Source organism: Microcebus murinus, chromosome 1 (genome assembly GCF_040939455.1).
Source record: "Microcebus murinus isolate Inina chromosome 1, M.murinus_Inina_mat1.0, whole genome shotgun sequence".
NCBI lineage: Eukaryota > Metazoa > Chordata > Mammalia > Primates > Cheirogaleidae > Microcebus > Microcebus murinus.
The window spans coordinates 78,801,690-78,932,511 of record NC_134104.1 but is presented as its reverse complement, the minus strand read 5'-3'; the positions used below and the strand labels follow the sequence as shown (position 1 = coordinate 78,932,511).

Here is a 130,822-nt window from a genome sequence, read left to right as displayed (position 1 = left end):
CACTTGTAACATTTTTTTTTTTTTTGAGACAGAATCTCACTTTGTTGTCCAGGCTAGAGTGAGTGCTGTGGCGTCAGCCTAGCTCACAGCAACCTCAAACTCCTGGGCTCGAGTGATCCTTCTGCCTCAGCCTCCCGAGTAGCTGGGACTACAGGCATGTGCCACCATGCCCAGCTAATTTTTTATATATATATATCAGTTGGCCAATTAATTTCTTTCTATTTATAGTAGAGACGGGGTCTCGCTCTTGCTCAGGCTGGTTTTGAACTCCTGACCTTGAGCAATCCGCCCGCCTCGGCCTCCCAAGAGCTAGGATTACAGGCGTGAGCCACAGCGCCCGGCCTTGCACTTGTAACATTTTAAGAAAATAAGAAAAATCACACAAAACCTTTGAGATATATATATATCCTTCCAGTCTTTCCCCCCATGTGTTTGTATAATTTTCATACCTCTCTGAGCCCCATTTTCTGTGCTGAAGCATAGAGATGATCAAACCTACTTATTAAGGGCAGATTTGTAGTTGAAATGAAATTGTCCTGAGGTGAAGTGGGTTGTCTCAGGAGGTAATTAGGTGCCCCTCACCTAAAGTGCTAAAAAGGGACCCATGAGGATTCTTGTCAAAGATGACTCTGTGTGAAGAATTGAAACAATTCTCTTTTCACCTTCCAGAGTGAGGGAGATTGGAGGAATAAAAATTTAATCTGGAATTAATTTGGTTGGCACCTTCTTAAATAATCTTATTCCTATCTTTTCTGTGCATGTTGGATCATGGTTAAAGCAAAAGACCCAAGTGCAAAATTATAGAGATTTTGCAATATATACGTTTCATCTATGTTGTAAAAATGTGGGGTGATGTCTTTAAATTCTGATTCTCTACTTAAAATTCTCATGTTCTGCATCCTGCCCATGAGCGGGAAAATTCATTTTTACAGCTAAATTGAAACAAAGTTTGTATGGAGTTGTGTGACGATGCATTGAATTTCTCAATAGTGTGCTTGCTTCATATATTCTAACAGAATAATATGCCTTTTGACAATGACACTTTTATTCAAATGGAAACTGTAGACCTGAGTAGAAGGTTAAATTGGGATCCACCACCCCAATTCATGTCCACCTGTAACTTCAGAATATGCCCTTTTTGGAAATAGGGTTTTTGCAGACATAATTAGCTAAACGAAGATAAAGTCATATTGGATTAGGGTGGGCCCTAAAAATCCAATCACTGATATCTTTATACAAAGAAGATAGACATAAGGAAAAAGGCCTCAGGAAAGAGGCAGAGATGAGTGGGATGGAGTTACATACAAGCCAAGGAACTGCTGGGAGGCAGTTGGGATTGCTGAGAACCACGGGAAGCTGGAAGAGGCAGGGAAAGATTCTTCCCCAGAGTCTTCCGAGGGAGCATGGCCCTGCTGACACCTTGTTTTTGGACTTCTGGCGTCCAGAACTGTGAGAATAAGTTTCTGTTGTTTTAAGCTACCCAGTTTGTTATAGCAGCCTTGGAAAACAAATACAAGCGGTTAAAAATATTTTGGGTAATCTTTTTACTATCATCTCTTATAACCATGGTTGTACTTCCTTAAACTCTCTCTGGAGTTCCTTTGCTCCTACCCCGACCACTTGAAGGAAAACCATACCATGAGAGTGTTTGTAGGACTCATTTTATTTTTTAATTTTTTGAGACACAGTCTCACTCTGTTGCCCGGGCTAGACAGCTGTGGCGTCAGCCTAGCTCACAGCAACCTCAAACTCCTGGGCTCAAGCAATCCTTCTGCCTCGGCCTCCCAAGTAGCTGGGACTGCAAGCATGTGCCACCATGCCTGACTAATTTTTTTCTATATATTTTTAGTTGTTCGGCTAATTTCTTTCTATTTTTAGTAGAGAAAGGGTCTCGCTCTTGCTCAGGCTGATCTTGGACTCCTGACCTTGAGTGATACACCCACCTTGGCCTCCCAGAGTGTTAGGATTACAGACGTGAGCCACTGCCCCTGGCCAGGATTCATTTTATTTAAAAGAAGCTGATAAATTACCAAAAAAAAGAAATGAAGAAGATCTGTGTGAACAGACACAGTAAGATCTCCAAGGCCTGTCAAAATGTCACCAAATAACAAGTTTAGAGTACAATTTCATATATGTGGGGAAAGTGAACATACACATTAAGTATACACACCTATACACACATAAATACAGATGTATAGTGTGTTTAGGCATGTAAATACATATAAAAGATCTAAAAGGATACATACCAAACTGCTAATAATAGTTATCTCTTTTCTAAAAAAAAAAATTCATTTAGAGACAGGGTCTCACTATGTTGCCCAGTCTAGATTCATACTCCTGGGCTCAAGTTATCCTCCTGCCTCAGCCTCCTGAGTAGCTGGGACTACAGGCATGCGCCACCACACCCAGACTAATAATAATTACCTCTGAGGATGGTATTAGGATCCCAAAAGAACGAATTTCATCTATTATTCTATATATTAACAATAAAAAGGCTTTAATAATTTTTGAGAGGTTTAAAACCAATGATATAGTCCACTTGCCAAATATCACCCTCTAGCCCTAGAGTGACTGTGAAAGAACAGTAGTGTGGTGGTTAAAAGCATGGAGTTTAGATTCAAATCAATGCTCTGTTTTCTACCTGATGTGTGACTTTGGGGAAAGTTATTAAGATTTCCCAAGTCTCCTCATCTGTAAAACAGAGACAATGATATTGGTAGAATCTATCTTAATAGGTCATTGCAAGGATTAGATAAGTTAACATATGTAAGTGCTTAGGTAAATGTTGGACTATAGACATAAATGTTAGCTATTATTGTACAGAAAAACGTAAAGAAAAAATTGAAAGTAATGTCATCATTAGCTATATTTGTAATAACATTTTGTTGCATGTCCTTCCAATCTTTTTAAACCTGTGCTTCTATACTTTTTTGCTTCACAAAAATGAGATTTTATAATCCTTTTCCTCCCCCACTTAACTCTATATGGAGGACATTTCCTATAGCATTTATTAACTCTCTTTTCTATCATTTGTAAATGTGGCTTAATACCCTTTGTATGGATGTTTGATTTATTCAGCAAGTCCTCTACTCTTGGACATTGAATTTCCCAATTTTTTTTGTATTATAAGTAGTACTGTGATGGATAAATGTTGTGGAAAATAAGGGACAACATTTTATACCTCCTCCAATCAAGAAGTAGAATCTATTTCCCTATCCCCAAATCTGAGCTTGCATGCGACTTGCTTTGCCCAATGTGGACATTAGCAAATGTGATGCAAGCAGAGGCTTGAAAAAATGTTTATATACCGGGGTTTGCCCCCCCCCCTTTTTTTGCTGAGAATCCTGAGACCACCATATGAAGAAGGCTGGGCTAGCCTACTGGAAGAGGAGAGACTATGTAGAGACAGAGTTCTGGCAACTCAGCTGAAGCCTAGACCATCCAGCTCCTGCTAAGCTGGCCCATCCTGAACCACCCAATCAACCTGCAGAATATGAGAATAATAAATGTTATTTTAATCTACTAAGTTTGAGATGGTTTGCTACATGGCAAAAACTAATTGATATAAACATTCTGTGGATAATGATTACTTCCTGATATTAATTAAAGTAAAATAATAATGATAATAATAGATAATGCATTGAGTGTCCATTATGTGTCAGGCACTGTCCTAAGCAATTTACAAATACTGTTTCATTTAATTCTCACAACCACCTTTGAAATAGGTACTATTCTTATTTCAATTTTACAATGAGGAAACTAAGTCTGAATCCAGAATCTTCCATCCCAACTGTGACACTGTACTGTCTCTTGCTTGAGAATATGCAATTTTGGGGTGAAAACATGCCGAGGAAAGCAATCCAACACTTCTCAGCCTAATCCATTCATAATCCACCCTTTCTCAGCCACAAGAACTGAGTGTGTTGGAACCACTTTGCAGCAAGATGTCTGAGAACTGAAGTGAGAGTCAAGAAATGGATTATGCATTTGCCACCATTTCAAGCCTTCTCAGGTCAAATTCTTATACTCGCTTGGTAGGAGTGGGGATGAGAAGAGGAAATGAGACAGTCTCTCCCCCCACCATTGTAAGAAACACTAAGCGCTTTTCAGAGCAGCAGACTGCAGCAACACCCGGCCTGATTAAGGAATGACAATATGGAAGACAGATGGCAGATGCATGGATGCCACACTATTGCCTTTCAGTTCAATATTGCTTGGTGGTTTTTTTTTTTTTTTTTTGCCTTGTAAATCTCCCAAATAAAATGGTTTGCTTTCCCCAAGTTAGAAGTGTTAGCACGTCTTTTCTTTAAATATCTGTGTATGGCTGTTTTTTTCCCTGCCAATTTGTCACCATCTGTAACCCTCCCTTTATGAGATGATCTGATGACAGCAATTATCTTGGAGAGTAAAAATGTGGTCTTGAAGCAACATGTAAGAGTGGAGGCAGTGTGGACGTGCGTTGTGTGCAGGGGATGCTGCCCCTGCACTTGGTGTGTGTGTTGTGCGTGTGAGGGATGACAGCGTACTTTGTGTGCTGGCTCTGGGTGCCTCGCGTATGTACACACTGTGCATGAGTATGCAATGTGTGTACATTTTGTGAGCAACTCGTGTGTGTGTGGACTGTGTGTTGGGCTGCGTGCCTGCTTGTGTACTTGGGGTCTATGCGCTCTCTGTGTAGATACCCTGTGGACACCCCGTGTGTGAGTGAACTGCGTGCGTGCTCTGTATGGCTACTGAGCAGACTGCTGGGGGAAGATGTTCCTCAGGAGGCATATTTCTCTAAAGTGTTTAAAGGCAATGGGGAGGGCCTGAAATTTGGGGGATTGGGCCTGGGTCAAAGGAAAGTAAACTACGAGTGGCTTGCAAGGGGGTGCTGAGATGGGTTGCTGGCCAGGAGCAGTGGAGGGGTCTCCAGGCGTTGCTGGCGGAGAGCCCCGGGCGGCTCCTCCCTCTCCCCCGCTCCCCCCGTCCCGGGCGGCGCCGCGCGGGGAGGGGGACTCGGCGGGCGGGGGCTGGGGCGGCCGAGCGAGGGGCTGCGCAGCGGCTGTGATGGCGGGCGGTGGCGGGGCCGGGCGGGGGACCGGGGCCGCGGCCCGGGCGCGGGATAGCGGCCGGGAGCCCTAAGGCACCGTCTGGCCCGACTCCACCATGAACGTCGCGCTGCAGGAGCTGAGCAGCGGCGGCAATGTGAGTAGGGCCCCGGGGCTCCCGGGGAGAGGACCCGGGTGGAGGGGTACTAGGCGGAGGGGTCGGCCGCGAGGGGGCAGGCGGCATCCAGCTCGCAGACATGGGGCTGCGTACCTCGGTCGGGGGTCGGGGTAGGTGACAGAGGGACCCCAGGCCGAGAGCTGGTCAGGCGGGAGGGGGCCTGAGGGGCAAGAGCACTGGGGTAGGGCCGTGGGCAAACAGCTCTCTCTGCCTGACCGCGGTGGGCGCCCCTGACTGTCTGGCAGATGGTGCAGTACAAACGGGCCACGCTTCGTGATGAAGACGCACCCGAGACCCCCGTAGAGGGCGGGGCCTCCCCGGACGCAGTGGAGGTGGGCAAAGGGGTTGCCCCCTTCTCACCAGGCCCCAGCCCTGCCATGACGCCTAGCATACCCAGGAGCTCTGGGCTGTTCTGGAGGGTTACCTGCCCCCACCACCTTCGCTCCATCTCTGGCCTCTGCGCTAGGACCACGGTGAGGCGATTCTAAGCCATGACGTTGCACAAAATAGGCTCAGGGCTCAATTCGGCCTGCCTCATTGCCCCTGGGCCCAAAGTTAACCCCATTAGCGCCTTGCTCCATGGCTTGGAAACTGCTTGTGCCTTCATTCTCTGGTGATCTTGTATCCCTGCCCAGCAGCTCAATTGCTCCTGTCCCCCTGTGTTCCCCAGGTGGGATTCCAGAAGGGGACAAGACAACTCTTAGGCTCACACACGCAGCTGGAGCTGGTCTTGGCAGGTGTCTCTCTACTGCTGGTTGCACTACTTCTGGGCTGCCTCGTGGCCCTGGGGGTCCAGTACCACAGAGGTAGGTGGGCCCACACTTGTCACCAGCCCTCATATGTCTGGGGGCTCTGGAGGCTAAAGAGCCTCTAAGATTTCCTCTAGTTGGGGTCAGCCTTCCCCACACAAAACTTCTGGTTTTTCTTTCTCTTCCCAACCTTCCTGCTATCATGGTCCTTCCAAAGAGTGTGAGTCTCCCAGACTGACATTCTCTTATCCTCCGGCCATGTCCCCTGCCACAGACCCATCCCAGAGCACCTGCCTCACAGAGGCCTGCATTCGAGTGGCTGGAAAAATCCTGGAGTCCCTGGACCGAGGGGTAAGCCCCTGTGAGGACTTTTACCAGTTCTCCTGTGGAGGCTGGATTCAGAGGAACCCCCTGCCTGATGGACGTTCTCGCTGGAACACCTTCAACAGCCTCTGGGACCAGAACCAGGCCATACTGAAGCACCTGCTTGGTGAGTGGGGCTGTTACGGAGACCTTGTGCCCAGCACAAGGCCTGGCAGTTAGTAGGTACTCGATAAATGTCCATGAATGAAGAAATATTCTGTGAACACTCTGGAGGGAAAAGATGCGGAGAACAGGGGGCTCTTCAGAAGCAGAGATGGATTAGAGGGGAGCTGATCTCTGCATATAATGGAGGCTGCCTCTCTGCACTGTTTGGAGCATGGTTGAGGTGTGGTAGGCACTAGCAAGCCTTGCAGGGCTCAGATTTCTTTGAGGGTCTCTGTGGACAGAGGAGAGGAAGCCATGATTTGCTGTTTCAGACAGTCTTTCTGGGTCTACATTAGGAGGTCTGCTCATTGATAAGGCAAGGAGAGGCTGGGTGCTGTGGCTCATGCCTATAATCCCAGCACTTTGGGGGGCTGAGGTGGGAGGATCACTTGAGGTGGGAGTTTGAGAGCAGCCTGGCCAATATGGTGTGGCCTGTTCTCTACAAAAAATAATTAAAAAAAAAAATAGCTGGGCATGGTGGTCCTAGCTACTCGGGAGGTTGAGGCAACAGGATTGCTTGAGCTCAGAAATTCAAGGCTGCAGTCAGCTATGATCATGCCACTGCACTCCAGCTTAGGTGACAGAACAAGACCTCATCTCTAAAAAATAAATAAATAAAGGCAGGGAGAGGAGCCGAGCAACGTCCAGGGACTCCCCCTCAGCAGTTAACCTAATTATCACCTGGCCCCTGTGTTCTACCCCATAGAAAATACGACTTTCAACTCCAGCAGCGAAGCTGAGCAAAAGACTCAGCGCTTCTACCTATCCTGCCTACAGGTAGAGCGCATTGAGGAGCTGGGCGCCCAGCCACTGCGAGACCTTATTGACAAGGTGGGAATGCTGGGTGGGCTTCAAGTGGGGAAGCTGGAGTCGTCTTGGGAGAGGATGTAGCCCAAGAAAGCTTTAGGGGCCCTGTGCTATAGCTTTCACTTTTGGTCTCTACTCAGATCGGTGGTTGGAACATCACCGGCCCCTGGGATCAGGACAACTTCATGGAGGTGCTGAAGGCAGTAGCTGGGACCTACAGGGCCACTCCATTCTTCACTGTCTACATTAGTGCTGACTCTAAGAGTTCCAACAGCAATATTATCCAGGTGCTGGGCTGGGGAAGCGTGAGGAGGGACTATGATGTTTTTCTGAACCCAGATGCCCCTCCCCTGTGATAGGCAGGCTGGGCTGGCCCCCAACCCCTACACAGGAGTCTGGGTCCTGGGGCTGGGGGGTGCTTACCTCTTTTCTTTGACATTGCAGGTGGACCAGTCTGGGCTCTTTCTGCCCTCTCGAGATTACTACTTAAACAGAACTGCCAATGAGAAAGTAAGAAGCATCCTCAGAACCCCAATCCCTATCCCTTGCTGAAGTGGGTTGATTCCTGTTGACTTTTCCCTTTGCCCAGGGTCACAGCAGGGATAGTGAGCATATCCTGTTGCCTAGTGAGCCAACTGCCCTTCCTTCCTTCCTTCCTTCCTTCCTTCCTTCCTTCCTTCCTTCCTTCCTTCCTTCCTTCCTTCCCTCCTTCCTTCCTTCCTTCCTTCCTCTTATTCTTCCAGGAAAAGTTTATTTTATAGGTACCTACTGTGTGCCAGATGCAGTGGGGGAATTTTGAGATATAAGTTTCAGAGCCATTGTCCTGGTAAACTTTTGGTGTTTGTGGGTTTATGGACCTAGATGTATGAGAACAAGGCTCAAAAGAGGGTCCCTGGCAATCAGGAGAAACTCAGGTAACCAGAGACGGCTTCCTGAAGAGATTGCATTTGAGCTAGGCCCTGTAGCATATGTAGGAGTGGATGAGGTCATGCTGAGTGGAGAGAACAGTTTAAACAAAAGTGTTGAAGAGGGAAAGGCTAGGTGTGTTTGGACCATGGGAAGGGGTTCAATGTGGCGAAATATGGAGCTCACAACAGATGGGAGTCTGGAGCCTAGGCAGGGACTAGCTATGGAGGGAACACTGAATACCACACTACAGAGTTTATTCTGCCAATCTCAGAGAACCATCGCGTACTCCAGAGCAGGGAGGCAGTGATCCAGTGCACTGTGCTTTGGGAAGCCAGTTGGCTGGGATGTGAGAAGTAGATGTGAGAAAGAGCCTGGAGATGAGTTAACCATCTCTGTAGTACTCCAGGCTCTGAGTTGTAAAGGCTCCAGTGGAGGTGTGGCAGAGGGAATGTTAGGAGGGGAAGATGCAAGAGACTTGTTAGATGGTAGAAGAGGGAAGAGGTGAAGATGATTGAGGCCGTAAGTCTGAGCGATGGTGAATGGAAGGTCCTTAGGGGATCAGGGGTGTCTGCAGGAAGAACCAGCTTACAGTACATTGGAGAAGAGCAGTGTGATGTCACAGGAAAAGGAGAGACTTGGAGTCAGGCCTGGATTCCAATCTTAGCTCTGCTGCTTGGTGCAAGTTGATTAATCTCTTTTAGGCTGTTTTCTCACCTGTAAAAGGGGATCATAGCATCTACCGCATATGGTGTTTGGGGTGGAGTGGGGGTGTAAGCTTATGCTCCTGCTTGTGGCAGACACTCAGGGTGTGGGAGGTGCTCATTTTAGACTGAGTTTGAGGGACCTGGGAACCTTCTAAATGGAGAGGCCAGCAGATAGCTGTGAAAGTCATGTGGAGTCCCAGAGAGAGGACAAGCCTGAAGGGAGCCAGAGACCTGGGGGGCATCTCCTTAGAAACCCAAGCCAAGGCTTAGGAGGGGTGATAGAAAGGAGGAGAATAGAGAAAGGAAGGAAGGGGACTCTTGAATTTTAAAGACAGTAGGAGAAAGAATCAGCAAAGGAGATTGCTATGGAGTAGGACAACCAGGAGAGTCATTTGTCCTTCTGTCACTCATTCGCAAATATTTACTGAGCATTCCTTAGCCAGACCCTCCTCTAGGCACATGGTGAACAAGGCATTGCCACTGTTTTCTAAGTGGGAGAGAAGACATGAAACAGCTTGTTACATGGCTGTCCTGTTTGCAGTTGTCTAGACTGTTAGAAAGGAGAAGCACAGGATTCTAAGAGTGAGTATTACTGGGAACCAGCCTGGTCCTAGGGTGAGGGTAGCCTGCAGTGAAGGAAGAGTGTTCTGCGAAGGGAACAGCTTATGCAAAGGCTCTGAGGTGGGAAAGAGTATGGCCCATTGACCATACTCAACAGGAGAGGGAAGCAGGATGGGAAAGTGGGCCAACTCCTTCCGAATAGGTATGTAAACTCATATTATGCATGAGCATTATGGGGAAAATTTAGGATTTATCCCAAAAGAAATGGAAAGGAAAACTCAAAAGTGGTATGAAGAGTTGGGTATGGTGGCTCACACTTGTAGTCTCAGCACTTTGGGAGGCTGAGGTGGGAGGATCACTTTGGGCCAGAAGTTTGAGACCAGCTTGGGCAATGTAGTGAGACCCCATATCTTAAAAAAAATAAGAAAAATTAGCTGGGTGTAGTGGCATATGTCTGTAGTCCCAGCTACTTGGGAGGCTGAGGCAAGAGGATTGCTTGAGTCCAGGAATTTAAGATTGCAGAGAGCTGTGATTGTGCCACTGCACTCCAGCCTGGGCAGCAGAGTGAGACCTTGTCTCTTAAAACAAAGCAAAAAATAAAATAAAATAAAATAAAATAAAACAAGTGGTGTGGACAGATGTGTGATTTGACGTCACCTGAGTTAGAGGAAGAGATAATTTTGACAATGCAGGAGAGAACCACATCATCCAACACTTTGGAAAGGGTGGAAGGAAAGCCTTGGGTTTGGTTGTCAGCATGTCACTGGTTGCCTTGGCCAGGAAGCCTCCTGTGCTGGGATCTAGGGAAGCCGCAGTGAGACAGGATAAAAACTAGGAGTAAAGCAGGGTTCAGGAGAGTCTCAAAAGTAAGTCTTAAGCTGAAGGAAAGGAGGTAGGGAGAGAAAGGGGTAAGGTGAAATCACTGGTAAAACTAACCAAGCCCTTTAGGAGCAGGGATGACTGAGATTGGCACTTAAACTTCTTCCTCTCACACCGGAGAAATGTTGAGGTACAGAGAATGGATATTAAGGAATCTAAACACTTGTCAGTAAAGTTGAAGAGGATATGGCCTTTGGTGATTAGGAGAGCCCAAGGTGGGGCCTCAGGTTAGGAGCGGGAGTGGTTAGGATCGATGGGAGTCGGTGCTGAGGGGCTCCTTGCAGATTTTCATCCCTTTATTCAACAAATATTTATTGAGCACCTAATATGTGGCAGCCAGCGTGCTCAAGCATGAGACTGCAGTGGTGAATAAGCAAACATAGCGCCTGCCTCATGGAGACCGAGTGCCAGCAGGGTGAAGCCACATGAGTTTGTCCACTGCCCTGGGGTCATCAGGCCTGGGCCACATTCTCCCTCTGCCATCTGCTAGTTTGTGATAGGAGTCAAGCCCCGTCACCTTTCCAGGCTTGTTCCCCCGTGTGTAAAATGGGACTCATATCGGCTTTATGGAGTTGCTGTGAGGTGTGGAAGACACGTTGCATATAAAGCTTCCAACAGAGAGTCTGATACATGTATACATATGTGGTCACTAAATGGTTCCTTTCTATGCTTTTTTCTCCCTTGGAGACCAGAGAGGAGTGGAGAAAGCAGCAAGATGAGGCCTGGCACATGGTCACTGGCGGGCAGGGACAGCTAGACAGGCTTTAGGAGAAGAGAGGGAAAGCAGTATGGGAAGCAGGTCCATCTACTGGACAGGTCTTCACAGAGCACCTATTCTGCAGTAGGCCCTGTTCTCAGCCCTGGGGATACCATGTGAATGAGCTGCTGAAACTTGAAACAGTGCTCTGCTGGAATGTACCTCCCTCTTGGGGCAATAGATGATAAACAGGTACATAAATAAATAAACAACATAGAGCAAGCACTGTGTCAGAAATGCAGCTGGGACATCCAGGAAGGTGCTGGAAGACAAGCAGATGAGAGGGTGAACAGCAGTGATGACCAGACAGATCCTCTCAGCCTCGAGCAGGAGGCTCTGAGGACTACTTGGGGCCTTGACAGGTGCTCACTGCCTACCTGGACTACATGGAGGAGCTGGGGTTGCTGCTGGGCGGACAGCCAACTTCCACGCGGGAGCAGATGCAGCAGGTCCTGGAGCTGGAGATACAACTGGCCAACATCACAGTGCCCCAGGACCAGCGGCGCGACGAGGAGAAGATCTATCACAAGATGAGCATCTCGGAGCTGCAGGTGGGGCAGGCAGGGGACTTGAGGGGCCAACTGTGGCACGGACCATCTAGCTTCCCTTTATGTCATCTTTCTGAGGCAGCCGATCCTTTCCTCATTTCCTTGCTTTTCTGAGTTTCCCATCTGCACTTTTGCTATCCTAGAAAGACAAATGGTGTCTATTTTAGGCCACCTCTCACTTGGCCATCCTTTGGCCCCTTGCTTGTTGTCTGGGAATGCATAGAGGGATTGTTTTAAAAATTTATCACAACTTATATGAGATGTTCACAAAACAATGAGAATAGAAATGAAAGCTTCTCCTGGAGGGCCCCTACTGTGTCAGGGGCCCAAATGCTTTAGGTTATTTGGATTATGGAAAAGTTGGGGATAGGGGTGGTTTGGAGGAGAGGCCAGGTATGTGGGGGGAGGGTGTCAGGGGCATGGTATTTTATCAACTGTTGTGAAAATACCTGGATATCTGTACCCCAGCTGAATATCACACATGGTGGTTCTCCTTGTGTAATAAGTGGCTGGGCTCCCAGATTGAGGGGTACTTGGGCTTGGAAAGGGGTTTATTGCAGGAAGGAGTCACCAAACAGCCAGCAGCTGTTGCAGCTGTTGCTATGGCAATGGGAAGGGTTTCCAGGCTACAGCACATCAGTGGGGGAGGGGTCTGCTGGAAGTGAGGTGGGCAGGCCGGGAGGCCTGAGATGTTTTTGCTCTCAGGCTCTGGCGCCCTCCATGGACTGGCTTGAGTTCCTGTCTTTCTTGCTGTCACCGTTGGAGTTGGGTGACTCTGAGCCTGTGGTGGTGTATGGGACGGATTATTTGCAGCAGGTGTCAGAGCTCATCAACCGCACGGAACCAAGGTGGGGGGGAGTCCAAGGTGTGGGTGGTGGGATACAGGGCTCTGTGGAGGTCTCTGGCAGGGAATGGGCATAGTGGACTGGTGTGGCCAGAGAGAGTGACATTTGATAAGGTGGAGGACCTTCCAAATGTCAAATCAGAATGTCTGCAGGCTTTTTCTTCTAGGCTAGGGACTCATGGTGCCCATTTGTGATCTCTATTCCCGTACCCTGCTCCAACCTTACTTCTACAGCCAGGTGTGTGGTCCCAGGGTGAAAGAGGGACTCTGGGACAGCGTCTACATATACCTCTCAGGACTCCTGCTGCCTGTGTATTCCCAGGGGCTGTTTGGGAAGGAAACGGTACCCCACCTGTCCTTTCCTTATTTTTTGGTTTGGATGCCAGTGTCCTGAACAATTATCTGATCTGGAACCTGGTGCAGAAGACAACCTCCAGCCTGGACCGACGCTTTGAGGCTGCGCAAGAGAAGCTGCTGGAGACCCTCTATGGTACCAAGAAGGTGGGCTCTCTGACACTGCCTCCACCGTCCTATGTAGTCTGATGCTGCACACCTTCCATATGTCAGGCACCATGCGGCTCGTGGTGCACAGGTGCATAGTATGAAGCACAAAACTTGGAATCAGCCAACATGGGTTCTAATCCCAACTCCCTTGGGCATGTCACCCAGCCTCTTCAACTCTCCACTCCCTAGTCTATAAAACAGGAATAACTTGCAGGGTCCTCAGGAAGATTAACTGAGTTAACATAAGTAAAGCACCTACCAGTGCCTGGTATGTACAAGTACTCTCTCAGCTTTGATGATGAGGATGGAGAAGACAAATAAATGCTGTTCTTAGTTTCATGGTGCCCCATTAAATGGAGGGAGTGAACATGTAAACAAAAACATTAGGGCCAGGTGCAGTGGCTCACGCCTGTAATCCCAGCATTTTGAGAGGCTGAGGTGGGAGGATCACTTGAGGCCAAGAGTTTGAGACCAGCCTGGAAAACATTGTGAGACTTTGTCTCTACAAAAAATTTAAAAAATTTAAAAAAAAATTATTAGCTGGGTGTGGTGGCACGTGTCTGTAGTCCTAACTACTTGGGAGGCTGAGCCAGAAGGATCACTTGAGCCCTGGAGCTGGAGGCTCTAGTGAGCTGTGATCAAGCTACTGCACTCCAGTCTGGGCAACAGAGCAAGACTTTGTATCAAAAAACAAAACAAAACAAAATAAAAACGAAGGAAAAAGTAGAGTTAGTAGACACTGGTGATAGACTAAGTGTGGGGCTAGTGAGATGGAGGAAGCTGAGTGACTCCCAGGTTTCTGGAATGAGGGACTGACTGGATATAACATTGAGATGTGGGCCAGGCGCAGTGGCTCACACCTGTAATCCTAGCACTCTGGGAGGCTGAGGTGGGCGGATTGCTCAAGGTCAGGAGTTCAAAACCAGCTTGAGCAAGAGCAAGACCCCATCTCTACTATAAATAGAAAGAAATTAATTGACCAACTAATATATATAGAAAAAATTAGCCGGGCATGGTGGCGCATGCCTGTAGTCCCAGCTACTCGGGAGGCTGAGGCAGCAGGATTGCTTGAGCCCAGGAGTTTGAAGTTGCTGTGAGCTAGGCTGATGCCACGGCACTCACTCTAGCCTGGGCAACAAGGTGAGATTAGGTCTCAAAAATAAAAAAAGAGATGTGGATCTGAGGAAAAAAAACTTCTGGACTCCAATGAGCGTTTTAGAAATGTAAGAAGAGAGTGCTAAGAATAGAGTGGGCAGCACACATGTTCTACTGAGGTTTCGATGTTGGATTTGGCACATTTTGAGATATTGCCCTTCATATTCCCTGAGGGAGAGATGGCACCCTAGCCCCAAGACTCTGTTGTCCCGAGCTGAAAAGGGCTAACCCCAAAGACAGAGAAAAGCCCTCAGACTGGAGGACAGAGCCTGACCTCTCTGGGAGCCTGACCCTTTGTCCTTCAATAGTCCTGCATGCCGAGGTGGCAGACCTGCATCTCTAACACGGATGACGCGCTTGGCTTCGCTTTGGGCTCCCTCTTTGTGAAGGCTACGTTTGATCGGCAAAGCAAGGAAATTGTGAGTCTTCAAGGTTCTTCCACCATTACCCCTTGTTTTATTTAAAATTCACTACTTAGCTAGGCACAGTGGCTCATGCCTGCAATCCTAGCACTTTGGGAGGCTGACATCGGAGGATTGTTTGAGGTCAGGAGTTAGAGACCAGCCTGAGCAAGACCAAGGCTCCATCTCTGCAAAAAATAGAAAAATAAGCTGGGCATGGTTGTGTGTGCCTGTAGTCCCAGCTACTCAGGAGGCTAAGGCAGGAGAATCTCTTGAGCCCAGGAGTTTGAGGTTGCAGTGATCTATGACGACGCCACTGCACTCTAGCCTGGGCAACAGAGTGAGACCCTGTCTCAATAAATAAATAAATTGTCAATACAAGTGGTTCGATAAAAAAAAAAAAAAAGAACAAAAAATAAATAAATAAATACAATTTACAAAATACAAATAAATACAATTTCATATATGTGTGGACATATAGAAAAACAACTAGAAAGAAATCATAAACAAATAAAGAGTGGTTGCTTTGGGCATTGAGATTATGAAGGCCCTTTTTTGGTCCTTTAAAGTTTTCTGTATTTTCCAGTTTTTCTGTTATGAGTTTATGTTAGCTATATATGTAGAAGAGATACTATTTATATATTAGGAAATTATAATGGCTATGCTGAAAGTATTATCTATAAAGATGTTTATTGGCCGGGCGCGGTGGCTCACGCCTGTAATCCTAGCTCTTGGGAGGCCGAGGCGGGCGGATTGCTCGAGGTCAGGAGTTCAAAACCAGCCTGAGCAAGAGCGAGACCCTGTCTCTACTATAAACAGAAAGAAATTAATTGGCCAACTGATATATATATAAAAAAAAAAAAAATTAGCCGGGCATAGTGGCGCATGCCTGTAGTCCCAGCTACCCGGGAGGCTGAGGCAGAAGGATCACTCGAGCCCAGGAGTTTGAGGTTGCTGTGAGCTAGGCTGACGCCACGGCACTCACTCTAGCCTGGGCAACAAAGTGAGACTCTGTCTCAAAAAAAAAAAAAAAACCAGCCTGAGCAAGAGCGAGACCCCATCTCTACTATAAATAGAAAGAAATTAATTGGCCAACTGATATATATATAAAAAATTAGCCGGGCATGGTGGCGCATGCCTGTAGTCCCAGCTACTCGGGAGGCTGAGGCAGCAGGATTGCTTGAGCCAGGAGTTTGAGGTTGCTGTGAGCTAGGCTGACGCCACGGCACTCACTCTAGCCTGGACAACAAAGCGAGACTCTGTCTCAAAAAAAAAAAAAAAAAAAAAAAAAAAAAAGATGTTTATTGCAGTGTTGTTGATAATAGGGGGAAATGAAAACAGCTTAAATGTACACCCATAGGTTAAAGAATAAATAAATTGTAGTTAGGATGGATTATGAGGCAGCCTTTTAACTTTAAGTGAAACTTTAAGTGAAAAATGGTGGGTTTCTCTTAGGAGCTTGCTTCTGAAACAAAAAAAGAAAAATGTGGGCTTCAAAAAATATATATGTTGGCTGGGCGTGGTGGCTCACACCTGTAATCCTAACACTCTGTGAGACCTTGTATCTACTAAAAATAGAAGCAAATTAGTTGGCCAACTAAAAATATATAGAAAAAATTAGCCAGGTGTGGTGGCGTATGCCTGTAGTCCCAGCTACTCAGGAGGCTGAGGCAGGAGGATCGCTTGAGCCCAGGAGTTTGAGGTTGCTGTGAGCTAGGCTGACAGCAATCCATGGCACTCTAGCCTAGGCAACAGAGTGAGACTCTGTCTCAAAAAAAAAAAAAATTTTTTTATATATATGTTATACAACATAATTCTGTATTTTATATGCATATCTGGGTGGGAAAAACAGTAGAAGTAGATAATCAAAATGTTAGGTGATCTATGAATGAGTGGATTATAAATGGTCCAATTTTTTCTTAAACTCTGCTGAATTTTCCAAATTTTCTATTAATGCCCTCCTTTCGTAGTCAGATAAAAACCAATGAGGCTGGGCGTGATGGTGCGCACTTGTAGTCCCCACTACTTGGGAGGCTGAGGCAGGAGAATTGCTTGAGCCCAGGAGTTTGAGGTTGCACTGAGCTATGATGACACTGCTGCACTCCAGCCCGGGTGACAAAGTGAGACCCTATCTCAAAAACCAAACCAAACCAACCCACTATATTAAAATTTAATATTAATTTAATTATATTATTGTCAATTAAATTTTTTAATTAATAGAATAAAGTCTCCCACAATCCCGGTACCTTCACAAATGGTGTTTCCTTCTCATCCTCCACAGATGCTCAGTCTTATTTCATGAGTCCAGGCATTCCCACGTTTCCCCTGGAGGGACAGGAATGGGGCGCGAGGGCAGGAGGGGCGAGGAGATGGGGGAACAGGAAGGCATTAAGTGCAGGTAGAGGCTGACTTGTGCCCTTTCCCTGCCAGGCAGAGGGGATGATCAGTGAAATCCGGAGCGCCTTTGAGGAGGCCCTGGGACAGCTGGTTTGGATGGATGAGAAAACCCGCCAGGCAGCCAAGGAGAAAGTGAGCCGTGGCTGGGGTTGGGGCGCCATCTTGAGGTGGGGATGGAGCATACAGTTTTGCTGCTGGGAGCCTGGGGAAGGAAACCCCTAACCTGGTCTCTACAGGCAGATGCCATCTATGATATGATTGGTTTCCCTGACTTCATCCTGGAGCCCAAAGAGCTGGATGATGTTTATGATGGGGTGAGTACCTGTGTTCACCAGTACTGAATTTTGCCTCCGTTGGGGCACTGTTCTCGGAGCTCAGTAATTGGGGCTCAAACACTGGGAGGAAAGGAGGTGCTTGTTGGTTCCTTTCAGAGACAGATGGAAGCAACCAACATTGCTTAAGTGTTGGCTCTATGCCAGGCTACAGGCCAGACAGAAGTGAGATATGGTGTTAACAAACAGAGATTTGGAGTCAAGCCTGAGTCAAATCCTGTTTCTCCCCTTAACTGTGTAACCTTAGGGGTAGAGACAAGACCTCTGCAGGTCTCAGTTTCTTTAACTGTAAAATGGGGATCCTACTAGTACCTCCCTGATAGGGTCATTGTGAAAATAAAAGAAGGCAGTGCAGATGCATGAACATACATTCTGCCTTCTTTTATTCTTTTATTCTCACAACAACCCTATGAGGGTTGCAAAAAACACAACACCTACAACATAAGTAAGTGCTCTTTAAATATTGGCAATTATTATTTACTAAATATTTTACTCCCATTTTACCTGTGAGGAAACTGAGGCTTGGAGAGGTACTGATCAGTAGCTCAGCTGGGACTATTATCTTCTCCAATGTATTCTCTTGCTTGCTTTCTACTTCCTACCATCCCCATAGTATGAAGTCTCTGAAGATTCTTTCTTCCAAAACATGTTGAATTTGTACAACTTCTCTGCTAAGGTGATGGCCGACCAGCTCCGCAAGCCTCCCAGCAGAGACCAGTGAGTATGGGGGCCACAGACAGTTGGGACAGGCAGCGGGAGAGGTAGGGGAAGATTTCCTGGGATGGGTGGCAAGACTGACCCCAGACCTGAGGTACAAGGCCCTTGTAGGAGCCAGGCAGGGCTGCTGGGCTGGGAGGGACATCAGGAGAGCCAGAAGCCTCAGCCTCTTCCTCTTCCTCCCCAGGTGGAGCATGACCCCCCAGACAGTGAATGCCTACTACCTTCCCACTAAGAATGAAATCGTCTTCCCTGCTGGCATCCTGCAGGCCCCCTTCTATGCCCGCAACCACCCAAAGTATGTCTGAGGCAGGAGGGGCTGGGTGCCGGGGTCTAGGCCTGTGGGTGATCTGGGAGCGGTGCTGGAGGGATTCAGAAGTACCCCTGCCATGTCCTCACTCAGCATTCCTCACTTACCAGGGCCCTGAACTTTGGTGGCATCGGTGTGGTAATGGGCCACGAGTTGACACATGCCTTTGATGACCAAGGTAGGGCCTATGGAATTGTCCCTTCCAGCCTAGAATCCCCAGTGGCTCCTGCAAGGCCTTGGGGTGTTGGGGGCAGGCTCCAGGGATGCTAAAGTCTGTGGACCAGGGCTGGTGGGGATGTTCCTGTCCTCAAGGGGTGAGCACTGGTCTTGCTGGGGTGCAGAGGTGAGTTCTCCTCAGGGCGAGAGTATGACAAGGAAGGGAACCTGCGGCCCTGGTGGCAGAATGAATCTCTAGCAGCCTTCCGGAACCACACGGCCTGCATGGAGGAGCAGTACAACCAGTACCAGGTGAACGGGGAGAGGCTCAACGGCCGCCAGACGCTGGGGGAGAACATCGCCGACAATGGGGGCCTTAAGGCTGCCTACAATGTGAGTGGCCTGGTTGGTCCTCCAGTGGCTGAGGCCCACTGGCCTGGGGTGGAAGGGCACTGGGTGAAAGTGGGCAGCCCCTGGTGGACTTGCTGCCCACTGCCCCTCCCCAGGCTTACAACGAGTGGCTGAGAAAGCACGGGGAGGAGCAGCAGCTGCCTGCCGTGGGGCTCACCAACCACCAGCTCTTCTTTGTGGGATTTGCCCAGGTATTGCCCTGCCTGGGGTCTGCCCCTACATCATTAGAAGTCTGGGGCATGCAGGAAAGGGGCTGGGAAATGGGCCAAAGTGGGGGTGTGGAAGGTGGCTGGGAAGGCCTGTGCCAGGGCCTCTTGGCAGGGGCCCACGACTGCAGTCTGGGGAGACCTGGGGGAGGAGATGGCAAAGGGCAGGGCTGCCCTGCTTGAGGGAAAGGGGTGGAGCAGGCATTGGTCCTCACCACATTCCTGTGGGGGAGGTATGGAGGAGCACACTAAAGCTCCGGGACACAAAGTAGCTTGTCCAGGGCCACCCGGGCATAAAGTAAGTGTCAGAGCAAGGACTTAGGCAGGGTCTCCTTTAGGTGCTTTGCATCACAGCAGGCAGCCTCTGGAGCTCTGCTCTTTCCCTCAGCTGTGTCCATGCTGGGCGTCCCTACGTCCAGGGCAGCTTTGGAAGGCTGCAAGGAATTTGGGAGGGAGGGTGTGTTCGCCCGCTTTGGTGCTACTGACAGAGGGATTGGAGCTGAGATATAGGCTGAGCCCTCTGCAATGTCCTTGAACTGAAGCACCAGAGCAGTGGTGGTTTGTGCCCCGCAATGGCTCTGCTGTAGCCGAGTCAATGGCCCGGCTCCACACTGGACACCATGTGGCCCCATGTCTGTCCTGGCCCGCAGGTGTGGTGCTCAGTCCGCACACCAGAGAGCTCTCACGAGGGGCTGGTGACCGACCCCCACAGCCCTGCCCGCTTCCGTGTGCTGGGTACTCTCTCCAACTCCCGTGACTTCCTGCAGCACTTCAGCTGTCCTGTTGGCTCCCCCATGAACCCAGGGCAGCTGTGCGAGGTGTGGTAGACCTGGGTCAGGGGAGGAATGCCTGGCTGTTGCCAGAGCGTGGGGTGGTTCTCCCAGAAAAACTGTTTGCCCCTGGGTTAGAAAGCAAATGCAAGCTGTGCTGGGTCCAGCCCTGCCACAGCACAGGTGACATGAGTACTAGTCCCTCTTTAACCACCACATTGTGCCTCTGCCTCCAGCAGAGCCCCACCATTCACTGTGACATCCTTCTGTGTCACCCTGCCTGGAAGAGGTCTGGGCTGGAGTGCCAGTTCCCCCAAGACAGAGTCTGCCTCCTCTGGCCCCAAGCTCACTCATGGGGTTGCTGCGCCTGCTCCACTCGGACCTTGCAGGCCTGGGTGGAGTATCTCCCTGCTTCTCCCCCGGGACTCACTCAGTGCTACCTTCCAGCCCCACCCTCAGGGGCTACCCCCACTCCCGGGCTCCTTGTCCTTGTGCTGCTGTTTCCAGTACTGCTGCCAGCCCTCACTGACAGATGCCCTGCGCTTAACTCCTAGTGGAAGCCTGAGGGCCTGTGAAAGCTTCCCTGCTGCCCCGTTTCCCTGGGCTGAGAGGAGAAATGTGAATGCATAGGGAGTGCTGGTTTCTATATCTTAAGGCACAAGTCTTAGGGGGTGACTAATTCTTCCTGGGCCAAACAGAAAAGCAGATAGAGCAGGGAGAGGGAAGGACAGAGTTTATTTTTACAGGGAAGAGGGTGGGGAGGGTGTGGACTTGGCCCTATAGGACCCTGTGCCAATAAATAGACACACATCAGTCAGCTTGTCTCTTCCTTCAATCCTGTTTTCATTTATTCATTCACCCATTCCACCAGTATTTATTGAGCAACTACTATATGCCAGGAACTCTTCTAGAGACTCATTTACTCACTCACCAGATATAAGGGATTGCGATTTGAAACCCTGAGAAGACAAAGAAAAAGAAGCAGGGTAAAGGAATGGAATGGGGTTGAGTCTGGCAGGGCAGAGTAAATCCTCTGCTCACTGGCAGCCATATCCCCAGTGCCAGCTGTTCTATCGCTGAAAGGAGTTGCTGCTCCCCTCTGCTGGTGCATGCAGCTGGGCTTGACACTGAGTCTGGGTAACAACCAGGCTAGGGTTGGCTTAGAAGATGGGTGACTCTTACCCTGCAGTGGAAGGAAGCCCTGCCCAGGGTAGCATATCACTCAATGGAGCTCAGAACACTGGCCTCTGCTTGTAGATGAAAAGATAAACATTTCCTCATGGCCTCAAAGGCTCAGAGCTCCTGAGACTCAGTCATTCCACCTACACTCACTAATCAAAGCCCTACCAAGGGCCAGGCACAGAGAGTGCAAATACAGCTTTTATGCTCCAGAGTGAGGGAGAGAAAAGGAACATTTATTGAATACATCTTGTGTTCCAGGCACCTGTTCTAGTTTCTTTATTCATTCATGCATTTATTCATTTATACATTCATAGACTTAACTTTTTAAAAAGTATATTGCCGGGCGCGGTGGCTTACGCCTGTAATCCTAGCACTCTGGGAGGCCAAGGCAGGTGGATTGCTCAAGGTCAGGAGTTCGAAACCAGCCTGAGCAAGAGCGAGACCCCGTCTCTACTATAAATAGAAAGAAATTAATTGACCAACTAATATATATAGAAAAAATTAGCTGGGCATGCTGGCGCATGCCAGTAGCCCCAGCTACTTGGGAGGCTGAGGCAGGAGGATTGCTGGAGCCCAGGAGTTGGAGGTTGCTGTGAGCTAGGCTGATGCCACGGCACTCACTCAAGTCTGGACAACAGAGTGAGACTCTGTCTCAAAAAAAATAAAAAATAGGCCGGGCGCGGTGGCTCACGCCTGTAATCCTAGCACTTTGGGAGGCCGAGGCGGGCGGATTGCTCAAGGTCAGGAGTTCGAAACCAGCCTGAGCGAGACCCCGTCTCTACCAAAAATAGAAATAAATTAATTGACCAACTAAAAATATATATACAAAAAATTAGCCGGGCATGGTGGCGCATGCCTGTAGTCCCAGCTACTCGGGAGGCTGAGGCAGTAGGATCGCTGAGCCCCGGAGATTGAGGTTGCTGTGAGCCAGGCTGACGCCACGGCACTCACTCTAGCCTGGGCAACAAAGTGAGACTCTGTCTCAAAAAAAAAAAAAAAAATAATAATAATAATAATAAAAAATAAAAAAATAAAAAGTATATTGATTACCAAAAATATTTGTATCAGGCACTGGTAATACAAAAATGAATAAGACCTAGCACTCTGGGAGGCTGAGCAGGGAGGATTGCTCAAGGTCAGGAGTCTGAGACCAGTGTGAACAAGAGTGAGACCCCGTCTCTACTAAAAAAAATAAAGAAATTAATTGGCCAACTAAAAATATATAGAAAAAATTAGCCAGGCATGGTGGTGTATGCCTGTAGTCCCAGGTACTCGGGAGGCTGAGGCAGAAGGATTGCTTGAGCCCAATAGTTTGAGGTTGCTGTGAGCTAGGCTGATGCCCTGGCACTCTAGCCCAGGCAACAAAGTGAGACTCTGTCTCAAAAAAAAAAAAAACTCTATGTGGATCCCTGTCATGTTACCTCAAAGTGCTGGCTGCTCATCAAGAGAAGGAAATAAGGCCGGGCGCTGTGGCTCACGCCTGTAATCCTAGCTCTTGGGAGGCCGAGGCGGGCGGATTGCTCAAGGTCAGGAGTTCAAAACCAGCCTGAGCAAGAGCGAGACCCCGTCTCTACTATAAATAGAAAGAAATTAATTGGCCAACTGATATATATATAAAAAATTAGCCGGGCATGGTGGCGCATGCCTGTAGTCCCAGCTACTCGGGAGGCTGAGGCAGAAGGATCACTCGAGCCCAGGAGTTTGAGGTTGCTGTGAGCTAGGCTGACACCACGGCACTCACTCTAGCCTGGACAACAAAGCGAGACTCTGTCTCAAAAAAAAAAAAAAAAAAAAAAAAGAGAAGGAAATAGCTGACTACTCAGGAAGGAGTAAAGTGTCTTCTTGAACTCCCTGACTGAGGGAAAGCATGGCCTAAGCCTCTGAGAGTACAACTCCAGGGTGGACAGCAAAGTGTATTGGAAAGAGGAAGGCCATCATATCTGGAGACCTGGTCTGGCTCCAGCTCTGTACCTGCTAGCAGTGTGACACTAAGCATGGCTCATCACCCCTCTTCAGATCTCAGTACTCTCAGCAGTCTGTCAAATAAGTGGATTGGATGAGACAATCTCTCAGGACCATTTCAGCTTTAATGCTTTAAGAAGAGAATTCATGGGCTTAGCAAATTCCAGATTTTAATAAATGACTTGTGAAGTTTGGGTGTTTCAGAGTGGATGAGATTTATAATGTCAGAGAGCATAAAGACTTGAGGAGAGAGGTTTGGCAGGATAAAACCTTGCCCTTCCCCTGACACCTAATTTCAGAGGCCAGTTTAGGATTCTGACCAGCTCGCCAATGTGGTATATTAAGACTTCAGGCTGGGCGCTGTAGCTCACGCCTGTAATCCTAGCACTCTGGGAGGCCGAGGTGGGTGGATCACTCAAGGTCAGGAGTTTGAAACCAGCCTGAGCAAGAGTGAGACCCTGTCTCTACTAAAAATACAAAGAAATTAATTGGCCAACTAAAGACATATAGAAAAAGTAAAATTAGCTGGGCATGGTGGCGCATGCCTGTAGTCCCAGCTACTCGGGAGGCTGAGGCAGAAGGATTGTTTGAGCCCAGAAGTTGGAGGTTGCTGTGAGCTAGGCTGATGCTATGGCACTCTAGCCTGGACAACAGAGTGAGACTCTGTCTCAAAGAAAAAAAAAGACTTCATATTGCAAAAAGATCAAAGTGTCAAATAATAACGATGATGATGATAATTGCCAGCTTTCGTTTACTGGGTTCCTATTTTTCTTAAGCTTATATGCTAAGCATTTTTTTTTTTTTTTGAGACAGAGTCTTGCTTTGTTGCCCAGGCTAGAGTGAGTGCCGTGGCGTCAGCCTAGCTCGCAGCAACTTCAAACTCCTGGGCTCAAGCAATCCTACTGCCTCAGCCTCCCAAGTAGCTGGGACTACAGGCATGCACCACCATACCTGGCTAATTTTTTATATATATTAGTTGGCCAATTAATTTCTTTCTATTTATAGTAGAGACAGAGTCTCACTCTTGCTCAGGCTGGTTTCGAACTGACCTTGAGCAATCCGCCCGCCTTGGCCTCCCAGAGTGCTAGGATTACAGGCATGAGCCACTGCGCCCGGCCGAGCATCTTTAAAAATATCATTAAATGAAAATATATATATATATATCATTAAATGCCCACAATGATTTATAAGGAGGTTCTATCATTGTCTCTATTTTATGAGTGGAAAAACTAAGGAAAAAGATTACATAACTTCCAATGTCAGACAAGACAGATTGCATTAAAGTCAGATTTGGAACTCAGATGCTCTTAATCACCATTAGTTAGCCTTCTAAGTCATGGCAGAATTAAGACTCAAACATAGACATCTACCTTTTGGGCAATTTCATCATGCTTCTGAGTGGGACCATCACCAGCAGGTGCATTTCCATGCAACTCAGCTCCCCTGGGCCAGGCACATGTGACAACTAGGCAGCTGTAGGAAACTTAAGCACACATTGTGCTGAAATTAAGCCAGGTAGCACCTGTTTGTTGAGCACTCTTCAGGTGCTTGGTTCCAGAGGTAAGGTAAGGCAAGGTGACAGATGTAAACATCAGGTGACAGATGTAAACTTTACTCTTAGTAGCCTTGTCAGGCTGATGAATATTCATCTGTGATATGCTCTGATGTGTTGAGGCAGAAGGAGAAATAAAGGATGGTGCTCTTGGGTGGACACAAGAGAATAATTATTGCTTAAGGGCTGGGCCATCCCCCATGCAGTACCATTGGGAAGTCAGACTAATCCTATCCACAATCAGATAACATATGCCAAGAAGAATGATTTCACACTTGGTAGCACTCTGGAAATATCAGGCTGGAAGAGAGTCTGCCATAAAAATTAGCAGAGTTTCAGTGGGCCTATCATGATTCACAAATGGAGAATCGTGATTCTTCATTTTCTGATGCCCAGCTCTGGGCTCCAGAGAGAGCCCCCAGTGGGTTGTCATTATATACAAAGATGATTCTATGAAGGAGGACATGCATGAAAATTAAAACGTTAAAATTCTGTGGAGGAAATACATCAAAATTAAAAATTTTTCAAAAATTAAACATATGGCTGGGCTTGGTGGCTCACGCTCACGCCTGTAATCCTAGCACTCTGGGAAGCTCAAGGTCAGGAGTTCAAAACCAGCCTGAGCAAGAGCAAGACCCCATCTCTACTATAAATAAAAAGAAATTAACTGACCAACTAATATATGTAGAAAAAATTAGCCGGGCATGGTGGCACAGGCCTATAGTCCCAGCTACTCGGGAGGCTGAGGCAGGAGGATTGCTTGAGCCCAGGAGTTTGAGATTGCTGTGAGCTAGGCTGACGCCATGGCACTCACTCTAGCCTGGGCAACAAAGTGAGACTCTGTCTCAAAAATAAATAAATAAACATACCCAAACATGACCTAAAGATTAACGCAAAGCCATTCATCCATTCATTTAGCAAGGTCTACCATGAGCCAATCATTAGGCATAGTTCCTGTCCTTCAGGAACTCAGAGCCTAGGGAGGCAGAGGTATGTGCTAAGCATGGTGGGAGTATAGGGAAAAAAATGAATAACCTAGACGTAAGATAGGAAAAGCTTCCTGGATAGGTAACGTTCAGCTGGAGGTCAGAGGATAGGAGAATTTACTAGATGAAAACAGTGAGGAGCATTCCACACAGAAGGAATAGCAATGTAAAAAGGCTGATCATCTTGAATGAGTAAAGCATGTTCAGAAATTGTGATATGTTTAGGATTATCAAATGGAAGTAAATGAAATGGACATACTATGACCTATTCTGATATGTAAAAAAAAAAAAGAACATTATGAAAGGGACATAATGAAGGCTGAGAGTCTGGAGAAGGGTAGTAGTAATAGTAGGAATGAAAAAAGAGAATTGTAGCATCTGCTGTCAGTTCCAGGAATTAACAGTAAAAAGGGCCACAGTGCAATGTGGCTGTTTGAAGGATATCACATAAAGACAGTAGCAAACAGAGCAATGCTGTGTGCTGCTGGGAGCACTTCTGGTGTTATGTAGGTGATGGCTTTGGGTTGAATGGTTCTCAGGTGAGTTAGCCACTCATAACATAACGTAGCTCTACAGCTTAGGCTATGTTTGTGGAGCAAGCATGGTAGGCTTATGGATGTAATTTGAAGGAAGGAGGAAGGAAGGGGCAGGTAATGGCTTGGCTCCTGACTAGAAAGCAGTTTGGCCACAAGGCTGGGAGTTTGACCAAATGGTAGTAGGCAGGAGCATTCCTGGAAGGGTAGTTTGGTTGTAATGAATCTTGAGGCAGGACATTAATGTTATCAAGGGGCCTTGAAGGTAATTCCCAGACATGTGTGTTGAGCTAGAGGTTTGGAAGCTTTAATGCTTAGGGGTGGTGGTGAGAAATGGACAAGGATGTTTAATTCATCCCTGCGGATTTGAGGTAGTTGGAAAATAAAATGACAACTGCCTCCTTTCTAGTTGCCAGGCACCTAGAGAGGCACTTTATATACATTGTCTCATTTAATTTTTTTTTTTTTATTTTGAGACAGAGTCTCACTTTGTTGCCCCGGCTAGAGAGAATGCCCTGGCATCAGCCTAGCTCACAGCAACCTCAAACTCCTGGGCTCAAGCAATCCTGCTGCCTCAGCCTTCAGAGTAGCTGGGACTACAGGCATGCACCACTGTGCTCGGCTAATTTTTTCTATCTCTATATATGTTAGTTGGCCAATTAATTTCTTTCTATTTATAGTAGAGACGGGGGTCTCACTCTTGCTCAGGCTGGTTTCAAACTCCTGACCTCGAGCAATCTGCCCGCCTCGGCCTCCCAGAGTGCTAGGATTACAGGCGTGAGCCACCGTTCCTGGCCTGTCTCATTTAATTTTCATAACAACTTAGAAGAGAGATACTTTATGACTCACATTTCACAGAGGCAGAAACCATGCTGAGAGAGGTTAAGTAGCTTGCCCAAGTCTGAATGGTAGAATTTAGTTTAAAACACCAGATCTGTCTGTCTCTAAAGTTTGTGTTCTACCTCCCCCAACTTTTTATTTTGAAATGTATCAAACTTACAAAAAGTTGAAACATAGTACATTTGCAATTACTATTCATTTACTCTTCATCTGGAGTCACTTGTGCTTTATGCCACAACATCACCTCATCTCCTCTAAGGTACTGGTATATAGCACAAAATGTGACCTGGGCCAGGCACAGTGGCTCATGCCTGTAATCCTAGCACTCCCGGAGGCCGAAGTGGGAGGATAGCTCAAGGTCAGGAGTTCGAAACCAGCCTGCGCAAGAGCGAGACCTGTCTCTACTAAAAATAGAAAGAAATTAATTGGTCAACTAAAAATATATAGAAAAAATTAGCTGGGCATGGTGGCACATGCCTGTAGTCCCAGCTACTTAGGAGGCTGAGGCAGGAGGATTGCTGGAATCCAGGAGTTTGAGGTTGCTGTGAGCTAGTTGATGCCACGGCCCGCCAGCCTAGGCAACAGAGTGAGACTCTGACTCAAAAAAAAAAGCACTCATGACGTAAAGTGTGTCAGTCACACTCCTTTTAAGTCATTACAAGGAAAGGAAGACCAGAAGACAGACTGAAGGCAAACACTTTGTCTTGTTCTGCTTTTGCTCCAGAACTTGGCAATGGAGCATAGGACTTTATTTATTTATTTATTTCTATTCTACCTGGCTCCAAAAAGGATTTAAGGTGGTAACCGCATCTTCACGGTAGTATCAGAGCACTCTCCTTCAAATGGGGGCAAACGTTATGAGGTTAACGTTCCACAGTGGCGTGGGGCTTGACATAAATTAGTAGCATATTGACTTCATACAGGTAGCAATCAAGCGTCCAGGATTTCAAGAATTTTGTCCGTTTGTCGCACCACGCAGCCAACTGGGATGTCACTGTGGGTTCTCTTCACCCTGTTATGAGAAAAACCAATGCACTAGGGAAACGACAGCTCACCTCGCAGCCCGTTCATATCCCGTAGTAGTGAGCGCATCCCATCCAAGCCCCACGTTACACAGTTCTGTGGAATTCAGGAGACTCCGAGGAGGTCTGCGCCGGGGCGGTGTCTATGGCGCGCGGGAGGCTGGGAATTGTAGTTTCCGCCGGCCTCCGAGGGCGGGGTCCGAGGGCTGGGTAGCACCCTGCGCGCCCCGGCTCGCTCGGCGTTTCCGGTTGCAAGCGGGCTCCGGAGGAGGAGGGGCGCCGCGGACGACGCACGCGAGGCGGTCTGGGAATGAGGGCGGTGCGAGCGGGTGCGCGCGCAGTGGACCGGCAGTGGTAGTGGCGATGGAGGAGGGTGGCCGTGACAAGGCGCCGGTGCAGCCCCAGCAGCCCCCAGCGACAGCTCCCGGGGGCACAGACGAGAAACCGAGCGGCAAGGAGCGGCGGGATGCCGGGGACAAGGACAAAGAACAGGAGCTGGTGAGGCGCGGCCCCGGGAGCCGGCGGAGGAGGCCGCGGGCTGAGTCACGGCGGCTACGCAGGCCTCAGGCCCGACTCCCAGCGGCCCCACTGCACCCAGGAGAGGGCCGATGAGGCGACCCTCGGGACTCCCGGCACCCTGCCTCTCTGTCCCTCATTCTCCATTCCGCGTTGTCACCTCTGCCGTTCCCACCAACCCTCACCACCGCCTCGTGAGGTGGGCTCGGGCGGGTCATCGTCACCCCTATATCCTAGAACGGTATCCAAGCAGAACCTGGCTCATAACCTGGGCTGCCTTCTCCGCAGGGCTTGCCTTTCCCACTCTTTCCTTGTCCACTTGGCCCCTCCTCAGGAGGCAGGCTTATTCTCCACCTGCCCCAGGGTGAGTGGGAGGAGGATGTGTTTGGGACTCCTTTTCATGAGCTTCTTCCCCTAACCTTCCAGTCTGAGGAGGACAAGCAACTTCAAGATGAACTGGAGATGCTCGTGGAACGACTTGGGGTGAGTCATAACGTTAACATGATTGGGTGTATATTTGGATCTTACCTACTTGTAAGTTTTATTACGTTTTGAGGCAACTATTCTTATGTGAGCTGGACTGTATTTTAGAGTCAGTGTTACGATGAAATTGTGAGGCAGGAGAGATACAAAGGAGGATATTTGTATGGTTTTGTACCTTTGTTTTGTGGGAGGAGCAGAGTTCTTAATTCTTAACTAGGGTCATTTGTTTTTGTGCCAGGCAGTGTGCAGTGAGTTCGGGAACCACAGATGAATAAGACACAGCTATTTCCCTGTAGGAATTGTTAGTTAAATATTTCTGTATTGTGTTATGATTTGGAGAGTTGTGACTTCTTTTGGGTCTGAGCCCTAACATTTTCTGATCAGGAGAAGGACACATCCCTGTACCGACCAGCCCTGGAGGAACTTCGGAGGCAGATTCGTTCTTCTACAACTTCCATGACTTCAGTGCCCAAGCCTCTCAAATTTCTGCGTCCACACTATGGCAAACTGAAGGAAATCTATGAGAACATGGCCCCTGGGGAGAATAAGGTAAAACTATTTCAGACACTGGTGGAAGCATAGTTTAGGAATTCCTTTTTACCTATGGGGCTTATGGTGAGTCACTACCAAGCCTGATAGACCTAAGCCCTGATCCAGTCAAACAGAGTTCATCACAGTCAGAATATGCACAGAACAGCTGAAAAGAGGATCAGTTTTTCAGAAGACACTGTTTCTGTTATTCCTGTTGGACCTTGAGATTTCATTAGTGTGGTTTACTTTTTTTTTTTTTTTTTTTTTTTTTGAGACAGAGTCTCACTTTGTTGCACAGGCTAGAGTGAGTGCCATGGCGTCAGCCTAGCTCACAGCAACCTCAAACTCCTGGGCTCAAGCAATCCTTCTGCCTCAGCCTCCCGAGTAGCTGGGACTACAGGCATGCGCCACCATGCCCGGCTAATATTTTTTTTCTATATATATATTAGTTGGCCAATTAATTTCTTTCTATTTATAGTAGAGACAGGGTCTTGCTCTTGCTCAGGCTGGTTTCGAACTCCTGACCTCGAGCAATCCGCCCGCCTCGGCCTCCCAGAGTGCTAGGATTACAGGCTTGAGCCACCGCGCCCGGCCGTGTGGTTTACTTTTAAGTTATGTTTAACTTTGATTTTTCTGTTTTCTTCTATCTCATGTACATTTATTTCTTTTCTTTCAAAAATATACCCCATATTCAGTCACTTCTCATTGTTGGTACATCCCTAATCAAGGAAATTTTCAGTTCTCACCAGGATTGTTGCACCAGCCTCATAACTGGTGTTTTTGCTTTTGTCCTTGACCTCCTACACAGTCTGTCTTTCATTTAATAGCCATAGTGATTTTTCTAGATTATGGGTCTTTTCTGCTCAAAACCTTTTAACGGTTTATAATGGCAATTAAAATAAAAGTCAGGGCATGCAGTGACTCACACTTGTAATCCCAGCACTTTGAGAGGCAGAGGTGAGAGGATCACTTGAAGCCAGGAGTTCAAGACCAGCTTGGGCAACATGGCAAGACCCTCATCCCTACAAAAAAATTAAAAGAAAAAATACAAAGCCTCCATCTTTTTCCACTTTCCCCCTTGTTTATCACTCTTCAGCTGGTTTAAAAGAGACATAGCAACACCAACCTTGGTTTTTCTGAGACTTAGCTTAGAAAACATGTAAATTTCTAATACAGAAACTAGTATATAGTTGGTAATTAATTTGGGGGACAGTGACAGTGGTCTTGATTTCATGTCACACTTCCCTTACCCTGGATTGTTGGGTTTAACTTCAAAGGACTGTTTCTTTATAGCGTTTTGCTGCTGACATCATCTCTGTTTTGGCCATGACCATGAGTGGGGAGCGTGAGTGCCTCAAGTATCGGTTAGTGGGCTCCCAGGAGGAATTGGCATCATGGGGTCATGAGTATGTCAGGTAAGACCTTTTCTTCTTGGGAATCTGAAGGGGGCTCTGAGGCATAATTCTGAGTTCTGTCTTAGAGTACTATCTGTCTTGGAGTACCAGTGTACTGAATTTTCCAGATACTGAATTTCTTGGCCTATAGGGAAGTGTTTCCCCTAAAGCTATACTCCCTTAATGGTCTGGGCCTATCCGTAGGCATCTGGCAGGAGAAGTGGCTAAGGAGTGGCAGGAGCTGGATGATGCAGAAAAGGTACAGCGGGAGCCACTGCTTACCCTGGTGAAGGAGATTGTCCCGTACAACATGGCTCACAATGCAGAGCACGAGGCCTGTGACCTGCTCATGGAAATTGAGCAGGTGGACATGCTAGAGAAGGAGATCGATGAGAATGCATATGCAAAGGTCTGCCTCTACCTCACCAGGTGAGTGAGTATGGTAGGGATGGGTGGCAGGCCTGTCTTTCCTAGCACTTCTCTCTCAATTTTGCTTTCTCTATTCTCAGGGCATCTGCTCAAGGGTAGCATAAGGCTGTAGTTAATTTGCTGATGACCATGAGTTTCTTGAGGACAGAGACTTTATTTTTATTTTTATTTATTTATTTATTTATTTATTTTTATTTTTTTTTTTGAGACAGAGTCTCGCTTTGTTGCCCAGGCTAGAGTGAGTGCCGTGGCGTCAGCCTAGCTCACAGCAACCTCAAACTCCTGGGCTCCAGTGATCCTTCTGCCTCAGCCTCCCGGGTAGCTGGGACTACAGGCATGTGCCACCATGCCCGGCTAATTTTTTATATATATATCAGTTGGCCAATTAATTTCTTTCTATTTATAGTAGAGACGGGGTCTCGCTCTTGCTCAGGCTGGTTTCGAACTCCTGACCTTGAGCAGTCCGCCCGCCTCGGCCTCCCAAGAGCTAGGATTACAGGCGTGAGCCACAGCGCCCGGCCTATTTATTTATTTTTTGAGACAGAGTCTTGCTTTGTTGCCCAGGCTAGAGTGAGTGCCGTGGTGTTAGCCTAGCTCACAGCAACCTCAAACTCCTGGGCTCAAGCAGTCCTGCTGCCTCAGCCTCCCAAGTAGCTGGGACTACAGGCATGCACCACCATGCCCAGATAATTTTTTCTATATATATTAGTTGGCCAATTGATTTCTTTCTATTTATAGTAGAGACTGGGGTCTTGCTCTTGCTCAGGCTGGTTTCGAACTCCTGACCTCGAGCAATCTGCCTGCCTTGGCCTCCCAGTATTTTTATTTTTTATTATTTATTTTTGAGACAGACTCTCACTCTGTTGCCCTGGCTAGAGTGCCGTGGCGTCAGCCTAGCTCACAGCAACCTCAAACTCCTGGGCTCAAGTGATCCTCCTGTCTCAGCCTCCTGAGTAGCTTGGACTACAGGCATGCGCCACCATGCCCGGCTAATTTTTTCTGTTTTTGGTCTCGCTTTTGCTCAGACTGGTCTTGAACTCCTGAGCTCAAACCATCCACCCACCTCTGCCTCCCAGAGGACAGAGACTTCGTGTCTCCTTAATAGTCCTAATATCTAGCATAATGCCTGATATATAATTAGGTATTCATTATTTATTTTGAGTAAGTGAATTCAATGGGACTCTGGGACTTTCTGAATTCTTTATTACGTTTACCTTTGTAGTTGTGTGAATTACGTGCCTGAGCCTGAAAACTCTGCCCTGCTGCGTTGTGCCTTGGGTGTGTTCCGAAAGTTTAGCCGTTTTCCTGAAGCTCTGAGATTGGCATTGATGCTCAATGACATGGAGCTGGTAGAAGACATCTTCACCACCTGCAAGGATGTGTATGTAGGGAAGAAATTGGCAAAGGGAGAGATAAGCTCATACGTAGGGCATTTACCTGAAGAGTTGGGACTTGTTTCTTTTCGATTCTTTTTTTTTTTTTTTTTTGAGATAGAGTCTTGCTTTGTTGCCCAGGCTAGAGTGAGTGCCGTGGTGTCAGCCTAGCTCACAGCAACCTCAAACTCCTGGGCTCAAGCAGTTCTTCTGCCTCAGCCTCCCGAGTAGCTGGGACTACAGGCATGTGCTACCATGCCCGGCTAATTTTTTTTCTATATATTAGTTGGCCAATTAATTTCTTTCTATTTTTATAGTAGAGACAGGGTCTCACTCTTGCTCAGGCTGGTTTCGAACTCCTGACCTTGAGCAATCCGCCTGCCTCAGCCTCCCAGAGTGCTAGGATTACAGGCGTGAGCCACCACGCCCCGCCGGGACTTGTTTCTGATTAGAGTTTGAGGGGCTTTCCTGTGTGCTTAGTGGACAGTGGTGAACAGATGTCCTGGCTCTCTCCCACAGGGTAGTGCAGAAACAGATGGCATTCATGCTAGGCCGGCATGGCGTGTTCCTGGAGCTGAGTGAAGATGTAGAGGAGTATGAGGACCTAACAGAGATCATGTCCAACGTGCAGCTCAATAGCAATTTCTTGGCCTTAGCTCGGGAGGTGAGACTCTTTCCATTTTTTTCATCAAAGCTTTTTGGTTGTAATTCTACCTGCCATTTCACGTCCCTGGGTATACCTCTGATTAGACTTTCCTTGGTTAGAATTGCCATTCGGTGGGATAGCCCAAGGGACATCTGGGGGAGTACTGGGGGAGCAGTTGTGACCCTCTGCTTCTCTTCAGCTGGACATCATGGAGCCCAAGGTGCCAGATGACATCTATAAAACCCACCTAGAGAATAACAGTGAGTAGCTCTCTCCACACGAGTGAGGATTGGAGGGTAGTTAGTTATGGCCCTTGTATTGGGAATGATGGCTTGGCCAACATGCTTATCCTATAGAGCTCAGAATTCTCACGAACCTTTTCTCCAGGTCACTGCTTGGGGGCATAGATAGAAAGTCTTAAGGGAACCAGAGACTGCCTGCCATACTTTGTTCCTTTCTTGTCCTACTCTAAACCTTCTCTCCTTACTTTTCTTTCCCCTTCTGTGCAGGGTTTGGGGGCAGTGGCTCTCAGGTGGACTCTGCCCGCATGAACCTGGCCTCCTCTTTTGTGAATGGCTTTGTGAACGCAGCTTTTGGCCAAGACAAGCTGCTGACTGACGATGGCAACAAATGGCTTTACAAGAACAAGGACCATGGTATAATTCTGTTCTTACTTCATCTTTTGTGTTGCTTTGGTCACTCTTGTTGTCCTCCTAGAGTCATTTTATCTGACAAGGGATCCACAGTGCAATTTCCTTGGAGTGGCTTTTATAACAGTTTCTTCAGGGTAGGGCCATTTTAAGACTGACAGATTCTTCCTTGGTTTAGGAATGTTGAGTGCAGCTGCATCACTTGGCATGATTTTGCTGTGGGATGTGGATGGTGGCCTCACCCAGATTGACAAGTACCTATACTCCTCTGAGGACTACATCAAGGTCGGTCTGGGCATAGTCCACTCATGTGGATTTCCCCTTTCCATGTTCTAGTGCCCAGCAGTGCCTTCCTTTCAATAATAAGGTGTATTCAGTTTTTAAATCCATTTAAGGCGGGTGCTGTAATGAGGCCCATTTTGCATCCTTTGTCACGAGGAAGGTAGGATAGCTTGAGTGAAAAATCTATTTGCTCTTTGTAGTCAGGAGCTCTACTTGCCTGTGGCATCGTGAACTCTGGGGTCCGGAATGAGTGTGACCCTGCTTTGGCACTGCTTTCAGACTATGTTCTCCACAACAGCAACACCATGAGACTTGGTTCCATCTTTGGGTAAGCTTTCTTGCTTTTTTGTCAGGTAGCACTCAAGTTTGTAAGCTCTGAAGAACAGGAACTGGGTCCTTTTGCTTTTATATTGACAAGGACTACTACTGTGTCTGTTAAGTATTTGACTCTTGGTGAATGTTTGTTGAAATGATGAATAACCAATCCTCTTTTTGTTCTTGTCTTGTCCTTGGGTATGTGTTGGGGACTGCCTCTCCATGGGTTTTGCAGGCTAGGCTTGGCCTATGCTGGCTCAAACCGCGAAGATGTTTTAACACTGCTGCTGCCTGTGATGGGAGATTCCAAGTCCAGCATGGAAGTGAGTAGAGGCTGTTGGGCACTTAGCATGGGTAGGGAAGGTGCCCCAAGTTACTCTCTGTGATAAATAATTAAAAAGAAATGTGTATGTATGCACATGTTTGTGTAGGAGGATGTGACCCCAGTGAAATTCTGTAGAACTGGGATTTTAAGCCTCTGGTTGGTATTGAGATCTAGCCTTTGGGATCCATGAGGAACCTCCAGGACTAGAATGAGGGATAACTTAATGTAGCTTGGGGTTGATGATTCTCACTTGGTGTTTTAGTCATTGGCCAACCTTAAATTTTCTTAACTTGCGCAGAGTTGTTTTAGTGATGGATAAATATAGCATGGTGGCCAAAAGCATAGGTTTTAGAGTCAAAAAGACCTGAGTTCAAATCCTGCCACCTTTGCTTAGCAATGTGATCTTAAGCAATGTGATCTTCAACAAGTAACTCATCTCTTTAGGCCTCATTTTTTCATCAGTAAGGGGGATAACAACAGGACCTGACCTGTTACCATGAGGTGGTTGTGAGGATGTTAAGGGTATGCAAAACAGTTGGCATAGTGACTGGCATGTAGTAAGTACTCAATGAATAGTGGCTGATGTTTTTTTTTTTTCCCTGAGACAAGTGCTTGCTTCGTCAAGCTGACGTACACTGTACTTAGTACTCAGGCCTGGGTACAGTGGCCTAATCATAGCTCACTGCAGCCTCGAACTCCTGGGATCCAGTGATCCTCCTGGCTTAGCCCCCTGATTAGTTAGGACTATAGGCGTGTACCACCATGCACATCTGATCTTTCTTTCCTTTTTATTTTATTTTATTTTATTTTATTTTATTTATTTATTTTTTTGAGACAGGATATCACTATGTTGCCCAGACTGGTCTCAAACACTTGACCTCAAGCAGTCCTCCCACCACCTTTCCTCCCAAAGTGCTGGGATTATAGGAATGAGCCACCATACCCAGCCAATATTGCTATTTTGACCTCCCATCAAAAAGGGATTATTACCTAGTTATAGTCTATAGGAATCAGATATCTTGGGTCAAAATAGATAAACAAGTATTTTAGGCCCGGCACCAGCAGTGGTTCATACCTGTAATCCTAGCACTCTGGGTGGCCGAGGTGGGTGGATTGTTCAAGGTCAGGAGTTCGAAACCAGCCTGAGCAAGAGCAAGACCCTGTCTCTACTAAAAAAAAAATAGAAAGAAATTAATTGGCCAACTAAAAATATACAGAAAAAATTAGCCAGGCATGGTGGCACATGCCTGTAGTCCCAGCTACTTGGGAGGCTGAGGCAGGAGGATTGCTTGAGCCCAGGGGTTTGAGGTTGCTGTGAGCTAGGCTGATGCCATGGCACTCTAGCCCGGGCAACGGAGTGAGATGCTGTCTCAAAAAACAAACAAGTATTTTAACAACTTACTATGCATAATACTGATTTTCCTATTTCTAGGTGGCAGGTGTGACAGCTCTAGCCTGTGGAATGATAGCAGTGGGATCCTGCAATGGAGATGTCACTTCTACTATCCTTCAGACCATCATGGAGAAGTCAGAGACTGAGCTCAAGGACACTTATGCCCGTTGGCTTCCTCTTGGACTGGGTCTCAACCACCTGGGTGAGGGGGTGTCTCTCTATTTGGGCAAAGGGCTAACAGTAACTGGATACAACAGAGAAGATTTATGTGTCAGGCTATGCTGCACGGAAGCAGGTGTCCTTTGACCCCTTGAATCTGTCCTATAGGGAAGGGTGAGGCCATCGAGGCAATCCTGGCTGCACTGGAGGTTGTGTCAGAACCATTCCGCAGTTTTGCCAACACACTGGTGGATGTGTGTGCCTATGCAGGTCTGTGTCTTTGTTACTCTGGCTTGTGCTTCCCCAATAATTCCACACTTCTCTTTTGGTCCTTTTTTCAGGTTGTTTCTTCTTTCTTATTCTGATCTACTTTAGATTCTTTAGGCTTCTCTGATTTCCAGAGTAAGCTTTTTGTTGGTGCCTTCTTATTTCTACCCTTTCTCACCCTACCACTCTGCTGCAGGCTCTGGGAATGTGCTGAAGGTGCAGCAGCTGCTTCACATTTGTAGTGAACATTTTGACTCCAAGGAAAAGGAAGAAGACAAAGACAAGAAGGAAAAAAAGGACAAGGACAAAAAGGAAGCCCCTGCTGACATGGGAGCACATCAGGTTATGTGGGCAGCTGGGCACTCTCAGAGCAAGGCTCTGAGAAAAGATGAGCATGTAGGGGAACAAGGGAGCTGGGTTTGTTTAGACCCCCTCTGGGTATTGCCGTGTATTGATGCGGCATGAGACTGGTTTCTGTACCTGAGGGGGGCAGGGTATTTCCTACAGGATGGCTTTTATTCTTAGATGGGAATTGAGTCAAGGGTGATTGCTTGGCCAGGCATGGTGGTTCACGCCTGTAATCCTAGCACTTTGAGAAACCGAAGTGGGAGGATTGCTTGAGGTCAGGAGTTTGAGACTAGCCTGAGCAAGAGTGAGACACTGTCTCTACTAAAAACAGGAAAAATTAGCCCGGTGTGGTGGTGCATGCCAGTAGTCCTAGCTACTTGGGAGGCTGAGGCAAGAGGATCATTTGAGCCCAGCAGTTTGAGATTGCTGTGAGCTGGGCTAATGCCACAGCACTCTAGTCTGGGCAACAGAGTAAGACTCTGTCTCAAAAAAAAAAATAGTGACAGCTTTTTGTTTCTTGAGCTTAGTGGGTTCTGCGTCTTTACTTGCAGGGAGTGGCTGTTCTGGGGATTGCCCTTATTGCTATGGGGGAGGAAATTGGTGCAGAGATGGCACTACGGACCTTTGGCCACTTGGTGAGTATAGCATGAAGATGATTTCAATATACCAGTTTTGGTGGCCTATGGTTCCCCAGAGGAGACTTTTCTGATGGGTTTTCTTGGTGGAGAAGTGGTCTTTTTGCTGTGCCTTTTCTACAAAAGTTAAGACCCCCTATTATGCATTAGTCTGTGCCTGTAACTGAATTGTTTTTACTACTTTTCCCCATACTGTTGTTATTTTCTTTGATCACCAGCTGAGATATGGGGAGCCTACACTCCGGAGGGCTGTACCTTTAGCACTGGCTCTAATCTCTGTTTCAAATCCACGACTTAACATCCTGGATACCCTAAGCAAATTCTCTCATGATGCTGATCCAGAAGTTTCCTATAACTCTATCTTTGCCATGGGCATGGTGGGCAGTGGTAAGTATCAGGCAGAAAAAGATCATAAGCAGATTGAGGGGAGGTTTGAGGTTCTTTGTTTTCAAGCCTCTGTAATGCTTAACATTTCCAGGTACCAATAATGCCCGTCTGGCTGCGATGCTGCGCCAGTTAGCGCAATATCATGCTAAGGACCCCAACAACCTCTTCATGGTGCGCTTGGCACAGGTAAAGAATAGAATTCTTAGAGTGTGCCAAGGGAATTATCTGTGGTGATGGAAGGGGAACATGGAATCTTGGCCTGGAAGGGAAGATCTGAGCAAGTTGTGGGATTTCTGTTCTGCTGGATTAGGTGATGACTCCCTACCTCCACTTCCCTCTGTTTTTTTCAGGGCCTGACACATTTAGGGAAGGGCACACTTACCCTTTGCCCCTACCACAGTGACCGGCAGCTTATGAGTCAGGTGGCTGTGGCTGGGCTGCTCACTGTGCTCGTCTCCTTCCTGGATGTTCGAAACAGTGAGTTCCTGTCAGAAATCTTATATTATGGTGTAGTGTCTTCACCCCTACTAGGGCCACTGTGGTGATTTAGGATCAAGACACACCCCACATTAGCTCTGTAGGTTCCCGAGGTTCTTTGGGCCTGTAAAGGATCACATGAGACTTTCATCTCCCATACTTTTGATCTGGCCCAAAGAGATTTGAAGATGGTAAGCCCAGCATTTGCTCCTAAGTGACTGGGGAAAATCGATTTGCAAAGTCTACTTTGTAAGCAAAGTAAGGTGGGGGCATCTCTGGTTAGTAGTAGGGTATACAAGGGGAGGAGTATGGGTTCAGGTCTGTGACTAACGGGTTATAGGGACGTCCTTGCGTTGGGCTCCCGGGGTTCTGGCTAGACCTGCCCTGCTGTCTCTTAACTGTTTGTCTTGTGTGCTTCCCTCAGTCATTCTAGGCAAATCACACTATGTATTGTATGGGCTGGTTGCTGCCATGCAGCCCCGAATGTTGGTTACCTTTGATGAAGAACTGCGGCCATTGCCAGTGTCTGTCCGTGTGGGCCAGGTGAGGGATTGAGTAGAGGGGAGGCTTAAGCTATATTCTAGAATCTGGAAGGCCAGGTGCAGTGGCATGATGCCTTTAATCCTAGTACTCTGGGAGGGTGAGGCAGGAGTATTGCTTGAGCTCAGGAGTTTGAGACCAGCTTGAGCAAGAGCAAGACCCCATCTCTACTAAAAATAGAAAAAAAAATAATAATTAGCTGGGCAACTAAAAAAAAAAATAGAAAAATTAGCCAGGCGTGGTGGTGTGCGCCTATAGTCCCAGCTACTCAAGAGGCTGAGGCAGAAGGATTGCCTGAGCCCAGGAGTTTGAGGTTGCTGTGAGCTAATCTGACGGTATAGCACTCCAGCCCAGGCAAACAGAGCAAGACTCTATCTCAGAAAAAAAGAAATAAAAATACAGTTAGAACATAGAGAATGCACATATACTTGCTTCTCTAAAACTGGTATGGGCATTGGGTTGTTGCTATTCTCCCATCTGGAGTTCCTCCTTTTCAATTTTCTTGCCCTACAGGCAGTGGATGTGGTGGGCCAGGCCGGCAAGCCTAAGACCATCACAGGATTCCAGACACATACAACCCCAGTGTTGTTGGCACATGGGGAACGGGCAGAATTGGCCACTGAAGAGTTTCTTCCTGTTACCCCTATTCTGGAAGGTTTTGTCATCCTTCGGAAGAACCCCAACTATGACCTCTAAGTGGCCATCAGGGCCCCTGAGCTGCAGGTGATGTATCAGTGGGCCATGATTCCTGCTGCCAAGGGTGGACACTGCTTCAGACCTTTGGGGGAATTGTTACTTTCTGTTCTTTTGTTACTGAGTGAGATAACTTTGTTGAATAAAGATGTTTATCCCCGAATTCTCCCTATGTCTGCTTTCTGGGGTATCATGGCAAGAGGCTAGACTGGGGTCGGGAGTGGATGTGAGAGGGCATTGTTTGGAGCACCTGTGAGCCCAGGGCAGGGAGGCTGGCCTGAATGGAAGAAACTAAGCCCCTTTTCCTTCTTTCCTTCTTTTATAATCATTTTCTGAGAACGCTTGAGAAGCTGGTAAATATGATGGATCTTTCTAGGAGATGCATATACACAAATTTTTATACAAACTCTTACAAATAACTTCAAGGGACTTGTGGATCCTGTAAGTGCCCCCCCCCGCCACTCCAAATATACATTTTTTAAAAAATGTAATTATTTTTTAATATATTTTTTTATTTTTCAAAATTTTTTTTCCTGATTCTCAGCATCTATAAATATACACTTTTTAAGCCAATCTTCTGACCTTGGGCTACGGATGCCCAAGAGTAGGCAGCACCATACTTTTCTAACCTCTGTACTGCTGAATGAAAGGAACATTTTTACCTTCTGTAACTCTCTGTCTCTCTTGGGAGGCTGTTCTTTGAGAGATTTGATCATATTAATATTTACTTCTGGGATGTTCTTATAGAATGTGGGTTTGAAAAAGCTTGACCTTGACCTTCCTCTTTACTTAGTATAGCAGTGGGAAGGAGGAATGGTCCCCTTCTTGATCTGCAGTGCTCCTAGTGGAGCTGGTATAAATATAGCTACATCGCCACTTAGGGCTTACACCCTGTGGATGCAATGTGGGAGAACAGATAGCCCTGCCAGATACTCATAGTTAGCATTTATCTGAAACTTACTGTGAAATTAACCTCAGAACAGTGGCTGGCACTTACTAGGTCTTCTGTAAATATTGAAAGTATAACTTCTAGGCCGGGTGCGGTGGCTCACGCCTATAATCCTAGCACTCTGGGAGGCAGGTGGATCACTCAAGGTCAGGAATTCGAAACCAACCTGAACAAGAGTGAGACCCCTTCTCCACTAAAAATACAAAGAAATTAATTGGCCAACTAAAGACAGAAAAAAAAAAGCCGGGCATGGTGGCACATACCTGTAGTCCCAGCTACTCGGGAGGCTGAGGCAGGAGGATCACTTGAGCCCAGGAGTTTGAAGTTGCTGTGAGCTAGGCTGATGCCACAGCACTCTAGCCCAGGCAACTGTCTCAAAAAAAAAAAAAAAAAAAAGAAAGTATAACTTCTACATGCTTCTGAGACCTCACAACAACTTTGAGAGGTAGATATTACCCCCATGTTTTGGTGAGGAATGTGAAGTTTGGAAAGGTTCAGTAGCTTGCTTAAGGTCACCTACTAAGTGGTGACCAGGATTGGAATAAGTCCGTGTAACTAAAAAGCTAATGCCTTTATTCACTATATTACTCTGTCTCTGGAGCCTTGGAGCACTCAGGGTCCCATTCTAGCCCAAGGCCTTAGCTAGTTGGAGAAACAGCTACAACTTTAGGTCAAATCATCTCTCTGCTTGGCAGCCTGTATAAAATGTTGAAGCCCTGGACTTGGAAGTCAGCAGAGCCCTTCTTTAATGTGACTGCCATAATCAAGTCAGCATGTGTGATGAGCCTGTTATTGTGTAATGTGGATATAGTAGTTGCCTTACCTGATTTCCAGTGATGGTGATATTAAAATAAGTTATTTGTAAACCAAAACATAAGTAAAAGAATAGTTCTCTCTCGGCCGTGCGCGGTGGCTCACGCCTGTAATCCTAGCACTCTGGGAGGCCGAGGCAGGCGGATTGCTCAAGATCAGGAGTTTGAAACCAGCCTGAGCAAGAGCGAGACCCCGTCTCTACTATAAATAGAAATTAATTGGCCAACTAATATATATAGAAAAAATTAGCCAGGCATGGTGGCGCATGCCTGTAGTCCCAGCTACTCGGGAGGTGGAGGCAGGAGGATTGCTTGAGCCCAGGAGTTTTGAGGTTGCTGTGAGCTAGGCTGATGCCATGGCACTCACTCTAGCCTGGGCAACAAAGCAAGACTCTGTCTCAAAAAAAAAAGAATAGTTCTCTCTCAAATCGTGATTTAGATGATTGTACTTGAGAATAAGTTTATTTTTTTTTCTGAGATAGAGTCTCACTTTGTTGCCCAGGCTAGAGTGAGTGCCGTGGCATCAGCCTAGTTCACAGCAACCTCAAACTCCTGGGCTCAAGCAATCCTACTGCCTCAGCCTCCCGAGTAGCTGGGACTACAGGCATGCGCCACCATGCCCGGCTAATTTTTTTTTTCTGTATGTCTTTTATTTATTTATTTATTTATTTGTTTGTTTGTTTGTTTATTTTTTGAGCAATCCGCCTGCCTCGGCCTCCCAGAGAGCTAGGATTACAGGCGTGAGCCACCGCGCCCGGCCTTATTTATTTATTTATTTTTGAGACAGAGTCTCACTTGTTGCCCAGGCTAGCGTGAGTGCCATGGCGTTAGCTTAGCTCACAGCAACCTCAAACTCCTGGGCTCAAGCGATCCTGCTGCCTCAGCCTCCCGAGGAGCTAGAACTACAGGCATGCGCCACCATGCCCAGCTAATTTTTTCTATATATATTAATTGGCCAATTAATTTCTTTTTTTTTTTTTTTTGAGACAGAGTCTTGCTTTGTTGCCCAGGCTAGAGTGAGTGCCGTGGCTTCAGCCTCGCTCACAGCAACCTCAAACTCCTGGGCTCTAGCAATCCTCTTGCCTCAGCCTCCCGAGTAGCTGGGACTACAGGCATGCGCCACCATGCCCGGCTAGTTTTTTCTATATATGTTAGTTGGCCAATTAATTTCTTTCTATTTATAGTAGAGACAGGGTCTTGCTCTTGCTCAGGCTGGTCTCGAACTCCTGACCTCGAGCAATCCGCCCGTTTGTTGCCCAGGCTAGAGTGAGTGCCATGGCGTCACCCTAGCTCACAGCAACCTCAAACTCCTGGGCTTAAGCAATCCTGCTGCCTCAGCCTCCCCAGTAGCTGGGACTACGGGCATGCACCACCATGCCCAGCTAATTTTTTCTATATATATTAGTTGGCCAATTAATTTCTTTCTATTTATGGTAGAGATGGAGTCTTGCTCTTGCTCAGGCTGGTTTCAAACTCCTGACCTCTAGCAATCCGCCCGCCTCGGCCTCCCAAAGAGCTAGGATTATAGGCGTGAGCTACCGCCCGGGGCTGAGAATAAGTTTCATAGTGGCTCTTAACCTTTCACATTCAGTCATTCATTCAGCAATGAATATCAATGGAGTCTAACTCTACATTGGACATTATTCCTAGTTTGTGAGGTTGTAAATATAGAAAAAAATCCCCTAGCCTCAAAAAGCTTAATGGAAAAAAAAATCACAAGAAAACAATTGTGATACATTGTGGTCAATATTGTACTGGGGTGTGAACAAGGGGTCATTGAAATGGGGCCACAATGTGTGGGTAAGTCCGGGGAGACTTAAGGAAGCTTATACTTGAAGGAAGATGTATTTATCCAGAGGAAAACAGGGTAGGGAGCTAAGGAAGTCGCAAAGGCAGGAAGTCCTCAAGGAAAAGCTATTTGTTTTCAGGAACTGTGGATAATTTGGTTTGGCTACCCGTATATGGATCTGGGAAAAGTGAAGTAGGTGATACCGCTAGAGATTCAGGCTGACTAGGTTTAGAAGAGTTTTGTTTTGCTAAGAATTTGCCAGTATCTCTCAATGGGGCCCATTGAATGAAAGCAGGAACGTGTGACATGATCTGCTCTCTGGGTGAGAGCACTCACCCTGGATGCCTGGAGACTAGCCAAGGGAAGTGAATGCCAGAATTAGGGCAGAAGTTGGGAGATGGGGAAGGGTAGATGAAAGATTTTTTTTTTTTTTGAGACAGTATCTCAGTCTGTCCACTCAGGCTGGAATGAGAGTGGCCTCATCACAGCTCACAGTAACCTCAAACTCCTGGGCTCAAGTGATCGTCTGCCTCAGCCTCCCAGAGTGCTAGGATTACAGGCATGAGCCACCATGCCTGGCAGAAAGATTTTTTTTAAAGATAAAATTAGTAGGACTTGATGTTGAACCAGTAGGACCTGATGACTGATTAGAAGTAGTGTCTGGCTAGAGAAGGTATGTGGTTGGGTACTGTTCATTGAAAAAAAATAAGTGAGCAACATTATGTATGTTTGGAGGCAAGATGGAGGACTGAATTGAGAAGGGGGACATGACAAATTCTGGCCTGGTTGGAAGTATCTAAGTTTGTATTAAAACCCAAACTATCTGACTCAGCAGGTGGATTCAGCTCTAAGATGGTCCCTTCTGGCTGCCAAGATCTTTTGGCTGCAGGGCAAGGGTTTTGGGATTACTTTTTCCATTATTCTGAATTTTCTGTGGCTGACTTCGCCTCTCCCTAGGAGTGTCTGATTTTTGTAAACAACAAATCTATTTACTACTTACCTGGTTAGAATGTATCAATCGTTTTGTTTGAAGAGACATGGTAGAGTGCAGTGGCCTCATCAGAGCTCACTGAAACCTCAAACTCCAGGGCTCAAGCAATGCCTCAGCCTCCCAAGTCCGTGGAACTGCGGGTGCACTGCCACCACGCCCTGCTAATTTTTAATTTTTTGTAGAGAAGGGGTCTAGCTATGTTGCCTGGCTAATCTCAAACTCCTGGGTTCCAGCGATCCTCCCACCTCACTCTTCCAAAGTGCTTCGATTACAGGCGAGAGCCACCCCTCCGGCCAATTTCCTTTGTTTTAAGCCTTTCAATGATCTAATCTACATTATTTTCAAAGCCTGCATAATTCGTATTGTACCACGATTTGCTTAGGCAGGACTGAGTCTTTCAGTGTCCCCAGACCCGGCCCAGCACTTCACCTAGCACTTAGTATGCACTCAGTAAATGCTTGCTCAAAGTATGAATGAACTAAAGAGCACGGAACAGAGACGCAGAGAGGGGTAGGTCTGAGAATTCCAAAGTTCGGGAGGGGACACGGGGGCGGGCAGTGGATGTCACGTGACGGGGCGGGGCAAATCCCATGCGCTCCGTGGCGCAGGGCGCCCGGCGCAACTCCGCCCTCTGCGCCGGTCACGTGGGGGCGCCGGCTGCGCCTGCGGAGAAGCGGTGGCCGCCGAGCGGGATCTGTGCGGGGAGCCGGAAATGGTTGTGGACTACGTCTGTGCGGCTGCGTGGGGCTCGGCCGCGCGGACTGAAGGAGACTGAAGGTAAAGCCGCCATGTCCGGGCCCGACCCGGCCCCCCCACCCCCTCCCCCCGCATCCGCCGCCATCCGGGCCGGGACCGGCCACCCTGCACCGCCGCCCTGGCGCCCTGGCCCCGCGGCCCGAGACCGGGCCCCGGCCCGCCAGGGCCCGATCCCTGGCCCACGTGTGTCAGGCCTGGCCCGGCCTGGCTGCTGGGTGGGGGTGGGGAGCGCGGGGACGGACTATGCGGGCCTCGCGGGCTGGGAGGGCGCCGGGTTCGCCGGCCGCGAAATGCCACCTCGGCCCGACTCGAGGAGGCCCGGCAGCCCATGGGCGCAGGCACCGCAGCTCCCAGCTCGCCGCCCCCTCCCCCCTTCGCGGCCAGGCCGCCGGGAAGTGACACGTTGTTCTTTGGCACTGGCCGGCGCTGCGCAGGGAGGGCGCAGGGGAGGGAGGCGGCGGTGGCGGCGGGCAGGGAGGAGCCCCCGGCCCCTCCCGCCCTCCAGGCCGACCCTCACTTGCCTGAAACCGGCTCCTCGACAGCCGCCGCCCGCTTGGCCTTTTAGGGCTTGACTCCCACCCTTCCTGGCCTATACTTCTGGGCGGTGGCAGGCCTCGCCTCTGGCCCCGCGCGGGTCCCCCGGCGGCAGGCGTACCTTGTGTGCCCCTGGGCCAGGCCTCGAACCCGGTGTCCCCGGGTGGGGGGTGGGGACACCACGGCCGAAGCAGCTAGCTCCGTTTGTGATCCGGGAGCCTGGTGCCAGCGAGACCTGGAATTTCCGGTCTGGTTGGTCTTGGGCCCCGCAGAGCCAGGTTGATACCCCTCACCTCCCAACCCCAGGCCCTCGGATGCCCAGAACCTGTAGGCCGCACCGTGGACTTATTCTTAACCGAGGGGGTGAGTGAGGGGACTGTTTCAGCAGGCCAGGGGGGGTGGTTGGAGGTGATTCGGGTTTGACAACGTGGTGGTGGGGACATAGGCTTGATCTTTTCTACTCTTTCACTCCCTTGTCACCTCCAGGGCTCCTTATTGGACCCAGCCCTTGCATCAACCCTTCCCTCACTCCATTTGCCTTAAGCTTGAGTCCCTTCCTCTTCTCGAGCTCCACTCTTTTCCTAACAGGTGTTGGGGGGACCCTGATGTTGGGGCACCAAATGAAATGAACAAAGCTCCACAGTCCACAGGCCCCCCACCCGCCCCATCCCCCGGACTCCCACAGGTAATTAGGGAGGAATTAGCAGGGACTGGGGTGGGGGTGGGGGTGGTGGAGACCAAGCAGCCTGTCAGGAACAGGTTCTGACCTCTGGATTTTCCCACCCCCATCTGTGTCAGGGCAAAGTGCAGCTGCCTGCTGCCAAATTGAGACAGGGCCCCTGGGCTCTCCCCCTGGGCTGTCACGGGGAGGGGGTATGTGGACTGCTGAGGCTCTTGCCATAGATCTGCTCCCCTTATTTCACCAGCTTGGGTTTCTGCCCCACCTGGGCTTCCCCTCTTGCTGAACTCTGGTCTCCCCCCTTCAGCCAGCGTTTCCCCCGGGGCAGACAGCACCGGTGGTGTTCAGTGCGCCACAAGCGACACAAATGAACACGCCTTCTCAAACCCGCCAGGTGAGGGGCTGTGGGGAGGGGAATAGGGGACCTGGGTGGGAGCTGTGGAGAACTTTGGCCAATTTAGGCCTAGGATGGAAAGTATGGAGGCTGTGTACCTGGCCCCTACTTGCTGACAGTTGGCTTTGTATTCTTTCATGCTGCTCTGCAGTTTGCGCTGTTGATTACTTATGGTGGCTGGCCCAGTGGGTAGTATGTAGTCGATGAGGGTGGCATTACTGGGGTCCTGTGCCTCTGAGGATTGGGGACAGTACTTTGGGCCCTGCTGCTAACTCTTGCTTTCCTTATTTCCTCCTTTTACTGGAGGTTGCCATTGCTCCATTCTCCTCTCTGCTTTCTTTTTGGACTGTGTTGAGATACAAACTCCAGCTGGTTCTTGGCCTTTCTCTGTTTCTCAACTTCATCCTCACTAAGTAGAAGGATTCTTGTCCTAATTCCTTCATTGTTTTTCCCCTCATCACCTTGGGGATAATTTTCTTCTTTCCTGTCCCCATGTGCTCTCAGGGAGGATTCAGGTCTCTGCAGGTAATACTCCTTTCCTAATCTGGACTGTCTTCTGGTCTCACCCTTACCCTTTACCTTAGTCAGGGGCTAGATGCAGGGATTGGGGTCTTCAGGGTGGGAACTTGTTTGCTGTTCAGGTCCTGAGTCTGAGGCTGAGTGATGCATGTTAGGAGCTAAATCCCAAGCGTGTATCTGGGGACTGGGAGACTGTTGCATGTCCTCAGTGCCTTAGGTGGATCAGTGCATGCTGGGGAGTATGTTGCCGGAATGTGCCTCACTTAGGCGTGATGTACCTGGGTGTTAGGAAGCCTCTGCAGAGGGGTAGTCTGGTGGAGGTGACATGGGTATGCATGGCAGTGAGAGAGTAAATATACATGGAATGCAAAGTATACATCTGAATTGGGAGGGCATGTGTGCGTATAAGAAGCCATTTAACCATAAGTTTGTCAAGTGAGACTAGGAAGAATTGGTCTCCATGCTTTGAAGCCCATGATACTTCTGTCCATACTGTAGAGATGTTGTGGAGTGGCTTTTTTGCTGTCCACTTCCTCCCCTTCCCAATGCCAACTGTTTTCCTCCCTCCTGACAGCACTTCTACCCTAGCCGGGCTCAGCCCCCAAGCAGTGCAGCCTCCCGAGTGCAGAGTGCAGCCCCTGCCCGCCCTGGCCCAGCTGCCCATGTCTACCCTGCTGGATCCCAAGTAATGATGATCCCTTCCCAGATCTCCTATTCAGCCTCCCAGGGGGCCTACTACATCCCTGGACAGGTGAGGCTAGAGGCTTGGGGGCTGGAAGCCATAGGACCTTGTATCCCAACCCTCACCCTGATCTTCCAGTTCCACCCCTTTTCCAGAGGTGGTACTTCCTTCTGGTCATTGTCCAGAGTTGGCTTGTCCTGTCTTGCCCTACATTCTCTTTGGAGTCCATTATGGTGCTCATAGCTCCCTCAACTCCTTCTCTCCCCCTAACCCCAGGGGCGTTCCACATATGTTGTCCCGACACAGCAGTACCCTGTGCAGCCAGGAGCCCCAGGCTTCTATCCGGGTGCAAGCCCTACAGAATTTGGGACCTACGGTAAGCAGGGGAGGGAGAGTCAAGGGTGAGATGGAATCCTAGGGAGCATCTAAAGTGGTCTACTGGTTTCTAAGCATAGGACCCTTCCCAGGCTTGGCTTTGGTCTAAAAATGATAGGGTTAATAGGTAGTAGGGATTGGTGCTTAATATTTAACTGGCGTTGGTGGGAGAAAATTTGATCTTATAGCCAAGAGAGTTAGAGTCCTCCCCATGTCAAGGAATGTGGGATCAGGCACCAGCTTGAGGGCCTGTCATTAGAATTTCCCTGTGACGCTTCTTCCATGGTTGGGGGGAGCCTGTGTAGCACAGATTTGGGAGGTTTTTGTAGCTCCTTTTCATTTATATTTTAGGAAAGGATTAGTCTGTTCTTTATGGCAGTGGTTTCCAAGTTTTTTGATCACCTATCAAAATAAATTTAAGTATGTGCCTTTAATACATGTATGTTTTTGTTTGTATATATGTATGCATAATTTAAAAAATGAACACACTTGTGTTTGTTGAAAACAAGTGGAAATTACAGATGAGTTTGAAGAATGCACCCCATTTTGGAGACCATTGCTTTAAGGAATGAATTTCTTCATCCTGAGACCAGTTTATAATGTTACTTTTTGTTTCCTTGTCCCTTTTCAAGGGGCTGGATACTGTAACTGGACTCAAGTTGAGTGGAACAGGGTTAGCAAATCTCTTTCTCTCGTTCCCAGCCAAAGACCTGATTCTGTTTCAGGTTCAGAGTATGTGTGTATGTGTTGCCGGGGTGGAGTTCGTACAAAAGAGTACCTTGTGGGGTAAAAGACTTAAATCCTCCTGGTAGCTGGTGTGTGGTGGAAAAGGAGTGCCTGCTTATGAGGTGTGTGTGTGTGAGGTGTGTGTCAGTGTTAGGAATTCTTGTAAACGCAGTTCAGACTGGTTCCCCAGCTTTGACAGACACTTAATTCCCTGGGGGAGGAGGGCAGGGCAGGGCAAGGGGCCGGCTGTGGGTGATGGGAGGTTCTGGGGTTGGGAGGTGTTTAAGCTGACATTAGTATATGGTTGGGCCCTGACGCTGCCACCATTCTTTTTCTCTGTTCCCCCTCCCCCAAGCTGGCGCCTATTATCCAGCCCAAGGGGTGCAGCAGTTTCCCACTGGTGTGGCCCCTGCCCCAGTTTTGATGAACCAGCCACCCCAGATTGCTCCCAAGAGGGAGCGTAAGACGGTAAGTAGCAGCATAGCAGCAAGGGGCTCTGGGACATCTCGGAAGGGGAGAACCAAGGTCAGTTGCCTCCAGGACATTGTGCCTGAAGGAGCTGGAATTTAAGGAAGGAGGTCTTCAGCTGAGAGTGGGCAGAAAATGAGGGTCTGTGGAGTGTTCAGGTTTTATATAAAGTACTAAGATCTCAGCATAGAAGCAGCTCATGGGAGGACAGAAGTGGCTAGTGGGGAAGTTCCTGAGAGATAAGGGCTCTGGGGGTTCGTAAGAACTGTGCTTGGTTTTGGGTTTCTGGTGGCTCGCCTTGGAAATGGTTTGTTTTCTGTGGCCCCGCCCCCACGCCCCCCCCCCCCCCCCAGTCCTGGAAGCTTTCAAGGCCTCCGCCTCTGCTCAGTCCTCAAGCCCTGGGCGTGGTGCCCAGAATAGGGTGCCAGAGCTGGGGAAGCCGCTGAGTCACTCTGGCTCCACCCACTGGATCTGGGCCCTGCCCCCAGAGATCAGGCAGACTAGCCACAAGTGAGCCGAATGGGTGCTGGATGGGGGTCCTGGGCCCCAGGGTGTGCATCCACTGACTTGGGGACTGCTGGTGGGCAGGGGTGAGGGAGGGAGGGGCATTGTGATGTACAGAACTGCTCTGTGAGGTCAAGGGTCTCTTAGGGGTGGGGGCTAGGACAGAAACTACAAGAGCAGCCGGATGGGTTGACAGTAGAACTCAGGGGGTTTCTGGCACCCACCCACCTGCTTCCCAGTAGGGGGTGGGGGGTTGGCCTGGAGTCTTAGAGTGGGGCAGGGTGGAGAGGTGGGCTCCTCCTGCTTCCCACTCATCCTATAGCTTTCTTTCCCCAGATCCGAATTCGAGATCCAAACCAAGGAGGAAAGGATATCACCGAGGAGATCATGTCTGGGGCCCGCACTGCCTCCACTCCCACCCCTCCCCAGGTACTGTCTGCTCTTTGAGTGATCCCCTCGCTGAGGTGGCTTTTCTGCCCTGAACTCCCAAGTCCCTTGATCTTTTCTTTTTTTCAACTAAGGGATTTATTTCCCTGCTTTCCTGGATTTCTAGGCAGAGCTAACTTAAAAATGGCTCTAGTAAAGAAGGGTTGTGGGACTCTTCAGTGCAAACTTGGTAACCCTTTGTGTCCTGCAGACGGGAGGCGGTATGGAGCCTCAAGCTAATGGGGAGACGCCCCAAGTTGCTGTCATTGTCCGGCCAGGTAAGTAAGCAGATGGGACAGAAGTTTTATAGGGAAAGAGGAGTGTGGCAGCTTAATGCCGAGAAGGTGGAGTGACTTGAACTAGGTGTCAGAGAAAAATGACTTAGGTTTTAGGTAGTGGAAATTTGAGGGTGGATTAGGTTTTGGATGGGAAGGGAAAAATAGCTTAGATGAGAGAAGGTTAGAGAGGGGGAGGTGTTAAGTTGGGAATACCTTGCTGGGAGGATGGGGAGGAACAGTAGCAGTGGAGGACTTGCCTTAAGTTACTCGTTCTCCCTTCCTGTGCTGCAGATGACCGGTCACAGGGAGCAATCACTGGGGTCCGGCCAGGACTGCCTGGCCCAGAACACAGCCCTTCAGAGTCCCAGCCTTCATCACCTTCTCCGACCCCATCACCACCCCCAATCTTGGAGCCAGGGTCTGAGGCTAATCTTGCAGTCCTCTCTATTCCTGGGGACACCATGACAACGGGGATGATACAGATGTCTGTAGAAGAATCAACCCCCATCCCCCATGAAACTGGGGAGCCATATTGCCTCTCTCCAGAACCCACTCCTCTCGCTGAACCCATACTGGAAGTAGAAGTGACACTTAGCAAACCAATTCCAGAATCCGAGTTCTCTTCCAGTTCTCTCCAGGTTCCCACCCCCCTGCCATCTCACACAGTGGAAATTCATGAGCCTAATGGCGTGGTCCCGTCTGAGGATCTGGAACCAGAGGAGGAGTCAAGCCCAGAGCTTGCCCCTCTCCCTCCCCCGGCTTGCCCTTCCGAATCTCCTGTGCCCATTGCTCCCACTGCCCAACCTGAGGAACTGCTCAACGGAGCCCCTTCGCCACCAGCTGTGGACTTAAGCCCAGTCAGTGAGCCAGAGGAGCAGCCCAAGGAGGTTACAGTGTCGTCGGCTCCTGCTACCATCCTCACTGCCACTCCAGCTATGGCTCCTTCAGCAACTCCCCCTGCTCAGGAAGAGGAAATGGAGGAAGAGGAAGAAGAAGGAGAAGCAGGAGAAGCTGAGAGTGAGAAAGGAGGAGAGGAACTGCTCCCCACAGAGAACACCCCTGTCCCACCCCATTCATCCCAGAATTTGGAGGCAGCAGCAATCACCCAAGGTAAGGTGGGGCTGGATAGTGGAGGTGGCGCCAGCTGGGGGTGTGGTTCCTTGTCTTTATTGATGACTTCCCATCTGTGCCATAGTGTCTGGGTCATAGAAGGCCTGTGATGGAACCTAGATTAAGGTTTTAAGCCTAGAGAGGGTGTAATGGAAAGAATACTGTGCTGTAGCAGCTTTTTATTTCCCAGGAGTTAGGGATGCTTCCCAAATCCTTCCCAACCTTGCTTTTCTTTCTTTCTTTCTTTTTTTAATTAGTGGCAGTGTCTGTGCCAAAGAGGAGACGGAAAATTAAGGAGCTAAATAAGAAGGAGGCTGTAGGAGACCTTCTAGATGCCTTCAAGGAGGTAAGGGAGCAGAAAAGTCGGGGAAGGCAGAGTTTGGGTGTGGAACAGTGGTCATTCTGCAACCAAAACGGGGTGTTCTGTTGTTTCAGGTGAACGTCACAGTACCAGAGGTGGAGAATCAACCTCCTGCAGTCAACAATCCACGTCCAGAGTCTGAGGGCAGCAGTGTGCCCCCACGGCCTGAGGAAGCAGATGAGACCTGGGACTCAAAGGAAGACAAAATTCACAATGCTGAGAATATTCAGCCCGGGGAACAGAAGTATGAATATAAGTCAGGTATGCTGAAGGAAGGGTTGAGAATGACTGAGTAATCTAGTCAAGGCCCCAGGAGACAGTATGATGTGTTCACGCTCTTTCTTGCAGATCAGTGGAAGCCTCTAAACCTTGAGGAGAAAAAGCGTTATGACCGTGAGTTCCTACTTGGCTTTCAGTTCATCTTTGCCAGTATGCAGAAGCCAGAGGGATTACCCCATATCAGTGATGTCGTGCTGGACAAGGTTGGTGGCTTGAGGGGGAGGAGAAATTTGGGCTGAATGGATTAGGGAAGAGCCTGAGGTCCTGAAAGAGTAGTCAATATTCCTAGGAGCTTCTGAGAACTTCCTTTTCCCTGTCTCTTTTCAGGCCAATAAAACACCACTACGACCACTGGATCCCACCAGACTTCAAGGCATAAATTGTGGCCCAGACTTCACTCCGTCCTTTGCCAACCTTGGCCGACCAGCACTTAGTGGTCGTGGGCCCCCAAGGGGTGGGCCAGGTGGGGAGCTGCCCCGCGGGCCGGTGAGTGGGGCTGGTTAAGGGGGCAGGTGGGCAAGGGGCAGGGGTGGGTGGCTCCCTTGTATCTCATTACCAGATTAGTTTGCCCTGGAGATGTGTGGTAGCAGAGGCACGTGTTGTGCTGACTAGTTAATTCTGTGTCTTCTCTTGTCCTTGTCCCTTGCTTATTAGCAGGCTGGCCTAGGACCCCGACGTTCTCAGCAGGGCCCCCGAAAGGAACCACGCAAGATCATTGCCACAGTGTTGATGACCGAGGATATAAAACTGAACAAAGCAGAAAAGGCCTGGAAACCCAGCAGCAAGCGGACGGCGGCTGATAAGGACCGAGGGGAAGAGGATGCTGATGGCAGCAAAACCCAGGTACTGGCAAGTCCTACTTTTGGTCTCCATTTCTCTTTAAGGTTTGCCATCTGAGCCAATTTTGCCCTCTTTGTGTCTGTCTGTCCTTATTACTAACATCTGCATAGGTCCCCACCACCCTCTCTGGTCTCTCTTCTTCTGAGAACCTCACTGGATCTTCTGTCTTCTGTCTCCTATCTCCCCAGGACCTGTTCCGCAGGGTGCGCTCCATCCTGAATAAACTGACACCCCAGATGTTCCAGCAGCTGATGAAGCAAGTGACACAGCTGGCCATCGACACCGAGGAACGCCTCAAAGGGGTCATTGACCTCATCTTTGAAAAGGCCATTTCAGAGCCCAACTTCTCTGTAGCCTATGCCAACATGTGCCGCTGCCTCATGGCGGTTAGTTTCCACTGTTTTCTAAACCTCTTGGTCTAGTTTCCCACTTCTGTTCCCAAGACTCCTTGAGCCCAGCTTCTTGGTTCTCCTCCAACTTATGCTGTTGATGGCAGCCAGGAGGCAGAGCTGGGGCCAGAGGTCTTCCTGGGTCAGGTAGTTAAAGACTCTTGGAGAGCCTTCCCCAGACTAGTCTGAAATGTGACATTCTCTTTGACCAACAGCTGAAAGTGCCCACTACAGAAAAGCCAACAGTGACCGTGAACTTCCGAAAACTCTTGTTGAATCGTTGTCAGAAGGAATTTGAGAAAGATAAAGACGATGATGAGGTTTTTGAGAAGAAACAAAAAGAGATGGATGAAGCTGCTACGGTGAGAGAAAACCCACCAATTCCATGCCCTCTTGCAGATGTTACTTAGTTGTATAATTCAGGGTGGGGATAGTGGTAAGGGTGTGAGGGATTCTCTGCCTCAGGGCCTGAGTGCTAACTGCTAGGTTTGGATATCCAGAGGAGAAGGGTTTTAGCTGTATGGCTTGATATCTTTTTGACCTGATCCCTGCCCCATGACTGGCAGGCAGAGGAACGGGGACGTCTGAAGGAAGAGCTGGAAGAGGCTCGGGACATAGCCCGGCGGCGCTCTTTAGGGAATATCAAGTTTATTGGGGAGCTGTTCAAGCTAAAGATGTTAACAGAAGCGATAATGCATGACTGTGTGGTGAAACTGCTTAAGAACCATGATGAAGAGTCCCTCGAATGCCTGTGCCGTCTGCTCACCACCATTGGCAAAGACCTGGACTTTGAAAAAGCCAAGGTAGGGGTCCTTGCATGTGGAGAGGGATGGGCTGAAGCCCATGGAGCCCACTGAACCACACAGGTGGGGCTGAGGGCCTACAGTTGGAGGTCAGGTGTTAAAAGTTCCTGATCTCTTTGCTCCTCCCTAGCCCCGAATGGATCAGTATTTCAACCAGATGGAAAAAATCATTAAAGAAAAGAAGACATCTTCTCGCATCCGCTTTATGCTGCAGGATGTGCTGGATCTGCGAGGGGTATGCATCTCATCTTTTCCTTCCCCCACTACACTACCGCCCCCAGTTCCCGACACTGTCTTGTCTGGCCCTTCCTGGCAATTACGTGACTGGCCCCCTTTCCCCACAGAGCAATTGGGTGCCGCGCCGAGGGGATCAGGGTCCCAAGACCATTGACCAGATCCACAAGGAGGCAGAGATGGAGGAGCATCGGGAGCACATCAAAGTGCAACAGCTCATGGCCAAGGGCAGCGACAAGCGTCGGGGTGGCCCTCCAGGCCCACCTATCAGTGAGTTTGAGGCTAGGATTAAGGAGGGGGCAGTGAAGGGACTGAGGTTGTGCTTTCCTCTGATGACTTCATGTTAGTGCCACGTGTCTGGGCCACTGAGACCCCATGATGGAACTGAGGATCTGAGGAAGGGAGGTTGGGGGTGGCCCAAGGGGAAGGAGCTATTAGGATTTACTCATTATTATGGTATTGCCCCCCCACCTCCTTTTTGTCCCAGGCCGTGGCCTTCCACTTGTGGATGATGGTGGCTGGAACACAGTCCCCATCAGCAAAGGCAGCCGCCCCATTGACACCTCACGACTCACGAAGATCACCAAGGTAGGGATGTGCATACGGGTAATGCTGGTGAGGTGGAGGGTAAATAGGGATCAGGCAGGTGTTAAGCTCAGGTTTGGATCCTAGTCCTCTCACTTTTCTAAGGTTGGGAAGGTGACAGCTGAATTATTCGTCTTAGACTAACTGGTTAGATTGCTAGACAGGACTGCCAGCTCTCTAGGGAGTATATTCTTACCAGTCTGAGCCAGTGATTGGCAAACTGATACATACGCAAATCCAGCCTGTTGCCTGCTTCTGTACATCTGTGAGCTAGGAATGGTTTTTATGTTTTTAAATGGTTGAGAAAAATAAAAAAAGTTATATGGTAACTTAATGATGTGAAAGTCAAATAAAATTTAAATTTCAGTGTTCATAAATAAAGTTTTATTGAAACAGTCACAGTTAACTCCTTTAAGTATCATCTATGATGCTTTCATCCTACAGTGTTAGAATTGAGTGGTTACAATAGTGACTGTCTGGCTCTGTATAGAAAAAGTTTGTCTGACCTCTGGTCTGGGACCTTCAGTACCTTTGTGGTTGTGTATGGTGGTGCTGGCTGAGGGATTTGGCCAGGTCAGACCCATGACTTGTCTCTTTTTCCTCCTCCTTCAGCCTGGCTCCATTGATTCTAACAACCAGCTCTTTGCACCTGGAGGGCGGCTGAGCTGGGGCAAGGGCAGCAGCGGAGGCTCAGGAGCCAAGCCTTCAGATGCAGGTACGGGGAACGCTGTAAGGAGCTTGTGGTTATTAACTTGAGCTTTCCCTTGAGGGCAGAGCCTTGCCCAGAAGGGAGGCTTCCAGTACAAGGTGGTTAGGTAATACAGGTAGTATCAGAGGCATATGTTTGAGATTGAACTGCTTAACTATTGGGACTGGGACCAAATGTCCTAAACTGACAAACAGAGGAGAGGATACAAGAAAGTAGGAGATTATAATTCACATTTTCTGCCTTCCCAGCATCAGAAGCCGCTCGTCCAGCTACTAGTACTTTAAATCGGTTCTCAGCCCTTCAACAAGCAGTTCCCACGGAAAGCACAGATAACAGGCGTGTGGTACAGAGGTGAGGTTTCCTGTGTGTCAGTGTTCTTCACACTGAGTATGTGATTGCCTCGTGCTTGATGCCATAGGATGGGAATTTCTCATACCTGTCGTTCTCCAAGCCCTTGGGTTATATTGGGACATAATTTATTATGCCTAGATAAAGGCCCAGCAGGTGCTCAGCATGTTGTGTCATTACACAAGAGAGTGCCTGGGCAGTACAGGTGAGAGACAATGTGCCTATCTTTCTTCCAGGAGTAGCTTGAGCCGGGAACGAGGCGAGAAAGCTGGGGACCGGGGAGACCGCCTAGAGCGGAGTGAACGGGGAGGTGACCGTGGGGACCGGCTTGATCGTGCACGGACACCCGCCACGAAGCGGAGCTTCAGCAAGGAAGTGGAGGAGCGGAGTAGAGAGCGGCCCTCCCAGCCAGAGGGACTGCGCAAGGCAGCTAGCCTCACGGAGGATCGGGACCGTGGGCGGGATGCTGGTGAGCAGCTGGCAGAGGATTGGAGGGGAGGGAAGGGTGTTGGCTTGCTTGTGCCTAGCTGCTCCCCAGCTCTCTTGAGAGCTCCAGACCCTGTTTGCTGGGAAGGCTGAGACTGAATTTCTGATCTGTGTTCTCCCACAGTGAAGCGAGAAGCTACCCTTCCCCCGGTAAGTCCCCCGAAGGCAGCACTTTCTGAGGAGGAGCTGGAGAAGAAATCCAAGGCCATCATTGAGGAATACCTCCATCTCAATGACATGAAGGTAGGCAGTGGGAGGGGTCTGGGTGTTTGAGGAAGGGGCGGTGGGAGAAGGGAGCCATGCTAACAGGCATGGGGGGGGCCAGGCAGTGACCACTTTCCTTGTTGTGCCCTGTGCCTCATAGGAGGCAGTACAGTGTGTGCAAGAGCTGTCCTCACCCTCCCTGCTCTTCATCTTTGTACGGCATGGTGTTGAGTCTACACTGGAGCGCAGCGCCATTGCTCGTGAGCGTATGGGGCAGCTGCTACACCAGCTACTCTATGCAGGACACCTCTCCACTGCTCAGTACTACCAAGGGTATGACCAGCTTCTGAGGGTCCCCCACTTTTACAAATCCTTCCTTTGTGGGGCCCCTTGAACCTTTCATGAGAATGTAGGCTTCTCAGCCATTCTAGTCAATACTCTATAGAGAGTGGTCGGGGGTAGTGGTGAAGGGGGGAACAATCTAAGGACAAGAAGGTGGCCTTAGCTTGAGATAACTGCCCCATGTCTAGAATAATGTTCCTTGGGTGGGTGGGGCTCCACAGTTGATCCTTTAGCCATGCCATGCCTGTTGCCTCAGAAGGAGGAGGTGGCCTGGCCTGTCTTCCCTAGAATGTCCTGACTTTGAATTCCCTTTGCAGACTGTATGAAATCCTAGAATTGGCTGAAGACATGGAAATTGATATCCCCCACGTGTGGCTCTACCTAGCGGAACTGGTAACACCCATTCTGCAGGAAGGTGGAGTGCCCATGGGGGAGCTATTCCGGTAAGTCCCCCTTGGTGAAATTTAGGGAAGTAAAGACAGGAAGAAGTAGGGAGGGTAGGGGTGTGTGGCAGGTTTGATGCTTGGGTTTGGAGAGGGATGGAGTAGGGTTGAGAGAGGTGTGGAGGCTGTCAACATTTTGTTTTTCTCTTGTAGGGAGATTACAAAGCCTCTAAGACCCCTGGGCAAAGCTGCTTCCCTGTTGCTGGAGATCCTGGGCCTCCTATGCAAAAGCATGGTGAGTGAGGGCCTTTCTGAGGGTGGTGTGTTCAGGACTCCTCTCACCATGCGGTTTTGGCTCCTTGGAGTGGCCCTGAAGCTTCATGGTCCATTGTTGGGATGGAGTAATGGTGATGCCAGTGCTATGTTGGTACCTGGGAGAGGAAACATTGAGGTGGGCAGTCTCCCACAGGCCAGTTCCTGTCATGAGTTCTGGCCAACGCTGGAGGAGGATGGCACGCTAAGACCTTAGGCCCATGACTGATTGACTCATTCATTCATTCAACGAGTGTTTCTTTGAACACTTATCACATACTAAGCACTGGGGATATAGCATTGGATAAAACGATTAGGAAACAAGTTGGTAGAGAAAAAGTAAGAAATGACAGCTTAATAAAAACAACAGTGTGAAGTAAAGTGTGAAATAAACTAGTTGAAATGTAGTGGAGTGTCTTAAGTACTCTGAGGTTGCAAAGGAATGTTTTGTGGTATTCATGGCAGAAGGTTTCTAACAAATATAAAGGCAAAAGATGGGAAAGGGCAGGTTGAGTGTTGTACTTAGTGAGAACTTGGGATATGCAGTTTCAAAAGAGTTCATCTATCTGGGGCTGGAAGAATTAGACTTTGATTGAAAGGAATTATTTTTTCAGCATTATATGATGTTTTTAGATACACATTTACCAGGACAAGTTCCTTTTTAAAACAAATAAGCATATTGAACTATTTATGTATTTCATTGATTTGATTATAAGACATTTACATACTGCTAAGAAAGAAAAGGCCTTATAGTCCTATTTTTAAAATGCAGTATATCAACTGTGAGACAACTTAACTTTAATGGTGAAAATGAAAAAATGGGCAACTTTTAAAATCTAAGAACTATGATAATCTTGTTGACAGCCAGTGCCATCCTGAATATTAATTATGAAAGAGTAATGCCTTTAGGATCTCTTGCATTTTACGGAAAATGGGTTCAAATTGCTGTTTTTGTGGGGATTTCTTTTTTTCTTTTTTCTTTTTTTTTTATATGAAGATTCAAATGGAAGGAATTTCTACTTTATGTTGGAGATGAAATATATATGCTTCTAAGATTTTCTGGATTAAGGAAACAAATAAGCATATTTGTTAGAAGTAGTCCCTTCCTATAGCATTTGTTACTTGGAATAATAGAAAACCAAGGTGCTGTAGGTAAAGAAACGGAGGTGAGATTAGAAGGCTGTGATGAAGTGTGCAGATTTGGTTTTTTGGTTTTGAGAATCCTACAAAAGCTAATTGACATTTTTTCCTAGAGGCTCTTAGGTCATTTTCCCTGCCCTAGTGTCATAACCCTGTGGTGAATGAGTTCTTATTTATTTGAGTGGTTATTTGACTGGCATCTGTGCCTTGCACTAGACTGTAGACATGGAAGGATTGTTCCAGTTGGTACCTCTATGGTATCCTTACTTAACTCCTAGCAGGTACCTAGTAGACTTTTAGTAAATATTGTTGGGTGACTGTTGTGGAGCTGTTAAGTCCTTTAAAGAGAAAGGATTGCTAAGTTGGTCTTGTGCTTTCCAGGGTCCCAAAAAGGTGGGGACACTGTGGCGAGAAGCTGGGCTCAGCTGGAAGGAATTTCTGCCGGAAGGCCAGGACATTGGTGCATTTGTCACTAAACAGGTTTGGGAGTTAGATTAATTCTAGTTAGATTAATTTGTCCTCATCTCTCACATGGTGTAACTTGCCTCTCTTGACTGTGGGCCTCTTTGGTTGCAGAAGGTAGAGTATACTCTGGGAGAGGAGTCAGAATCCCTTGGCCAGAGGGCACTGCCCTCCGAGGAGCTGACCAAGCAGCTGGAGAAGCTGCTGAAGGACGGCAGCAGTAACCAGCAGGTGTTTGACTGGATAGAGGTATGTTTCCCCTGGGTATCGGGGGAGGGGGTGTAAAGGAGAGGTATTTCTTGGGGCAGGGTTGGGGGTGACAAGAATGAAGGCTTAAGGGCACAATTCAGAACTCTTGGGCCATTTGTTTTCTCCTGCACAGGCCAACCTGAGTGAGCAGCAGATAGCATCCAACACATTAGTTCGAGCCCTCATGACAGCTGTCTGCTATTCTGCAATCATCTGTAAGAGGAGTTAGGGAGATGGCAGGGCGAGGGTGGACCCGAAAGACAAATGGAAGGAGGGGGGTTTCAGATTGCCTCCTGCTTCCAAACCAGGCTAAGGGTACATTATGCCACTTAACATCCCTGTCTTCTTACAGTTGAGACTCCCCTCCGAGTGGATGTTGCAGTGCTGAAAGCGCGAGCGAAACTGCTAGAGAAATACCTGTGTGATGAGCAGAAGGAGTTGCAGGCGCTCTATGCCCTCCAGGCCCTTGTAGTGACCTTAGAACAGCCCGCCAGTAAGAGCCACGCGGGATGGGGATAGGGTGGAGGGACTGCCAGATAGCAGGGTGTAGTGGTGGAAGGGTCTCAATCCAAGAAAGGTGGGTAGTCATTGGAACGCCAAATGCACATATGGTTTGATTCCTTCCCCCTCGTTTGTGTCTTTGTCTACAATTGGAAGGAGTGAAACTTGGCCTTGATGATTAATTGACTACCTGCTTTGTGCCTACCCATCTGTTTGATGCCACCGGTGCAGAGATGGTAAATGGTAGTGTCTACCTCCTCTGCCTGGTATAGGGCTAAAATGTTTTACTTATCTTGCCTTGTTCAGTCCTCACAGCTATTGTTCAGGGTATATGGTATCCCCATTTTCCATATTGGGAAGCCAAGGCCTAGGTTACCATATCTGAAGTTAAGCATTCAACACATAGGTATGTGTCAGGGCACTGGGATGCTCACAGTAAGTCAAGCATAGTTCTGCGATAACATGGTGTCAGAAACGTGAGTTTGAGATGGGTAATCTCTGGGAGAAGTGCATCTGGTCTGAGGGATGATGAATGGGAATTAGCTAAATGACAACTGGGGGGGCACTTTAAACAAAGGCATTGTGTGTGTGCTTTCTGCAGTAGAAAGAACTGGACACAAGGGAAAAGAAGTATTGAGGAAGGCCAGTGTGGGAGAGCACAGCAACTGGTCATAAGTGAGGCAAGATGGGGCTGGAGAGATGAACCTGGCCCAGTCATGCAGGGCAGTGTGACCTGTGGCAAGAGTTTTAAGCTTTAGCTTGAGGGCAGGAAAGGGCCTTGGTTGAATTTTAAGCAAGGAGTAAAATAATTAGATTTTAGTCTTTAGATCATTCTGGCCATAGTGGGAAGAATGGTTTGGAATGAATGGGGGTGAGAGTGAATGTGGCAGGATTAGCACTAGTGGTTCAGCCTTGCTGGTAACAATGGAAATGGGGGAAGAGTCAGCAGATTCAAGGGCTACTTAGGAAATGGAGTTGACACCTTTTAGTTAACAAGTAGGGAGACATGAGAGATTAGAAGTCCTGGATGACTGCCAGAATGGGTTTAGAGGTGATAGTGTGGTGTTGTTCACTGGGGTAGTGAACAGTGATCAAGTTTAGTTTGTGGTTCCTGGGTTGGGGAATCAGTCATGCAGACAGCTAGGTATCTATCCATTTGTAGAGGAAGAGGTCAGGGAAGAAGCAACTTTGTGAGTTGCTGGCAGAGGGTAACACGTGCAAATCACAAAAGGATATGGGCTTGCTAGAGGGAGAGTGATGAGGGCCTGGGATAGAACCCCCACGAGGTGGAGGTAATACACAGTTAAGGACAAAGGAGGACAGGCCCTATAAACAAAGGACAAATTGTAGGAGAGGGAGGAGTGGTCAATAATGCTAGATACTGCTGAGCGTCCCGTAGGAGCAGACCTGAAAATTAAATAATTAATATATTACCTCTAATATAAAACCATGGAGGTCACTTTGGCAAAAAACATATATGATAGATTGGAAAGGACTGAGAAACACTTACTGGGACAGAAAGGAAAATAGCAAGTGTAGACAAATCTTATTTAGCCTAAGAGATAGTGTTTAAAGGGGGCCCTTTGTGTTTAGGTGGGAGAAACTTGGACTTGAAAATAAAGGGCAGAGTGGATGATGGATTGTATGGGGTCCTTGGGTGGGTGTGCATGGTATTTGGAGCATGAGCATAAGTGAAGGATCTGCTATGGCCATTGCTGAGGGATGGCAGCAGCTGTAACCACAGAGTTTGTGTGCAGGCCTGAGGAACATTCTGGCTTGTAGCTTCTCATAGGTGGCTTAGTTGGATTTCACCCAGGTTTGGACTTAAGTTCTCTCTGTGTTTCATTTAGTTCACTTACTCTGCCTTTCTTAGTTTTTAGGCATATAAGGTTTGGTTTGGAAAGTCTGGCAGTGCAGTGTGAGTATGGGGTATGTTTGGTAGGACAAGTGCTTGAGAAGGTTACCTAGCAGCCAGCGGTGGAGGAAAAGGGGGGTCAGAACCAGAGGGTGCTTAGTTTAGTCTTGAAGGAATTTATTGGGAAGGTGAGCAGAGAAAGGATGTTCCTGGCAAAGGGTAATTGCACCCACAAAAGTGTCAAGGCCAGAGAAGGGTGTGTGTTTGGGAGATGTGTGGGAAGGAAGAGGAAATTTGGGTCAAGAGTTCGTCAGGATCTGTTTGGGGGCCAGTGAATGTTTCAGGCTACACCCTTGACATTTGTGAGTAATACATATGGGACTTTAGTAATATCCCAAATTCAAGAGTACCAATTTTGAATATAGTTTTCCCACTAAATATATCATGAGTAGAGAAGTCTGAAGCTGCCAAGGTAAGGCTGGGTAAGTTTTAAGGTTTTTGTTTTTTTGGTTTTTTTTTATGGCCATTGATTAATTTCTGTGCACCAGTTTCTTAGATTGTGACGTTAGCATCCTGTTGGAACCCTAGTCACTCTGGAATGGTCACAAATGTTAGGACAGTGGGGCAGGGTCTTGTTTTAACAGTGGAGCTTAGAAGGGACCCCTGGGAGATAGGCTGGGGTGGCTATGGCCAGTCACCTCTAACTGCTGCCCTGCCTCCTTGCAGACCTGCTTCGGACATTCTTTGATACCCTGTATGATGAGGACGTGGTGAAGGAGGACGCATTCTACAGCTGGGAGAGTAGCAAAGACCCCGCTGAGCAGCAGGGCAAGGGTGTAGCCCTTAAATCTGTCACAACCTTCTTCAATTGGCTTCGACAGGAGGAGGAGGAGTCTGACCACAACTGAGGGCTGGTGGGGCCGGGCACTTGGAGCCCCATGGACATGCAGATGGCCCAGCCAGCCGCCTGGACTGCAGGGGGGCGGTGGCAGCGGCGGTGGCAGTGGGTGCCTGTAGTGCGATGTGTCTGAGCTAATAAAGTGGCTGAAGAGGCAGGATGGCTTGGGGCTGCCTGGGGCCCCCCTCCAGGATGCTGCCAGGTGTCCCTCTCCTCCCCCTGGGGCACAGAGATATATTATATATAAAGTCTTGAAATTTGGTGTGTCTTGGGGGGGGCACCACTGCTTGCCCCTGGGGTCCTTTTTTATTTTCTGAAAAATCACTCTTGGGACTGCCGTCCTCGCTGCTGGGGGCATATGCCCCAGCCCCTGCACCACCCCTGCTGCTGCCTGGGCAGGGGGAAGGGGGGCACGGTGCCTGTAATTATTAAACATGAATTCAATTAAGTTCACTGCTTCTGCTTTATGGCCTGTTCCCTCTGGAGAAGGGGTGTGCATAGATGGGTATTCTCCTTTCCAGAGCTGGCACTGTAACACTTCCCTGTAACCTGGCACCCCTCCTGCCTCTTCCCCTGTCCATGATTTCAGGGGTCCGGGGAGTCACTTCCCTGGAAGGTTGGGCCCTTGAGGTGGGCCCTCTTGGTTAGCAGAGAAGGGAAATCAGTATTAGAACATCCATGCTGCCCCATGCTCTCCTACCAGAATGTGGTACAACGCCCTGTGAAGCCTTTGGGTTTCAGGCTGTTTATAGCCAGAGGATCCTTTTATGGCTTCAGAGTGTCATCTGTAAAATGAGGGGGCTGGATCCAAGGAGGTTTTCTGTCCCCGCGTGAGTTACTGCCTCCCCTGCATTTCCAGTGGCTCCACAGTCGGGCCTGGGAGGAGAGGACCGGCGTTTTCCGACCTCGGCCCCGGGCCGCCCCTGCGTGGCCGTGACGTCGGCTGCGCCCCGCCTGCTCCGAAGGTGACGCGGGCGGCCACGCCCCCGCGCTTACGTCACCAGCCCGGTTCCCTCTCCGGGGAGCGGCGGCGAACGCGCGGCTCCCACCCCCTCCCCTCTAACGGGTTCTCCCCTCCCCGGAGGTGGCCGCGACCCGACCCTCTGCAAGGCGATGGCCCGGGCTCCGAGTGTGAGCTAGCGTGCCTCGGGTGCCGGGCCATGGGCTGTATCGGCTCTCGGAGCCCGGCGGGTCAGGGTAAGAGGCGGAGGTCGGGCACGGGTTGGGGAGTCGGGCTGCGGCCGCCAGGTGCGCGAGCCGCGGGTGGGTGGGGGCCTTGAGGAGGGGGCCGAAGTCTGGAGGAGGAGGAGCCTGCACCAGGGAGGCGGGCCAGGCAACAGGAGGGAGCGGGGAAAGGGGGCAAACCGACTCTGGTTCCCTCCCATGGCCTGCCTGCTTCTGGGCTTTGCAGGGCAGACGCGTGGTCTCCCGCTGTCCTCCTCTATTCCCACTGCTAAGGGTGGCAAGAGGTGTACCGCCTTGGGAGGGGCTAGTCAGCCCTACGCCCCCACCTCTCCAGCCCATGGCAGCTGGCCTTGCACGCCCACACACTCTCACTTCCCTCTGTGTACACCTCTCCCTTCACTGTCCTGGGAGTGGCCCTGTGCTGGGAACCTGCCATTCCCAGCTGTGTCCCTATCCTCTTATGGAGGTGGCCTTTAAACGCTGGCCAAGCACCCTACCGCAGAGTTCTTGCCTAACACTTACTCCTTCCTCAGAGTCAGCTGGTGGATGAAGGGGACTGAGGCCACATTTGGGGCACCTGTGAGCACCTGATCACCTCTCACCTATTAAAACTGTTTTAATTTCCTTCCCCTATCCTCAACAAAAACAAAAAAACCACCCTGCTCTGTGGAGGGAAAGAGGAATCCAGAGGGAGGGCTCCCTTCCCACAGCTACTGGCCCCTGCTTGGGCCTTGGTTTCCATGGATGGTGATGTATGCCAGGGCTTGGCCTTAGTCCTTTGCATCTGGGGTCTGCCAGCCTACTTTACTTCAGTGTCATGGATTTCTTCAAGCCTAGGGCCAGGCAGGGACTTGCGACATTGAGGGCTGGGTTTGGAATGGGTTTGGGCCTTCAGGGAAGGTGGTCAGTCACACAGGCCTTAGTGTGGTTGGTACTTGAGGTTCTTTGGAGCTGAGACTCTGACTGAGATTTGTACTTCCCTTGAGGAATCCTGGGACTTGTAGTCCTAAATTAACCTCATGGCTTTTGAAGCTGAGAAGCAGTAGGCTGCTCTGATTCCTCTGGCCCTGCTAAGGCTTGGAGTTCAGGAAGTCATCCCCTCCTGTAGTCAGGGGAGAGTTTGGCTGACCTCAGGACTGGCCTTGAGAGCCCTGATTAGGTACCAGTTGGGGGCCAGGGATGGTCTGTAACCTGCTGTCTTCCTTCTGGTTGGTAGCATTTCTGGGGACCACCAGCTGGCTGAGGCTCAGGGACAGAGACGGCTGCTGCAGCTAAAGGTCAGTTGTGATGTACACTGCCTGTTGGCACTGTCTAGGGGATGGGCACCAGCTTCCCGAGCCCCAGAGAGCTTGGCTAGGCCCCTGGCACTCCCACCTCCTCAAAGCCATGAGGCAGGAGTGTTCTCCTTATGTGACTAGGCACAGGTTCCAAATGGGGAGGGGACTGGCTCAGCATCCGGAGGAGCCAAAACAGGAATAGAACTGGGAGCTGAGCCTGGAGCAGTTCTGGGCTTTTGGTTCTCTGCATCAACACAGCCAGCATGCCTATGATTTCTGTGCTGGGCAAAATGTTTGTGTGGCAGCGTGAAGGGCCTGGAGGACGATGGACTTGTCAGACAAGTCGCAGAGGTGAGACCAGAGACCATAGATGTGATCTGGAAGGTGATGGGAAGCTGGGCAGTAGGGAGCTCAGGTGGCAAGAGGAAAATTACTCTGGCTTAGATATTGGGAACCAGGCTGAAATGGGGAGAACCAGGCTGGGGCCAGTGAGGGTATCAGGAAAAGGCTTTAAGGAACAGGGGTGAAAATCAGAAAAATATACTATGAGTTCATCAGAAAAGAGGAATAGAGAGCTGTGGACCAGCTGAAGCTGGTGTGGGGAAAGAACCAAGGCAGCAGGCTCCAGAAGGAAGGCAGCAAAGCCTGCAAAGGGTCCAAGGTGGTAGTGGGGAGGGGGCAGTGATGGTGGGAGAACTCAGTGTGCTTTCCAAGAGGAATGGGTAGGCTGAGAAACTGGGAGAAGATTCAGAATTTATTAATGTTTGACTTTCACCCTGGCATTTTGATGGCAAAATACATGCAGAGCAGGAAGGTGGCCGGTGGGCTGCCACAAAATGGCCCAAGGGGCCCAAGGGTCAGGGCTGTGGGATAGGGGCTTTCCGAGTAGAGGAGAGCACCCAGTGGACACTGACAGTCTGGGAGGTGGGGGAGGGGCTGAGGAGAAATGATATGGCAATACTGGATGGAAATGGGGGTCTTGGCAAAAGTGGGCATGTGGCTGAACAGCATTTCCTGCTCCCCTCAGTGGCCTCGGACCCTGCGTGGGCTGTGGAGTGGATCGAACTTCCTCGGGGCCTCTCTCTATCTTCCTTGGGATCTGCTCGGACCCTCCGAGGCTGGAGCCGGTCCTCCCGTCCTTCCTCGGTGGACAGCCAGGACTTGCCAGAGGTGCTGGGCCCCCTGTGTTGGAAGGGGAAGGAGAACCATATCCACAGAAAGGGGATCTGTATCCCCCACCTCCGCCTAGCCAGCCTGCTTCTGGCTCCCTTTTCTGGCGAGCGGAGGCGCTATCCGGCCGGCGGGCACAAGGCCGCCCCCGCGCCGGTCTGCTCGGCTCGGCGCTCAGCCAGCAGGCGGGGTAGCTCGAGCCTTCGGCGCTGACGTCAGCGCATCCCAGGCCGTATCCCCGGAGACCCTGTTGCATGGTGATGGGTTGCCAAGGAGACATACACCTTTTCTCCGGGCCTGGGCCGCAGCTGCGCTGAGCGCTGGGTGGACGGCGGTGGCCAGGGGGAGTGGGGGGAGTGAGGGGAGTGAGGGGAGGGAAGGAGAGGGAGCCAGGAAACACCCAGCAGGTGCTCCTCCCCCCAGGCCTGACCGGAGGCTACCAGCGCTACCCTGGGGGCCCTGTCAGCCAGGTACTCAAGGGGAGGGACTGCGATGGTGGGCTTGAGGTCAAGGGTCAGGTGCAGCTGCTCTTGTGAGGGGTGGGAATGTGAGAGAGGAGAGCTAGGCAATGCCTGGGAGGGGGTATGTGCCTCAGGCTTCCTTCATTGAGGGAAACATTTACTGGGGCTTTTCAAAGAGCATTGAGCCAGGAGCAGGGTAGAGGCACGAGCCCAGGTGGACGGGACTCAGGCCCTGCCATCCTGAGAGCTCCCTCAGAAGACATACAAGGGCAAGGCTGAGCGGTAGGAGGAAAGTGTCAATAGAGACAGTGGGCTGGAAGCATTATTAGGAAGTGGCAGGCCTTAAATGGTAGGGAGCATTTTGTCAGGTAAGGATTGCATTCTTAGCTCACAGGAAACTGGTTCCTTTTCCTGCAGGCAGGTGATCTGCTTGCTGATGGGGAGGCGGAGAAGTGGGGTTTTATTGGGCTAAGGAGATCAGTGATGGATTCCAAGGAGGCCTCGAAAGAGACAAGGGCCTCACAGAGTGGGGTCCTTCAGTGTGTGGTTATGAGGGTTGCATTAACTGCATTGGGTAGTGCGGGAGCCCAGAAAGGATTTTAAGTAGTGACATGCTGTGAACACTTGCACTCCAGGAAAATTGCTTACATCTATACCTTACTTTTTTCATTCAGCCTATGCATTTTGAGAGATTCCTCCATATTAGGCACTATGCTAAACACCGGGGCACAGTGGTGACCAAAACAGACTGAATTCCTCAAAGAGCTAAAGACCAGAGAGGAGACCCACAAGAAACAGGAAACACTCGAAATAGACCATAGTTACACACTGTGATTAAGGGCCACAAATAAGGTACCTTGGTAGAGGAGAGTAATTTGTTAGATACTACAGAGGGAGAATGGCCACTGGTGGGGTGGCCAGGAAGGCTTCTCTGAGGAGGTGATATTTTAGCCCAAACCAGAAGGATGAGAAAGAGCCAGCTAGCCATGGGAAGCGTGGGGGGAAGAGATGGAATGTTCACACATACACACCATTGTGGGCTGAGAGAATAGCATGGAATTGGGGGAGGTTGGGGGAATACCACTTGTACTAACCCGGGCAGGGGGCAGAAGGGCTTGAAGGTTAGTGGCAGTAGGAGTAGAAAGGATGAGGGTCGAGGGTCACGTCAGAGGCAGAGTGGGGGTGGAGTCACTAGGTTTTAACAACAGATAGGAGATAGGAGAATGACATAAGAGACAATGAGGCCGGGGCGTGGTGGCTCACCCTTGTAATCCTAGCACTCTGGGAGGCCGAGGCGGATTGCTCAAGGTCAGGAGTTCAAAACCAGCCTGAGCGAGACCCTGTCTCTACTATAAAAATAGAAAGAAATTAATTGGCCAACTAATATATATATATAAAATTAGCCGGGCATGGTGGCGTGTGCCTGTAGTCCCAGCTACTCTCGGGAGGCTGAGGCAGTAGGATTGGTTGAGCCCAGGAGTTTGAGGTTGCTGTGAGCTAGGCTGACACCATGGCACTCACTCTAGCCTGGGCAACAAAGCGAGACTCTGTCTCAAAAAAAAAAAAAAGAGAGACAATGAGTAGGAGAATGGTGCACTGATGCGGAGAAAGGAAGTCAGGAAGCAGGGCCAGATGTGGGGAGAAGGTGTTGAGTTTGATTTGGGTCATGGCGAGTTTATGGCTTTCACAGGCAGTCCAGGAACAGCTGGAATGTGGGATCTGAAGACTGAAGAGAGGAGAGGGGCAAAGGGGAGATGATCTTAAGGAATTCCCAGATGCCATAGCCCTCTCCCTCCCTCCTCTTCCCTCTCCTCAGAGGTCCCTCTCCCGGGTTTTTCACTTCCTAACCCACCTCCTTCCCCTCTGGGGTCTGGGAAGGTGGAGGGTTAGCTACAGTTCTGTTCCTGGGCCTTCCTGCATCTGCACTGCTCCCAGGGAGGACATAGTTTGCTGGTCCTAGCTTCTTACCCTCTTATGTGTCCCAGTAGCCACTGGGACATGTGTTCTGCCCTGGTATCTCTTCCCAGCTCTCATCGCCCCCAGTGCCTTGGGTAGGGTGTGAGCATGCTGGGGAGAAGATCACTGTTGTCAGAGGGACACTGACCTTCTAATGGTATCACCCAAGGTGAATGTTGGAGACACAGTCGCGATGCTGCCCAAGTCCCGGAGAGCCCTAACCATTCAGGAGATTGCTGCACTGGCCAGATCCTCCCTGCATGGTATGCAGCCCCCTTCCATGCCTCTGGCTACTTTGTCCTTTCTCCTCCTTTTCGAATAGTTCCTTTGGGACTATTTCCTGTACGCACTTGCTGAGATCTCCCTTTTCCTCCCTTTTTGGAATGAATCCCAGCCCTTTCTCCCACCCAAAGGTATATGTGGATCCTAATTGCTTCTATCCTTCCACTTCTCTGTCCAAGTGCTCCGTGGCCCCTGCCCTTACCATTCTCCCCTACCTCTAGGTATTTCCCAGGTGGTGAAGGACCACGTGACCAAGCCTACTGCCATGGCCCAGGGCCGAGTGGCTCACCTCATTGAGTGGAAGGGATGGAGCAAGCCGAGTGACTCTCCTGCTGCCCTGGAATCAGCCTTTTCCTCCTATTCAGACCTCAGCGAGGGTGAACAAGAGGCTCGCTTTGCAGCAGGTGGGTGGCAGAAAGGGAATTAGCCATACATTTGTCACAGGGCTGCTCTCTCTCATCTCCTTGGATCTCACATTGGCATTGGAGTCCTTCCACACTCCTGTCTCTTTTTCTCCAAGCTGAACCCTAGTCTTAGCTCACCTTCTCTACTAATGAATTCTGTGTCCCCTCAACAGGAGTGGCTGAGCAGTTTGCCATTGCAGAAGCCAAGCTCCGAGCATGGTCTTCAGTGGATGGTGAGGACTCCACTGATGAGTCCTATGATGAGGACTTCACTGGGGGAACTGACACAGGTGAGGGACATCCCATGGTAGAGCTGCCAGCTGTAGTGAACCTGCCTGATAGGCCTGTGTCATTCAGAACCACACCCAGAACACCCTCAGCCTTTGGCAGGGGAAGGGAGAGGGGCATACTCTGTCCAGGTAGTGCTCGCACTCCATGGTCAGGAGGGCTGTCCACACTCAAGGGTGGGAAATCAACAGTTAGAAATGGAGTAGTTCCTTTCCTACAGGTACTGAGCCTTCTCTGTCTTCTGTGCAGTTGGTCCTTGCAGTCCCCCCGAAAAGCAAACAAAACCCAGAGACCTCTGGGTGATGCCTTCTGTGCAGCCACATCTCTGGGAGGGTCTGCAGTACCCTTGACTTTTCCTCTCTAAGGCAGCCTTCTGGCTGGCTGTGGTGGAACAGATGAGCTGCAGCACAGCACCTCACAGGGCTGGGGCCCCAGGTAAACAGGAAGGCATGCTGGGCCTGGAACACCCACAGGGCCACTCTGGCTCTAACTCAGCATCCTTGCATTCCAGCCTGTGGGCCTTTCTCTGGGCCAATGCTTGCAGAGGGGGCCCTGCAGGGCTGTGCAGCTGTGCCCAGCCCTCCTTTCATCTCCAGTTCCTGGGACCACATGGCTGACACCCTGTGCTCTGTAGCTTCTGGGCTCACAGGCTGCCTTTGCCTCCTTTGCTTTGAAGATTGCCTCTACCAGCCCCCACCCCTCTAGCTAATTAACAAGTTCTCCAAGGCAGGCAATACATTAGAGCATGTTGGAGACTTCTGCTGTGGTCCAAAGGGGATTTGGATGCCTGAAGCCAAGATGGAACCCTAAACCACAAGCATTTTTGTTTGATTGCGTTCCAGGCCTGCTTTGACTCCTGGAATAATGATAATAAGTAACATTTATCCAAGGCTGCTACTAGCCTGTGTGGAATCTTTGTGAAAATTAGAAAAAGGTACTCCTTAAGGAGTGTGTAACAAATCACTTGCTGAATCAACTAGCCCTAAAAATATTTTATAAAAACATTTAAATTAAATAAACAAAAAGAAAAAAAGAAATAGATACTCCTTTCTTTGGCAGGCACAGCCCCATGCCAGGGTCCGTTGCTTGGTAAGCAGAGTGTGGGCTGAATTTTGCCCTCGCTCTCAGGCTCCCCTTGTGCAGCAAACCACCTGTATGATCCTATGTGGTGGCCCTGCATTTATTGCTTGCATACTGTATGTCAGGTTCTCGATTGCTCAACAACCCCATAAGGTAGGTATTATTAGAATCTCCACCTCACTGTTAAGGAAACTGAGGCCTCAGAAAGTTGTGACTTGCCCAAGGTTGCCTAACTCCTATCTACCACCCTCAGAGCTATGCCAGGAATAGAGTGGGTGGGTGGGGGGAATGTGGCTTCCACGTTGGCCAATTGAAATGGGGCCAGCAAGGCTGTCTTCTTGTCTCTCCCTCTTACAGACATGGCTGGGCAGCTGCCTCTGGGGCCCCACCTCCAGGACCTCTTCACCGGGCGCCGATTCTCCCGGCCTGTGCGCCAGGGCTCCGTGGAGCCTGAGAGCGACTGCTCGCAAACCGTGTCCCCCGACACCCTGTGCTCTAGTCTTTGCAGCCTGGAGGATGGGTTGCTGGGCTCTCCAGCCCGTCTGGCCTCCCAGCTGCTGGGCGATGAGCTGCTTCTTGCCAAACTGCCCCCCAGCCGGGAAAGTGCCTTCCGTAGCCTGGGCCCATTGGAGGCCCAGGACTCGCTCTACAACTCACCCCTCACGGAGTCCTGCCTTTCCCCCGCTGAGGAGGAGCCAGCACCCTGCAAGGACTGCCAGCCACTCTGCCCACCACCAGTGGGCAGCTGGGAACAGCAGCGGCAGGCCTCTGACGTGGCCTCTTCTGGGGTAGTGTCCTTAGATGAGGATGAGGCAGAGCCAGAGGAACAGTGACTCAAATCATGCCTGGTGGTGGCATGTGTCCCCTGGCTGCTGCTAGGGGCAGAGCCTCCGTGCCCAAGCGTGGGCTTGAGGCTCCCAGCAGAGCTCCGCAGCCTAGAGGGCTCCTGGGGGCACTCACTTCTCCATTGTGTGTTTTGCATGAAAGTGTTTGGAGAGGAGGCAGGGGCTGGGCTGGGGGCGCATGTCCTGCCCCCACTTCTGGGGTTTGCCGGGGATTGCCCGGGGCCCCTGGGGCATGGCTACAGCTGTGGCAGACGGTGATATTCATGTTCTTAAATCAAAAACTCCATACACGTTTCCTCCTCAGACGATGTGAACCCCTGAGGGGGTTCTTGTGACTGGGCTGTGTGAGGGTGCAGTGGGAGGGGGCATGGCCCTCTCCACCCTCCCCATGCCTTTCTTCTCTGCTTTTCTCCTCACCTCCGAGTCCATGTGCAGTGCTTGATAGAATCACCCCCACCCGGGGCGGCTGGCTCCTGCCCTCCCAGAGCCTACGATCGAGCCATCTCCCAAGGGCCCTTGCCTAGCTGGGCTCGTGCTGTGCTTCACCTCTCCATCGTCTCTAAATCTTTTTCTTTCCTAAAGACAGAGGGTTTTTGGTCTGTTCTTTCAGTCGGATCTTCTCTGGGAGGCTTTGGAATGCTGAAAGCATGTACCCTCACCCTTTTCATGGCCCCTGATGGGGCCTGGGCCCCTTCCCAGGACGTGTAGGCAGTGTCCTGGAGGCTCGCAGCCAGCTAGACTGCCCCCTCATGCAGTTAGTTCCCTTTATGGTGGAGGTGGAAGAAAGGATGGCTCTGGTTGCTACAGAGCTGTGACTTCAATATTCTTCCAGCGAGGCCCACAAAGGGGCTACAGGGGTGGCTGGGCAGTTGTTGCTGATGCCTTCCAGGGGCAGGAATTGTGCCAATGAGTGACAGTCATGAGGGAGTGTCTCACCTTGGGGAGGAAAGAGGGTAGTGCTTTTCTTGGCTGAATGAAAGGCCAAAGCTATAGTACTGCCACCCCCCCGCCCGGGTGTTAATGACCATGCAGTGGTGGTCACTGACATTCCAAGAACACTGGACTCTAGATTTGGCTGTGGGGAGGGAGGGTGGCCGCAGAATTAGGGGCCTTGTAGGCTTTGGCAGGTAAGAGGACCCAAGGTAAGAACAAGAGCCAGTGGGCACAAGCATTCTATATATAAGTGGCTCATTAGGTGTTTATTTTGTTCTATTTAAGAATTTGTTTTATTAAATTAATATAAAAATCTTTGTAAATCTCTATATACATCTGGTCATTGGAAGTTCCAGTATAAACCCATCTTAGTTCTACCCCTTTCCCCTCAAAGGGGAAGCAGGGGCCCACCCCCATCCTGCCAGAGCAGTGCCATTTTCCTGCCCTTGGAAAACTTGCTGCAGGTGGGCACTGGGTCAGATTCCAGGTAGGATGAACTGGGAGAAGCTAGCACCCAGGTCTGGAAGTGGGGCTGGGGCTCCAGCCTCTGGCTGTAGCTGCCTCCTGTCTTCCCAAGGCAAAAGGAATATGAGAGTTGCAGGATCTGGACTGACAGGCATGGCTTTCACCATCCTAGGTCACCCACTGAGGGGTTCATTGGCACTTGTCGTCGCTGTCAGAAGGGCTGCCCTCCCGAGGGAGGACATGGCGGGAGCGGGGTCCCCAGAGTGCATGCACCTCGGTGGTCTCCGTGTCACTGCTGCTGGTGGCACTGTCTCGGAAGCTTGCGAGGGGTGGCCGGACTTTCACGCCCTGTGCTGTGACAGAGCCCTCTATGGCCTTCCGGAGCTGGAAAGGTAATAGGGTCAGATGTCTGGACTCAGAGCTCCCTCCTCAGACTCCTCCCCAGCACTTCCCCCATGTAAGCTTGATATAAGCTTCCATGCCTTTTTTTTTTTTTTTTTTTTTTGAGATAGAGTTTCACTTGTTGCCCAGGCTAGAGTGAGTGCCATGGCGTTAGCCTAGCTCACAGCAACCTCAAACTCCTGGGCTCAAGCAATCCTTCTGCCTCAGCCTCCCGAGTAGCTGGGACTACAGGCATGCGCCACCATGCCCGGCTAATTTTTTCTATATATATTAGTTGGCCAATTAATTTCTTTCTATTTATAGTAGAGACGAGGTCTCGCTCTTGCTCAGGCTGGTTTTGAACTCCTGACCTTGAGCAATCCGCCCGTCTCGGCCTCCCAGAGAGCTAGGATTACAGGCGTGAGCCACCGCGCCCAGCCCATGCCTTTTTTTGAAGTGGAAGTGGCTTTGGTGGCCACTTTCATCTCACCTCCTTTAGGGTAACGATTCCAATGAGTCTGCCAATGCTGGTGACATAAGCATGGTCCACTCCCAGCAGTGAGAAAATGGTGTGAGTCTGTGGGGTACGGGGAGAGAGAAAACAGTTTGGACCTGATGTGTGAGGGCCAACTCTAAATGACAGGCCATCGGGGCTGTGGACAAGGTTGGGCTGGAACAGAAAGGGTGTCACAGATGGAGGGGAAGTGGACAGGACTGCTAGAGGGAAAATACAAATGCTTCTGTGTCCAGTCCTCAGAACTTGATAATGGAAATCCTTATGTTGCTTATATATATCTATATCTATATCTATTTTTTGAGACAGTCTCGCTTTGTTGCCCAGGCTAGAGTGAGTGCCATGGCATCAGCCTAGTTCACAGCAACCTCAAACTCCTGGGCTCAAGCAATCCTGCTGCCTCAGCCTCCCGAGTAGCTGGGACTACAGGCATGCGCCACATGCTCTGCTAATTTTTTCTATATATATTAGTTGTCCAATTAATTTCTTTCTATTTATAGTAGAGACGGGGGTCTCACTTTTGCTCAGGCTGGTTTTGAACTCCTGACCTCAAGCAATCCACCCACATCAGCCTCCCAGAGAGCTAGGATTACAGGCGTGAGCCATCATGGCCTATGTTGCTTATATTGATGGAGAAACAGGACAGGCAGGATGCAGGAGAGAACCACCATTCAAATGTAAAATGTAATGACCCGCCAGGCTCCATGCTAGGTCGTTCATATCATTTAGCTTCAGTACTGTCCTGAGAAGTAGGTATTATACTCATTGTACAGGAGAAACAGCATGAGGCTCAGTAGTAAAGTGACTTGTTCCGGGTGGGCCATCAGGAGTGGTTGTGCAGCCCCAGGCCACTTTTCATGGATACTACAGAGGGAAGAAACATGGCCCCAGTCCTCTATGCACATGTCCTGATGAGGTGTGTCCTGATGGGTGCCCCCCCCAACACAGGGGCACTGGGCCCTGAAGCCTGTGCCTCTCTCTGCTGCTTCTCATTTGCCCTACCTTTACAGCTGGCTGGCCAGTTCTGGTATGTCTGTACACAGCTCTGATATCCCAATCTTGGCCTGGAGCATACCACATCTCTCACAGTTTGTATTTTCTGGGGTCCAAGCAGCAGCCTAGTCCTGTTCAGATGCAGCTTGCAGTCCAAGAGGATAGCAGTCGCCCTCATCACCCCATGTTTTTCTTGCTTTGGGCCCTTCCCCAAGTTTTCAAATGTAATCATCAAGAAATCACCAGGAATTGTCAGCCAGTTTCCCTTGTGCTGTAAGTAGATTTTCTTGGGCCAGATGTCTTGAAAAATACTCTCCTGACTCAGCAGTTCCTGGAATTTCTGTACTATCATTTATCTCACTGTTCTGAGTTTACTTGTAAGCCTCTTGGCTTAATGTTTGGATCAAGATGGGCAAGAATAACCCAGCTTCTTAGTTACTCAGACCTCATTTAAGTTGTCTTAATACTTTTTAAATGTTTTCTTATACATTTGGAATTCTTTTTTTTTTTTTTTTTTTTGAGACAGAGTCTCGCTTTGTTGTCCAGGCTAGAGTGAGTGCCGTGGCGTCAGCCTAGCTCACAGCAACCTCAAACTCCTGGGCTCGAGCGATCCTTCTGCCTCAGCCTCCCGAGTAGCTGGGACTACAGGCATGTGCCACCATGCCCGGCTAATTTTTTTATATATATATCAGTTGGCCAATTAATTTCTTTCTATTTATAGTAGAGACGGGGTCTCGCTCTTGCTCAGGCTGGTTTTGAACTCCTGACCTTGAGCAATCCGCCCGCCTCGGCCTCCCAAGAGCTAGGATTACAGGCGTGAGCCACCGCGCCCGGCCACATTTGGAATTCTTTAGGAAGGGACTTCCAGAATTTTCCTTTCTGCATTCAAAGCAAGACAGTACTTATAAAAAAGGGCAAGAAGTTTAATCTTAGAGTAAGCTCTTGTGGTTAGCAAGTTCCTCCTTATAGCTAACTTGAATCCTACATGCTACAAGTTAGCTTTAATTTCCTTGTCTGACTTCAGAGGGAAACCTTTTTATTATAAGGTTAGTTGTTTTAATAATCTCTTAGCCTTGTCTTCTTATGGTCACATAATCCCCTCATCTCCCAAGGAGTCTATTAAATAGTTCTCTTGGATTTTCTTCTTCGCAATCCTTATCAGGTGAGCTTCTGGCAGGCTCTATGCCTTTCAGGTTTGTAAACCACTTGTCCCTGGCAGTCACCAAGCCTTACCAATCTACTTCCTGAACCTCCTGGCTCTTCTCCCCGACTCCTAGCCTCAATACCCTTACCAGGATTGGGGCACAACAGCCTAACGAGTTCTCCTGCTTTCTTCCTCACTTCCCTCCATTTTGGCTCTGCCGTCCTGTGCACTTGGTCAAACTTGAGTAGAGCCCAGACTTTCTAGAATGGCCTGTGAGACCCTTCCCAAGGCTCAGATTCTGCTATGTAGCCCAGCTTCCAGCCTCACATAATCACTCATCATTTTTCTGAAAACATCCATTTCTTCCACACTTTAGCTCTTCCCTCATTATACTATCTTTGAAGTTCATCTCTCAGTATAGGTAGGAGTAATAAGAATAAGTAATTCCTGACATATACTGAAGATTTACTGTGTGCCAGATACTATACTATTGCAAGCGCTTCACATGTTTCAAGTCCTTTAATTTTCAGAAAACCCAATGAAGTAGAATCCCCATTTGACAAATAAGGAAAATGAAGCACAGAGGCTAAGTAATTTGCCAAGGTCACATAGCCGGCTAGCACGTGGCAGAGTGCGGATGTGGGCTCAGCCAGTCTGGCCCTAGCATTGACACTCTGCCTCTACCACTGTTTCTCCATAGGTGGCCTCTGAGTGAACGAGGTACTTAGCTTGTACAGAGATCTCCAGCTGCCCGGGCTCCTAAATAGTCCCCAGAGTGTATTCTATCTGAATGTTTCTCTCCTGAACTTAATTGGGCTACTACTTGTTGATTCCTCAGGCCTGCAAGGATATTTTGAATTCTAATCTTTTATGTTCTTATCACTTACAGTTCTTTGTACTTTTGCTAAGTTGTTTCCCTCAAAGGCTTCTTCTCTTCCTCTGATTTTTAAGTTTGTAACAAATACCTACTTTGTTCTTTTTCATTTTAATTTAATTAGACATCAGGGAGCCCATTGGAGGGCCCTGCATTTCTTGGGCTTGGGAACAGTGAACAGACATGGAGAGGGACAACATGGCCTTCTGAAAGAATCCTGGGAGCAGGGCCAGGAAATCTGGGCTCTGGGCCTAACTCTGCTATACTAACTCGGGCAAATGACCTCCTTGATGCATGCCTCAGTTTCCCTATTTTTTTTTTTTTTTAGACAAAGTCTCACTCTGTTGCCCAGGCTAGAGTGCCGTGGCATCAGCCTAGCTCACAGCAACCTCAAAACTCCTGGGCTCAAGCAACCCTCCTGCCTCAGCCTCCCGAGTAGCTGGGACTACAGGCATGCACCACTATGCCCGGCTAATTTTTTCTGTATATTTTTATTCTTTTGAGACAGAGTCTCACTGTGTTGCCCAGGCTAGAGTGAGTGCCGTGGCATCAGCCTAGCTCACAGCAACCTCAAACTCCTGGGCTCAAGCAATCCTTCTGCCTCAGCCTCCTGAGTAGCCGGGCATGTACCACCATGCTCGGCTAATTTTTTCTATATATATTAGTTGGCCAATTAATTTCTTTCTATTTATAGTAGAGACAGGGTCTCGCTCTTGCTTAGGCTGGTTTCGAGCTCCTGAACTCGAGCAATCTGCCCTCCTCGGCCTCCCAGAGTGCTAGGATTACAGGCATGAGCCACTGTGCCCGGCCTCTGTCTATTTTTAGTTGGCCAACTAATTTCTTTCTATTTTTAGTAGAGATGGGGTCTCGCTCTTGGTCAGGCTGGTCTCAAACTCCTGACCTTGAGTGATCCTCCTGCCTTGGCCTCCCAGAATGCTAGGATTACAGGCGTGAGCCACCGCACCCGGCCAGTTTCCCTATGTATTAAAATGGTTAAAACCATAGGCTATTGAGTCAGACCATCTTGGATTCCAGGGCCAGTTCTGCTTCTTACTAGCTGTGTGACCTTGGGCCACTTGCTTAACCTCCCTCTTGAATCTAAGTTTCTCATCTGTAAAAACTAGAATATCACAATATCTATCTTATAGTGTGGTTGTGAGGATTAAGTTAGATGTGAAGAGTTTAGCAACGGTGTTTGGCACATGGCAAGTGCTATGTCAGCATTATTATCATCATGATGATGGATGTTTGAGGATTAAATACAATCATTGTGGAAAAGCTTTAGAGGTCTTAGGAAGAAAGGCTTTAAATAAAACCCTATGTATTCTTTTCAGGCCTATCTCCTTTTATCTTGCAACTGCACTGCAGTAACCCACTCACCCAAAGGCTTTATTACCTTTTATTCTTTTGTTTCTCTTTTGTCCCCTGTCCTTCCTGCCTTGGCCTCTGCTTGTCTGTGCCATGCTGGCTCTTAGTATAGCTTGTGTCTAAGCTAGCCACCAACCTGCAGGACTTGGGAGTGTTCGCCCTCTGCCTATCCCCTTCCCCCATGTCCCCCAATACCTCGAGGCTTGCACATTTAGTCTGTCAAAATTTAGCCAAAATACCCCGTGGCTTTTGCTGGTCCCAGGAGCTGTCCCACCAGCCTTCTGGGTATGATTGCACTCCCCCACTTCACTTGGAAGCCTGAAGGTGCCCTGTGATGTGGGCTGTCCCCTCCTCAGGAGCCCCTGCCTTCCCTTGGTGTCCACCTCACTCAGCACCAGCCAGTCTGTGCTCAATTCCTCTCTCTGTTTCTGCAGGCTGCTTTGCCCTTCTGCTGAGCTGTCTTCCTGTGTCCTTACCAGTTTTCCTTTGGCCCATATTAAGTCAGACTTCTGGGGTCTGACATTCCACGCCCCCCACTGGGTGTCTCTCATCTTTGTTTATCTCTTCTCTGCAGTCTCCCCACCCCTACTTGGATGTTTGTTAGCTTTTTTATTAGATTTTCTTATCCTGCCTGTTTCTCACCCATTTTTTTCAGCATGGTGTATCAGCCTTGTTGGGCTCTGGGCGGCCTCCTGCCTAGCTGTGACCCTGGCCTGGCCTTCTGGCTTCCACCCAGCTCCAGCCTGGTCTTTGTTGCTTCTTTGGTCCAGAGTTCCCTGGGGGCAAGGCTGAGTAGAAGAAAACTGATGCCTGGCTCTACCATAGAGCAGGAGGAGGCTAAGGGGTCCCGGCTCCCAGCCTCCCATTGTCCAAAGCAGCGATACAGCTGAAAAACACACCCACACAGAGCCCACTCTCTTCTCTTCCTTCCTTCCCCACTGGTCTGAGTCCAAACTTGTGTTTGGGGTGGTCCTAGATCCCCACCCTGTCCTCCTGAGAGCCCAGGCCAGCCCTGGGCAAGCCGCTGGCCCTACCTTGTGCAAAGAGGTCCGCTCCACCAGCTGGAAGGGAGCAGGATCAATTTTGCAGTCACTGAAGTTGACGGGTTCATCTAGTTGCTGCTCCTCCCACTCCAGAATCTGAGGGAAGAGACTAGGAGGCTTAGGGAGAAGGTGCGCATAGCTGACCTCACCTCCCTGGAAGCTGGCCTGCCCTTCTTCCTACCCCATGGTCCCTCCCATGGGGACAGCAGCCAAGATGATGACTGAATACACCCAGAAAGAAACAGGGTCCAGAGTCCACTGGCACCTCACCTCCTCAGGGCTCATCTCGCCTTCTAGGTCTGAGTTGCTCTAGGAGAGAGGAAGGGAGGTTGGCAGTGAGTGGCTGGGGGGAGGGGGTGTACTCCTGGCTCAGAGCAGGTTTACCCAGCCTAGACCCTTGACCTCCCTGTCCAGTGCTCCTGAACTGCAGGCAGAGAGGGTGCACTTACCGCCACGGAGATTCGGACCCGCTTCAGCTTGCGCTTGTCACAGGATTCCGACTTCTCCGATTTTGTCAGAGCCAAACCAGAAAGAACAGGAGTTGAGGTTACAGGGAGGGGGAGGGGAGGGGAAGCGGCGGAGCCCAGGAGGAAGGGCACACTGCAGGGCAGAGCTGACAGCTAGGAGGGCAGGAGGGCAGGGAGAATGGAGGCAGGCACTGCAGGGTTGACAGAGAAGTGCTCTCAGTGTCAGGGAGCAGAGGCTCCAACCACTCACCTCTGAAGCAGCCTCAGGAGGTGGACTGGCACAGAAGAGGCTCCTGAGGGCAATGCCTGCTGACTCCACATTCCCTGTGTTCCCAAACACAAGGCCCCAGGGGACAATGTCATCTTTGGGGGACAGGACCAGGAAGCCAAGGGGAGAGGTGTCCTAGTTCTACCCCTGGCCCATCTGGGTAGCCTCTTCTAGCTGGGATGTATTCCTGCAAAAGGGCTGGGCAGGGGCCCCAGTGGATTCAGTGGCTCAGCTCAGGCTCTGTGGGTGGAGAGGGGCTTACCTGTAGGACTCTCCCCAAGGTTCATGGTGATGCTGGGCCCCCTCTTGAGAGCAGGCTTTAGGGGCTTGTGAGTCTCCCCCCGGCTTGCAGGGAAGCCCGAGTCTTCCGTGTTCACCTGCATGTGCAGGAGGGGGCTGGCGAGGCTGTGGCCTCAGATCACCCTCTGTATCGCCCTCCCAATCAGTCTACACAGTGCCACTTAAAAAGTCTGTGTGGCTTTTCCTCTTACCTGGAAGCGGACAGAAGTCTCAGGGCTAGGGGGACTCTCCTGATCGGATGGTGGAGAGGTCTGGGAAGCTCTACGCTCCTGCATGTACTGCCGCCGGCGGGCCGGACTCAGCTGGGCCCCCAGCAACGCCACCACCTGTGAGCGCTCGATGGAGCCCAGCAGAATCATGGACTCTGGATAGAACGGGCGAGAGGGTGCAGGAGCTGGATGTGAGTCCCGCTCCCCCTGCTCCCTCCAGCCTCTCTCACACCCAGAGTGGGGCCTCAAACGCAGACCACACACCAGAGGAAACCCCTGAGCTCCTTCCCCTCTCCTGAGCTTCGACCCTGAGATACCCCTAGCACCTGGGCCCCTCTTGGCCTTACCAGGGGATTCCACTAGGGCCAGCATGCGGCCCTTGGTCCTGTGCAGTGCTAGCCGCAGGTCCCGGAAGGTGCAGCTGAGGGCCACGTGGGGAACATCCCGCACCATGATGTCCTCCACTCGCACCCGGTACTGCCTAGGGGCAGAGAGGGACACTTGGTTTGTAGTCAGCATAGGGAGAGTAGCCCAGAACACTATCATCCCAGGGCTCCTGGTGATGGGCTAGGGGCGGAGAGTCCAGGAATTCTCCCTGCCTTTCTTTCTGAACACTTGGGGCTGACTATGGTGCCTCCAGGGTGTGGACAAGGGTGGCTCTGACCAGAAGGGAGCAAGGTCTTAAGATGCCTTCTGCCCCTCACCCACAGCCCCCCGCCACCTGGCCCTCCGTACTGGTGGCGGCCCCAGCCCAGCTCAGGCAGATAGGGCAGTTTCTTGATTCGGATGATGCTGTCATAGAGTGAGGGCTGCAGGCTTTGGGCGACGGCGTTGGCCAGGATGACGGCGATCATGACGGGCAGGATGTGGGCGATCTGGCCTGTGAGCTCGAACACGATCACGGCTGTGGACACTGTGTGTGTCACCGCTCCTGCCAGCGCAGCCGCCCCTGGGGATAGCTACCCTCAGTCTCCTCAGGGTGCCTAGGTCCCAGAAGACCCTCCCCTGCTGTTAGGGACCCCTCAGGGCTGCCCAGTACAGTCCTGAGGACTGGGTCTCTGCATCTGAGGGAAGCCCAGTTTCTGCCAGCAGGGGGCACTAGAGTCTCAGACCCTGTGGCCAGGGCCAGGGGTCTTACAAGGCAGATGGGGACCTGGGGTACTCACCAACCACTGCATAGCCCCCAGGCACAATGCGGTAGGTGCTACTGTCCGTGTGAATCCCATCTGGGAACCAGGCAGCCATGCTTTCACCCACCAGACGCCCAAATGCCGCTCCTTCAGGGAGGAGTGGGAAGAGAAAGAGGTAGTGGAGGGGGAGGGCGGGGGCACTAGGAAGAGAGAGGGTCAGAGGGTGGGGGAGGGGCCGGCGGGTCATTCAGTGCAGGGACAGCCCTTCCGGAGTTGGGTTCAGGCTGGGGCTGCACCAAAACCCGCTCCTGGGCAGAAAGGATATGGACCAGGGGGTGGCCAGAGGATGGGGAGGGTACAGGCTGGGAGAGCAGGCAGCTGAGAACTCACCAATGACAAAGACAGGCATGAAGGCCCCGCAGGGCACTGGGATGGTGGTGGCCAGTGCAGACATCCAGAACTGCAGGCAGGAGGTGGTTCAAACAGGCAGAGACACTACCTGGTCCCAGACAGCCCCCACTCTGCCCAGAGGAGCCCACCTTGCTCATCTGGCAGGCACAGAATCCCCAGAGGTGAAGGCAAGGGGACAGACTTGGGAACCAGATGGCTTGGGTTCAGGTGCTCACTCTGCCATCTAGCTGTGTGCCTTTGCACCATTTACTTTACCTCTTTGTGCTTCAACTCCTCATCTTTATTTTTATTTATTTTTTCCTCTTTTCCCATCAGAAAGCATATTTGAAACTCCTCATCTTTAAAATGGGGATAATCACAGTACCTTTCTCGTGGTGGTGCTGTGAGGCTTAGAGGAGTCAGTACTATATGGCAAGTGCTTAGAACAGGGCCTGGCACCTAGTGAGTCCATGTAAACATAGTGATCAATATGTAAGGAGCCCCACCTTCATGAGAATGAAGATGACCAGGGTGAGGAAGACGTTGGCGCGCGGTGGGCTCCAGGCCTGTGAGGTGCTGGGAGGTTCTAGCTCCTCCACCAGGCCCTGGCGAACCCACGTCCGGTTGTCAAACAGGGTGACCAGTGTCTCTTTCTGTGAGAGCTAAGGAGAGCAGGGTGCTTCAGGCTAGGCAACAGGCAGAGTGAAGGGAGGGGTCCATAGGAACCCATGGAGAACAAGGGACCCTGTAGTCACGCTGGGGCTGCTGACTTTTGAAGGAATGTGTCCCAAGGGAAGGCACAGGTTTCTCCTCTGCTTATGGTTACCTGTCCAGCCATGAACTGTCCAAAGCCAGGGGGGAAGGTCAGAGTGGAGATGAGCAGGGTCACCAGAGCCGGGAAGAGCAGGCGTCTAGAGATATAGGTTTCACAGCATCAGACATGGGTGTTGATGGGCTGGGTGCCCTCACATACCTCGGGGCTGAGGTCAGAGCATAGCCTCTTCCATGAAAGCACACAGTCCTGGGAGAAGGTCCTCTTTGCCACGGAGGATACATACGATAGCCCCGAGAGTGGTGCTAGACCAGGGTTATTATAAGAACTGCGGGTCTGACCCAACAGCCTTTCTGTTGGCCCCTGACTCCATAAGTGGGTAGCAGCAGCAGAGAGTCCATCCCTCAGCCCTGTGTTGGACACCACTGAGCTGTAACTCCACCCTCCACCCTCAGAAGCCCCAGCTAAAGAGTGCATTGTGTGAGGGTAGAGAGAAGTTTCTGCCTCTGTCTGTCTCTCTGTGGTGACTTAGAGTGAAGGTCAGTGCTGGGGGAAGCTACGGTCACTCAGGAAGTTGACCAGAGGTGTGTAGGGAGCAGGTTCAGTTGGCTGCCCTCTCTCTGAAGGACGTCAGTCCTAATGAAAGTCACGCCTCAGGCCTCCCCACTCCCAGTCCTTAGAGGAACACTGAGAGAGCTGTGCTCTGGAGGAAAAAAAAATCTTTTTTTTTTGAGACAGGGTCTCATGTGTTGCCCAGGCTAGAATGCAGTAGCATCATCACAGCTCAATGCAGCCTCCAATTCCTGGGCTCAAGCAATCCTCTTGCCTCAGCCTCCCAAGTAGCTGAGAACACTGGCATGTACCACCGCCAATTAAAACATTTTTTTTTGTAGAGACTGGGTCTTGCTATTATTGCCCAGTCTGGTCTCAAACTCCTGGGCTCAAGTGATCTTCTTGCTTCAGCCTCCCAAAGGGTTAGGATTACAGGTGTGAGCCACTGTGCCTGGCCTAAAAAATCTTGTTCAACCCCCTAGGACACGGGGAAACTGAGGCTCAAACAAACACTCTCCAGGGATCATTACTATCTGGGCCACACCAGAGGACCCCAAGAAGCCTCAGTCTTTGATCCCAAATACCCTCTGCCACTGACTAACACTTCAAAAAATGCCAATTTTCAAGTAATATAAACATCAAAATGTTCAGTGAGCCTGGAAAACTCCATTGGCTGCTTTTCCAGTGGAGCGTCTGTTTCTGACTGGGCCACTACCTCACCTGTCTCCTGGCCCACTCTGGCCCTAATACACCCCAGAGCAGCCTGGAGAGGAGCCTAAAGCCAACTCACTTCCTCATGAGGAAGCGATTGATGGTTTTCTGCTTCCGCATCACCTGGACAATCTTCCGGTTCAGGTAGACAAAGAGGGCTCCCCCGAAGCCACTAGCAATGCTGGAGAGGGAAGAAGCAGCAGGGTGAAGGGAGTCTTCTCGTGGAAACCTGCCTCCTCTCCCACACTCCCACCACTCTCAGCTCCTCACCCAATAACAGCAAAGGCTGGCAGTTCCTGCAGGTCAAAGGGGAAGTCGAGCCGGAATCGGGTCTTGAAGAGCGCGGTGATGGTCTCTGAAGGGAAGAGTAGCAGAGAGAGAGGCAGGTCTAGCCTCATGAGCCCCTGACTGAAGCACCTTAGGCTCCCCTCATAGCCTGGGTGACCCCACCTTCATCACGGTTCCAGACTGCCAGGACCCGGAAGATGAAGGCACTGAAAGTGGCAGCGAAGAATCCCCGCCAGTAGTTCCGCACAGCGAAGAAGGTGGAGGTGACCTCGATGCTGAAGAGCACGCCTGCGATGGGGCCAGGGAGAACGCCACCTGAGGCCTAAGCACCCAGATGAGTGGGGCCAAGGAGGAGAGGCCAAGGGCAGGGCTGGGGGCTGGACTGACTGACGAGCCCTGCCTACCTCCGATAGGTGCTGCAAAGCAGCAGCCCACTCCCACGGCACAGGCGGCAGCCAGCATCTCTGTGTTCCGGGATTCATTCTGGCAAGAGTGGTGGCAAGGGGGGTGTCAGCCATGACCTCAGCAGCCCATGCCTCCCCCTCCCCAGGGTGCCCCTTACCTCATAGATACCCCCAAAGAGGGAGAGGAACTTGCTGAGAAGGGCGGCGCACATGCTTGCAATGTGCACAAAAGGGCCCTGGGGTGGAGGCAGGTGGTGAGTGAGGAAGGGGCCTGCCCTGACCTTGGCCTGGCCTCTTCCTCCACCAGGAGGGACTCCTTCATTCCCCAACCTGAAGTTACCTCTTTGCCAAGTGGCATTCCGCTGCCCAGGGCACAGGTGAGCCCGATGACCTTAGCTACAAAGGTCTTGAGAGTGAGGTATTCTTTCAGCACTACTCCCCGCAAGATGGTCTTCATCTCAGGGATGCCGGACCCTGGAGAGGGTACAGTCCCAGGAGGGTCATTTGATGTGTCCATTTCAGGAAGCAAGCCCTCTGCCCTCCCCTTTTCTCCTATTGTACCAACAGCCTGAGGGGCCAGTATCTGTGTGAATCCGGCTGAGAAAGTGATGAGGACGACAGGGTAGGTGACCCAGGCCAGGTACTGCAGCAAGATGCTGGTGTTCAAGCCCTGGGACATCCACTGCTGAGCTGTGGGAAGAGGACATGCTGATGAACCCCTGATACCCACACAACTCCCTGCGTGGCCACTGGGACATACTGATGTGACAGCTTTTTCCAGGGAAGGCCTCATAGAGCCTGGGTACAGAGGGAAGGGAAGGGGCCCTAGAGGGCATTCACTGGGACAAAGACCACTTTAGATGAAAGGGTCAGTGGAGAGGAGAGGCAAGAAGTTGTGGCCTATAGGAGTGGCCTGAATATGGACAGTCAGACTTGCAGGGTAACGTGGTCAGTGGCCAAGTAGCCACGATGCCTGGACAAGTGTGGCATGGAGGAAGCAGGTTGGTTCTCCTCAGCCCTCCCCCTGCCAGCTCTTGCCCTCACCTTGCAAACAGGCAGCAATGGCATAGTCCATGGCCCAGCTGACCAATGCCATGAGGAGCCCCAGCAGGATCAGGAAGATCCAGTCTTCACCAACCCTGGACACGAGGAACTTGTGGCAGTGTACAGAACAGACTGGGTGCAGGGAAGGGAAGAATGGGGAGGCTGGCACCAAAGTGCTCCTACCCGTTACCAGCGGCCCTCCTCTCCCATCAGCAGCTCTAAATGGCCTCTGTGCCCCTCAGCACAGCACAGGTCCCCTGCCCCAACCCAATTCTCACTGCGGCATCGGGCACAACGGCTCTGTCCATATTCCAAGAGCTCTGGGGGAGTCCGAGGGGAAGGGGGACCCCTCCAGGACTCAGGTCCTCCCAGGCGAATCCGAGCAGCTTCCTCTTTGGCAAAGGCCCCAAGGTCCTGAGTATACCGGCCATACATCTGGAGCAACAGGGAAGATGGGGACATTGGTGGTTGTGGGCTGAGTGGGGGTACAAGGAGGGCTGGCTCCTGGGGCCTCGATTCCCTTTCTCCCAGAGGCCCACATTGTATACCCCCTCTTGGACCCATAGTTCCTACTCTTGCTTGGAGTATGGGAACAATGCACACTGCAGACTGTGGGGGCTGTCCTGGCCAGAGTGATGGGACAGCCAAGGTACAGGGACACAACTCTGGGGGTGGGAGAATAATTGGTCCTCTTCTCAGAGGCCTGGGGCGGAGGCACTGAGGAGGAGTGGCAGGGAACTCCCCAGAGGAGGAAAAGACGGAAAAACCTAAGCCACAGTCTGGAAGTGGGAGGAGGGAGGGTCAGAGAAAAAGGGACGGTCAAGGGCATGTGGGCCACAATAAGAGCCTCGTGGAGCTGGGGGCAGCTGAGTTGGGCCTAGCAGCAGGCGCGGCCCCAATCCTTATCACATTCCTGCTGGGCCTCTGGCCTGTGACCAACTCAGCTGCACCCCTCCCACCCACCCTAATCCCCTTGTCCCCATTTTCCACCGCCACCCCCACTAGCCTGCCAGCCCAGCTGGGAGTGGAAAGCCTCTCCTGGTGGGTGAAGAGTGCTTGGTGGCCTCAGCCCCACTCTGGGGCTGCCCTGAGCCCAGTGGCGGGATGGGGGACAGCAGAGGCTGCGGATAGCTGGGCTGTGACTGTGGATGCTGGGGTGATGGGAAGGGAAAGTCGCCTGCCCCAGCCATGGCTAGACCTGCCAAGCTGGGCGTGTGTTAGGGGGTGGGGAGGAGTAGATTCCGGCTGCCACCCGCAGAGCTTCGGGACACAAAGGGCTCCTGTTGGGGCTGGGTTGGGGGGGAGGGAGGGAATGATAGGGACAGAGAGAGGGTGAGAGATAGAGAGTGAGGAAAGGGAGAAGCACAGAGAAGAGAGGAAACCAGAGAGAAGAAAAAGGGGAAAAGAGAAAAGAGGCGGGGAGAAGGGATAAAGGAGAGAAAGAGATGAGGGAAAAAGTAGGGAGGAGGAAAAGAAAAGAGTAGAGTATAAAGAGGCAGGCACAGCATAGGAGGGGGAGTTGAGAGCTATGAGAGAAAGACAAAGGGATAGGAAGGAGAAGGGGGAGAGGCTGGAGCAGAGTGTCCGGGAGAGAGCTTGACCCTGAGAGCTCATTCCAGAGATAGAGGCGGAAGGGAAGGAGATGGAGAGGTGGCTGGTGCAACAGAGGCACCATTTCAGAGGCCAGGTGTCAGGCTTCCTCGACCAATGCCCCTATCCTTGACCTGTACAGACCGACAGACATCTCCCACCCTATCCCAAGGGCTTGCCCATTTACCCTTGCTCCACCCCTACCCTGCCACCTCTCCCTGTCATCCTGTTTCACTCAGTCACTTTCTTGTAACTGGGCACCTCCCAGGTTCAGTTACAGCCCAGGCCCTCTCCTCCTGGAGAGGTTTCCTCCCTGCCACCTTCCTGGGCAAATTCCAGTCTAAGCTGGTAACAAGGGGCCATGAGCCCATTCCTTTCCCTAGGGCTCAGGTCCTCCACTTTGGTGACATGAGAAGACTCAAATGACTTCTCAAACACTAAATAACAGTGCTGGCCATGAGTCAGCTCAGAACCCAGGACCCCTGCTTTTAATGAGGTCAAGGGACACCGCTGGAATAGGTGGGGGCCGGATGGACAAAGGTCCCAATCCCCACACCCATTCCTGCTTGACCCATTCTCCCTAAAGGTCCTGTCACCCAGGGTGGCAGGCCACTTTTTTCCAGAGAATCAACTGAAGAGTTCCTGCCAACGCTGGGTGTTGAGCCCCCAGAGGTGGGGGCTGGGGCTGGGTTTGGATCTGTACATCTCTCTACATTCTTGATTCTGTGCTTAGCACAGTGCCATGCACATGGCAGGGACACAGGGAATGTCTTGGATGGTGGACATAGGAGTGTGGAGAAAGAAAGTTTAGTGGTGTCAGTGGTGCTGGGGAGGGGTAGTTGGGTGCTGAGACTGGCCTGGGTGGCTAGGAGGAGGAGCAAAGAAAACGTGTGTGTTGTGGGGAGTGAAGGGAAGGACACCTGGGACAAGCACCTGGTGTCCTTGTCCTCTGCAGGACCCCAGCCTAAGCCAGAAACCAGCACGCAGCTTTCCATCCCTTCAGCCCTGTAGCCTCTCAGACTCCTGAGCCTCAGTTTCCCCAGATTAAAAGGCTGGGGCAGGGTTAGGGTAAGCCCCTGGTCCTCGCATTTCCTAGGGTACCCTGGAGCAGCGGTCCCGGAGCCCACTCCCTCAGGGATATGCTCGGCTTCACTTACCAGGGTCTGCTCGTACTGCAGCGCCCGCGGTTCCATCCCTTCCTCCGCCGCCGCAGCGGCCGCCGCGGCCGCCATCTCCGCTCACTGCTCTCTCGCCTCCGTTGGCGGCCCCTGCTCTGTCCTGGATTCGGCTCCCGGCCCGCAGAGTCCGAGCCGGCAGCCGTCCGGTCCCCGCAGCCCCGCGGCCGAGTGCAGAGTGCGGCGGGCCCGGGCGGGCGCCGCTGGCGCAGCCTCCCGCTCGCGTCCCCTCCTAGGCGGGCGGGCCGAGGGCGGTGCTCCCTGTGCCGCTCCGCCCGCCGGCCCCGCCGGAGGGGCCGCCCAAGCCGGGCTGGGGTCTACGCTGGGGCTCCGGAGAGGCGGCAGGGGGCGCTTGGGACGCGCGAGCCCGCGTCCCCATCCTGGGGAGGCCGGGGACTGAGAGGGGGCCTCGCGCCAGGGCGGGGGCGGGTCCGCCGGCACGTGGAGGGGCCGGGCCGGGTTCTCCGCTCCCGGCGCCGGGCGGGCCGGGGGGTTGGAGACGCTTGGGCTCAGTCTGGCTTGGGGCTGGGGGCTGCAGAGCCTTCTAAATCGGACTCTTCTGGTCCAACCTGTCCGGAGCGGCCCCCTTTCTGCGGCTCAGACGGGCCCCTTGTCCCGTCTGGGGTGAGAAGCAAAACCGGGAGGATTCGGAGGGGGAGTCTGGGCCGTCTCCCTTTTCCGCTCCCTTTCTCCTTCCCTTCCTCACGGCTCCCCCAGGGAGGTGCACCTGGAGCAGCCAGGCCTGCGGGGGCGTGCGGAGGTGGAGGTGGGAGGGGACGCTGAAGGGCGAGGCCCGAAGGTAGGGAGCTCTAGGTGCAGGAGGCGGGTGTGGGGGAGCAGAGGTCGCTTCTCCCTGGCTGGGCCCAAGGAGAAACCCGAGTAGCTGCTGACGTCTCGCCGCCTTGGGGGAATGGCATGCTGGTGCTCTGCGTTCTCTATCAGGGTCCAGGGAAGGATAGGACAGAGGGTGGAGTGAGCGCAGGGTGGATGGGCAGTGTTAGAGACTGTCAGAGTGAGGGCAGTGCCCAGGAAACGAGCGGTTGAGGGAGGGGGCAGTACTAGGATAAAGTGGCAGTGCCCAGGAAGGGGGGCAGTGTGAGAGAGGGGCCAGCACGCAGGAGGAAGGGAGAAGAGCTGGTATCCAAAGGAGAGAACAGTGCTAGGAGGAAGGGGCACGTAGGAAATGAGTGTCCAGAAGGAGAGAGCAGTGATGGGGAAAAGGGACAGTGGCTGGAGGGGCAGTGCTCAGGGGAGGGGTTAGTGCCAGGCTGGAGGGGCGGTGTGGCCAAAGAGGGCAGTGGTGGGAGGGTGTAGTACCAAGGAAGGGGACAGTGCAGGTTTTCCTCTTCCCTATGGTGACATCATGGCAAATTCCCAAACTGGACGGACCCAGCTCGGGTGACATCCAGAAGGGCCGAGCTGGTCCAGGCCGGCCCTGGGGGCCTCGGTGCCGGCTGGAGGGGCTGGGCACAACTCCCTGTCGGGCCGGCGCTCTGGAGGCGGGGCTCTTCCCCACCCGCCCTCGGCGTGGACTGCGCCCTCGGTGGGCACGCGGACTGGCAGGGCAGGGCTAGGGCCGGGCTCGTCTCGGTCAACGATCAAGGTCTCGGCTTGGGTTAGGCCCCCACGCATTCCAGTGTTCCGGGCCGGACTCTGAAGAGGGCGCAGTAGAGCTCCAACACAGAGAATCCGCGCCTCCGCCGTCGAAGGTTGGCCCTATTGTTTCCCCGCCCTAGGCGGAGTCACCTGGGCCTGAGACCCGCCTTCAAAGCCGTGGCCTCTCCGAAGCAATCTTTCGGGGCGGAAGTTAAGAAGCCCCGAGGGGGAGGTGGCGGAAGTGGTCGCGTTACTATTTGTTCATGCGCATGCGCCATTCTTTCTGGCTTCCTCTTTTTAGGAACTGCTTTTTTCTTCTCTCCTTTTCTCCACGTGAGGGGGTGCGCTTATCTGCAGTGGTGGTCGTGCACTCAGCGCTTCTGCTCTCTTGCCCCCCTCACGATGGCGGGCATCCTGTTTGAGGATATTTTCGATGTGAAAGACATTGACCCGGAGGGCAAGAAATTTGACCGAGGTAAGGTACGTAGGGACGGTTTTGGGGGAGTGACTAACCTCCTCGGGGTGGGCCCCGTGTCCACGCAACTCACGTGCTCTGCCCCTACTGGCAGGTCCTGATGTAGGGTCCTCCCTCAGGAAACATCTTATGGTTGCGAAAACTGAGACTTTGAGCTTTCCCAGGCCTCAAGTTTGCCGTTCCCAGTGCCTGGGTGGGCTTTTGTCATTCATGCTGCTGGCAAACTCCTGAGTATCTTTATAATCGCCACCGATTCTGTGCTAGGTGCTGTACACACGCTTTGTCTTATTTATTCACTCAAGAATTCTGAGGTAGGTGATGCCTTCACTATTTTGCTCGGACGGGTTAAGTAACCCATCCAAGGGTGCACAGTGATTAATTGACTTCAGAGCCTAATATATATTCCCGCATTGCCCTCAGAATCTTTAGCTCTTTGGGAAGTATTCTCTGAGTTAACTGCTTGGTATACACCTCTTTATTTTGTCATTGATCAGTAATCATGTCTCCTTGGTGTCTCTTTCTTTTCCTGGAGACTGAGATGCTTTTCAAGATAGCCACTAGTTCTTGTACATCCTGATAATCCCTTCAGCACAGTGCTAGGACAGAAAGGAATCCTTTGGTAGAATGAATAACTTGCCCAGAGTCAAGTTCTAAATTATCCAGGCAGGTATATTATTTGCTACTAGAAGAGCTTTGATTCTTTTCTAGGCATTCTGTTCACTTGCCATAGTTTTTCTCCCTTTTTCCTGCATATCTGGTTCTGATTGAGCCTGTGCTTCTGTGAGAGCAGATGAGAGGCCAGTCAATGTAGACTGGGTTAGATTGAGTGTTCTGTTGAATATAATCCCCAAACTGGGATCTGTAGGATCTGCCCTGGGCCTGGCAATTACTTCTTACCATTCTTTTCCTACTTCTCCCAGTGTCTCGACTGCATTGTGAGAGTGAATCTTTCAAGATGGATCTCATCTTAGATGTAAACATCCAGATTTACCCTGTAGACTTGGGTAAGTATTGAACACAGACAAAAGCAAGAGGCTTTTTGCTGCTTCAGTTATTCTTCACCCTCGGATATTGTTGTTATTTTCAGGTGATAAGTTCCGGTTGGTCATAGCTAGTACCTTGTATGAAGATGGTACCCTGGATGATGGTGAATACAACCCCACTGATGACAGGCCTTCCAGGTGAGGTAGTGCAGAAGGGAGTACTGGAAATATGCCTTGAGGACTAAGTAGATAAGTGATATATTAGGTCATTAAGTATGAAGTGTCCAATTTCCTTAAGTACTAAGTTCGACAGTTGATGTTTCTGACATTTTTACTTTGACATTTCTTGTTTTATTTTTATTGTGAAGGTACATCCTCAGTCTTTCAAATGTTTCTTTTTTTTGCTTATGATTATCTTCCGAATTTTTTTAGAACAATTTTTGTGAAACCATGGGTAAGTCAGAAATTTGTGTTATTTTTGCATATGAGTTCCATTGTGAAACAAATGCAGCACAAACAGTTCGAAATATCAGCAAAGTGTTTGGGAAGGATGTGGCTAATGAATGCATAGTCTGTCGATGGTTCCAGAAGTTTCTTTCTGATGATTTATCTTGAAAATGAGCAATGTGGGTGACCTGAGACCAAGGTGGATTATGATGAGCTGAAAGCTGTAGTGAAAGCGAATCCATCTCAACCTACACATGAATTAGCAGCAAGGTTTGATGTTACTATTCCAACAATATTGGACCATTTGAAATAAATCAACAAGGTAAAGGAGCTGGATAGATGGGTACCTCATTGTCAGAAGAGAAATCGTCTCAAAACTTGCCTTTCTTTGCTGTCATGGCATAACGGCAAACCATTTCTACACTGTATTGTTATGTGTGACGAAAATGGATTCTTTTTGACAATCACAAGCATTTGGCACAATGGTTAGATAAAGATGAAGTGCCAAAACAGTTCAAAACCGAATATTCATCAAAAAAAGCTAATGGTGTCTGTTTGTTGGTCCAGCGCTGGTCTTATCCACTACAGCTTCATGAAACCTGGTCAGTCGAGTACAGCGGATGTCTACTGCAACCAAGTGGTTGAAATAATGAGGATGCTTGTGATTAAGCAGCCAAGATTGGTCAATAGAGACAGGCCAGTCCTCTTGCAAGACCATGTGTCACAAAAAACAACACTGCCCAAACTATAGAAGCTGGACTTGGAAACTCTCTGTCATCCATTATATTCACTAAACCTCACACCAACTACCACTTCTTCCAGGCTTCAGACCACTTCTTGCGACGAAAAATATTCAACAATATTCTCAATGAGCTGTGGAAAATGCCTTTTGCGATTTTATCGCCACTCACTTTCCAGGCTTCTTCACTGCTGGCATAAACAGCTACCCCAGGATGGCAAAATTGTGTCGATAGTTTAGGCACATACTTTGACTACTTGTAACTACTTGTTTGAGATAAAATAAACTAAACTTTTGATTCAAAATTGGACATTTCATATTTAATGACCTAATAGAAAGATTTTTATTTAATTTCTGGAATAAATGATGATCAGCAGAGTCTGAGTAACCTTAAGGAAAAATTTTTGCACTTAAGAATTCAAACATCCACCTTTGCTGAAATGAAATATATATATATATATAAAAAGAATTCAAACATCCAGTTATTTATTGATTACAGCAATGATTACATGCTGTGAACTGTAGCTTTTTGGAGGCTGAGAAAATGACTACTGAGTGACCTAGGCTGTGTGGGCCTTGTGTCTTGGGAGGGAGCTTGGTGTGATGGAAAGGCTTTGGAGCTCCACTGAGTTCAATTCTCAGCTCTATCACTTATTTTTTAAGCAACCTTAATCTCTTTCTGCTGGTTTCCTCATCAGTAAAATAGAAATGGTCATGCCTAGCTCACAGGGCTGCTGTGAGGACTAAATGACATGTTTCTAGTGCCTGTTATTATGCTGGCATTTTGTTACCAGTTACCATTTTTAAATAGGGTCTCTTATATTGTTAATTACTAGTAAGAATAACTTTGCCACTGTTGTTCCACAGGGCTGACCAATTTGAGTATGTAATGTATGGGAAAGTGTACAGGATTGAAGGAGACGAAACTTCTACTGAAGCAGCAACACGCCTGTAAGTTCCACAGTCTTGTGAGAATCCTTTTTCTCCCCCGTTCTGAGAATTTGGATCATGCTTCCTGTGTTGGGACCCTTTCCTCAAGCACCTTAGACCTTGGTGGGACCCAGAAAGAAACTTCTGGGGGCTGGGTGCAGTGGCTTATGCTTGTAATCCCAGCACTTTGGGAAGTTGATGCAGGAGGATTGCTTGAGCTTAGGAGTTCGAGACTAGCCTGAGCAACATAGCAAGATGCCGTCTCTACAAAAAAATATATAAAAAATTAGCCACATATGGTGGTGCACACCTGTAGTCCCACCTACTTGGGAGGCTGAGGCAAGAGGATCGTTTGAACCCAGGAGTTCATCTAAGAAATCAGCCCAAGATTCTTAAAATGGAATGATATATGAAAATGATCATGTCACTGCACTCCTGCCTGGGTGACAGAGTGAGACCCTGCCTCAAACAAACAAAAACTTCTGGGAACAGTTTCCAGTCTGAAATGTAAGCTGCTCACTTTGCCCTTTGTCAGGACCTCAAGGCCCAGTGGTCCAAATGAGAAACTGGTAATCTTGCTGTGTAAAGTACAAAGTAGGGTTGCTTCCCTAGGAATTAAATGCAGGATTAAGTGATTAAACCACTAGGCCTTTTTGTGTTTGTGTGTGTGTGTGTGTATGTGTCTTGCTACACTGTAACCCAATCCCTCATTCTTTGGTTTCTCTGCCCAAGTATTTTTTTCTTTTCCTTGAAATCTTATTAAAACAGTATGTGTTCTTTGTAAGAAATTTGAAAAGCAGAGAAGTAATATGAAGAAAGAAAAAAGTCACCTATAATTCCATACCCTGGGGGAACCTTTTATATAGATGTTTTTGAATATTCTGCTTTTCTTAATGTTTACTTTTTCCTGTGAGACTATGTTGTTTATTACAATGTTTTCTTCTGCTCTTTTTGCTTAACATTATGTAAAGCGTGTTTCCCCATGTCAACTTAAAGCTTTCCTAAACATTTTAATAGCTGTATAACATTTCAGTAAATGGATATATCTTAATTCATTTGTCTATTCCCCTAATTTTGGACATGTAGGTGTTTTCCACCTTTGCTAATATAGAGAACAATGCTTTGTGCATGTCTACGCATTCATCTTTGTCTGAAATTTGGTTCCTTATGACAAAACACTAGAAGGGTGCCTGTCTTCTTTCTTAGGCTGGGATGGAGAGCCGCTGAGTAGCAGCTGCTCCAGAGCTCAGACTGACGGGACTGGGGCCTTCTATTTCAGCTCTGCCTACGTGTCCTATGGGGGCCTGCTCATGAGGCTGCAGGGTGATGCCAACAACCTGCATGGATTTGAGGTGGATTCCAGAGTTTATCTGCTGATGAAGAAACTGGCCTTCTGAACTACGAGGGAAGCCAGCCTTGATGCCTAGTCACTCAGGTCATGGACATTGGTCAAGTAACAGATGCTGTTGTTCACCTATTAAGGAGAACACCTATTAAAGATCCCCTTTCTCCTGTGGGTGCATCTTTAGCTGGTCTGGACTCAGTGGGAAACTGACTTGCCTGTGAAAGACCCAGTGGGAGAGCTTAAAATGAATCAGAAGTTGTTTTGTGTATATGATTTTTTAATTAAACTTTACTTTTTTCATACTGTTGCCCCTTTTTAAAAAAATCCATTTACTTTAAACTCACTTTTTTTCAATTTGTCTATGATACATTATTTCTGGCCCCCACAGGCAGATGATCATATGTCAATGTAGGATCTGTTCCAGCCGTTCGGTATCTGGGTTCAGGGTTATCTCAGTCTCCTGGCTGACTGTTTCCGAAATTTATCCTCCAATGCTGTTTTCTATCTGGGAGAGAGAGAGTCATGCTTTTGGCTCCTGAGGGTACCCCAGGCCTAGAAAATACCACCCATTTGGCATAGAATTTTGAATTGGCAAAGAGTCCTGCCCGTGTCCTTGCAATACTTTGAGTCTCTTAGGAAGTCAGCTCACGTTGACTTGAATGAGTCACTTGTATAGTCTAGAAATACTCATCATTTTTATGGAAGCTCTGGGTAGAAGCTTTTAGACACAGGCATGGAGCATGACTATGAAGAAATCAGGAGGAGAGGAATTTGTGGTTATGGAAGCAGGTGGAGGGGCTGGCTCTCTACGTTCCATGGTGGCCTGGGAGGCAGGATAAGTGGTGGTGGTTCTTCCCAGAGTCACTGAACAGGGAGCTGCTGCACAGACCAGTGAAGCGGACAGGGCAGCAATACCAATCAGGTTGGTGGTCCAGTGCCAGAGCCAGGACAATGCAGCAGCCTGACTACAGGCACTAACTTACAAGAAAAAAAGTCAAGGAGATGGTGATGAATACAAGGATTCCAGCATGTGAGCTGGCTCTTCAGCCTGGCATTAAAGGTCTCTGAGAAAGTATATGGAACTCTGCTTCTTCCTGGAAAATTCAGGATAACAATCCAGAAAGATTCTCTGTGAGTGTGTATTAAGTAGTTGTCTCTTTTCATCTCCTGGTTTTGCCATGGGAGCTGGTCCCCCTGCTGGGATGCCTGGGGCATTTCCTTCCTTATCATTTTCAGGTCTTTACATGAGGTGTTAGAAGTAGCATTTAGGGAAATGGGTTGACTGTGAGTGGACTCAGCAGGGAGGGGGAAAAGGTGTTTCTTTTACCTTACTATGGGTCTGGTGCGGTGGGAGTAGGGGAGGGAAGAGGAGATGCTTTGGAGATTGGGATGAATTTTTATGGAATCCTAGAACCTTTCCATGGGGTCAAGTTTTTTGGGGGGTTGGAGAAGTATGGATTTAAGTTAGAGTGGGAGAACCTAATTACCAGTAATAGTGTAGGCTATTGTAGCAGACTGTCTTGGCTTCTCTGGGGTGGCAGAAGAGAGAACTAGTATAAAGTTGAATAGGGATAAGAGTGTTCTGGTTGTAAAAGGGTTTTGTGTGTGTGTGTATGTGTGTATGTGTCAAAAGGAAGAAGAGATGGAATCAGCCAGAAAGAATGGTTTGGGAATGGGTTAGATTCTTAATAGGGGCAATTAGTTCATACTGGAGAAGCCGATGAGTTTATTTGTATTTGCCCTTAACTGGAGTAAGTTCCAGATGCCTGGATCTTTCTGGCTACATTTGTAGTTTTGCCTTTCATGTCTCTCATCTGATTATGCCAAGAACTCGTAATTCTCTGGTTCCTTTGGCATATCTTGTCCTAGGTGCTGGCTCTTTCATGTGCCATAAAGTTTCATTTGATTATTAAATTTAACCTACTTCAGTATTTCAGTAAATTACAATTTCTGCTTACGATTCCCTTGACTACATTCTGGAATTTGTAGTTCGGATGAACTAATTCTCTCCCGTGCAGAAACTGACACCATCTGAGATTTGGATAACATTTTTGAGCTTTGTGCATTTGTTGATTCTTCTCCATAGTAACTGTTCTGTCCATGAAAGAAGAGAAGGACACCGGGATATGTCTAAATTGGTCACCTCCACCAAGAACTGGTTTTCCACTCAGAACTCTTTAATTATTGATGTATTTACTCCCTAAGTACTTGGAATTTTTTCCCCATAAATAACTGAATGATTTACTGGACAGTGCACCACACTGGGGAGAGTATGGGCGCTAGAGTAAGTCAGACTAGGGTATTTGTTCTTTTCCTGCTCATAAGCTTTGTAATCATTGGGAACTCACCTGACATCTCTGAGCCTTAGTTTCCTTATCTGTAAAATAGGGATGGTAATACCTATCTTACAGAGTTGTATGAATGTTTAAAAAAGGTAATGTAGGCCGGGCAAGGTGGCTCATCCCTGTAATCCTAGCACTCTGGAAGGCCAAGGTGGGAAGGTTGCTTGAGCTCAGGAGTTTGAGAACAGCCTGAGCAAGAGCGAGACCAGAGACCAGACCATCTCTACTAAAAACAGAAAAATTAGCTGGGCGTGGTGGCATGTCCCTGTACTCCCAGCTACTCAGGAGGCTGAGGCAAGAGGATCACTTGAGCCCAGGAGTTTGAGGTTGCAGTGAGCTACCATGATGTCTCTGCACTCTACCCAGGGTAACAAAGTGAGACTATGTCTCAAAAAAAGGGTAATGTACATAAGACTTCTGACACATTTAGCTTTCATTCTGCTATTTTGGAATGCCTTTGGTGATCCTGGGGTATTTGTGGCAAAGTTTAGAACTATAGGTTCTGGGCTCCTCTACTTTCTTTTGGGGTGGGGGAGACAAAAAGTCTTCCACTCATTTTCTTACAGGAACCTTTGGAGGTAGTAGGTTGACTTTTGCAATGGAATTTTTGTTTTTGTATAATATTAACCTCCTCTTTATGAGCACCAAGGCAGCACTTATTTGAAAAGCCCTATAAGCCTGATTTCTTTTCTAGAGATCTCCTAGCAGAGTTTATGGTGGTCACACAGGCCTGCTTTTTAGTTGCACTTTTGGGAATTGGTGAATGAGCCTTCAACTTGGTGTTTGACTTGTGCTTGTCCTCCTGCTGTGCCAGCTCAAGAAGCCTGACTCTTGCCACTTCCTGCACTTCCCCCTGACCTCCACAGGAGGGAGGCAGGAGTCCGAGCCTGGCGAAGCCTCCTGCCGAGCTGCTGAAGCTCTGGCTGTTTACTCAGCTGTCACATCCAGGTCTCTTCTACTGAACTGTCTGCACAGTCTTACCTAGAGTGTGAGGCTCCCCAGGGCTTCTTGTTAGCTTTTTTTTGGGGGGGGTGCTCAGGGGGATCTATTGTACCCTGTGAAGAATATCTCTCCCTTGCTTTTAGTCAGCTTTTGGGTGCTCTCATTTATTTATACAGGCTCAGTTTTGTCTGTTGCACAGGGACAATCTTTCTGAGAGACAACTTACTCATTTCTCAAGAGTAGGTATCTCTTAAGAATAGGGGATCAAACAGAGCCCCACTGTGCATGGTAGTAAAGGACATGGGGCATTAGAAGGCCTTAAACTTGAAGCAAAGGAAACTTGCCATTTCTTTTCTGACACAAGGTTAGCCTCAACCTCTGTTCAAAGGCTGGGCCAGTCCAGGTCTTTGCAAAATTATTATATGAAAAAGCAGATAGAGAATTAGTTGCAAATTTGTACAGAAAATAGACCAAAGATAACTAACTGCTTTGATGAATATTATTGATAGCTTAAAAAAAATAGCTTCTAAAGTTTTATAATATATAATGAAAAATGATTCCTTTTTCTGTCCTTTCTGTCTGTGTCTCACCCTTTATGAGGGCTTTGGGTTTCAGGTGAAATCAGGCAATCTGGTATAGGGGCAGTTGTCTCCTAGGGACTCTCCCCAGGGAAGGGAATGGTACATGAGACACAGTGCTGATGTTGGCAGGCCTGAGTACCTTACCCTTCCTGAGACAGATTCTGGGAGTAAGGGTGGGCTGCAATTAGAAGAGGGCTGGTAGTGTTGGGTGTGGTAGCAGAAGGGTCAGGAAGCAGGGTGTGGAGCTGGACTGCAGGGGTAGGTGAGGCAGGTGAAGGAGACAAGAGTGTGTACTGTCCAGTGGGCGGATGGGTCAAGGAAGGAGAATATCCAGGCTGGAGGCTGGGCGGCAGAGAGTTTGTGTCCAACATTCCTGGGGAAATGTCTGGGGCTCCTAGGGTCCCGGCTGAGGGTCCAGGAAAGAGTCCATGACTTCCATTCAGGGGTTTCTGTGTCCTGTTCAGGTATCCAGGGATTTGGTCCAGGGACCTGGAGGTTTGGTTCAGCAGACCAGGAATCTTGGCTTTGAATCCCTGCTGCCTGTTCAGAAGTCCAGAACCAGTAGTTCTGGCTGAGACAGTGGAGTTTGTCTCCAGCAATCCAGAAGTCCTGTTTGGGAGCTTGTTCAGCATGAGGAATAGAGAGGTACTGCTTGGGACAGCTGTGGTGGGTAGGGCCCCCCTGACACAGAGGGTGCGTCCTCCCACAAGCAGCAGGAAACGTACTTTTCCTCGGAGCAGTTGTTGGAAGTTCAGGAAGATGGCGTTGGGATCCTTGTGAGCTGTGGTCCTGCCCTGTGGAGGAAGCTGAGGGCAGAGGATGGGCCTGAGGGCAGAGACCAGGGCCAGCTATCAGGCCTCCCTTGTCTATGTAGGAAAGACAGGGCACCAATACCAAGGCATTATGACTGGGAAGGAGCACTGCTTAGTAGTATCAGCTCTTCTACCTTCAAGATCCCTAAATGACCCCTTATTCCCTGAGGTCTTTTAGGGGGACTGAGTCGGAAAAGCAGGACTTACCTGGGTTCCAAGGAGGCCCTGCAGGGCTCCAAGGAGGAGGCGGATCTGTGCAGAAAGCTGTCCCAGGAGGGATGAGAGGCAGGTGGGTCCCAGTTGTCCCCGTGCTGCCATCACTCCTTCCAGCAGAAGGGTCACTGCCCCCAGAATGTCCTGTGCCTTGGTCTGCTCCTGGGAAAGAGATGGAAGAGAGAAGCGGGCGGCTTCAAAGGGCATGCTAATAGCGGGTGGGGAGCCCATAGGGGCAGCCAGCAGAATGAATCATAGGAGCTGAGAATCGGAGAGGACCAAGGTCCCACCCAGCACAGGAATTCCTTCACAGTCTCCCGACAATTGGTCATCAGCTTCTGCTTCAATAACTCCAGTGTCCACTAACCCAGCCTGGTCATATACTTAGTTTCAGTCAGAAAAGTTCCTTTTTTCCCTTACATTGCTGAAATCTGCCCTATTATAGCTTTCACCTTTTGGTTCTAGTACTGCAAATCTACTTTTTCTCCTACGAAACCTTACGATCATATGATTTTCAAACCAAATATAGATATGAGAACTCTCTATCATAAAGATGAAGAGAAGGGACTTAATAAGTGGCAGACCTGTGACTACAAGGGATCTATGGGAACTGCCCTTCCCCAACCTAATCTGGAGGGAAGAAAGGGGATTCTAGGGATCTTAGGGTGGAAGATTCCATCTACCGGGTGTACCCTCCGGCAGTTTTCCTGAGTTCCAGGCTAAAGCACTTCTTCCTGTACATGACCACTTTAAGTTAATCAGATTATTTATTTATTTATTTTTAATCATTCATCATACTGTTCAGGCTGCTGCTTTTCCTTCTGGACACATATTAGTTTAATATGATCTCTTTTAATAAATTAGTATGTGTCTTAAGGGGGATGTCCAGTATTCAGGCCAGTACTTTTAAGTGTAGTCCACTCAAAATGGAGTTCTGCAGGAATACTTTTACAACATGGATGCTAAACATCTAAAGCGGCCTAGAATTGCTAGCTTTTAATATAGCTGCTTCAATAATGTTACATGCTAAGTTTGGAGTAGTTTAATGCTCTCAAGATCTTTTTTACAGGAAGTGCTAGGGCTAGAAGTTTAAATTATGGCAGCAGGGCATTGTGTCCTAAAAGCTGGAATAGGACTTTATTCAATTAATTTACACATGTAGAAGTTTATATTTATCTCTGTTAAATGTTACCATTTTTTTGACCTAGCTTTTCAGCCATTTGAATCTTGATTCTGTCTTTTGTGTTTTAGTGGTACTTCCCAGCTTTGTGTCATCTGTGGATGACAGATCACTCTTACTTCTTCATGCCAATTTACGAAGGTTGAAGGAGAATAGGTCAAAGGCATGGCCATAATAAGACACTTCTCTCCAGCTTTTTATGGTGTTCAGCTTCAAATCTATTTAACATATTGGTCCTGCAAGCCATTGTCATCTTGTCCACAGTATATTATCATAGGTGCATGTAGATTGGGTTAGGGTGGTCAAACTGAAGGTAAAGATATTTTTAGGCGGCTCAAGAATTTTGAAGAGTCCGTGGGAAGCAACAAGAAACTGATGACGACAGGACTTAGAGGAGCCAAGATTAGGGATGGCTTTCTTACCGTCTGGGTTTTCCATTCTTTCAAGCTAAAGTCCACAGCAGGCAGCAGGATAGGTGTGGACAAAGGGTTAACGTCTGGGCACTGGCTCTGTTGAAAAATTTTGATGGGGGAGAAGAGAGCTGAAATAGAGAGGGTATGGTGGCCCAATGACCAGGATAGTCTTTCTTGAGAAATATGTCCAGACTAGAGCTTTTAAATGAGGGCTCTATTGCAAATCATAATCCTTGTGAGAGACTGGTGATCAGTAGGTAGTCATAATATTGGACAAATGGTCACGGGGTCAGGGAGTGAGAGGAAGTGCTGGAAGTGGGGGTATCTTACCAGTTAAATGGAGAGAGGGGATAGTACTTGGGAATTCTCACCAGTCTGCTGTGAAGGACATGGGAGTCACGAAGCAGTTTATTGAGGAGTCGTGGGTCACAGGCAGGAGGATCCGGGCTGGACAGAGGTAGTCTTGCAGTTAAGAGAAGCATGACCACGAGAAGCAATTCTTAGGAGAGGTGAGGTGGAAAGGGGTGGATAAGGAAGAAATCATTATCGGGTAGTGGTCCAGGAATTCCCATATAGGACACAGACCTGAAACCCAGTGAATCTGCTGCTTAGACACCTTATTTTTGGGAGATTAGGTTTCCCAGCTCCCCGCTCCTGCAATATGTCTCCCTTATCCTTCCCTCTCTACCATGTTTTGATCTGGCCCCTCAAGTGTGTTCTTACCAGTCAGCTTCATTCTGGCCGGGTTGTCTGGCTGGAGTGGCTCCCGGTATGGGGCCTCTCCCCTGAATCCTTCCTGGGGCCATGGAGGCGGCTTGGGCTCTTGCACTTCCGGGTAGAGTAGGGTGGGGCAAAGGTGGGTTGAGGAAGAGGGTTGGAATCTATCCTGAAAGTGACAAGAATAGTGACCATTTAATCAAGTGTCAAGGGAAAGACTGCCTGGCAGGAGGAACAGATACTGGGAGGGCTTGAGATGCTGACAAGCCTACAACTTCTAAAGACCTGACTGCTCCCACATTTTCTTGTGATTGCAGCAAGTGGTATCTTCTTTTTGTCACGGCTGTTCAGTGAATCTGATATGGGTTTGGTGTCCTCTGTCCCCTGTTGATAGCAGCAGGACATGATAGGTATACATAGATATCTTAATTGGCCTCAAATTCTGAGCAACCTTGGTTGTTAGGTCAGAGAAAATCTGGGGCAGAGGTAGAGAATGAAAGTATTGTGGCTTAAGCCTAGAGAAGAGAGTGGGAAATGGGATATGGGGCCAGGATGAGAAACTAGCAAACATGTACAATGTGTTGAGGGGTAACTTCAGCATTGGGGAGTGGGGTTGAGGAGGGGCACTGCGCAAAGATATAACTGGGACTTCTAGAGGTCAGAGATTACAAGGTGGTATGAGGGGAAAGGAACCTCTAGTTCTTTCCCTATTTCAACACATAAAGCCTTCTGGAGTTTTTCTTTGCACTCCAAATACCCCATTATTCCCAGGCAAAGAGACAGGCTAACAGTCCTGGGACTTCCTTTCTGAGGCAAGTTGCCCAGGAATGGGCACCTGCTGGGCAAGGTGATGCCCACCTTACACGGCTTACCTCATCTTAGCCACCCGCCAATATATCTGTCTCATAGTCCACACCTGGTCCCTACCCCCTCTGCAGACCTCTTCCGGGTCCTTCACAGGACCCCCCACATGGCTTCCTCCTCCTTTCACAAGTTGTGCAAAGAGGCCTGCACCTGATTCAATATTGGCATTTCCTGTAGGTCTGTCAACATGCATGAGCCCTCCTCCCATTACCTTCTCCTTGTTCCCTGGCTTGCCTGCCCTAGCTTCCCCACCCTAGGATTCAGAACCTTAAGCTAACGAGGAATGACCAGATCAGACTGGAGACTGGGGATCTGTCTAGCTTGGTGCTGTGTTCCCATACCCTAAATGCATCTCCTCTCCCTTTCTCCCTGGGCCAGTGTCCCCCTTTCCCTAGGACCAGCCAGGACTGTGCTGTATTCCACCAAATAAGTGATCAGTCCCTCAGAAACCAGTACCCCACCCCCTACCTGTGCTCTGCCCTGCTCCTCCCATTCTGGGAAGGCTACACTCTTCTCGACAAAGGTCAGTGCCTGTAGGTCCACTTTGTCTGCCCCTCCCCCAGCTGGGAGCCCAGTCCCTCTTTTCTGTCCTTCCTACCTTCACTTAACCTCAAACCCTGCTTGCCACTCACCGAGTAAAGGGCTCAAGGACCCAGGTGCACAGCAGGCAGCACTCTGGGGAGCAGATGGGTAGGAAGATATGTGGCGTTGGGGCACAGCCCCTCCACGGCAGTGGGGTCACACGCCTGCCCAGGCCACTTCTGCCCAATCAGAGCAGGTGAAGGCCCCGGAAGTGACGCCTTCTCTTCCCTGGAGCCCCTGCCTGGACCATGGTCCACTCCTCCACCCACACACACCGCAGGGAAGATTTGGACGTCTTTTCCTAGGAGATGGGAAACCTGGGACCTGGCAGGGGAGAAGAGATGGGAGAGGAACTGAGGTTTTTTCCAGGAGGAATCTGGCAGGACATTTTTGTCCCTAGAGAAGAGGCACAGAGTTCTTGTTTTAGATTGGTAGGGTTTTCAGTTTGTGGCTATCCAAATTTCTTTTCCTTGGATACTATACCTGCTGCCAAAATCCAATAGGACTCCTGCTTTCCTGCTTTTCTCTCCTATAACTCCCTAAGGAGTCCTGTCTCATCATTCTCCCTTTCTAAGTGGGAATCCAGGTATTGCCTGTATTAGAGAATGATCCTGTCAAGGGTTGGTGCTCTGGGGAAAGGGTTTGGATGGTTTGAGAGGACTGTAAGGTGTAGGGGTGTGTGTGTGTGTGCATGCACATGCATGCTAGGTTAAGCCTGGGCCCAGATGCTCTTCTGCTGGGGCCCAGTGGCTTGGATAGCTATGCCCACTTATCTCTGTGCCCAGCCCTCCTTTTCTTGTTCTGTCTTCCTCTCTCTTCCATCTACCATTCCACATGTGACAAGAGGAATAACCAGGTCCATGTGTCCCTGTCTTAGGAAAGACAGCTGCTGGACCTCCTCCACAAATACCTCCCTGCTGGCCCCCCTTCCTTTGGCCCTGGCTCTAGTTCCTTTGCTTTCCCCTCAATCTCAGTCTCCCCACAGTCTCTGTCCTCAGGGGCCTCCTGGCCTGACCTTGTTCCCACCCCCTCTCACCAGTTCTTCCTCAGGCTCTGTACTATTTCTCCTCCCAAGGATGGAGATGTCTGCTAAGGAGTATGGCCTAGATCCCAGAATTCTCCAGTTCAGCCAGACGAGATGCCTCCCAAGATTAGGAAGGAGGGTGCTGGGATAGCTGGGAGGATGGTGATGTGTGGGGGTGGGAGGGGACAGGGAAGTATTCATGACCAGGAAACCAAGACAAAGGAGGTGGGGGGTGGGTTGGAGGGGCAGAGGGTCCCTTGGGTGAAGGAAGAGGGTGAGAAAGCAAGAGGGTGATGGTTGAATGGGCCTGAGGACAGGTTACAAAGGAGAGGGAGACACTGTCTCTGGACAGAAAGGGGAACAGTTCCTGGCTAGGTCCTTGTCCTAGGTACCACAAGAATGAGAGGCGACCTCAGAGAGGAGATAGGGACACAGGCTAGGCAGTGAGACAGGGTGTTGTGGGGTTTGAGGGATGCCCTGGGCCCAGTCAGGGGAGGTCAGTTGATGGGCCTTTCCTGCACGTTGTCATCTTTAAAGACAAGTCTTCATCCTTCCGGCAGGAACCGGGTCCTCACCCACTGACGGGTTCAGGCCTCAGGCCCAGCCTCTGCCCCTCCCTGGCCTGAGGCTCCCGTCCTAGGCGGACCTCACCTCCTGGTCCAGCCGTCCTGCGGCCGCTGGCAGCGGGGGGCTCCAGGCCTGCCTCTCCTCCCCCTCTTCGCGCCCCCTGGTCCCTCCCCTCCCCCTACCCCCTCCGCTCCCCCTTCCCCTCCAGCCCCTCCCTCCTCCCCTGCCCGGTTCCAGCCCCTCCCTCCCCTCCCCCACTCGCGATCCGGGCCGCTGCCGCTGGGCCGGACCCCCCGGGCTCAGCCCGGGCCCCTCGTCGAGCCACCGCCACCGCCCCGTTTGCTGAGGAGGAGGCCCCCGGCCGGGGCGTCGGGCGCTGGGCATAAAACGGGCCGGAGCCGGCGCCCCGGGCACTAGAGCCTCGTACGGCCCGGGTCAACGCCCGCCCGCCTGCGCTCCTCCCGGCCGCTCCTCCCGCCCCGCCCGGCCCGGCGCCGACTCTGCGGCCGCCCGACGAGCCCCTCGCGGCACTGCCCCGGCCCTGGCCCCGGCCCCCTCCAGCCGCACCGCCCCCGGCCCGGCCCTCCTCCCTCCTCCCTCTCCTCCTCCCTCCTCCCTCCCGCCTCCCCAGCTGTCCCGTTCGCGTCATGCCGAGCCTCCCGGCCCCGCCGGCCCCGCTGCTGCTCCTCGGGCTGCTGCTGCTCGGCTCCCGGCCGGCCCGCGGCGCCGGCCCCGAGCCCCCCGCGCTGCCCATCCGCTCCGAGAAGGAGCCGCTGCCGGTTCGGGGAGCGGCAGGTAGGTGGGCGCCGGGGGGAGGCGCGGGCGGGGAGTCCGGCTCCGGGCAAGTCCGCGCCGGCCCGGAGGGGGCGCCGGGCACAGGTGGCTTCGCGTAGCAGGCAGCCTGGAGGGGTGGGCGGGGGCTGCGAGGTGCGTGGTGCCTGGGGACCCGGGGCCCTGCAGGCAGCGCCCGGGGCGGGCGCACGGCACAAGCGGGGCAGCGGCCGCCAGCCAAGCCCGTCCCCGCAGGCTGCTCCTTCGGCGGGAAGGTCTATGCCTTGGACGAGACGTGGCACCCGGACCTGGGGGAGCCCTTCGGGGTGATGCGCTGCGTGCTATGCGCCTGCGAGGCGGTGAGTGGACCCCGCGGCCCGGGACCTCAAGGTGGGGGAGCGCCGGGGTCCTGGGACGTCGGAGTGGCCCCAGAGCTGCTCAGGAGAAAGAGGCTAGTCGCAGATATTTGGGATATTTTTCTGGTGAAGAAAAGGGGAGGATCGTCCCCTTCAAGTCTTAGGTGTTGACTATTACTGATCGCCCACTTTGTGTGAGGCTCTGTGCCAACCCCATTTAGTTTGTCTCTCATTTAACTTCCATTACAACCCTGGTAATATCCCCATTTTCCAGATAGGGACCTTAAGGCCCAGAGATGGTAAGTAACTTGTGTAGGGTAACACAGCTTGTAAGTGGCAGAGTTGTCTCACTCATTGGGACCCAGGACTCTGGTCCCTGGACTCCCCTCCTGCACTCTCCCCATCACCCTGGGGTCTCACCAGTTGGCATCCAGCACTTACTTGGCTTTCCTGTCTTCTCCGTGAGCAGCCTCAGTGGGGTCGCCGTGCCAGGGGCCCTGGCAGGGTCAGCTGCAAGAACATCAAACCTGAGTGCCCAACCCTGGCCTGCGGGCAGCCCCGCCAGCTGCCTGGACACTGCTGCCAGACCTGTCCCCAGGGTAAGGCCCGCTCTGCCGTGAAAGGAGGCGGCAGCACCGCGATACTGTGTCCTGGGCCACTTGGAGGGGATGGCCAGCTGAAGCCTGTGTCCTCCGTCTCTGTTGTAGAGCGCAGCTCTGCTGCTGAGCGGCAGCCAACTGGCCTGTCCTTTGAGTATCCGCGGGACCCGGAGCACCGCAGCTATAGCGACCGAGGAGAGCCGGGCGCTGAGGAGCGGGCTCGTGGTGACGGCCACACTGGTAGGAGGGGGAGGAGGGGTACTGGAGGTGGGGTCGTGGTTCAGGCCGTGCCGCCAGCAGCGGTTGACAGTACTCAGGCCATCTTCCTCCCCTCGCAGACTTCGTGGCGCTGCTGACAGGGCCGAGGTCGCAGGCGGTGGCACGGGCCCGAGTCTCGCTGCTGCGCTCTAGCCTACGCTTCTCCATCTCCTACCGGCAGTGAGAAAGGGGATGGAGGCGGGCGGGGGTCAGCTAGGGGCGGGGAGAAAAATTGGGAGAGGGGTTGCTTCTGGCTCAGGCTCAGATACCCGCCTCAGCCAACCTCTCATTCCCAGGCTGGACCGCCCCACCAGGGTCCGCTTCTCAGACTCCAATGGCAGTGTCCTGTTTGAACACCCTGCGGCCCCCTCCCGAGATGGTCTGGTGAGATGATGGCATTTATGAGTGCTTATCCAGTCTGGGCACTGTGCTGAGAGCATGCTCTGCATTGCCTCCTTTAGTCCTCACAGCAGCCGAGTGGGAGAAAGGCACCGACATTATGATGCCCATTTTACAGATGAGTGAACTGAGGCTCAGTAGCAGAATGTTCTCAGTAGCAGATTTGCTCAAGGCCACACAGCTAGAAAGTGATACAGTCAGGATTTGAACCCAAGCATCTGGGTCCAGGATCCCTCCTTAAGCCTTCTAGGGGGGTCTGGAGTCTCCTTTCCATATTCCTTTTTCACCAGACCTTTGCCTCTTAGCTTGCCTATCTGCATACTGTCTGAGTGCAGGGCCTTCTTGTCTCTCTGCTCCAGGTCTGTGGGGTGTGGCGGGCAGTTCCTCGGTTGTCTCTGCGGCTCCTTAGGGCAGAACAGCTGCTTGTGGCCCTTGTGACACCCACTCACCCTTCAGGGGAGGTTTGGGGTCCTCTCATCCGGCACCGGGCCCTGGCTGCAGGTAAGGGGAGCAAACAGCCCCTGGATGTGAAGTTCTGTCCCCAGGTGTGGGGTGGGCTGAGGAGGGGATTTTCTGATGGGTTCTCATGGCTCTTCCTCCCCTAGAGACCTTCAGTGCCATCCTGACTCTGGAGGGCCCCCCACAGCAGGGTGTAGGGGGCATCACCCTACTTACTCTCAGTGACACGGAGGACTCCTTGCATTTTTTGCTGCTTTTCCGGGGGCTGTTGGAACCCAAGAGTGGGGGTAAGTGGGATGGGAGGAAGCATGTGAGAAGGGTACGAAGAGCACCGATCTCAGAAATGTCCACATGTGTGGCCTTGTAGGACCTGCCCAGGTTCCCTTGAGGCTCCAGATTCTGCACCAGGGACAGCTACTGCGAGAACTGCAGGCCAATGCCTCAGCCCAGGTGAGCGAGGGTCTGGCTCTTGCTGCTGCCTGCTCTGGCCTCTTGTTCTTGCCCACCACACCCTGCTCTGTCTCCAGGAGCCAGGCTTCGCTGAGGTGCTGCCCAACCTGACAGTCCAGGAGATGGACTGGCTTGTGCTGGGGGAGCTGCAGGTGGCCCTGGAGAGGGCAGGTGGGCCAGGGCTGCGCATCAGTGGACACATTGCTGCCAGGCAGAGCTGTGATGGTGAGGCGGGGGCTGAGGGACTTAGGGGCCCAGGTACGCATAACCCTGACACACAGACAAGTGCAAGGGAAGGGGCCAGGGCAAGTGTGGGAAAGATCCTGGGGGCTAGGGATTTGAGTGGCTGTGGGGCAAGCCTGCCTTGTCTTGTCCACCTGTCTTGTCCCTCTGTAGTCCTGCAAAGCGTCCTTTGTGGGGCTGATGCCCTGATCCCAGTCCAGACTGGTGCTGCTGGCTCAGCCAGCCTCACACTGCTAGGAAATGGCTCTCTGATCTACCAGGTAAGAGTCAGGGGCTGCAGGAGGTGGGGAGGGCAGTAGGGCCAGCCTCAGGCCTTCACTGCCTCTCCACTTTGCCTCCCCCAACCCTGCCCATCAGGTGCAAGTGGTAGGTACAAGCAGTGAGGTGGTGGCTGTGACACTGGAGACTAAGCCTCAGCGGAGGAATCAGCACACTGTCCTGTGTCACATGGCTGGACTCCAGCTGGGAGGACACATGGTGAGGACTCCAGGCAGAACTAGGCCAAAGGGCCCATGTGTTAGGGCTGCCATTGCATGGGCTGTCGGGTTGGCTTGATACTGAGCGGGGTTGTTCAATATCATTCATTCACTCGTGGGCTCTTTCATTGCTTCATTTGACACATTTTAGTGAGCCCTAGGCTAGGGACTGGAGTACAAAGAAAATAAGATGTGGCCCCTGTCCTCAGCAAGCTCACTGTCAAATGGGAGGAGTTAGAGAGAGTAGTGCAATAGACCATATAGGAATAAATGTGATAGCAATGGTTGCTATTGGGCCTTTGAATGTGCCAGCTATTGCACTGGTTGCCTTACTTAACATAGTGTTTGACCTTCATGGTACCCATTTTATAGATGAGGAAGTGAAGGCTCAGAGAGATTAAGTAACTCTTCAGGGTTGTTACATAGCTGGGAAGTGGCAGAGGTGGGATTCGAAACTGGGCCCGCAAGGTTCTTATCCAGTGTCCTGGTGTGTGCAAGTGTGTATGGGTGCAGTGGGGGCACAAAACGTGCAAAGGCTTCATCATCCTGGGCTCGTGTGAAAGCTGAGGAGGGCTTATCTTTCTGCCACCCAGGCCATGGGTGTCTGCCCTGGGCTGGGTGCTCGGGGGGCTCACATGCTGCTGCAGAACGAGCTCTTCGTGAATGTGGGCACCAAGGACTTCCCAGACGGAGAGCTGCGGGGACATGTGACTGCCCTGCCCTATAGTGGGCACAGCGCCTGCCATGACAGTGAGTACCCTAGGGGTCTGGCTGCCCTGTGGTGTCCTCTAACCCTGCAGTCCCCAACTCCTGGGCCACGGACTAGTATGGGTCTGTGACTGTTAGGAACTGGGCTGCACAGCAGGAGGGGGGCTGTATTGACAGCCACCCTTATTGCTTGCCATCCCCCAACGCCTTACCTCAGGGTCTGTGGAAAAATTGTCTTGCATGAAACTGGTCCCTGGTGCCAAAGAGGTTGGGGACCGCTGCTCTAACCTGTGACTTGAGCATGTAGGGGATGGTGCCAGAGGGCTAGGAACTGGTGTCACTTTCTTTGTGCCTGAGCTCTGGGTTGGCATCTGGAGAAGGTGGGGATGTATAGGGTGGCCCCATTGGCAGCCTCTCCCTGTTGCCATGGTGCAGGGTCTGAAACTTCCTGCTCCCTGGGCCCTGGACCTATGGGGAGTGTCTTCCTGCTCATGGAGTCTGTGTTGAGGGAGATGGGAAATTCTGGGATTTGGGGGCTGCTCTAGGTCACCTTCTCATCTGTCACTTCTCCTCTCGACCCAGCACTGCCTGTGCCCCTGGCAGGAGCCCTGGTGCTGCCCCCTGTGCAGAGCCAGGCAGCAGGTCATGCCTGGCTCTCCCTGGATACCCACTGTCATCTGCACTATGAAGTGCTGCTGGCTGGGCTTGGTGGCGCAGAACAGGGTACCGTTACTGCCCACCTCCTTGGGCCTCCTGGGACGCCAGGGCCCCGGCGGCTGCTGAAGGGATTCTATGGCCCAGAGGTGAGGACGTGATGGTAGGAGGCAGCTTTTTAGCTTGAAGGGTGGTGTGGACTTGTGGTTGGGGGAGAGAGAGCAGGCAGCCGGTATTGCAGAGCTGGCATGGGCTCCGTGGGCTGACGGACCTGGGGGTGAATCTGATTTGGCTTTTTATTATTCATTCTCCTTTCTATGTCCTTCTCTGGTGGGATCCCTTGGATAGTATGTAAGATCCTGGACCTCTAGAGGGGTAGGTGGGATGGACGAAAGCCCCTTGAAGTGGAGTGGGTTGCCATGGACTTGGAGTCAGAGAGACTTGGCCTGTAAGCTCCACACCATTACCAATGGGCTTTGCTGCCCTGGAGACCTTATTTAGCTTCCCTGGGTCTCAGTTTCTTCATCTGGAAATTGGGGACAGTAGGCTCAGCCCAAACATGCCTTGTTCTGGTCCGTTTTCCTGTCTACTCGCAGGCCCAGGGGGTGGTGAAGGACCTGGAGCCTGAGCTGCTGAGGCACCTGGCGCGGGGCACTGCCTCCCTGCTGATCACCACTAAGGGCAGACCCAGAGGGGAGCTTCGCGGGCAGGTAGGTGGCAGTGTAGGCTGCGGGATGGTGCAGAGCTGGGCTGGCCCTGCGTGCCCTTGCCCCAGTCACTTGCTCTCTCTGAGCCCTGGGAGCGGTGGTGTCAAACTCCTGGGCTGGTGGGAGGATGAAGCCAGATAAAGCGCATTAGGAGGCCAGCAGCCCACCGCTGAGTCCCTGGCAGCTGAGACGATGGGGCGGCTGAGAGCGTCCCCCTGGGCCACTGCAGCGGCACCTGCGTCTCCCGCGGAGGTGTCTCCTGTTGACTGGCTGGGCCGGGCTGGTGGAGACGCGAGGGGGAGCCCCGCGCTGCTTCCAATGGCCTCTCTTCCCAGGTGCACATCGCCAACAAATGCGAGGTGGGCGGCCTGCGCCTGGCGGCCGGGACTGAAGAGGCGCGGGCCCCCGGGGCTCCAGATGCAGCGGCTGCAGGATTGCCCGCGCTGCCCTCGGTGCCCGGCCCCGAGATCCCGGCGCCCGCCAAACCCGGCGGTCCCGGGCGGCCAAGAGATCCCAACACGTGCTTCTTCGAGGGGCAGCAGCGCCCCCATGGGGCTCGCTGGGCTCCCAACTACGACCCGCTCTGCTCGCTGTGCACCTGTCAGGTAGGCGGTCCAGGAAGGGCGCACTGGGTCCCGAGGTCTGGAGCAAGGGGTCCAGGCACCCAGTCAGCGCCCCCACCCCTCTCTGCAGAGACGAACGGTGATTTGTGACCCCGTGGTGTGCCCGCCGCCCAACTGCCCGCACCCGGTGCAGGCCCCCGACCAGTGCTGCCCCGTGTGTCCAGGTGAGTTCACTGCAGGGGAGGAGAGGGGGGGAGGGGCCTGGCTCTGGGGGGGGGTCCTTTGGAGAGGGGAGGAGGGGTCGTCCTCTGCCTTCACCATTGCTTTGGCTCCGCAGAGAAACAAGATGTCAGAGACCTGCCAGGGCTGCCCAGGAGCCGAGACCTGGGAGAGGGTGAGCTGGAAGGGTGCGTGCAGTGGTGGGAGGATCCAGAGGGGCTACTGGGTGGGACCAGGAGGGGGACAGGAGGGGCACAGTAGATTTGGGGGTGGGCTGACAGGCACAATTCCAAGTGACACCTAATAGGCCTCATTAGAGTGACTAGCTCACAGGCAGGCTAGTGTGGGGTTAGGCTAGTGTGGGGTTGGCCTGAGGCTTAAGCCTTGGTTGTGGGCCCAGCTGATGAGCTCAGTAGTAATGGCCACTGGGTACTGTCGCCCTACCAGGCTGCTATTTTGATGGTGACCGGAGCTGGCGAGCAGCGGGTACCCGGTGGCACCCTGTTGTGCCCCCCTTTGGCTTAATTAAGTGTGCTGTCTGCACCTGCAAGGTATGGCCACCCAATCTTCTCTGGTGCCATAACCCAGCCGGATCTGCAGAGATGGGGAGGGGGCTGCTGGGAGAGAACAGCCAGACCTTGATGAGCAGGACTCAAGGATCAAAACAATATGATAAGAGCCCCTGGGCTTTGAGTGTCAGCTTCCTGTAGGAAAAGGGAAAGGGCTGACCTGGGTGTGAATTCTGGCTCTGCCCCTCACTAGCTCCTCAGGACCCCGGGCACTTTCTATAGCTTTCTGAGCCCACTTTCCTTTCCCATAAGCAGATATGATAGCACCTACCTTGCAGGGCTACCATGAGGATTTGAGTTCAGGTGTATAAAGCAAACCCAGGCCTCTGGGTAAAAGGCCACAGATACATTACATTTGAGGTGTGGAAAAGGAGATGACGGAGGCAGGAGGCTTATGTGCCCTCTCCTTCCTGATACCTTTCACTCAATGGATCCCTACAGGGGGGCACTGGAGAGGTGCACTGTGAGAAGGTGCAGTGTCCCCGGCTGGCCTGTGCCCAGCCTGTCCGCGCCAACCCCACTGACTGCTGCAAACAGTGTCCAGGTGAGGGGTGTGGGAGCACTGAGGCCTCACCTTTGGGCTTGGGGCAGGCCTTGTCCTGGGTGAGGGGGTGCATGGTGAGGGTGAAGGTGAGGGGAAGGGTTTTCTCAGCCAATTCAGCATTTCCTGCACACTGCTCTGTGCCTAGTCTGGAGCCAGGGCTCTAAATGCAGTGGAAAGAATATGATACACTAGTAGGGTATGGTGGGTTCTAGCTTCTGCTCCATGTACCCATCCACCTATGCATCCATCCATCCATCCATCCATCCATCCATCCATCCATCCACCCACCTATCTATCCATCCATCCATCTAAATTTATCACCTACTAAGTGCCAGAAACTGCTAGATGCTGAGAATTCAAAGAGAAATAAAACCTGATTGGTCCTCCTGACTGACCCCCTCCTCTTTCACTCCCACAGTGGGGTCAGGGGCTCACTCCCAGCTGGGGGACCCCATGCAGGCCGATGGGCCTCGGGGCTGCCGTTTTGCAGGGCAGTGGTTCCCGGAGAGCCAGAGCTGGCACCCGTCAGTGCCCCCCTTTGGGGAGATGAGTTGTATCACCTGCAGATGTGGGGTAAGTGGGGAGCAGGGGCTTGCGTAGGGTGGGCACTGGGAGCCTGGCCTGGAGTAGGGCGACCTTCCCAAGGAAGGCAAGACTCGAGGGACAGGCTTCTCGGCACAGGATGAAGGCCACTTTGCCCAGTGCCTCTGGGGGACCCTCTGTATCTGCTCTGTCCTGTGTCAGGCAGGGGTGCCTCACTGCGAGCGGGATGACTGTTCACTGCCACTGTCCTGCGGTCCAGGGAAGGACAGTCGATGCTGCTCCCACTGCACACCCCGGCGGCGGCGTGAGTCAGGGAGGGGCAGCAGCTATGGGTGAGGGCTGAGGGCTGAGGGATGCCCAGGGAGGGAAGAGAGTGCCTTCCAGAGGCCAGGAACGTGCAGCCTGCCTCGCAGGTGCCATTCTGATCCGCCCTCACAGCAACCTGGTGGAGCTGTTATTTATTACCTTTTTTCTACAAGTGAGATTTCAGAAGCTCAGAGGAATTGAGCAACTAGACCAAGGCCCCACCCAGCTGGTGTGCACTGACCTGCTTAGAAAATGCTTAGACTTTTCTGGGGCCAGGGCAGAGATGCTCTGCTCCACTGTCCATGCCTTTCTCTGTACCTCTCCAGTCCCTCTCTCCCCCTCCAGTGCTCCCTCCCATCTGTCTCCAGCAGCCCCAGAGACCAGAACTGTTCCAGAGCTGGAGAAAGAAGCCGAAGGCTCCTAGGGAGCAGCTGGAGGGCCGCATGACCAAGAGGATGGGGCCCGAGCTCGGGGAAGGGGTGGCACCGAGGACCCTACATCCTCCTGTGGGAAACCCAGTGCCTTTGCTCCTCTGTCCTGCCTCTTCTCTCTCCCCCACTACCTCCGGGAACCACAACTCCATGAGGGGGAGAGGCAGCCCTGCAGGCCAAGGCCATATCCGCTCCAACCTCTCCCTGTCACCCTCGGCCTCTGTCCTGGAAGCCCAAACCCTTTCCTTCTGTACATAATGTCACTGGCTTGTTGGGATTTTTAATTTATCCTCACTCAGCACCAAGGGTCCCCCCACTGCATTCCTGCTGCCCCTGAGCTGAGCAGAGTCATTATTGGAGATTTTTGTATTTATTAAAACATTTTTTTCAGTCTTTGGACTTGAGGTTAGCTCTTTGTGGCCAGGAACCTGAGTGGGTCCTAGAGGAGAAGGGTTGGAGCATAGGAGGTGAGAGAGGAGCTACGGCTCCAGAGGCCTCCCCCTGACCCTCACGGAGCTATAAGAGACCTGGAGAAGGAGCTGGGTGGTGCAGCAGTTGACTGGCATGCCTGGATTCTGCAGAGGGGCTTGCAACTGTCCTTGAAATGGACTAGAGTCTCAAGAACTCAGGCAACCTGAAACAGGATTTAGATTCCAGTTTAGTTATCCATGTTGCTGTCATTTTTGCTGACTCTATGTTTGAAGTTGTTCCAAAGAGAGAAACAAAAGTGTCACCAGCCTCTAACTCATTTTTAGACAAAAAGTGAGCAAACACTTTCTTGTTATTCTTCTATCTTGGAGACTAATCGTGTTCTGGGCCAGTTCTGGGGCAAATCTGCATCAAAGTGGGTTGGAATCAGCTCTGGTCCAGCTCTTGGCTGAGCTTATATATATATTTTTTAAATCCCTGAGACATCAAGAAGTCTGAGCTGGCCGGGCATGGTGGCACACACCTGTAATCCTAGTACTCTGGAAGGCCGAGGCAGGAGGATTGCTTGATCTCAGGAGTTTGAGACCAGCCTGAGCAAGAGTGAGACCCCATCTCTACTATAAATAGAAATTAGCCAAACAACTAAAAATAGAAAAAATTAGCCAGGCACGGTGGCACATGACTGTAGTCCCAGCTACCTGGGAGGCTGAGGCAGGAGGATTGCTTGAGCCCAGGAGTTTGAGGTTGCTGTTAGCTACACTGATGCCATGGCACTCATTCTAGCCTAGGCAACATAGTAAGACTCTGTCTCAAAAAAATAGAAGTCTGAGCTTATCTTGAGACCAAATGATGTGCAGAATAGGACAAGACCCTGCTGCCCCTTTGTCCTCTTCCTTCACCCCAGTTCCTGCCATCAAGATCTGGGGATTCCCACAGGCCCCACAGGATCTAGGGAATAAGGGCATCAGAACAGAAATCTAACAAATGCATGTACCTGCAGATCTATCTTTCATATAAATGATGTGGGGTGAAATGAATCTGGAATGTTATGATCCAGTAGTGCAGGGAAAAGGAAAACCATAGCCTTCTTATTTAGTGTTAGGCATGCCATGTGTGCTTAAGAAGTTATTCACCCATTGAAGTTCTGGTTCTGCTGTTAACTAGCTGAGTTATTTAACTTGCATGAACCCCTGTTTCCTTTCTATAAAACAGATATTATCTCCCTCAGAGGATCCAATCAGAACTCATGCATTACACAGCTCAGTGCCGGGCACATAGTAGTTGGAAAGGGCACTCTAACCAAGGTGGGATTTCTGGGGCTGGCTGGGGGTGAACCGGGGGGGAACGTGGGGAGGAGAAGGGCAGTGGGCATGATATTCTGCTAAATGCTTGGGGCGGGGTGTGGAGGGGCCAGGCTGAGATGAAGGGATGATAAGGACGGGGATAACTGGACTTGGCCCAGAGCCCTGGCTGTCGTAGGAGGATGGTGAGGGCCGGATATGGATGAAAAAGCAGAATTCAGCATGAGGTTAGACTCGGGGAAGGAAGCACAGCACCATGTGTGGTATGATGGAGGATTTGGTCCAGAAATGGATGTGCTGACATGACAGTGTTGTCCTCCTTGGTGAGTAATGAGGGAGTCTGGAGGGAGTCTGGCTAGGAAATTTTGATCCTTAGATTTAACAGGAGTGTGTTACTGATGCTCACAAGACTAGGGGAAGGGTGGAGGCAGACATCAGGGGGTCGGGTGAGTCACCCGCAGGATGGCCCGGTGGGCTCCATGAAGCGGGGGCCAAGCCCACGGGTTCTGGACTGCGGGCACCCAGCCGGGGTTCAGAGCAGGACTTGGTGGATGTCAGCTGAGAGAATGAATGAACAACTAATAGATCTAGGCAGAGCGATGTCCTCTTTAGACAAAAATCCTTGAAACACCTTTCCTATCCCAGCCTGACTTCCAACCAAGCCCGGCCAGTCCCCGGGTTCTGCCTGAGCCCAGAGAGGTGGTATGGTGACCCAGAAAGTCCAGCCCTGTGCAGACAGTGAGGGACTTCATGTCAGACTTCCGGAGCCCTGGTATTCCGAGGCCTCAAGAGGCCCCCATCCATTCCCCTTCAGGCGATGGCACGACCAGCAGAGAGCCCTTTCCCTTTCTAAAAAAAGAAAACAAAAAACCCAACAACAACAACAACAGTACCACTCCAGTAGAGGCCCATTTTCCTGGGTAGAGCATTTCAGTGTCTCAAAACAGTTACTGGTAGGATTTAAAATTTGGTCCCTAACCCTCGGGTCAGCCCGGCCTGCTCTTTGCAGAGTGTGTGACTAGACCTCTGAGCTTCTCCAGCAGAGAGGCAGGAGGTAGTGCATAGAGGCTCTGCGTGGCTGGAGAAAGGGTGCGGTTTGATGCATCTGTTTTTGGAAGAGATGCCGTCCTCTACTTTGCCACGTTCTACTTGTGGAGCCACCTTGCGTGTGTTCCCCAGTGACACCCTTTACCCACTTTTTGTATGCCAAATCCAGATCGTGCCATGTCAGGCAGCGAACAGCCTCCGGTTGCAAGCCACGGCGCTGCAGGAGCCATCAGTTCACTTTTGGCCAAGTCACCAGAGAAATGTCTGTGCAGCGACTTAAGGGTGGCAGTTTTCAAGCCCCTGCCGTGGGCGTGTGAGAGTGCCACGGGGCAGAGGGAGAGATGGGGTGGGGTGAGTGGAGCGGCCCAGGGCCCCTGCTCTCCTCTCAGGGCAGCTGCTCAACAGCTAGGAAAGCCTGCATTCCAAAGAAGACTTGGTTGCTTTCAAAAAAGTTACAGAACAACTGTTTTATTGCATCTCACCCCTTAGTCTTCTGTGAAAATAATGGGAAATAGAAAAAACAAAAATGTGATACTTTTGACACAATGAAAGTGACAGAAAGGGGAGGTCTTGTAATGAAATTGAGAAAAAGAAAGATTTCACTAGACATGCTGGAAGAGACACATTTTAGCTTGTTGAATGTTAGGTAGTCAGAGATGGTGTGTGAGGGAAAAATGTGTATGTAGGAAGTGCATATATAATGTTATGGAATGCTGGAAACACGTTGTTAAAGATGACAAAAAGGGAGGACGTGTTGGGGATTGTGGAATGACTGCTGTGCTCTGAGAATGAAGCTACCCTTTATAACATTGTTTGGCTTTGATGCCTATTTTCATGTACAAAGGGGGCTGCCAGAATTATATTTGCTCATCATAAAAGTCATTGTGAACAATTAGGGTAATACACAAATGGGTGAGAAAGAAAGAAAAATTCACCTGTTACTCTAACACCTGAAAACTGCTCTTATAAATGTCACTGAACATTTTTCTAAGTTTTAGTTAGCTAAACGTTTACTTGCCTGGCCCCACCCTGGGCCCTGTCCCTGCTCTGGGTCCTGAGCCTGTAGCACCTTGGTCCCCACCTGTGAAGTGGCTGTGATATTCCAGTTCAGGGTTCGTGTGTGGTGCTTCTGGAGCCAAAGCACACATACATGTGCACAACTAGGGAAAGCAGTAGAGTGCATTTAAGGAAAATCTGATCTTTTGCATTGAAAATGGCCAGTGCATTTAAGGAAAATCTGATCTTTTGCATTGAAAATGGCCAGGGAGGCACAAAAACAAAGTCTGAGAAAAAAAATCTTCAATAGCTCAGAGAATCTGGCAAATTGGCATTCAGTGATTTAATTTTCAGTACATTGACTAGAGCCCAGCAGTGGGGTCTCAGCTCCTCAGCTGATGGGTGTTGGGCAGGCCTGGAGGCTGTCCCGTCCTCATGTGGGCAGCAGGGATTGGCCAGGGCTTCTGTGTCCCTTGGAAGGAGTCACTCATAGTTCTTTCTCGTCCACCTGCCTTGGCCAGGCTGGCTGCTTGTTGGCTGAGCCACAGCCTCCTTGTGAGATGCCAGGGTTTGTCCTCCTTTTCTGGAGACCCCCATGTCCCACTGAGGTCCCTGGTCTACTGCAGGGACAGAGACTCCTCACCCTCTCATCTGTGCAGTGTGATGAGCAGGGGCACAAGTGGAGGTAGCAGGTGCCAGTTGAAGGGGAGCTGCCCAACCGCATTGAATCCGTCTCCATGTGGAGCAGAAAGGCTGCTGTCTGGATACTGAGACAACAACTCTGCCAAGTACATGTGCTTCCAGCCCAGCAGCTGGTGGACCTCATGAGCCTGACATGGCTGGCGAAGAAGCACACGGGACAGGAGCAGGTGGCCATGGCTGTGACTTTCCACACCCACGGCAAGAACACCCTGGAGACTGCACGCACAGCCTGCTGTTGCTGCCGGTCCTCCCCGTGGTCCTGGAGCTTTTAACACTGCTGCCCGGGTCCCTGACCAGCCCCCACTCCGGGGGAATGTGTGGGAAGTGGAAGGGAAGCTGGGACATTCTCCTCTGCATGAATGTAAAAAAAAGTAAAGAACTTGTCCTTCAAAACCCCAACCTTCTGTAGTCTTTTCTGCCTTCTACATGGGCAGCGGTGGAGACATAGTCATTATACTGGTCTGGAGGGAGGGTTGAGGTGGGGGGTGGTAAGCAGGGAGACAGGAGGCTGCAGAGAAAGGAGGCCGGGGGAAATGTCCCATGGAAAAGTAGCTAAGGCCTTTTATTGTGTACTATTTCTCTTACAAGTAATTGATTTAATCACTTTTAAGTCGCTAATATTTGCATGCAAAAGATACAAAATGATACCTAGGAAAGAGTTTCTTCCTCCCACCCCTATCTCCCAGGTGTCCAGGTCCACTCCCCAGAGAGACCCACTGTTACTAATTTCTTGCATGTGTGAAAAGCCTTTTAAGAACAGGCATGTCTAAGATCCTAGTTTAAGTCATCGCATTGCCATGATATAGACCAGCGCTTTTCAAATGTTCACATGCATGTGGGTCATCGGGGGTCCCGTTTAAGGGCAGATGCTGATTCGGAAGGTCTGGGGCGAGGCCTGAGACTCTGCATTGCTGACAAGCTCCCAAGTGCTGCTGGTGCTGCTGGCCCAGGAACACACGATGAGTAGCAAGGATGGCCCATCACCTCACATTTTTAGAAGAATCTGCCATACCACCAATGCAGCATGTGAGTTTATTCACGCAACTCACATTTATTGAGCATCTTCTTTGAGCCAGGCACTGTCCTAGGTGCTGAGGATTCAGCAGTGAATTAAACTGACAAAAAGCCCTGCCCATGTGGAGTTTATAATCCAGTGGGGGAAGATAATCAACAAATATAATAAATAAGTCAATTATATAGTGTTCCAGAAGAAGATGGTTTATGGGAAAAACAGAGCAGGAGAAGGGAAACTGGGAGTTCCAGGCGAAGAGGATCTGGGTGCAATTTTAAAGAGGATGGCCAGAGAATGCCCCAGGGAGGTGACATTTAGAATAAAACCCTGGGGGTATGTAGCTATTTTCTTTTAAACTATGAATGCAACTAAGTTCCTTGTCAGGAGAAATCAAGGGAAGAGACCTGCCATAATTGTGAGATTCATGTGCAATCAATAGGTTGGTAGGTACTGGAACTCAGAGTAAGAGAGGACTCTGAGAAAACGAGCCCCTTGGGATACTGGGGAGAGAAATGGAGCTCTGTAAGAATAGAGGGTAAAGTCTTGGTTCAATTGTATTTAGAGTTCAAAGGACATGATATTTCATCTAACATTTATTTATTTATTTAGAGACAGAGTCTCACTCTGTTGCCTGGGCTACAGTGCCGTGGCATCAGCCTAGCTCACAGCAACCTCAAACTCCTGGACTCAAGCAATCCTCCTGCCTCAGCCTCCCAAGTAGCTGGTACTACAGGCATGTGCCACCACACCCGGCTATTTTTTTCTATATATTTTTAGTTGGCCAATTAATTTGTTTCTATTTTTAGTAGAGACGGGGTCTGGCTCTTGCTCAGGTTGGTTTCGAACTCCTGACCTTGAGTGATCCTCCCGCCTCGGCCTCCCAGATTGCTAGGACTATAGGTGTGAGCCACCGGGCCTGGCCAAAATTTAAACTATATACTATATAAAGATGAAAGATGACCAGAGTGAGTGTTAAATAAATAGCTACTACCTGGTACAATTAGGTTACATACATTAACTTGTCAGCTCTGTGTGCATGAGTTTGCTTACAAGATAAACCCACCCAGGCTTTCTGAGTCTGGAGAAGGAGGAAGAAGGGAGGAGGATCTACTCAGGACTAGGAAGAGACCCTATTGCAAAATCTCTATTAAGGAAGAGTTGCAATTTAAGCACATATTTTGTGGTTGGAAATGTTAGAGGCCAAAATGCCACATGAAGCATAAAGAGGTTTCCAGGTTGGCAGACCAGGCAGGCTGCAGTTTGAAAATCTCACTGAATGCCACCCAAAGCAGCACCATGCCAGAAATCACAAATAAGCTCCTGGAAACTCTGAGGAAAGGGGTTAATGTGAAAGAAGGGGAACGAAGGAAAGACAGTGAGGGGAAGTACCTGGTAGACCGTCCTGGAAGGGCAGGCTCCAGATGTCAGAGGACAAAAGATGCCTCATTCTCCCCCAGCAGCTGCAGCAGCTGGAATCAGTCCAGGCCCAGTTTGTCCTCTCAGGGGAGCAGGGGGTCTGCCAGGAGAGAGGCCCAGCACCCCTCTTTGTGACACCGGCTTCCAAGTCCCAGGAAGTCTAAATCACATTTACTTAAAGGCCCCCCACCCCATCCCCCGACTCTCCGTGGCAAAAACATGACTGCACCTGCTGGCTGACGTCTGAAATTCCTTTAGTAGAAGCTCTTGCTTCTGAAAGTGGACGATGGGAGTTTTTAAATGCTAATAACTGGTGAAGATATTAGGCCACCTGCTAAAGTAGAATCTATCAGTCAACAAATGTAATTGATTATTATCAAATCCGGTTCCTTTTGACAAGAGGGAGGGGTAGAGAGGGACGGATAACTGAAGGGTGAGGATGTGGGGCCACGGGACGTCACAGCCAACCTTCCAGGCAGGACCGTTGACAGGGGCCGGGCTATTTACCTTCAACAGTTCCACAGAGGAACCGTCGCTGTGTGGGGAGAAATTCTGTCCTGCACATCTGTGCGCTCGCCCAGCTTAGCGGGAACTCTGCCACTCAGACATATGATTCACATCAACTGTGTTTTTCATGAGTTTTAGAGACTGTTTTTTTTTTTTTTTAAAGCAAGGCTGACATCATTATGAAGGAACTTTTTTCTCATAGGTTCCATCCGAGGTACTGCTAGAAATGTCACTAGGGAAGACCTTCAGAAGTTGCTTTTTTTCCTCTTTTCTTCCAGACGTAGGTGAATGCGGGGACTTCCTAATAGGGATTTAAAAAAAAATAGTGCTATTTTTGTCTGATTTTAAATGTAATGATTCTTCATCAGAAAAGTTTTGGAAAACAGAACAGTATAAAACGAAGACATTTAAAGTTAATTGCTTAATAAAATTAAAATTCCAACTCAGGACTATCCTAATTTACCTTTGCTTTTTCTCCCTCTCTTTTTTTTTCGTGAACATTAATATACCATGATTTATTTCAAGATTTCAGATGGCATTTTTAGCAAGCCATGTTTTTTAATTATAAAAATGTTTACTTGAAGTAAATAAATGGGTAAAAAAATAAAACAACAAAACAAAATAAATTGGAAAAAATTCTTTGTGGAGAATACAAAGTTTTCTGAGGTTTTTCTTCTTTTTTTGTGTATTTTGTTGACTTTACCCTGTGTTTAGAGTTTTATATCTCTCTTTTCCTTGCTTGGCCCTGTTACCACACATATCATAAGTTTTTGCCAGAGATTGTTGGAGCTTTAAGAAGGATAATGCCAGGTGCTTGCTGGTTCTGCACATCTGGAGAAGCTAGACCTAGTGGCCAGAGTGACACTGAAACTGTAGTCTGAGGCCATTTTGGCGGGCGAGACTCGGCTCTCAGTCCAGCCTGGTGACAGCAGAGCAGGTACTTGGCACCTGCACCTCACCTCGCATGAAGAATAAATGAGTTCAGACACCCAACATGAGCCACAGTAGGGAGTAGCAGCGAGCCCTCAGGGAACTCCAGCTCCCCATTCATTTTCCAAGAAGTGGCAGCAGCTGGAGGGAGACTGAGACTCGACTCCCGACTCCCGACTCCCGGGGAGGAGGAGTTGCCCCCAAGGTCAGTCGAGAGCTGCTCCAAAGCTGGACGCTCGCTCTCCACATAGCTGTGGTTACCTTCATAGTTTGCAATGTGTGTATTCATTTGGTTGCCAAGAAGACTCAGCTGAGTAGGTTTGGGCTCAGTAGACTGACTTTTTGTGAGGAGAAAGGAGGCAGTCGGGGGTGGGGGAGCACCATGAGGGGCGGAAACAGCCTGCTTTGCTAGTGATCCTTTGGTTGCTTGGCCTGCACTGCCTCAGTGTGCTTACTCATGAAATCTTCCCAGAAATATAGTGGGTTTTGAGCTGGCAGCAGCTTCGTAGGGTGGTATGAACTCAAGGACTGAAACTTGCTAGCTGTGTGATCTTGGGCAAGTCATTTGCCATATCTAAGCATCAGACTTCCTGCAAAATGGTGATGATAATGGTTATCTGTATGATTGCTATCAGGAGTATTGGAGACATAGGTACCATGCTTGGCATGTGGTTGGAAGATGGTTGGCACTTGATACCATCGCAGTACTTGAATCTGATAATGGGTATGAGAGTTGTTAAGGAGGTGTGACATGCTCACATGCCCACAAAAGGGTGAGGTCATTCTGGGGTGGAGGGGACTGAATGCTCAGGCTTCCATTATGTGATGGAACAAAATTATTACTGTGGGCCTGACCACAACCTTTCTACCTTTGGCAGCCTGTCAAAGAGAGTCCTCTGAGCCCACCTACTCCCCGCCCTCCTTTCCCACTGAAGAGGAAGCATTGTTTCTTGCTGGGAGGGAGGCTAGGTCAGTCTGCCTAAGTGTGAGAGAGTGGGTGCAGGGGTGAGGGCTCCAGGGCTGGAGGTGGCCGGTGAGTGGAGGAGTGGTGTGCAGAAGCACATGTGGGGTGGGAGGGGAGTGGATACGAGAGCAAAGAGATCCTAACATGCTGCTGTGGGCTGTGTTTATGGGTCTCCTTTAAGATTTTTCAAGGGACGAATAAAAAAAGGAATTTCTTTTTGTGGTAAAATATATATCACAAGATTAACATTTTAACCATATTTAGGGTGTATAATTCAGTGGTATTAAGTATACTAACAATGTTGTGCAACCATTACCACTACCCGTGTCCAGAACTTTTTCATCATTTCAAACAGAACCTCTGTACATTAAAAAATAAATCCCATCCCCAAGACCCTGGTAACCACTATAACCTTGATTCTACTTTCTGTCTCCATGAATTGGCTTATTCTATATTCTAGGCACCTTATATAAGAAGAATCATACAATATTTGTCTTTTGTGTCGGGCTTATTTCACTGATTATAACCTTTTCAAGGTTCATTGATGCAGTAGTATGTATCAGAATTTCATTCCTTTTTAAGGCTAAATAATATTCCACTATATGTACAGTCATCCCATGGTATCTGCTGGAAATCGGTTCCAGGACCCTCATACCAAAATCTGAGGATGCTCTAGTCCTTTATACAAAATGGTGTAATATTTGCACACAACCTACACGACCCTCTCATATACTTTAAATCACGGGTCCTCAAACTTTTTAAACAGGGGACCAGTTCACTGTCTCTCAGACCGTTGGAGGGCTGGACTATAGTTTTAAAAAAACTATGAACAAATTCCTATGCTACTGCACATATCTTATTTTGAAGTAAAAAAAACAAACGGGCAAAAACACCCGCATGTGGCTTGCGGGCCATAGTTTGAGGACGCCTGCTTTAAATCATCTCTAAATTACTTATAATACCTAATACAATATAAATGCTATGTAAAGAATTGTTATATAGTTTTTTATTTGTATTATTTTTATTATTGTATTGTTATTTAAAATTTATTTCCTCAAATATTTTTGATCCATAGTTGGTTAAATCTCTAGAACCCACAGACACTGAGGGCCGAATGTATAAGCCACATTTTGTTCATCCATTCATCAGGTGATGGACATTTGGGTTGTTTCCACGTTTGGGCTACTATGAATAATGCTGCTATGAACATTATTGTACAAGTATTTGTTTGAGTCCCTGCTTTCAATTTTTTGGCTATGTAACTATTAATAGAAGTGGAATGACTGTATCTTACGGTAGTTCTGTGTTTAACTTCGGAATTTCTCTTTAAGTGCCGTGGGCTGTCTTATTGTGTTTCTCAAATCCTTTCATTCTGTTATAGTTCCTCCTCCTTTATTTCATGCCATTGATTTGTCAGAGAAACTGGATTATTTGTCTCTAGAGAATGATCCACAGTTTAGATTTATTTGTTGCTTACTCATAGTGCCATTTAATTTGTCCTCCATCCCCCATATTTCCTGTAAACTGAGAGTTTAATACAGAGTCTTGATTGGATTCTGGCTCAAGTTTTTGACAGGAAGAGTCAACAGGGGTGCAGTGTATTTTCCACTGGTTCGCATCGGGAGCTACCAAGAGTTCTTAAACATAAACATAAATTTACTTTGAGAACGAACCATCCAGGTGTGTGGGCTAAAGCCTCTGTCACATGCATTCTTAATTTTATTCCTAATGCCCTGGGGTAGGTACAATCATTTCTACCTTGTGGAAGAGGAAACTGAAGCTTAGCGAGATTAGGTAAGGTGTGCATAGTGAGTGGCCGAGCAGGATTCACATGCGGGTCTGGCTCATGCAACATGGATTTGAGGGGTCTCTCCAGCTTTATGGGAGCGAGGCAGCTGGTACAAGGATCTACAGACTCAGCGCCCAGGACCCAGGTCCCCCGAGGAAGACTCATGGGGCCTCATCTAATTCATGGGTTCTCTAGCAAGTCATAGCTGTGTCATTGTGGGTCTTTGAGAAGTCTGCAAGAAGTCTGAAGTCCTCTACAGATATGTAGAGGAGCAGTTCTGGCTGGGAGCTTTTATGAAATACCTAAGCCTCATTTCTAAACCAGACCCTGTGAGGGTGGGGTGCTGGCAAAAACAGTTAAAAAGCTCCCCCTGGGGATTCTGAGGCAGGTGAGGGATGAGGACAAAGGCAGGCCTTAGAGGCACAGACAGGTGTGACTGGCCCTTCCTCAGTGCAGAGCTCCCCCGCAGAGCAGCCAGCCAAGGAGGGGACTTTGGTATACCTTGCTGAAGAGCCCGGTCATAAGGCATTATCTGTGCCTGTGAGTAGAAATATTGTTCTAGGGTGGAATCAGAGGTCTCAGGAGTCTCCCACAGAGCTTTCCTAACTGCCTCTCACCCACCTCATGGTTCTGGGCAAAGTTATTTGTTTGTCCCCAAAGTGTGCTGGGGCAATTGCCATCAACTGCCAAAAGGTAAGGCCAAAGCCTCTCCTCCTATTGTGCTGCTCTAGGTGTGCCAGGGTCAAGGATGAGAATGGAGATAGCATGGGAGGGGGTGTCCTCACTTAAATCAGAGCAGTCCCCTGAGCTAACTGAGGTCCCTCTTCTCAGTTGCTGCCTTCACCATCTCTCTGCTCCATCGTCCATGGGTCTCTGTCCCTGCTGTTTGCTGCTCCTCTCTGACCCCCAGTCTCTGGCCACCTCCTGTGCCTCTACCAAGCATCTGTCACCCCAACCCTTGGTGCTAGCTGTCCACGTGGAGATGACGGCCTACCGTCATCCTGGGTCCCTGGGTCACGGGGCAATTCTTATTATTGCCAGTCCCCAGGGCTCCTCATTCCTGATCCCCAGATTTCTGAGGCTCACAGTCCTCCTATTCAGTTCAGCTCTATCAGGAGGAAGTGGATGTGTGTGTCCCATGACAGAGCTGCTTGAGTTCCTCATGGTGGTTTTACCCTGCAGCCCCCTGGGATGAGGCATCCTTCTCCCTCATCATCACCATCACGACCATTCAGTGAGTCTCCATCATGAACCGGGCACTGTGATGACAGCTTGACATACATGTGGTCCTTAAAACACCTGTAGGAGGTTGTTACCTTGTCAGCCCATCTCTATTTTGCAGATGAGGAAAACAAGGTACACAGAAGAAAAGTAAATTTCCAAAGTACCATGACAAGTAGGTGCCTCATGAGGACCCCCACCCCGCCCCTTTAACATCCAATCTTTGCATTCCAGGCAGGAGGTGAGTTTGGAGGTTCAGGAGCAGCTGGCAGGGCACCTTGTCCTCCCTGCTGCACTGACCTCCACGTGGGCTTGAGTCTAGCTCACTCCCTCACTCTTGGGGATCTCTTCCTTGGGGTCCCAGTTGCCACTCCTGCGGTGAGCCTCTCTTCACCCCACCAGCCACGTGTTCTCCTGTCTGTCCATGTGCTAACCCCAATTGTGATTGGGGTTCAAGTTACTTTCCTCGAGCTACAAAACACATCTGTTAATGTCTCCATTTTGTGACAACTTAGTTGGCACAAGGGTGACTGCAGAGTGGTGTCTGTCAACTCCACAGGCCACTGTGTGTGTATAGCATAAGAAACCAAAACGTGAATAGTCATGATCCTTTAGTGTCAGGATTCTTGCTGAAAAACTTACATTGTTTTTCTTTACAGTTTTTGCTATATCAAATCCTTAGTACTCACACAAAACAAGTACAGTGAAAATTAGCCGGGTGTGGTGGTGTATTCTTGTTGTCCCATCTACTCTGGAGGCTGAGGCAGGAGGCCCGCCTATGCCCAGGAGTTTGAAGTTGCTGTGAGCTGTGATGACGCCACTGCACTCTAGCCTGGGTGACAGAGTGAGACCCTGTCTCAAAAAAAAAAAAAAAAAAAAAGAAAAGAAAAAAAAAAAAAAAGAAAACACCTTCACCAGTAAAATAAATAAATGTAATCTGGGAAAAAATTTAAAAGCATACAAAGAACAAAACTAAAATCACATATAATGTTTAAAATTTTTTTCCCTTTACATTGTCTTTCCTTTGTTGTTCATTTAAAAATTTTTTTTACTTTTTTTTCTTTTTATATTTCTTTAAAATCACCTATGATCTTAATACTCAGAAATAACGACTGTTGATTTTGATAAAACTACCGAGACTATTTCCTATGCTGTTGTAGATACACATAATTGAGGTTGTCTTGTTCTTTTGGTCACACACAACAGAAATTGTCCCTGGTAAGATTGACCAAAAAAGAAAATGCATTTGGAGGTCGTAGGGGACTCTCAGGACACCAGATGCTTGGCCTGCAGCTGGAGCCGGAGTCAGGAAGCTGCCTGGAGCTGTGCCTTGCCGTCTGCTCTGAACAGGGCTGAGTTGAAGGGACTTGTTGGCTGCTTGTCATGCTTCCCCCACCCTGCTCCTTCTAGTGCCTAGGGGAACTCCTCTATCAGTCCATGTGGCACTGGGGACTGTCACTCACAAAGCTTCCTCCCAACCCCCAGATACACGCAGCCACGCAGGGGAGGGAGTGTCTGCCAGCACTCTTTGGCCACCTAGTAACTAAGGGCTGGTGTGTGGTCCAAGCAGCCTCAGAGTCTTCCTTGGGACAAATGAATGGACATGAGGGGAGGAGTTCTCACTTCCCTGGGGTCCTTAAGCTGGAGGAGATAGGGTCTGGCACATCTAAAGGCCTTACACTTGGGATGGGGAAATAACTCTATCCAAGTGGAGCCAAGGGGTGGAGACAGGCACAAAGCAACACCACTCTTTTACTTAGCAGTTGGTGAGCCAAAATCATTTCTTTTTGCTCAAGCTAATTTGATCTGGGTTTCTGCCACTTGTTTCTGAACAAGACCTGACCAATACCACTCATCTTGGCTTTTCTGCTCCAGCTCCTTCTTTTGAGACTTTTCTAAGTGCAGGATGGTGTTCGTAGTCTGGCTGCTTATAGATATCCCATCCCAGCCATGCTCAGAGACTCACTGGTTGTGTTTGAGCCCCAAATCCCTGGAGAGGGAATTGGGCCAAAGAATGGAGTTACACAGGACAGTGATGACTGTCAAGGACTCACCTCTGTGGGGGTGTAGGGGTATAGGTGGGGGAGGGATTAACAGAGAGAGGACCGTTGTAGGCACCCTAGGTGCCCCTAGAGGTATTTCCTCGGGGTCAAAGTGTACTTATGCAATGTGGACATTTTTGTGTGGACAGCAGTAGTACAGGTGCCACTGATACCTTAGCTTCTCTTGCCCTGAAGATGCCAGGACCTGCCTTTCACCATGAGCCCCCTGCCTTCTGTCTCCTACTCTGGGCCTTTCTGCTCCTTTTCTGGGTTTCCCCTCCCCACCCTTCACGCTAACCAAGGCCCTGCCCAGTACAGACTTTGCATTCTGGGTTTTTATCATCTAGTAAGAGAGATCTGACATTGCCTAAAATCCTAATGGCACCAAGCAGAGTGTGAGGAGATGTGGGGCCAGTGGAGATCAGGGAGGGAGACATACACTCCTCTGCTGGGAGAATCAGGGCAGCCTGAGGAAGTGGCTTTTGAGAAGAGCCTTGGAAGATCCTTAAGCTTTAGACATTGTAAGTGGAGGGAGGGACCCAGGGCCCTGGGGTGGGAAATTGCAAGAAGAGAGTATGGATTCACAGGGCTGGAGAAGGAATTCAGAGTGGGAGGATAAGGCTGGGCAGGCAGGCCTGGGGCAGCCTGGAGGGCCCTGAACGCTTTTAGTCCTTTCTCACTGGGAAAACTTCATATCTAAATAATCGGGAGCCCTGGGAAGGCTGGGGTTGGGGTTGGAGCTCAGTAATGGTGTGGGGCACGTGTCTTCACACCTGCAGCCCACAGCCTTGAACCTCTGCAGGGAATTTTCAGTTTATGTTGCCAGCAACTAGAAGGCAGACTCTTTTTTTTTGTATTCTTTCTGGGGCATAAATTGCAGCTGGTGATGAAATTTGTTCAGTCTCTCTCACTACTAAATCATGTTGGACCACACAAATGCCTGGCCGAGGTAATCCTACTGGACCTAAACCAAAGGGACAGGCTTTTCCACAGATGGATTAAGGAGAGGTACATCCACAGGGTGAGCTGTCAGGGTCCGCCCAAAGACAGGGGGATTGGCATTTATTTTTTCCTCTCCTTTTGTAATAACATGAAGGAATTGTCATGAACAAATGGAATTCCTTTTGGTAGACCTTGTTCAAAAAGAGGATGTGTTGCTCTATTTGCTTGATTACCATATCAAAGAAAAATGTAATCGTGGGTGGCTCCAACAGAGCATTAGGGTCCAGGGTGATTTTACTAAGAATTCTGATTGGGCTGGGCATGGTGGCTCACGCTTGTAATCTTAGTACTCTGGGAGGCCAAGGTGGGTGGATCGTTTTAGCTCAGGAGTTCAAGACCAGCCTGGGCA

General features: G+C 50.3%; 8 protein-coding genes and 2 non-coding genes across 33 annotated transcripts; 8 read left to right on the top strand and 2 right to left on the bottom strand.

Annotated features, from left to right (window-relative positions):
- The first annotated feature begins 5,069 nt into the window (after window positions 1-5,069).
- ECE2 (endothelin converting enzyme 2) lies at window positions 5,070-21,706 on the top strand. 6 transcript variants are annotated; one of them, XM_076003460.1, is made up of 20 exons: window positions 5,070-5,187; window positions 5,454-5,540; window positions 5,879-6,014; window positions 6,232-6,447; window positions 7,192-7,316; window positions 7,433-7,579; window positions 7,737-7,802; window positions 11,465-11,653; window positions 12,356-12,498; window positions 12,881-12,995; window positions 14,462-14,572; window positions 16,985-17,083; window positions 17,188-17,265; window positions 17,897-18,000; window positions 18,188-18,298; window positions 18,421-18,488; window positions 18,669-18,859; window positions 18,973-19,068; window positions 19,734-19,901; window positions 20,093-21,706. In XM_076003460.1, exons 1-20 carry the CDS (start codon window positions 5,149-5,151, stop codon window positions 20,405-20,407), a joined length of 2,604 nt encoding a protein of 867 aa, XP_075859575.1. In that variant the 5' UTR covers window positions 5,070-5,148; the 3' UTR covers window positions 20,408-21,706. The 6 variants fall into 6 exon arrangements, with proteins under 6 accessions (XP_075859575.1, XP_075859570.1, XP_075859581.1 ...); XM_076003455.1 differs by having other exon boundaries at window positions 5,454-5,681; XM_076003466.1 differs by lacking the exon at window positions 5,454-5,540.
- A 6,522-nt stretch (window positions 21,707-28,228) lies between these two features.
- PSMD2 (proteasome 26S subunit ubiquitin receptor, non-ATPase 2) lies at window positions 28,229-39,936 on the top strand. Its single transcript, XM_012736895.3, has 21 exons — window positions 28,229-28,428; window positions 28,873-28,929; window positions 29,314-29,478; window positions 30,754-30,875; window positions 31,059-31,283; window positions 32,506-32,664; window positions 33,176-33,320; window positions 33,502-33,562; window positions 33,812-33,958; window positions 34,131-34,237; window positions 34,435-34,562; window positions 34,785-34,872; window positions 36,307-36,469; window positions 36,595-36,696; window positions 36,890-37,035; window positions 37,593-37,676; window positions 37,895-38,063; window positions 38,155-38,249; window positions 38,414-38,540; window positions 38,965-39,083; window positions 39,594-39,936. Exons 1-21 carry the CDS (start codon window positions 28,294-28,296, stop codon window positions 39,774-39,776), a joined length of 2,727 nt encoding a protein of 908 aa, XP_012592349.1. The 5' UTR covers window positions 28,229-28,293; the 3' UTR covers window positions 39,777-39,936.
- Window positions 39,937-44,953: 5,017 nt separating this feature from the next.
- EIF4G1 (eukaryotic translation initiation factor 4 gamma 1) lies at window positions 44,954-63,593 on the top strand. Of its 10 annotated transcripts, none has more exons than XM_076003433.1 (34): window positions 44,954-45,091; window positions 45,911-45,967; window positions 46,193-46,289; window positions 46,591-46,677; window positions 47,182-47,202; window positions 47,771-47,881; window positions 48,155-48,254; window positions 49,335-49,447; window positions 50,288-50,380; window positions 50,589-50,655; window positions 50,947-51,765; window positions 52,023-52,111; window positions 52,201-52,387; window positions 52,475-52,608; window positions 52,733-52,891; window positions 53,060-53,248; window positions 53,434-53,631; window positions 53,850-53,996; window positions 54,201-54,437; window positions 54,568-54,672; window positions 54,782-54,941; window positions 55,159-55,259; window positions 55,869-55,971; window positions 56,214-56,316; window positions 56,550-56,782; window positions 56,924-57,042; window positions 57,164-57,336; window positions 57,663-57,788; window positions 57,942-58,023; window positions 59,562-59,660; window positions 59,757-59,891; window positions 60,025-60,106; window positions 60,244-60,384; window positions 62,974-63,593. In XM_076003433.1, exons 3-34 carry the CDS (start codon window positions 46,230-46,232, stop codon window positions 63,153-63,155), a joined length of 4,755 nt encoding a protein of 1,584 aa, XP_075859548.1. In that variant the 5' UTR covers window positions 44,954-45,091; window positions 45,911-45,967; window positions 46,193-46,229; the 3' UTR covers window positions 63,156-63,593. The 10 variants fall into 10 exon arrangements, with proteins under 10 accessions (XP_075859548.1, XP_012592320.1, XP_012592319.1 ...); XM_012736866.3 differs by having other exon boundaries at window positions 47,771-47,947; window positions 53,063-53,248; XM_012736865.3 differs by having other exon boundaries at window positions 47,771-47,947.
- LOC142875461 (small nucleolar RNA SNORD66) lies at window positions 51,820-51,892 on the top strand. Its single transcript, XR_012922815.1, has one exon. It is a non-coding gene; the product is annotated as a small nucleolar RNA SNORD66 (small nucleolar RNA).
- LOC142875460 (small nucleolar RNA SNORD66) lies at window positions 54,996-55,071 on the top strand. The gene has a single exon (XR_012922812.1). It is a non-coding gene; the product is annotated as a small nucleolar RNA SNORD66 (small nucleolar RNA).
- A 548-nt stretch (window positions 63,594-64,141) lies between the features above and the next one.
- On the top strand, window positions 64,142-73,353 carry FAM131A (family with sequence similarity 131 member A). 3 transcript variants are annotated; one of them, XM_012736881.3, is made up of 7 exons: window positions 64,142-64,342; window positions 65,547-65,607; window positions 66,635-66,777; window positions 69,364-69,457; window positions 69,698-69,880; window positions 70,054-70,170; window positions 71,606-73,353. In XM_012736881.3, the coding sequence occupies exons 4-7, from the start codon at window positions 69,388-69,390 to the stop codon at window positions 72,079-72,081; spliced, it is 846 nt and encodes a 281-aa protein (XP_012592335.1). In that variant the 5' UTR covers window positions 64,142-64,342; window positions 65,547-65,607; window positions 66,635-66,777; window positions 69,364-69,387; the 3' UTR covers window positions 72,082-73,353. The 3 variants fall into 3 exon arrangements, with proteins under 3 accessions (XP_012592335.1, XP_012592334.1, XP_012592333.1); XM_012736880.3 differs by lacking the exon at window positions 65,547-65,607 and having other exon boundaries at window positions 64,146-64,342; XM_012736879.3 differs by lacking the exons at window positions 64,142-64,342; window positions 65,547-65,607 and adding an exon at window positions 65,686-65,958.
- CLCN2 (chloride voltage-gated channel 2) lies at window positions 73,265-89,318 on the bottom strand. 3 transcript variants are annotated; one of them, XM_012736875.2, is made up of 24 exons: window positions 89,091-89,317; window positions 86,622-86,778; window positions 86,344-86,475; window positions 85,861-85,989; window positions 85,640-85,773; window positions 85,458-85,535; window positions 85,300-85,378; window positions 85,058-85,183; window positions 84,878-84,962; window positions 84,687-84,788; window positions 83,399-83,483; window positions 83,079-83,234; window positions 82,573-82,642; window positions 82,219-82,329; window positions 81,788-82,001; window positions 81,400-81,533; window positions 81,035-81,207; window positions 80,806-80,920; window positions 80,526-80,599; window positions 80,258-80,311; window positions 80,079-80,117; window positions 79,800-79,904; window positions 74,363-74,449; window positions 73,265-73,875 (listed from the first exon to the last, which is right to left on the bottom strand). In XM_012736875.2, exons 1-24 carry the CDS (start codon window positions 89,163-89,165, stop codon window positions 73,681-73,683), a joined length of 2,709 nt encoding a protein of 902 aa, XP_012592329.1. In that variant the 5' UTR covers window positions 89,166-89,317; the 3' UTR covers window positions 73,265-73,680. The 3 variants fall into 3 exon arrangements, 2 of the variants coding, with proteins under 2 accessions (XP_012592329.1, XP_012592330.1); XM_012736876.2 differs by having other exon boundaries at window positions 80,258-80,308; XR_012919337.1 differs by lacking the exon at window positions 73,265-73,875 and having other exon boundaries at window positions 79,990-80,117; window positions 89,091-89,318.
- Window positions 89,319-90,943: 1,625 nt separating this feature from the next.
- POLR2H (RNA polymerase II, I and III subunit H) lies at window positions 90,944-95,930 on the top strand. 2 transcript variants are annotated; one of them, XM_076003402.1, is made up of 5 exons: window positions 90,944-91,179; window positions 92,100-92,183; window positions 92,267-92,360; window positions 94,216-94,299; window positions 95,558-95,930. In XM_076003402.1, exons 1-5 carry the CDS (start codon window positions 91,107-91,109, stop codon window positions 95,673-95,675), a joined length of 453 nt encoding a protein of 150 aa, XP_075859517.1. In that variant the 5' UTR covers window positions 90,944-91,106; the 3' UTR covers window positions 95,676-95,930. The 2 variants fall into 2 exon arrangements, with proteins under 2 accessions (XP_075859517.1, XP_012592347.1); XM_012736893.3 differs by having other exon boundaries at window positions 90,944-91,184.
- A 1,849-nt stretch (window positions 95,931-97,779) lies between these two features.
- On the bottom strand, window positions 97,780-104,593 carry THPO (thrombopoietin). Of its 3 annotated transcripts, XM_012736889.3 has the most exons (7): window positions 104,320-104,593; window positions 102,830-102,992; window positions 102,478-102,605; window positions 102,116-102,202; window positions 100,508-100,675; window positions 100,214-100,294; window positions 97,780-100,097 (listed from the first exon to the last, which is right to left on the bottom strand). In XM_012736889.3, the coding sequence occupies exons 2-7, from the start codon at window positions 102,840-102,842 to the stop codon at window positions 99,714-99,716; spliced, it is 861 nt and encodes a 286-aa protein (XP_012592343.2). In that variant the 5' UTR covers window positions 102,843-102,992; window positions 104,320-104,593; the 3' UTR covers window positions 97,780-99,713. The 3 variants fall into 3 exon arrangements, with proteins under 3 accessions (XP_012592343.2, XP_012592337.2, XP_075859507.1); XM_012736883.3 differs by having other exon boundaries at window positions 97,780-100,294; XM_076003392.1 differs by having other exon boundaries at window positions 97,780-100,277.
- Window positions 104,594-106,269: 1,676 nt separating this feature from the next.
- Window positions 106,270-115,508, top strand: CHRD (chordin). Of its 3 annotated transcripts, none has more exons than XM_012736863.2 (23): window positions 106,270-106,655; window positions 106,887-106,990; window positions 107,457-107,586; window positions 107,695-107,826; window positions 107,925-108,024; window positions 108,141-108,228; window positions 108,603-108,744; window positions 108,849-108,989; window positions 109,070-109,152; window positions 109,230-109,377; window positions 109,549-109,655; window positions 109,753-109,872; window positions 110,465-110,621; window positions 111,162-111,382; window positions 111,830-111,943; window positions 112,276-112,545; window positions 112,634-112,727; window positions 112,841-112,897; window positions 113,170-113,273; window positions 113,733-113,835; window positions 114,254-114,408; window positions 114,580-114,682; window positions 115,056-115,508. In XM_012736863.2, the coding sequence occupies exons 1-23, from the start codon at window positions 106,508-106,510 to the stop codon at window positions 115,106-115,108; spliced, it is 2,874 nt and encodes a 957-aa protein (XP_012592317.2). In that variant the 5' UTR covers window positions 106,270-106,507; the 3' UTR covers window positions 115,109-115,508. The 3 variants fall into 3 exon arrangements, with proteins under 3 accessions (XP_012592317.2, XP_012592316.2, XP_075859503.1); XM_012736862.2 differs by having other exon boundaries at window positions 115,053-115,508; XM_076003388.1 differs by having other exon boundaries at window positions 106,480-106,655; window positions 115,011-115,508.
- The last annotated feature ends 15,314 nt before the right edge of the window (window positions 115,509-130,822 follow it).

Excerpts from the sequence above, each read along its gene's own strand:
- CLCN2 (XM_012736875.2), bottom strand. The coding sequence starts at position 89,165 with ATGGCGGCCGCGGCGGCCGCTGCGGCGGCGGAGGAAGGGATGGAACCG. Across the intron at positions 85,184-85,299 it reads CTTTGCAGCACCTATCGGAG|GCGTGCTCTTCAGCATCGAG; the intron begins GTAGGCAGGGCT and ends GCCCCATCGCAG. Across the intron at positions 80,312-80,525 it reads CTCCTGAGGCTGCTTCAGAG|AAGTCGGAATCCTGTGACAA; the intron begins GTGAGTGGTTGG and ends ACAAAATCGGAG.
- POLR2H (XM_076003402.1), top strand. The coding sequence starts at position 91,107 with ATGGCGGGCATCCTGTTTGAGGATATTTTCGATGTGAAAGACATTGAC. Across the intron at positions 91,180-92,099 it reads GGGCAAGAAATTTGACCGAG|TGTCTCGACTGCATTGTGAG; the intron begins GTAAGGTACGTA and ends TACTTCTCCCAG. Across the intron at positions 94,300-95,557 it reads ACTGAAGCAGCAACACGCCT|CTCTGCCTACGTGTCCTATG; the intron begins GTAAGTTCCACA and ends CTTCTATTTCAG.
- ECE2 (XM_076003455.1), top strand. The coding sequence starts at position 5,149 with ATGAACGTCGCGCTGCAGGAGCTGAGCAGCGGCGGCAAT. Across the intron at positions 5,188-5,453 it reads AGCTGAGCAGCGGCGGCAAT|ATGGTGCAGTACAAACGGGC; the intron begins GTGAGTAGGGCC and ends ACTGTCTGGCAG. Across the intron at positions 14,573-16,984 it reads ATCGGCAAAGCAAGGAAATT|GCAGAGGGGATGATCAGTGA; the intron begins GTGAGTCTTCAA and ends TTTCCCTGCCAG.
- THPO (XM_012736883.3), bottom strand. Across the intron at positions 102,203-102,477 it reads ATGTCCTTCACAGCAGACTG|AGCCAGTGCCCAGACGTTAA; the intron begins GTGAGAATTCCC and ends ATTTTTCAACAG. Across the intron at positions 100,676-102,115 it reads AAGAATGGAAAACCCAGACG|GAGCAGACCAAGGCACAGGA; the intron begins GTAAGAAAGCCA and ends TCTCTTTCCCAG.
- CHRD (XM_076003388.1), top strand. The coding sequence starts at position 106,508 with ATGCCGAGCCTCCCGGCCCCGCCGGCCCCGCTGCTGCTCCTCGGGCTG. Across the intron at positions 107,587-107,694 it reads CTGCCAGACCTGTCCCCAGG|AGCGCAGCTCTGCTGCTGAG; the intron begins GTAAGGCCCGCT and ends TCTCTGTTGTAG. Across the intron at positions 107,827-107,924 it reads TCGTGGTGACGGCCACACTG|ACTTCGTGGCGCTGCTGACA; the intron begins GTAGGAGGGGGA and ends CTCCCCTCGCAG.
- EIF4G1 (XM_012736865.3), top strand. The coding sequence starts at position 46,230 with ATGAACAAAGCTCCACAGTCCACAGGCCCCCCACCCGCCCCATCCCCC. Across the intron at positions 46,290-46,590 it reads CATCCCCCGGACTCCCACAG|CCAGCGTTTCCCCCGGGGCA; the intron begins GTAATTAGGGAG and ends TCCCCCCTTCAG. Across the intron at positions 50,381-50,588 it reads CCACTCCCACCCCTCCCCAG|ACGGGAGGCGGTATGGAGCC; the intron begins GTACTGTCTGCT and ends TGTGTCCTGCAG.
- FAM131A (XM_012736879.3), top strand. The coding sequence starts at position 65,871 with ATGCCTATGATTTCTGTGCTGGGCAAAATGTTTGTGTGGCAGCGTGAA. Across the intron at positions 69,458-69,697 it reads GGCCAGATCCTCCCTGCATG|GTATTTCCCAGGTGGTGAAG; the intron begins GTATGCAGCCCC and ends CCCTACCTCTAG. Across the intron at positions 70,171-71,605 it reads CACTGGGGGAACTGACACAG|ACATGGCTGGGCAGCTGCCT; the intron begins GTGAGGGACATC and ends TCCCTCTTACAG.
- PSMD2 (XM_012736895.3), top strand. The coding sequence starts at position 28,294 with ATGGAGGAGGGTGGCCGTGACAAGGCGCCGGTGCAGCCCCAGCAGCCC. Across the intron at positions 33,321-33,501 it reads TCTTGGCCTTAGCTCGGGAG|CTGGACATCATGGAGCCCAA; the intron begins GTGAGACTCTTT and ends GCTTCTCTTCAG. Across the intron at positions 38,250-38,413 it reads TCATGGTGCGCTTGGCACAG|GGCCTGACACATTTAGGGAA; the intron begins GTAAAGAATAGA and ends TGTTTTTTTCAG.